Here is a 117,140-nt window from a genome sequence, read left to right as displayed (position 1 = left end):
TTTGAGAATTCTTATATAAGCACTTATTGGTATAAGCCAATTTACTTATTTTTTTTAAAGACTTTATTCCTTTTTAGAGAGGGGGGAGGAAGGGAGAAAGAGAGGAAGAGATATATCAAAGTGTGGTTGCCTCTTGCATGCCTCTACCTGGGGACCTGGCCCACACAACCCAGGCATGTACCCTGACTGGGAATCAAACCGGTGACTGTTTAGTTAGCAGGCCAGCACTCAATTCACTGAGCCACACCAGCTAGGGTGATTAAGCCAATTTAATATTACATAATATTATATGTATGATAATATGTATGATAATAATATGATAATCAGTAATATCATATCTAGAATATACATACATAGGCATATATAAACATACAGATAAATGAGGACAGAAATCTCATACCTTTCATTTTGAAATGCTAGCTTTTTGCCTCACGTACAATGCAGAACTCAGAGAAAAATATTGGATCCAAATTATGTTTCTGGTAGGTGGACTAAGTTAAGATTTAGCTCAGATGACCAAAGCTTTGCATGTTGTAACAATTTCTTAAAGCCCTTGAAAAATTAATTTATAATCAGTTAAAGAATTCATTCCATTGTTTGCAAGAAGCCTTAGATTCTCTCCTTCAAGGATGCCCCTTAAGGGGGACTTGTAGACAAACACAAACAGAATATGGAAAGCGGGCATGCACAATCAAGTTGGCAAGCTCATAGAGTAAAGAGTGGCTCCGGAATGCCTGAATTGAAAGCAGCAGATTTTCCTAGACGAAGAAGGTGCTAGCATGGAGCCTGAGCACAAGGCGGTGGCTGCCATGCGTGCAGAGATGCAGAAGAGAGAGGAGGAGAAGGGGTTGGGGCAGAAACCCTGCTTCTCACTTTCAAGCCAGTAAACAAAGTACACACAAAACAAGACTGACACACAACACTCAAACAAGGCAACAAACTGAGTACTCTTTGAACCAAACCTTAGATATAGGAGCTTCCGATTTGGCCAAATTTCTAATCAGAAAGTTATTAAATCCTTTCAAATATCTTGACAGCTTTCAGCTGAAACAAGCAGTAAGTATTTCTAGCCGTAGTAAACAATTCCATGGACCCGAGAGGGTGCAAAGTTTACTACTACCTCTAGAGTCTTTCTTTCTGACAGTTAAAGGAAAAAACTGAAGGTCTTTTTGTCCCAGTTCCCCAGTGAGATATAATCTCTACTTCCATGATGCAATCAGGTAAAATGCTCAATTAAAGTTGATATAATGTCTTTTTATTTTTTTCATATTGTATTTATTTATTTTTAGAGAGGGGGAAGGGAGGGAGAAAGAAAAGGAGAGAAACATCAATGTGTGAAAGATACATCAACCAATTGCCTCTCGCATGCCCCCTACCGGAGACCAATCCCACAACCCAAGCATGTGCCCTGACTGGGAATTGAACCAGCGACCTTTCAGTTTGCAGCATGGCACTCAGTCCACTGAGCCACACCAGCCAAGGCTATTTATTTATTTTTAGAGAGAGAATAGAGGGGGAAAGACAGGGAGAGGAACTCGATGTGAGAGAAACACTGACCAGTTGCCTCTTGTATGTGCCCCAAATGGGGACTGAACCAGCAACCCCAGCATGAGCCCTGATCAGAATCGAAACAATGACCCTTCACTTTTTGAGATGACACCCAACCAACTGAGCCACCCGATTAGGGCTGACATACTTCTTGTAACTTCTTTTTTTTTTTTAGCATAAACTTGTTTAAACATTCCAACTTCATAATTGTATCAATCCTTACATTTTAAAATTCTTTTACTCTAATGATATAATAGCCCAAGTCAGGGCTTCACCAGTGGGTTTTGGTACCAGTTTATGAATTTCACATGAAGGAGTTTTGGAAAGTTCTTTTTTATCTCCTGACCATTTTACCCACTCTCGACTGAAAAGGCTTTGGGTCCCCAGCAAAAAGTTAAGCCAATGACCTTGATCCTGTTATCACCTGTGCTTGATATAACCAGCCTGACTGCTACCCCAAGTGATTACTGGCCAGGTTTCTCATTGTAATCTCTTCCTTCCAGTCTTTCAAATTTCTTCATACTGGTATAAATAAAGCAGACTTGTGCAGGACCCTTTAATTGGCAGGGGCCGACAGAGGGTCAATTGGCCCACTTAGCCGTTGGTAGTGCCATATTAAACCTTTGTTTTAACTGCATTAATGTCCTTTTTATTTATCTCATTTTTTTCTCTAAGTGAAACATTCCTCATAATTGCCATTGTAACTTCACATTAAAATGTCCTTGAGGGCTCACAGCAGTTAAGTCTCTTCTAGACATGCAGTTGCAAGGTGATCTGGGTAATTAGTGTGGGAGTAGTACTGTGGTAGTGGCAATGGTAGGAATGATGGCAGTAGTGGTGGTAACGGTGCTGACATTGGGGATGGTGGTAGTCATGGTGCTGGTGGGGTGGTGTTACAGACACAACCCCCAGGGAGCAGGCCGAATGATATACTAGTACTGAATGAACCCGCCTTGTGCTCTGGGGTCCCCTGCCCCATACTAGGTTCTCCTTGACCGCCATCAGGGAAAGACATCTCTCAAGGCCAGAGACTGGTGAAAAGGAAATGAATTATTTATTCAAAGAGTTATACAGACTTAGAGTAATAACTTAATGGCTTCATTAAAATACTAAAGTCTTTTAAATACCCACAAATGCTTACAGTCCTTCCTTCTCCCCTCTGCCCAGTCCGGGGTACCATATCTCAGGAAAAGAAGAGTCCATGGCTCAGGTAGGCCATCAGTTCCCAGCACCATCAGCTGTGTCATAATCGTTATTTTCAGTTAATCCAAAACCATGTGGCACCTTCTCATAGCCCACCAGCAAAAGCCCCTTCACCCCTTTTCTTCCAGGCAAAGTCTCTCCTGCTTCCTGAGCCACGTGGCTAAAGGGAGCACTCCAAAGCCGCGGGGTCCTGACTCTCGCCAAAGTTGCGTGGTCCCAACAAAAAACTGCATGGTTGCCGTTCCTGGATTTAAATCCCAGTGCCAATCTTCATCTGTAGCCCCATTTCCAACTTGTCCCACAATCAGTTACATCTGCCATCACTCCTGTATTCTTCCAGCTTTTCTGGGCTGCCATAATGAGTCTGGGCAGGTGTGGCCCCATGGCGTGGAGCCAATCATTTCCAAGCTCTCATGCAGGCTCTGTAACCAGAGGGAGCTGCCTCCAGTTACATCATGGGTTGAAGTCACTCCCATTTCCCTGGCTCAGAGCATGGCCACAGCTATTTACCATATCCATGAAACCAGTTAAAGGTTATAGATATGTTAAATGACCAGGCCAGAGGTTAGCTGCAAAGCCGTTACTGTACAAAACAGCTCCGAATGGCCCTGCTCTGTGTGTCCTATCCCCCAGCTTAGACTTCTGGGGGTGAGGACATCCTATATATATATTTTTTCCCAATACTTCCTGGACACCCTGAGTTCTGGACCCCATTCCAAATCCCTATTGGGACCCCCCCTTGCCTGTGCCCTGTTATAGTAGTGTTGGTGATAGTGATGATAATGGCAGATGGTGGTGATGGTGGTGATTGGGGGGGGGGGGTGTTGTAGAATACAGAGACTGGGCTGTAACACTAAAGGAAATGTAGCCTGCTGCACATTTCTCTGAAGCTGGGCTGTGTAGAAGGAAGCACATATCATTACGGAGACTGAGCCTAGGATTTCCAGGTAGTGATTAGCAGCCTCTTCTCCAAGGCGGTAGCTGCTGAAAGGGCCAGGATTCTCCTCAGCAGGTAGTTCCACATTCCTGTGAGTGCACAGGCAAAGGGGACTTCAAAGTTCAATTCTACCTCACCTGGCCAAAATAGTTTCACTCAAAAAGCTGCTGAAATCTGACACCTGCCTTGGCCAAAAACCATTTATTCAGTTACTCGAGGAACCATTATAAACCCAGCTTTGACCAATGCTACCTCCTAGGGCCCCTTTCCACCCATCTCCTAGTCCCCTTTCCACCCATGAGGTATTTGCAAAACTACTCCAGGAAGATGTGAAAAAGTCACTTGATCACTTAGGTCAAGGGTCAGCAACCTCTTTCTGCAATGGGACAGAAAGCAAAGAGACTCTAGAGGCCTTGCCATCTGGGTGGCGGCTACTCAGCTCTGCTGTCCTGGGACCAAAGCAGCCACAGACAATCCACACACCAGCGGGGCTGTTGTTCCAATAAAACTTTATAAATACTGATACTTGAAGTACGTGTAATTTTTGCAAGCCCTGCAATACTATCCTTCCTCTGATGGCTTTTTTCCAACCATTTAAATATGTAAAAACCATTCTACCTTACAGGTCCTAAAAAAGCAAGTGGCAGGCTGCATTTGGCCAGAAAGCCATAATATACCAACCCCTGGCTTAGGATTGTCAATTTTAAACCAGCCAAGAGTTAGGGAATATCCACCCAAGGTCATAGCTTGAATTTAAAAATTATTGAACTGTGGACTCTTATTTCTGGTGACATTTCTTCCAGTTGGAACCCCTTGTATCTGTTTCAGCATGACAGCTATGTGCTCAACTGTGAGAGGGAGCTCATCTTTCTGTTCTCTGCAGCAGGAACAGTGCTTCCGAAGCTCTCCATTCCAGGGCTGCTCAGTCACTAGGAAGCCAGTTATAGAGGACGGAGGGCAGGGCAGTGGCGGCAGGATGGACACCCCATTGTTGCCTGTGGCCTGGCAGCTGTACATCGCGGACCATCATGTCTTTATTTTCAGGAACTGGCCCTTCCTAGAAGGCTGTGTCTGCACCCCAGAACGGGTTGCAGCTAACTTTAAGGGGTTTCCTCACCTGTTTCATCAGTCTGTAGTCTTCAAGGCTGCACAGAGGGACAACTAGTAGCACTGGGCTCCAGGCTACCCGGGGACTGTAGGTCGAGCCCCTCCCATGCCTGAGGCCTGAGTGGTTGGGAGGGAGGGAGGAGGACTGTTGTCCTGTGTAAAGCTGGTCTCTTGCTTTGAGGTCAGTTGAAGATCATTCACCTCCAATGGACACATGGCAAGGTTGCAGTATTTCTCTAAAACAGACAAGGAAAATGTCCTTAGTGCCAGACATGGCATTTTCCAGGGCCCAGCTCAGTGCTCCATCCTCTCGCAAGCTGGAAGAGTGCAGAGTGGATTCTTCCAGAGTCTTGCCCTAGATGGACAGTTATCTACAGATGGGGTGGGCAGGGGTGTGGAAAACACTTGTGAAAGGAGCTTCTGGTCTTATATTTCCAATACTCTACAAACAGGTACTTCCCATGAATGATGTGGGTTAGGCGGCTAAGAATTCACCTTTCTTTCTAACATGAATCTTCCTAAAGTAGGACATGCAATAAATTAATTAAAAGTTACATTGGGCCCTGGCTGGTGCGGCTTAGTTGGTTGGTGTGTCCACCAGGAAACCGAAAGGTCGTGGGTTCAATTCCAGTCCGGGCGCATGCCTAGGTTGCAGGTTCCACCCCTGGTTGGGGCACAGACAGGCAACTGACTGACGTTTCTCTTTCACATTGGTGTTTCTTGCCCTCTCTCTCCCCCTTTCCTCTCTCTAAAATCAATAAGCATGTCCTTGGTGAAGATGAAAGAAAGAACTGTATTAGGAAAAAATGAAATAAATCAGGGAGGGTAGAGTACAGCTCCCACAGGCCCCGGTGGAGGTTCTAACTGCTTTGCTCCTCTGGCAGCTGGCTGCCCTGGTGGTGTTGCTCTGTGGGCAGAGGCAGGAACCAGGGCCTAAGTTCTGGGGCCATGGCTGGGGAAGGGACCTGTCCCTGAAACAGGAGTGGGAGCCAGCTCATGAAAATGCCAGCCCCTTGGTTTCCCATTCTTCCTCTATGTCTTTTATCATGTTCCTAACAACAGTCATGAAAACACGTAACTTTAAAAATACGGTGAAAACTCACCACCACTGTAGATGAGGGGGAGCATCCCAGTTAGGGCTTTGGCTCACTTCCGTAGTTCCCACCACAGAGTCAAGGCAGGGGAAATCTCAATAAAAGCCCTAAATTGGTGATGGTTAATGGTCAAGATCTGGAGTTGGTTAGGTCTGCTCGTTACCAGCTCAGATCTCAGTCAACTTACTTAAAGCTGCCATCTGCACTCGGCTGCCATGGCTGCTGGGAGTAGTCTCTGTTGGTCTGCCAGCTCTGGGTCAGTCCTTCCAGGTCCTCCTACCTGAGGGACACTGGATTGGACAGGCCTGCATTGGCTGAGCCTGGTGACATGGCAGCCCCCTAGTTGCAAGGGGTGAAGTGTCTACCCACCTTTTAGTGTCTGCCCTACTTCCTATCAAATTGCATACATTGAGAGACACTCCCTAAATATGAGGGACAGAACTAAAAATAGCACTTCAGGAAATTACATTGTCGAATCATAGCAGAAAATACTTAAGAACATAGAAAAATACCATCTATTGGTAAGTTAAATTAAAAAATTGCAAAGCAGCCCTGGCTGGTGTGGCTCAGGGGACTGAGCGCTGGCCTGTAAACCCAGGGGTGGCAGGTTCGATTCTCAGTCAGGGCACACACCTGGGTTACAGGCCAGGTCCCCAGTAGGGGGCGTGTGAGAGGCAACCACACATTGATGTTTCTCTCCTCTTTCTCCCTGCCTTCCCCTCTCTCTGAAAATAAATAAATAAAACCTTTAAAAAATTGCAAAACAATGCATATAGTATGATTACATATATATTATAAATAGTAATGAAGAAGGTAAGACCTAAAAGTTAAATGTAGGTACCTCAGGTAGGATGATAGAATTATAGGGGCTTTTTTCTTCCTCATTCAAGCCTTTCTAATTATCTCACATGTTTACAAATATAAATAGAATACCCACTAAGATGGCTATGATTAAAAAACAGATAATAACAAGTGTCGACAAGGATGTAGAGAACCTGAAACCCTCACACACTGCTAATGAGAATACAAGATGGTGCACCCACTTTGGGAAGCAGCCTACCAGTGTCTCAGAAGCAATTCCGCTCCTAGGTATATCCCCGAAGAGAAGTAAAAACGTATTTCCACATAAAAGTTTGTACATAAGGAATGGATAAACAAAGTACAGTATATACACGCAAAGGAATGTTACCCGGCCTTTAAAAAGAATGACATTCCGACACATGCTATGACATGAATAAGCCTGGAGGACTTCATGTAAAGTAAAATACACCTGTCACAAAAGATAAATGTTGTATGATTCTACTTATATGAGGGACGGAGAATAGGCGAATTCACAGAGACAAAGTACAGTGGTGGTTGCCACGGGCTGGAAGGAGGGACAAATCAGGAGCTGCTGTTTAATGGGTGGACTTTCATGTGGGGAAGATAAAAACGTCCCGAGGTGGGTGGTGGTGATGGCTGCACAGCACCGGGAATGGACTTACTTAGTGCCAGTGAATTGTACGCTCCACTGTAAAATTGTTAAAATGGTAACGTTTATGTTATGCATCTTTTACCACAATGTTTAAAATAATTACCAAAATTTTTTTAAAGAAATGAAAATAAAACAAACGCAGTTCTATGGATTTAATCAAATTATTTCATATATTGAATAAGATATTCTACAAGAACAAAAAGTGCTAAAAATAGCAAATTTCCTATTATGTATATTTTACCACAATGAATAGCCGTTTTGGCCCTGGCCGGCGTGGCTCCATCGGCTGAACGTCCTTCTGCAAAGTGAAAGATCGCCACTTTGACTCCTGGTCAGGGCACATTCCTGGGTTTCCGGTTCCATTCCCTGTCAGTGCTGGTGCATGTGACAGGCTACCGACCGATATTTCCCTCCCTGTCTTTCTCCATCCTTTTCCCTCTCTCAAATAAATAAATAAAGAGATACATGAAATTTCTGAAAGAAATTTGTGCAGGAATGTTCACAGCAGCACTCTTCATGAAAGCCAAAAAGTAGAAACAGCCCAAATGTCTAGCAACTGATGAATAAACAAGACCTAGTATATCCACATAATAAAATGTTATTCAGCAATAAAAAGAAATAAAGTACTGATACATGGTACAACACAGATGAATCTGAAAAACGTTGTGCTAAATGAAAAACAGACACAGAGGCCTTATAGTGCATAATGTAATTTATGTGAATTGACCAGAAGAGGCAAGTAGAAACCGAAAACAGGGTAGAGCTTGCCTGGGGCTGGGGAATGTTTCTCTTGGGGAGCGAGTGTGGCCGTGGCTGCACAGCTTCGTGACTATTCTAAAAGCCACGAACTGTGCAATCAAAATGGGCAAGTCGTACAGTGCATGACTTGTTTCAACATAGCTGTTACCAAAACCAATGAACAGGGGAGAGAATCTCTCAGTAATCTATAAAGACATAAGCAATTTTAAATGATTTTGAAATGCTGGATGGTAGAAACACATATTAAATCAGGGTCCCCAGCCTTTTTTGGTAACAGGGACCAGTTCCACATAACACAGGTGGGGGCAGGGCGGAGGACAGAGCTCAGGTGAGCTCAGCTGCCTCCAAGGCTGTGGATGGATAAGGGGCTGGGTGACAGGAGGCAGATCTCAGTGGAGTGTGGCTCCCAGCAGGTTCCTAACAGATGCGGCTGGGGTGGGGACCCATGGAAAAAATAGTAGAAACAACCAAAACAAATATTAAAATCTTTCAAATCCAGGGCTGACCTCTCCTTGAAAGGTCGTGTTGATAAAACACCCTTTAGTTCCACAGGGCCTGGGAGACTTACCTGGACAAGGTTGCTACGGTCTGAATATTTGTGTCCCGGAAAATCACATTTTGAAATACTAACCTCCAAGGTGATGGTGTTAGACAGTGAGGCTTTGGGAGGTGATTAGGTCAAGAGGGTGGAGCCATCATGAATGGGATTAGTGCCCTCATCAAAAAGAGCGCACAGAGCTTCCTCATAAGCTCCCTTCCTTCACTTAAGGACACAGCCAGAAAACAGCTGTAAGGGAACCAGAAAATAGGCCTCTGTAGACACAGAATCTGCCAGCTCCCTGAACTTGGACACTTCAGGTGCCAGAAAGATGGGAGATAAATTTCCACTGTTTATAAGCTACCCAGTCTATCGTATTTTGTTATAGCCGCCCCAAAGAACTAAGACAAAGTTCAAGTATCTTGCAACCACCCTGAGGCAGTCCCCATAGACTGTAGGCTTCCCTCTAAGAGGTAGCTGGGAAAACTAGCAAAAGTGCAGACTTTTCCTAGGGGAAAGGCTGTACCCTGGAGGCCTACTCTGGTTTGGGGTACACACATGTTTTAAAGATGCATGCAATTTCACATCAAAATCTCATGTGCCTCCCCCACTCAAAAAAAATTATGCATACCAATATGGGCTGGAACAGATGCTTCCCTACACACAGTCCTCACCTTACCTTGCCTTACTACCCGCTGCCTTACTTCTGGGGGCCACTCTCATTTGCTCAATCTGCCCCTAAGGCACACCCTAACGCTCAACAGCTGCCCCTACCCGCCCCAGGGTTAATGTTTCTAAGGAAAATGGGAGAGTCAGTTCCTAATCTCTCCTCTTTGGTCTCATAGAGAAAGAGAGGGGATCATCCTGTGACTTCTTTTTTTATATACTGCTTTATTTTTTGTTGTTCAGTTACAGTTGTTCTGCTTTTTTGGCCATCGCTCACCCCTGTCCAATCCTCCCCCCACTCTCACCATCAAAACCCCCACCCCCACTGGCTTCTTTTCATCTTTAAAAAAATGTCTGCAATTCTTGGCTAAATTTAAAATGGGAATCATAAAATAAAAGTCATGGTGGGAAAGGAGAGGCAGGGGACAAAATTCCCTCACTGGGGGGAAAACAAATCTAGATACAGAAACTACCAGGAGATGGGTTCCTCCAGGACCCTCGGCCTTGAACTTCCTAAGGACTCCAGTGAAGATTTAGAAGGAACTTGAGACCCTCCCTTTGTGGTGGCCGTGGCCGTTACATTTGGTTTCAGCTTTAAGCACCAGCTTTAAAGGGGACTTCCCCCACAAAACAGGAAGAGCCCACAACTGGAGCAGCCCCACAGCAGGGCCCAAACTGAGCTGACTACAAATCAGCTGTCAAGCAGTAAAGATGAGCTGCTGCAGTGTCCACACAACTGCCAGCAGCTGGAACCAACCTGGTGACCAGCAGGTTGGGTCCTAGGGCTTTACACAAACCAAACACTAAGGTTTGTGAAAGAACAAATCCTGTTGCAGGGGGTGGAGAAGAGAGATGGAAGCTAATGCACAGCTTCTGGGAACGCTAAAGGTTTGTGCCAAGTCAATGTGAGGAAGAAGGGCCCCTAAATGGGCCTTCTGCTGTAGGATAAAGGGACCCTTGACACAAAATCAGCCAGGCACCCTCCAGAGATGCAAACTACATCTCTCTCTCAGCTAAGAAAGGTACTTTTATTTTTTTTATTTTTAAAGTATATTTTATTTATTATGCTATTACAGTTGTCCCATTTTTCCCCTCTTCTTTATCTCCCTCCACCTTGCACCCCCTCCCACCAACATCCTCCCCCACCCCTGTCCTTAGTTCATGTGCATGGGTCATATAAGTTCTTTGGCTTCTCCATTTCCTATACTATTCTTAACCTCACCCTGTCTATTTTGTCCCTACCATTTTATGCTTCTTAGTCCTCATACCTTTTCCCCCATTCTTCACCTTCCCCCTCCCCACTGATAACCCTCCATGTGATCTTTACTTCTGTGAATCTGTTCCTGTTCCAGTTGTTTGCTTAGTTTGTTTTTGTTTTTAGGTTCAGTTGTTGATAGTTGTGAATTTGTTGCCATTTTACTGTTTATAGTTTTTTATCTTTTTTTTCTTAGATAAGTCCCTTTAACATTTCATATAAGGTCTGGGTGATGATGAACTCCTTGAACTTGACCTTATCTGGGAAGCACTTTATCTGCCCTTCCATTCTAGTGAAAGATTTGCTGGATAGAGTATTCTTGGATGTAGGTGTTGGCCTTTCATGAATATTGCTTTCCAGCTCCTTCTTGCCTACAAAGTATCTTTTGAGAAATCAGCTGCCAATCTTATGGTAACTCCTTTATAGGTAACTGTCTCCTTTTCTCTTGCTGCTTTAAGATTCTCTCCTTATCTTTCATCTTGGGTAATGTGGTTATGATGTGCCTTGGTGTGTTCCTCCTTGAGTCCAACTTCTTTGGGACCCTCTGAGCTTCCTAGAAGTCTATCTCCTATGCTAGATTGGGGAAGTTCTCCTTCATTATTTGTTCAAATTAGTTTTCCATTTCTTGGTCTTCCTATTCTCCTTCTGGCACCCCTATGATTCAGATGTTGGAATGTTTAAAGTTATACTAGAGATTCCTAAGCCTCTCCTCATTTTACAGCCCTGGCTGGTATAGCTCAGTGGATTGAGTGTGGGCCTGCAAACCAGAGGGTTGCAATTCGATTCCCAGTCAGGGCACATGCCTGCCAGTTCCCGGTGGGGGACGCACGGGAGGCAACCATACATTGATACTTCTCTGCCTCTCTCCTTCCCTTTCCCTCTAAAGATAAATAAATTTTTTAAAAATCTAAAAAAATATGTCTGCACTTTAAAAAAAAGAAATATTTTACATATTTTCAAAAGGTTTTATTTATTTTTAGCAAGAGGGGGAGAGAGAAAGAGAGGGAAACATCAATGTGTGGTTGCCTCTCACACACACACCCCCACTTGCGACCAGGCCCAGAACCCAGGTATGTGCCCTGACTGGGAACTCAAGAGGTGACCCTTGGGTTTGCGGGCCAGTGCTCAATCCACTGAGCCACACCCTCCGGGGCACTCCTTGTATTTTTGAATTCTTATTTTTCCATTCTGTTTCAAATCATTGATTTGAGTCTGGTTTCCTTCCCTTCACTGTTGGTTCCTTATATATTTTTCTTTTTAAAAAAAGATTTTATTTATTTATTTTTAGAGAAAAGGAAGGGAAGGAGAGAGGGAAACATCAATGTATGGTTGCCTCTCATGTGGCCCCCACTGGGGACCTGGCCCACAACCTAGGCATGTGCCCTGACTGGGAATCAAACTGGCGACCCCTTGGTTTGCAGCCCGAGCTCAATCCACTGAGCTACACTGGCCAGGGCCCCTGTATATTTTTCTTTATTTCACTTGCAGAGCCTATACTTCTTTCCCTATTTTGCAGCCATACTCAATCATTCCTGTGAGCATTCTGATTACCAGTGTTTTGAGCTCCGTATCTGATAAGTTGGCTATCTCTTCATAGTTCTGTTTCTGGAGTTTTGATCTGTTCTTTCCTTTGGGCCATATTTCTTTGTCTGGGAGCACCTGTTACATTGTAAGGGGTGGAGCCTTAGGTATTGGCCAAGCCAGGGCAACCCAAGTCACTGCGTTGTGGAGCTATATGTGGGGGAAGGGTCAGAGAGGGAACAATGCCACTTACTCAGCTCTTGCCCCACTTTCAGTCACTTCCCCTGCTACCCACAAGCAAATTGGGACCTTCTGGTGCTGATTCCCAGGTGGGTGGTTTGTGTATGTTCTTGGACCCTGTGGTCTCTCCAACAGACTCTCCTGTAAGGTTGGAAGTTTCTCCCACTGCCACAAACCCCACAGGTTTTCACCTCTAGAGGTTCTGAGGCTCTACTTTTCCCAGGCTGGAGCCCTGGGTCGCATGGTCTGTCTCTCTCCCCGGTTGTTCTTCCCGGTTTATCTGCACGTGAATGCGGGACCACCTGGTCTGCCAGCCGCCACCCTACCCGCCATTCTGCCCAACACCACCTTGCTGCATGTCCTGTCCACCTGGCTGCCCATCTCTGCCCCTCCTACCAGTCTAGATCAATGTTTCTTCTTTAACCCCTTAGTTGTCAGACTTCCATACAGTTTGGTTTTCTGGCAGTTCTGGTTGTTTTTTTGTTTTTACATTGGTTGTTGTCCTTCTTTTGGTTGTGCAAGGAAGCAAAGCGTATCTACCTATGCCTCCATCTTGGCCAGAACAGGGGTACTTTTTAAAAAATAGATAATACATTAAAAACTGAAGTACACAGTGAAGTTTCCCTGTCATCATCCCTGGAACATCCAATCCCTCTCCCTAAAGGAGATATCTGTTACCTTCCAGAGCTAGTTTAAACTAGCTTATGTATATGTGTAGTTTATACAGACAAGCAATATTTTTTCCTTTTTTTCTAAAAAAGACAGCATATTGTAACACAGTTCAGGCCCTTGCTTTTTCACTTCTTAGAATGTCTTGGTCAATGTTCCAGAACAACGCACAGTTAACCCTTTGATTTAATGCAGTGAATCCTCACTTAATGTCATGGCTAGGTTCTGTGACTTTAAGTGAAACAACGTGTAATGAAACCAATTTTACCAGAGGCTAAAGATTTAAACAGGCACCTATAAGCAAGAGTTCCGACGACACCTAGTCACAAGTTATTAGACAATAACATTGAAGGAAACATTATTTGAGGACCCGCTTTAGGTCTGCATTTATTTGTGTGGTTATACCATCTCTGTGATTAACATTGAGCATTAAGTTTATCTCCAGTGTTTGTTATCACCAATGGCACTGTAGTACAAAACCCTGTTCACATGTGATTCCTTACACATGCAAATAAAAGTATCTTCCTAGAAGAGAAAATGCTGGAAAATTTAGCTAGCTATTGGCAAATTTTTCTCCATAAAATTCATGCCAACTTTACCCTCCCGTTTGCAATATTGGGCAGTGCTCCAGGCGTGGATTTAGACGATTTCAACCCCAGTGTGCAGAGAAACCGCCCACAGACGGCACAGGTGAGACGGTGCCGGGGGGAAAGGGCCGCTCCTTCCTTTCAAAGCTCTTCTGTGACACCTTCATTATTCGCAGTTACACATTCAGGATGGTCACTTGTTTAGTCACTCTCCCCGCTCTGGCCAGTGAAGGTTGGGCCTTATTCGCCTTTCTTCCTCCAGGATTTGGCCCAAAGTTGGTGATCAATCAGTCTTTATTCGATGAGTGAACAAATTAATAAATTGGCCCCCTAGGTTCCATCTAGGAGAGAGAATTGGAAACCATAGCGTAAGGACTAAGGCTCTCATAACCTTAAGAGATTTCTTGACTCCGCAACTTTCCAATGTTTGGGTGTTTTGTCCTCTCGCCTGGATTTCCCGAGGCAGATTAGCATTTACATATTCCAAATTAAAAGGGCTCATACCATGCAGGCTTCTAGAGTATTTTTTTAATTTGATTTTAGAGAGAGGGAGAGAGGAAGGGAAGAGAGAAAGAGAGAGAAATATCAGTGTGTTTTTCCACTTATTTATGCATTCATTGGTTGATTCTTACATGTGTCCTGATCAGGGATCATACCCACAAATTTAGTGTATTAGGACGACACACTAACCAACTAAGCTACCTGTCCAGGCCCACTTGTGTACCTTGACTCAGCCAGCAGGTATCTTCACCCTTTGGATCCACACTGACCATAAAGCCAGGAAGTAGCTTCTGTCCTGGAGCCCCAGGTCATGGCTTGGTAGTGCCATATTTTCATGCAACGTGGAAGTATTTCCTGAGAGCTGCAAAGTACCAGGCACTGTGCTGGTGCTGTCCGAGCTCCACCTTGGCAGGATTTCAGAGCATTGCCCCTCCCCACATAGTGAACATTTGTTGCTTCCCCCACCCGCCAAGGACCCATCCCTCCTTATCTGGCACCAGACTCTACTGCTGGCCCTTGACCTCAGATGGGTAAAGGGACCAGCAAACAACCATACTGGCCTCCAGAGAGTGATTCTCTGGACTGTTGCAGGTTCTTCTAGATCTAAATAAGAAGCCTGCCCTTTCTGTCTGGCATTGAGCTGGAAAGTAGGCAGCTGGAGCTACTGTAGCCATGTTTTGCCCCCGCCCCCACCACCACCACCACAGGCTGAACTCGCTGCGATGGAACTTAGAGATAGGAAGTGAGACTAAATCATCTGGGAGTGAAGTCAAGGTCCTGACCTTTCTATCCAGACATGGACCTGCCCCCTGGAGTTGTCACTTATGTGAGTCAATAAATTCCCTTTTTGCTTTCAATTATACGCAGGCAGGTTCAAAGAGCTTCCGGCTGGTAACCGCACTGAGGTGCTAGGTGCTAGGAGGATGCCCTACCCAGAGAGGCCATGAGGCTTTGGGCCGCCCTGCCTCCAATACTTTGCTCCATGCATCTCTTCTGCCTGGCGGTTCCTGAGTTGCATCCTTTATAAAAAAAGCGGTAAATGTAAAGTGTTTCCTTGATTTGTGTGAGCTGTTCTAACAAATCACCGAACCTGAAAAGGAGTTTGTGGAAACCCCAATTTAGAGCCAGTTGGTCAGAAGTACAGGTAAGACCCTGGGACTTGTGATTGGTGTCTGAAGTAGAGGCAGTCTTGTGGAGTGAGCTCTACCTGTGGAATCTCATGCCGACTCCAAGTAGATAGTGCGAGAATTGAATTGAATTTTTTAAATTATTTTATTTTATTTTTGATTTATTGATTTTAGAGAGAGAAAGGAAGGGAGATGGGGGGACATCCAATTGTTGCTCTTGTTTATGCATTCATTGGCTGATTCCTGTATGTGCCCTGACAGGGGATCAAATACCTTGGTGTATTAGAGACGACGCTCTAACCGATTGAGCTGCCCGGCCATGGCCAAGTTGAATTGCTGGACACTCAGTTGGTGTGCAGAGAGTTGGAGAAGTGGTTAGTGTGAGGGGAAAAAAATAAATTAGGAGTCAGTATTGCTAGTGAAAACAATTCTCGCCTTCCCTAGTCCCAAACCAGATAACCTGGAGTCACCCTGGATGCCACCCTCGCTACCTGCCCTTCCCAGCAGCCCTGCCCAGACACTTGGCAAGTTGTCCTGATGTGACGCCCCAAATATCTCTCACCTTCCCTCTTTACTTTTCACTTATTCATTTACTCCTTCAGTCACAGATATTTACGAATTACCTTCTTGATCAGGTTTTGTGCTCAGCTTTGGAAACCCAAAGACGAATGAGACCTTGCCCCTGCGCTAGGAAAGTAACAGTCTAATTCAGAACCAAAATACAATCATAGAGCAATAAGATTCACACAGAGACAGAGAAATGCACAGAACCTCATAGAGCCCAGATCAGGGCTCCCTGACCCAGTGGTGGGGGATGGGGTGAAGATATCAATGAACTTTTCTTCTCGGAGGTAATACCTGAATTGTAATAGTTTAAAGACTGAAGGAGAACTGGCTGCGCTAAGAGGCAAGGGGAGCACATAGCAAGCCCAGTGGGCAGGCCCAGAGGTGAGGGCAAAGAGGCCTGAGGCCAGGGGCTGGCTGAAGGCAGGCTCACATCACTTCTCACCTGGACAAGAGGTCATGAACTGCTCCGCCATCCCTTCCCGTCCCCCACCCCCCACCACCACCAGAAAATCTCTCTAACGTTCAAGTTTGACTTTCTGTCTCTCCTGCTTGCAACTCTCTGCTAGTTTCTCTTCCTGATCTGTGGCCTCTCAGCCTCACCTCTGTGCATAAATTTCTCAGGGTGCCTTTGACTGCATTTCCTGCCTCTGGACCTTCTGCTCTTCTGCCTGCCTGGAACTTCCTGCCCTGCCTTGGTTGATGTGATGAACTCCTAGTCATACTTCGGGTGTCTCATAGGTGACTTACTACACAAAGGAAGCTCAGATGTGACTCATAGGTGACTTATTGCACAAACATCCCTCTCACTCTCACTCTCCTCTGTGGTACACGTATGCCAGGGCAGTGAACTTGACCTGTGCCCCTCCTGCCTTGGCTGTGAGCGTGGAGACCTCCCCTACCCACCAGCACCAGGACTGCAGCAGTGCATCTCCGGCAAATAAGGGAACAAGGGCTTTGAGCTCGGTGAAAGTGCAGGTACTGACTCAGAAAGTAGAAGCCACTGTAACATTCCTGAGTCCCTTCAGACCTAGAGGGAGCTGTATGTGAGGGGCTTCCTGACTAAAAGGCTGATGTCTCTGTCCCCAGCTTTCCCTCAGACCCTGGTTCCCATACAGCTTCCCACTTCCCAATCCAGGCCCTGCCCTGGCTTCTCAATCAGCCTGCATCCTCTTTGTCCACAGATCCAGCTAGACTCCCATCCTACATGGATGCTTAGAGGCACTGTGCAATGGTGATTGTGTGGTTATGATGATTGTGAAGTTCTTATATTTTATGTCGAACACAAGCTTATGCACATAATAATTATGACTAGTAAACTCTTTTGAATTAAAAAAAATCCCTATTGAATTTTATTTAATTACAAAGCCAGGTGTTCTCAGTGCACAACATTGAAACAGTAAGTTTCAATACTTGTCTGCCTCAATCTCCCACTTCCCCAACTCTAATCACCTGGTGTGACTACTGTTAACAGCTGGGCGCGGGTTCTTTACGACTCTATTCATGCCTGTACAAGTGGGTGTGTTACTTTATTTATTTATTTAATGGTTTGATGGACATCTTTGTCAGTGCACATAATTCTATTGGAGTCTTTTTAATAGACAAATGGTAAGAGTTCATTATAACAGAGGTTAGCAAACTATGGCCTGCAGGTCAGGGATGACCCAGCACCTAAACAAAGCTTTCCTGGAGCGCATACGAAGCCCAGTTGCTTACATATTGTCTGTGGCTGCCTGTGCGTCTCAACAGCTGAGTTGAGTAGTTGCATCAGTGAGTCTGTGGCCCCTAAATGTTACTCTCTGGCTCTCTACAGAACAAGTGTGGCAACCACTGCAGTATGGCTGTACCACACTTGATTTAACCAGTCTCCTATTAACTCCATTTAAATTGTTTCCATAAGTAACACTGACTTTTTCATTTACACCAGTCAGTGGTCCTTGTGGGTATCAGCAAGTGAGAACATAACTGAATGTGACTGTGTCCACACAGAACAACTTCCTTTAAAAAGCTTCTTCAGGGTAACAGACTAAGGGGCTCGGTGGGGGACTCTGGGATTATGAGCAATTGCCAACCTCACTGTGGCAAAGGGCTGTATAGAAAGATTTTGTTTTCATGCTAAAGAACCAGACCACCCACCAAAATGCATCAGAGCTCCCTAGCCAGACGGCTCAGTTGGTTGGAGTGTAGTCCCATACACTGAAAGTTTGAGAGTTGAATCCTAGTCAGGGGACATACCTAGGTTGTGAGTTCAATCCCTGGTCGGGGCACACAAAACAGGCCACCAATCAATGTTTCTCTTCCATATCAATGTTTCTCTCTCTCTTTCTCTCAGATCAGTAAGTAAAAACTTTTTAAAAATTGTTCATTCCTCAAAAAAAAAATAGATACTAGCAATCAATGGCCTACTCTCGAGGACATAAAAGAGCCCAAAATAGAAAGAAAAGAAGAAAAGTAACAAGTATCAACTGTATGCCAGGCAAGTGAGGCAGACAATCTATATGTGTGAATGTCAAATAGCAGTTATGGCGCAGGCATCAGCCAATCAGAACAGATACAGACCTTAAATAACTGGCATCACTAAACCTATATAGCCAGTGAATACTATCCTGCCTACACTTAAATTCTAAATTTAATCCCCACAGTAACATGCCACCTGGCAGCCAGTGAAAGCAACACTCAGGAAAAACATCAACCTCCAGCACATTCCTCTTCCTTCAAGGAAACTCCAGGAAATGACCCTGCCACTCGAATCACTGATGGTAACTAACCGAAGTGATTACCAGTACACACGCCCCGTCTCAGGCTGTACCAAGGAATATGGATATATGCATCAAGGGTTAAAGTTACACATTTTTAAAGATATTTCTCCAAAGAAGACTTACGGATGGCCAATATATGTATGAAAAGATGCTCAACATCATTACTAGAGAAGAATAATCCAAAGCTGTAATGAGTTGCAGGTTCACACCCACTAGCATGACTACAAAAAGACCAACAGTAACAGGTGTTGGCCAAGATGTGTAGACATTGGAACCCTCATACATTGATGGTAGGAATGTAAAATAGTACAGCCACTGTGGAAAACAGCTTGGTAGTTCCCCCAAAAGAGAAACACAGAGTTACGTACCACGTAACCCAGCAACTCTACCCCTAGGTATGCAGGTCCCTCCTTCTAACCAAAAGTAGACCATTCCTATGAAAGCTTTGGGAAGCTAAAAAGGCATAAAGCGAAGAGGCAGTTACTATTATTCTCCATTAAAAAATGTTAGTGTTCCCAGACTCAAAAAAATACCCTGCTAAATCATAGCAAATAACACAGAAAACCTAATATGACACTAACAGGTAGTGAAAGCAGTGCCCCCTCTCTGCTCGGGGTGGGCGCCACCTCCGTGAAGCCCATTGCACAACAAACGCTGAGTGAGGCTGCTGCTTGTCACCTTGTCTCATAAAAGCAAAAATGCTCTTCAGATTTTTACAGTTTGCAATAAAACACGTACTAATATAGGTCTTTCATAAAACTGAAGTGGTTAATGCCAACTTCCAAAAAGTGAGGGATATTTTATACTCAAGAAAAAACGAGGACTTCCAGCCAAGATAGAGGCGTAGGTAGACATACTGTGCCGCCTCCCACAACCAAAAGAAGGACGACAACCACACATTTAAAAACAAAAAACGACCAGAACTGACAGAAAATCAAACTGTGTGGAAGTCCGACAACCAAGGAGTTAAAGAAGAAACATTCATCCAGACCAGTAGGAGAGACAGAGATGGCCAGCCCGGCAGAGGGGGCTCACGGCAAGGCTGCGGCTGGCGGACCCACGAGGCAGCAGACTGCGGACAGGGCAGTCCCACATTCACGTGCAGATAAACCGGGAGGAACAACTGGGGAGCAAGACAGACTGCACAACCCAGAGTCCCAGCATGGGGAAATAAAGCCTCAAACCTCTGACTGAAAACACCTTTCTCCCACTGCCAGGCTGAGGTGGCAGCGGGAGAAACTTCCAGCCTCAATGTGTGATCATTGGAGAGACCCGCAGGGTCCTAAAATATACACAAACCCACCCACCTGGGAATCAGCACCAGAAGGGCCCAGTTTGCTTGTGGGTAGCCAGAGAAGTGACTGAGATCTGGCAGAGAGTGGAGCAAGTGCCATTGTTCCCTCTGGAACTCTTCCCCCACAGACAGCATCACAACACAGTGACATGGGTTGTCCTGTCCTGGTGAATACCTAAGGCTCTTCCCTTCACTACTAATAGGCATGTTGAGAGAAAAAAAAATGGCCCAAATGAAAGAACAGATCAAAGCTCCAGATGGCCCTGGCTGGTGTAGCTCAGTGGATTAAGCACAGGTCTGCAAACCAGAGAATCGCAGTTCAATTCCCAGTCAGGGCACATGCCTGGGTTGCAGGCTGGTTCCCTGCAGGCCAGTTCCCAGTAGGGGATGCATGAAAGGCAACCATACATTGATGTTTCTCTCCTTCTCTCCTTCCCCTCTAATAATAAATAAATAAAATCTTAAAAAAAAAGCTCCAGAAAAAAATACAACTAAGTAACAAAGAGATACCAACCTATTAGATGCACAGTTAAAAACACTGGTAATCAGGATGCTCGCAGAATTGGTTAAGTATGGTTGCAAATTAGATGAAAAATGAGGGCTATGCTAAGTGAAATAAAAGAAAATGTATAGGGAACCAACACTGATGGGAAGGAAACTGGGACTCAAAATCAATGGTGTGGACCAGATGGAAGAAAGAAACATTCAACCAGAACAGAATAAAGAAACAAGAATTCAAGAAAATGAGGAGAGGCTTAGGAACCTCCAGGACATCTTTAAATGTTCCAACATCCAAGTCATAGGGGTACCAGAAGGAGAAGAGGAAGAGCAAGAAATTATTTGAACTAATAATAGAGAACTTTCTCAATCTGATAAAGGACATAGACTTCCAGGAAGTTCAGAGAGTCCCAAAGAAATTGGACTTAAGGAGGAAGACACCAAGGTACATCATAATTACATTACCCAAGATTAAAGATAAGGAGAGAATCTTAAAAGCAGCAAGAGGAAGCCCTGGCTGGTATAGCTCAGTGGATTGAGCGCAGGCCTGCGAAACACACGATCGCGGTTTGATTCCCAGTCAGGGCACATGCTTGGGTTGCAGGCCGGTTCCCTGCAGGCCAGTTCCCAGCAGGGGACCCAAGAAAGGCAACCATACATTGATGTTCCTCTCTCTCTCTCCTTCCCCCCTTCCCCTCTAAAGATAAATTAAAAAAAAAAAAGCAGCAAGAGGAAAGGAGAGAGTTACCTATAAAAAGAGTTCCCATAAGATTGCCAGATAATTTCTCAAAGGAAACTTTGTAGGCAAGAAGGGGCTGGAAAGCAGTATTCATGAAAGGCAAACACCTTCATCCAAGATGACTCTATCCAGCAAAACTATCATTTAGAATGGAAGGGCAGATAAAGTGCTTCCCAGATAAGGTCAAGTTCAAGGAGTTCATCATCACCCAGCCCTTATTATATGAAATGTTAAAGAGACTTATCTAAGAAAAAGAAGATAAAAATATGAACAGTAAAATGAAAAAAAAAAAAGAATCTCAAGCTAGGCACTAGATAGCTCTGTGGCACTAGTATTTTCATTGTTTCTAAATGTTTTCGGTGAACAGAGCTTGAAAACACATATTTTTCCCCTGAAAAAAAGTGAAAATGTGTTCACACAAAAACTTGTACACAAATGTTCATAACAGCATTATTCACAATAGCCAAAAAGTGGAAACAACTCAAATAGTCATCAACTGATGAATGGATAAACAAGATATGGTATAGGTACAGTATAATACTATTCAGCCATAAAAAGGAATGAAATACTGATACATAATACAACATGGGTAAGCCTTGAAAATATTATGCTAAGTGAAATAGCAGACACAAAAGGCCTCACACATATTATGTGATTCCATTTATATGCAATGTCCAGCATAGGCAAATTCATAGAGACTCAGCGTAGACTGGTGGTGGCCAGACACTAGGAGGGGGAGGGATGGGGAATGACTCAATGAATACGAGGTGATAAAATGTTCCAGAGTTAGAAAACGGGGATGGGATGGGGGCACAGCTCTGGGAAAATGCTAAAATCCACTGTCTTCTCTTTTTAGAAGGGTGAATGTCACAGCATGTGGCTAAAATTCTTTTAACAGTCATACGTTGTTGCACCAGTGACCCATATACTTGGTGATTTAAAGTTTCATCCCAAAGACCTCCCTCTATAAGGGAGGACATTCACCTAAGCCCTATTCCAGGTAACCCTGCTAGTTCCTTTTCTAAACCAAGTCCTCTGCTGAGCCCTGCTACTAATGGGCCTGCTTCAGACTCTGCTCGTCCCAAGGCCCTGCCAGCCCCACAGCACACTTCAGAGCCAGCCCCGGTCTTTCTCCTTGCACACAGTGCCCTCCCTGCTGAGCTGGGCTGCCAGTCTGGTGGGGATAGAGTTTCCCCTTCTTCCAGGATGGGACATAGACTCATCAGGAGACAAAAGAGAGGGAAAAGAGAGTGGGATGAAGTATGGGGGGAGAGAGAGGAGGAAGGAAAAGAGGTGCCTGCTATCACCTCTCTTTTCTCTTTTCTTCACTCCTTGAATTAATTTATCCCTTCATTCTTTCATTCATACATTATTCTTCTGTACCAGGCACAGGACCAGGTCCTAAGGGAAGTCGCATGCTTCCTGCAAAACTGCTTCCTGCAGTTTTGCTTCCTGCTTCAGTTTTGCTTTTCCCTTTGGTGATGCTCCTCCTCCTCCTTGATTATTGCCAGTTGATATCTGGGTAACTTTTCTCAGTGGCCATGTGGCCTTGATGGCAGATGTCCTCTGTTCCCGGAGCCTGTCGGCAACACCTCAGCAGCTTCTGACAACCTTGTATCTTATTTCAAAGCCCATGGCCACTGAAATCCTGTTCCTTGACTAGGAGACGCCGCCTCTTGCCCACAGTCTATGTACAATGAAAGGACAGTGGGTCCTGGACACTCTCCAAGTAACCAGCTCCTCACACTCCCACTGGTGTTTAGGGGCAGAACAATCAACAAGCCTGTCTTTGTTCGGGTGGAGGGTCACTTGTAGTGAGAAGTAGGAGAAATAACTCCACAGGGCCAAATGAAAGAGACCATTGGGTCACAAGCTGAGAGGGAAGCTATACGAATAGACCAAGAGGGAGTCCTAGCTTGTGAAAGGTCAAGGTGAGTGTTAGGTGCCAAACACATAGAGCACGGTTTGAGGCAATCTGGCAGGGGCAAGGGGATGCACAACCACTTTTAAAATATGGCTTATTAATAGTAACAGCTATGTGTGCCTTCCTCTTCAGGGGCCATACCTTGCCTACTTTAATTATAAGCTGTTAGCAACAATAGTAACAATAAATAACACTTACCTGGGCTGACTGTAGGCCAGACACTATACTAAGTGCCTTACATGAGTGAATAAGCTTTACTGGGTGGTAGGAGCCACTGCTTATACTCCTGGACCAGCTCTCCCTGAGGTCCCCTCATTACAGTTCTGAAGAGGTGGCCTCAGGTTGGGATGGGGGACAGCAGTGGTGCAGATAGAACACAGGGCACTGAGTTCAACAGACTCAGAAGGAAACTCAGAATGGCAGAGGATAGCCTGGTACGATGCCCAGAAGCAAAAGAACAAGGTGAGGCTCAAAATCAGGAACGAGGTTGCACAGTAGGATTGGGAAAGAAATCAGAGTGGGTGGTGGGCTCCCACGGAGACAATCCTCAGCACCCTGCACAGGGGCTGGTGCTACATCTAATCCTAACAAACATGGTCAGTTCAATCCGGGTCTCCATCGAGAGCTCTTGGGGCTGCTCCCAAAGTAAGACTGGGGCACAGATCTGCACGGGGAGTGCACGGTTGGTTCAGTATAGATTTCCAAGCCTGGTTTCCCCGTGGGTTCTGTCAGCACAGCGCCTGGGAGAATAAGGGCAGGCTCCGGTGGATCTGACTGGTGTCCAGAGTCAGAGATCCAATCCACAGGGAGGGCAAGAGCGCAAGACAGAACTGCCAGACCACGAACAAAAGGCCAAGCCAGGGATGCGGATCATGAGCAGGACAAGCACTGACTTCAGAAAAAAGATGTAGGCTCAGTGGATGTCCTGGGCCATAGACTCCAGGGCCCAGCGTTAAAAGCAAAGGCGTGGGAAGCAGAAACCCTGCTCAGGGATTGGCACAGTGCTAACAAAGTGGAGCCTGTTTCCAATGTGTGTTTTGAAATAAAGGCGGGGCTGCATCACAGGATGCTAGGGAAGAGGACAACAAAGTTAATTCTAGACTGTGATAAAGAAAAGCCTAGGTGAGGTAGTTCAGTGGATTGAGCACAGGCCTGTGAACCAAAGGGTCTCTGGTTCAATTCCCCCGTTGGGGCAAAAGCCTAGGTTGCTGGCTGGGTCCCTGGTGGCAGAGATGCAAGGGGCAACCACATGTTGATGTTTCTCTCCTTCTCTCTCTCTCTCTAAAAATAAATAAATAAAGTCTTAAAAAAAGAATAAAAAAGTACTCTTTTCCCAGTTGACTATAGGGAGTCCATCTCAGTGGGTAAATTCCTTCTTGAATGAATTAAATTCCATATTAAATGAATCTTGTTGGGGCCCAGAGTGTCCAAGGAAAAGCTAAGGGCAATCTAGCAGGCTCTTTCCAAAATGTCAATGTTAAGAGGCTGGGCAGAAACTATACATGAGGAGGCAAGGACTAGACATCCCTAGGATGGGATGTGCAGGACTGAGCAAGTGTGTTCAGAAGAAGGACAGTGGACAGCCCTGAACTCACCTGTGCCACTTGGAGCGCAGCCAAATGTGCTTTCATGGCTGAGAGGAGGGCGCTGATGAAAGCACCAAGCTGTCTCAGACAGACACTGGGTCCTTCTCCCCTCCTCACTCAACTGTGCCCCTAGGACTCAGGCTGCCTCAGAAAGGATGGACTCCACAGTTAGTTAGAGAAAATAGCTGTGGGTCCAGCTGGGAGCCAGTGTTTCCTGAGCACCTACTATGGCCAAAAGCGCCTCTAAGCATGACTCTGAGGGGGACCCAAGTTTTACTCCAAAATATTTCTTTGGAGAGTGATTTTAAGCTAGTTATTAAGAAACAAAAGACAGAACTTTCGACCCTCCCCCCTTACCTTTCTACAGGAATTCAGGCTAAAAAAAAAACCCTGCTTAAATGAGGAGAGCATCATTTTAGCATCATAATATAAACTAACTATGGCAGACAGCTGGAAATCTAGTAAAGCCTATCTGTTAGACCTCACTCTGTGGCCCACGGTTTCTGGATGGCTCAGCAAGAATTTGTTTACTCCACATTTGCTCATTCGCATCTATCTGTGAAGTGCCTGCTTTACCTTTGAAACCCCAGGTCCCTGCTCCGCTTGTCCTTTGTTTTAAATGGCATATAAACCTCAACTCTCCAACACAGCTGTAGGTCTCATATTCTTATGGCACTCCTGCATGTACACTCATAATCAATTTTGAACAATTTCTTCCTGTTAATCTGTTTCATATTAATTTGGTTATTAGACCAGCCAGAATGTTAGGTAGGATAGATAGCAAACCAAGGTAGGGAGGAGAGGGGAGACATGTCTCACCCACTGACATAAGCCTGGTCCAGTCATATTGCCAGGTGTTCCAACATCACAGGACACACCGTGCTAACACAGGAGGGCAGTCCTTTAAATTCTGTGTATCTTTTCCACTATCTGGGAAAGAAAGCCTTGACACTGTGCTTTCATCCCAAGGTCTGAAAGGCCACAAAGGGCCCATAGTGCCTGAAGGAAGAAGCCCATAAACATCTCTGGGCATTCACTCCCCCTCCCAAAGCTGGCACCACCTTTACCTGTCAATCAATATGTAACTCCCTCACCCCTCACCCCGCCAACTACATAAGTCCTCAGAACACAGGACTCTGGGTTTTGGTGCTCTTGGCTTTCTGGCTGCCCAGCCTCAGGCCACAGGCATGCTTACCACTCAGGCCTTTGGCCACCCATACTTACCCTGCCCTTACCCTGCCCTCACTATGAACCTATGCCTTTCACCCTCCCCACTCCCTTAAATAGGCCCGCTTTCTTCCAGAAGAGAACTGATCACCAATGAACCCTGCTTGCACACTAACAGACTCACTAATATATAATTCTTTTTTTATTATTATTATTTTTCAACTACAGTATTCTGTCTTTTACTCCCATCCCAGCCCACCCCCCAAAACATTTTCTTTTTTTTTCCCCCTTTTTTTAAAGGGAAGGAGAGAGGGAAAGAAACATCAACGTATGGTTGCCTCTCATGGGTCCCCTGCCGGGAACTGGCCCACAACCCAGGCATGTGCCCTGACTGGGAATTGAACCACAATCCTCTGGTTCACAGGCCCGTGCTCAATCCACTGAGCTACACCAGCGAGGGTCTAATGTGTAATTCTTTACTGCATTGGCAAAACGCAAAAACAAAAACAAAACACCATATTTCTGGGAGTTTCTCCCATAACAAGAAGAACTTAGATAGGAGAAAAACTGATTTTTGTGCCCCCACAATTCTTCACTTACAGTTCAATCCACCCAGACTTTCCATTTTTTCTTAAATAAAGTTCTCCTTTCATAGTTATTTATCAACCATAACTTCTACAAGAGCATTTGTTTTAGGGAAAATGACACGTTAGCTGTTAATTCGGTGATTAGTTACTGTGAGCATGTTCCAAAGAAAAGGCTAGGCTGTCTTTTTTTTTCCCTATTGGGTGGAAGAAAAACATCATAAATGCTTGTTAAAGCATCTATGCCCCAGGAGTAGAGTATATGGTTGTTCTTCATTCAACTTATTTGTGGTCATAAATCACTGAAATTTTGAGGTTATTTGTTATTGCAGCACAATGCATCCTGATTTATATAAGGGTGCAGAGGAAGAGGATCAAGATAGGCTTCACGGAGAAGCTTTGGAAGATAAAGCCATTAGAGCAGCAGAGAACACAGCAAAAAACATCTTAGAGAGGAGATGGGGAGCAGTTACAGAGCTGCACCAGCCACTGACCTGCTCTGCGGCCTGGGCTTGGCCAGTGTGCAGGACTCGGAGAGGACAGTGTGGAGGGAGACGAGGCTACTGAGGAGGGTCAGGGCCGGTTTCCGACGCAGTTTTGAAAATGTACTAGACAGCTGCAGAAAATGAGGAGCCAACAAAGTTTTTTTTTTTGTTTTTAGTAAAACCTTAATGGATTATATATGTCAGAGAAACAACCAGCTGCAGGGGAGAGAGAGAAGAGAATGGGAGGAAGACCAGTTAGGAGGCAATTATAAGCTAAGAGTAAAGTGATGAAGGCCTAAATCAGAGGTTGACAAAGTTTTTCTATAAAGGGGGAGATGGTGAACATTTTAGGCTTCGTTTACTCTCCAGTCTCCATCACAGCTACCTGACCCTGACGCTGCAGTGCAGAAGCAGCTGGATGGTACAAATTACACATGGCTGTGTTCCAACAGAACTTTATTCACAAAAACGGCAGACTTGGCCCGTGGACTGTGGTTCGCCTGACCCTGAACTAAAGTAATAATAAGTATGGTACAATTTATTGAGATGTACTACATACCAGGCACTTGCAGACAGTATTGCTGATTCTCACAACCTTGCAGGGGAGACACTATGGGCTCCATTTTACAATAAGAACATTGAGGCTGAGATGTTGAGTAACTGGCTCGAGGTCACACTGATGGTATATGTCAAAATCAGGATTCAGGCTCAGGTCTGATTCTAGAGCTCATGTGTTTTTGTCACTGCATTGCCACCTCCAGAAGGTGGTCAAGAAGGAAAAGAGAGGGAGATACACACGGGGCTGTCAGCCGCAGTGACTGAGATCATTTTCACTCATCCATCCATTCATTCAACAAATATCTTGTTTATGCTATGTGTGAAGTACCAAGGATTCAAAGATGAATGAGATATGATTTCTGTCCTTGACTAGTTCAGAATCTAGCATTTAAACCTATTGTTGGATGTGGGGGATGAAAAAGAGGAAGTATGATTTATTAGTAAGATCAAGGAAGTAAAACATCGAAGTTGCTCCCATCCTTACTTCCTTTCCTCTGAGCATCCAGAGAGTCCTCTGATCCTTCTGGATCACAGACACCAGATATTTTTACCCTCTAGCACTGAATGCATTGGTGGACTTTCTGTGAAACTATTGAACCTTAAGCTTCAGGGTCCCTTGTTACCTGAAACAGGGCCTTCTGAGGCTCTGTGATTTCTGCTTTCTCAAGCTCTTTGGAAAATAAGACTCCCAGCGACCTAGTCTTCCAAGAATCATCTCAACAACCTCTCAGCGGGCCATTGGGGAAGGAAAGGTCACATGCACCCCTAGTGGGGCTGGAAGTAGGACTCGGGCAGTCCCAATTCTGCAGCAGCAGTGCAGCAGGCCACTGCTGGTGGTTGGCAGCACTTCCCAGCGTGGGAGGTCTGACCTCATCGGCTGACCCAACTTTACAGCCATTTGTTCAGAGCCAGTCCAACCTGGCAGAATTGACTGTGTTAAAAACAACACAACATGCCCTGGCTGGTGTGGCTCAGTGGATTGACCGATGGCCTGCAAACCAAAGGTTTGCTGGTTTGATTCCCAGTCAGGGCACATGCCTGGGTTACAGGCCAGGTCCCCAGTGGGGGCACGAGAGCAGCAACCACACATCAATGTTTCTCTCCCTCTCTTTCTCCTTCCCTTCCCCTCTCTCTAAAAATAAATAAATAAAATCCTTAAAAAAATAGGTGATGGAATGGATGTAGAAGTTTAAAACAAACGAAAGAACAAAATGACAGGGCCCTGTCCAGTATGGCTCAGTTGTTTGCGCATTGTCCCAGAAAGCAAAAGGTCACTGGTTTGATTCCCGGTTAGGGAACATGCCTGGGTTGCAGTTCAGTCCCAATTGGTGTGTGTGTGTGAGGCAATGGATAGATGTTTCTCTCCTTCTCTAAAAAGAAATAAAATTAAAAGACAATAGGCTTTTTTTAAGACTCTAAAATGGAGTCACTTATGCTGAGCTCCGTATCACCAAATTGAAACATAACTAGTTAGGAATCTCCCAGTAATGCAACCTTAAGCCAGTCAGTCAAGAATCACCTAATCTGCCCTACGTAGGTAACCTGCCTGATACACCCCTGCCATCCTCTAAAATAAAGAGACTTTGCAGTAACGAATCTTTTTTGTCTATTATAACTTCCTTGTTCCCCCTGCCCCCTGCTGCCTATGAAAGTATTTCATTTGGTACAGTTCCTCAGAGCTTCTTTCTATCTGCTAGAGTGAATACTGCCTGATGTATGAATTGCTGAATAAAATTGGCAAGACCTTTAAAATGTACTCAGTTGAATTTTGTTTGGCAATTGTTTTACACTCACCCAAGTCGCAAGTGACTCAAGACTATAGTTATTAATGTGAGAACAGGAAGTGTAACTGGCAAAATGACTGGCTCTGGCCATTTGCTGAGTCCTGTGCTCTGCCAGACAAATTCATGAAGCATAACAAATTACAGGCTGGGAACTGGGTGAGCGAGAACAATGCTGTGACTCCTCAGGACAGGTCCTGTGCCTCCTGTCACATCTCTAGCAGCTAGTACAGCCCCTGACTGATGGAAGTGCTCAGTAAAGATCTTTGCTGGAGGAGTAAGCTGTTCTTAGGAGATATACTCATTTCTGCTAAGGTGAATTGGCACTGTTCACTCATTCTCTCTACATGAACAGCATTAGCCAATAGTATCTGAGCATCTTTATCCTTGGATAGTGTGGGATTGCAAACTATAATGTCTCCATGCAAGCCACACACAAGCCTTGTTATGACTCATTCTACCTGTAAGGACCCACCTCCATGTATCATCCCAAGGCTCTCTTCCAGAGTAAGTTTTCATAATTATTTTCTAATTTTTAAAAAGATTTTATTTATTTTCAGACAAAGGGGAAGGGAGGGACAAAGAGAGGGAGAGAAGCATCAACGTGAGAGAAACATCAGTTGGCTGCCTCTCGCACACTCCCAGTCAAGGACCTGGCCCCCAGGCTAGGCATGTGTGCTGACTGGGAATCGAACCCGTGACCCTTCAACTCACTAATCAACCAGGGCTATTTTTTAATTTTTTAAAGATTTTATTTATTTATGTTTACAGAGAGGGTAAGGGAGAGAGAAAGAGGATGTTGATGTGTGAAACGTTGGTGGTTTCTCTTGTTTGCTCTCTGACCAGCGACCAAACCCACGACCCAGGCATGTGCCCTGACTTTCAGTTGAGACGGCGACCTTTCACTTTATAGGATGACACCCAGCCAACTGAGCCCCACCAGCCAAGGGCTCTTCCAGAATACGTTTTAACTCCTTGCTGGGTTTGGGGGAAACTTGGGTGACATACTTAGAATCAACACAGGCTGCAGGGGCTTGCTGGCTCATCCTCCTTGTGTTGATTCTCCTCACTTGACTACCAGAGGGCCTCAGTCTCTGACTTTCCTTAGAGCCACCAATCCTCCATAAATCCCATTCTTCCCAGTCCTGCATGGACTTGAGGTTTCGACATCGGTGCATGATTTTTACGCATAGTTGGAGCAGGAAATGCTTTCACAAAGAATTTGGTTGTTATGGAGATAAAACGTGATGTGACAGGGGAAACCGTGGATCTGGGGATCAGGACCCCTGGGCTCCCATTTTGGACACATCGCTCATTTCACAAACAAGCACCCAAAGCCCACTGCGGTAGCCCAGGGCAGAGCTGCACTAGAAGTATGTAAATGAAGAGACACTACCTCCCAAGGGCAGCCTGGTGGGCAGAGAGTTTAATTGCAATAATGGAGAAGTGTAAAATGAATCGGGAGCACTTAGTGGGGGTTTCCAGCTTCACTGCACCATTAGGATCCCCGTGGGTGTTCTTTCAAACCCAGATCTCCGGGCCCCGCCCCTCGGAAACTTTGAACCAGGAAGTCTGAGTCTTCAAGGGCTCTGAAGCCCCAAGGAGCGGGCCCTCTCCCCAGCCCCCCACCAGGGTGATTCTACTGGCAGTGGCCCGAGCACACTACAAGGAAGGGGTCAGGAAATGGTCCCCAAAGGCAGGGATGCATCGCTGATTTTTAAAGGAGGCAGGAGTAGAAACTTACCAGGCAGCACTGAGGCACAAAAATGGCATAACCTTACCTCCCATTTTGAGAAAATGAAGAACACCAGGCATGACTGCCACAGGTTCCTGCGTTACCCAACCGACTTTCTCTCTACTGAAGACTGTCAGTAGAGAGTGAGGTGCAGCCTCCCGGTGAGAGCTGCCCACAGCCGGGCTCCTCCCCTCCCCCTGCCCCCCCACCCACTAGCACACAGCAGGGACACACGCTTCTTCCCCTCGTCTCTAAACACACTGGACTCTCCCGTTTCAAAAAGTCTGAAACATTCCCTTTACTCTGGGCCCCTCTACGAACCTACCACCTTGTACCTCCCACTTATCGCAAGGCCAAGCTGCTTTAGACATAAAGAAAAAAATAAACAAAAGTACTATGAAGCTGGCACATGTTCGTTATAGAAAAGTTCAAAACTAAAAGGAACAAGGCCCTTCTCATTCACATAAATTCTCCAGACACCCTCAGCACTCACCAGAACAGCAATTAAATTGTCACCAGAATGTCAACACTTCGAGGATGGTTTTCTCATTCTATGTCCTTTCAGTAAATGTGTAAATTGAACAAATAACATACATTGTGCATATTGATCTCCAAGAGTCTGACGTCCATCCAGTTTTTTTATGTATTTGCTTTATTAAAAAAACAAAAATGGCATCATGCTATATACGCATCACTTACAAAGGGATCAGGGTGCTTGAAACCTGCTTTTTATAGTGAAAATAGACCACAAATATGTTTCTAGCTACTATGGGTATGAATAAAACATAATTTATTTAGGTTGTCTTCAATTTCAAATATTAAAAAGGACACTGTGATAAACATCCTTGTATCTAAAATCTTTGCATGTCACATGATTTTTAAAAATTTTCCTTATCCTCACTCAAGTATGTATTTACTGATTTTAGGGAAAGAGGAAGGGAGAAACACTGATTGGTTGCCTCCCTTATGTGCCGTGACCAGGGACTGAACCAGCAGCCCACGCATGCGCCCTGACTGGGAACTGACCCACCCAACCAGGGCTGTTGATCATGGTTTAAATTGAATGAATGAGTTGAAGGTGGATTGCTCTGTGAAAGAATGGCCAAGTCTATGGCTCTTGACACTTTGTTTTGGAATGGTTGTAGTAATTTATGTAAGTAAATATTAAGGAAATAGCCCTGGCTAGTGTGGCTCAGTTGGTTGGAGTGTCATCCTGTAAACTGTAGGGCTACAGGTTCAGTTCCTGGTCAGAGCTCCTAGGAGAGGCAGCCCGTTTCTCTTTCCTCTTCCCTTCCCCGCCCTCTAAAAGCAGTGGGTGCATCCTCAAGTGAGGATTAAAAATATATGGAAAGGAAATAAAAACAAGATAAAAAAAACAGCGAGGGAAGGCCTTAATATTAGGTAGAGTGTTCGGGCAAGGATTCTCTGAGATGACTTTAAATTAAGTTTGTCATATGGCAAATCAGGTACACACATTCCAGAGGCAGAAAAGAAGCCCACCCTGCTCCCAGGGCAACCTGTCCAAGGCTGACCACACTGTGGGTAGAAGACAAGCTGGAGGAGAGGCAGACCCTCCAAGGACTTCAGACTCTGGTGGGAATTTGAGTTAGTCTGTAAGAGATGGGGGTCACTGAGAGTGAGCCACAGAGGGCATTAAGCGGTGGAATACTATGATCCAATTTATGATTCTGAACAGTAACTCTAGAAAGGAAACACATCAAAATATAACAATAATTTTCTCTGGGTGGTAAGGTTTTAAGTGACTTTTAATTTTTTGTTTTGTACTTTCTCAATTTCCCCCAATGAGCATGTATAACATTCACGGGTTTAAACACCTAGTCAGAAAGGAAACAAAGCTAACTGGAAAGCAGGGGGAAGGACAATGGGAGGGAGCATGGCGGGTGACGAGGTGCCAAGATCCCTCTGAGTCTTGAAGAGCCTGGAATGGTTTGGTGGCTGTGGAAACGTGTGGGGGTGAACCTGACCAATGCCTAAAGAGTAAACCCACACTGGTTGCTGATTGGCTGTAGAAGACAAGTGGGAGGGAAGTCTAGGACGAGAGTTGGGTTCCATCTTGGGTGACCAACTGAGCCGACAGTGACTCCTCCCAACCCAGTAAGAGGACACGGGAAGAGCACGAACACGGGAGGGGAGATAAATGTGGTGTCATAGAAGGTGAGGGGCCACAGCATCAAAAGCCATGCAACCAAATGACTCAGGTTATAAAGCTGAGGAAGACTAGCAACAATTCTTTCAAGGGGTTTGACTATAAAGAAACCAGGGCAGTAACCAGATGGAGTGCAGGTTTTAAGAACTTTTTTCAGCCAAGGGAAATGAACCAAGGGAGGCTAAGTGGTCGGAAGTACAGATGCAGAGGGGGTGGCTGAAGGAGCGTGGCCATGAAGTGAGATCATAAGCAGAGGTAAGATTTAACTAGGAAAAGGACATCTCAGTTCTTTGGGGAGTGAGGGCAGAGGGTGCTGATCAAAGATAAGGACTGAAGTTGACCTACTAGATTTTGTAGCAGCCTGTCCTCCACCATGTGTACATACCTTTTTTTTTTTTTTTTTTACAGTGTTCTAAACCCAACAGGGTATAGGTGGGGAGAAATTGAGTCATGCAATTGATTCAGGACCGGGAGTTTTGCAGAGCTGGTGCACCTTGAGAATAAAGGTCCTAAAGTGTTGAGGGTTATGAATGATAATAGTTTGAGATACCACATAACAACAGCACATGTGACTCTGTGCCTGTTTTGGACCTCCTGCCTCACCCCTGCTCAAAATGGACCCCAGATGCTCCTGTCCCACTGCTGGACCCCGCCCTTGTGCTGGCTCCCATAAATGCAGAGTACAAATGCACCCCCTGCAAGAGCAGCTGATCCTGCTGCCCTGAGGGCTGTGCCTATGCACTCTGGGCTGTGTCTACAAAAGAGCACCAGACTTACGTCAGGGAGAGCCTGCTCCCAGATGTAAACAGGCAGATGTGTTCAAATCTGCATTTTTTTCATTCCACCCTGAACCATTCGCCACAGTCCCTTTTCTATGAATTAGGTGAGGGATAATAAAAGTTGTTGACTTAAAAAAGAATAGTACACAGGGTACCCATTGGACCACGAGGAAAACGAGTTAAAAGGGAAAGAAAAAAAAAGCCAAGTGGAAAGATCAAGAGATTGGGCTCCTAAAGAAGTAAAAGAATAAATCAGGCCTGGCTGGTGTAGCTCATTGGATTGAGCGGGCCTGCAAACCAAACAACTGCGGTTTGATTCCCAGTCAGGGCACGTGCCTGGGTTGCAGGCCAGTTGCCAGCAGGGGACACATGAGAGGCAACCATACACAGATATTTCTCTCCCTCTCTCCTTCCCTTCCCCTTTAAAGATAAATAAATAAAATCTTTAAAAAACTGGAAAAACAAATAGTTAACAATAAAACAGGAAGACAATAAAACAGGAAGTCATATGTTAGAGCCCAGGATAGAGAAGTGGGTAGTTTAAGGGCAGGTGCACATGGTTAGATTTGAAATCAAGGTATTGCAAGGCAAAGCTTGAAAATACTCAAGGTCGCAGAGTTTGAAATGAAAACTGTAAAGCAAGTTCAAGGGAAGTAGGGGATGTGATTCTTGCACAAGAACTGTGAGGTCGGTGGAGAGCACAGAGATAACCGGACCTGAGTCGGACCCTTTCCAGGACTCCAGGCAGAAAACCGTAGTTGGCAGCAGGGCCTCTGGAACACATAGGAGCTCTACTCCCGACTCCACCAGTGACTAGGTACGTACGTGGTCAGGTCAGTTAACTTCTCTGTGCCTTACTTGCCCTATGAGTAAAATGAAGATATAATAGTGCCCACTAGTAAAGTGCTTGTACCACAGCACTACTTCAATGTCAGCATCATTATCATTTCTCATTTGAACAGCGGGGAGCCTGTAACTTAAGTCTCTAAGGCAGAGATTCTCAAACCTTTGGCCTCAGAACAGCTTTACAGTCTTAAAATTATTGAAGATGCCAAATAACTTTTTATAATGTATATTATATCCATCGACTTTTTAATGTCTTAAAATAAAACTATTTCTTAGTAACAAGTGTTTTTAACTTTTTGAAAAGAAGAAAAATTTGGAAGTGTGACACTGTTTCACATTTTTGCAAATGCCTTCAATGTTTGGCTTAACTGAAGACAATTGGATTCTCTTATCTGTTTCTACATTCAATCTATTGAGGTGTGCTGTTTCAAGTATACAAGAAAACTCAAACACTTCACTGACCTTTTAAAAAGGGTCTCGAGGGCTCTACAACACATTTTGAGAACGTTTTTAAAAGCTTTCTTCCACCTTCAAATCATTCATTCATTCATTCATTCAACACCACTAGATCCCGTCAACAGAAACAAAACATGCTGCCTGTCCTGAAAGAGTTTAGCTGAGAGGAGATGAAACCTAATTAAAAATTACAGCACAGCGTAAGTAAACACGGAGAAGGAAGATACTGGTGTGCCTGAGAGGCAAGGCAGGTTAAACGAAGTGCAGGGAATTTGAATTCGAACTGTATTTCCTGTGCTCCCTCCAAGCAGATGCGAGAGCATACATATGCAAAGGCCAGGATGCAGGTATCAGTCTAGTACAAGAGAGCAGAGTACACAGACAGAGGAAAGGAAAGTTATTGTGTGGATAAGACTGTTGGGCCTTACATGATAGTTAAATTTCACCCTCTAGACAACAGTAGGCTAGGGTGACAAGAGCTTGCTTTTCTTTTTTTTAAGTCAGGCTCGCCAAGGTATAATTTATATAGAAGTAAAATTGACCTTTTTAGGTATGCAGTTCTATAAGTTATAACAAAGGTATATAGTAAACACTGACACAATCAAGAGGTACAATATTCTCATCACTTCAAAAAGTTCTCACTGAAGTCAATCCCCACCTCCACTCCCTCAGACACAGGCAACAACTGATCTGATTTCTGTCCCAACAGTTTAATTTTTACTTTGAAAAAATTATACACTCACAGAGAGTTATACAGGGCCCATGTATGCTTGCCCCAGCTCCTTCCAATCCTAACATCTTTACAAAACTATAGAAAACTATCAAAGCCAGGAAATTGGCAATACAATCAATTAACTATAGGCCTTACTCAGATTCTACTTGTGTTTATATGCACGGGCCCATTTTAAGGGACATAATTGGGCCATAGTAGCAAGATGGGCTGTGAAGCAAGGACGCAGAAAAAAGAATTCAAGGAGGTACAGGAAGAGGAACAGGCACTATTTGATGGACAGTTTGGTGTATTCAAATTAATCCTTTTTAAAAAAAGATGAAATCTCCCATAGGGCAGGATAGCAAACAGGTTGTTATAAATTGAAGGGCCTGACTTTTGACTGAATTGAGGAAATGTTTCTTCCACTCACGAAATCCCCCAAATAATTGTAATATTCCTGCTTACTCTTATTCAAACAAAAAATATCTTTGGTCACTTTCTCACTTTTGTGGAGAGAAAAGGAAGATGGCGACGGAGTAGGACGGAGCGGATTCTAGCTCCGGAACTCGTGGGTGAAAATACTTTTTCACTTTTGTGTGATTGGCAACAATGAAATAACTACCAAAGACCTGACATTCCCTGAGATTTACAGTTACCTGCTGGCTCTCACGAACAGGATTAGGTAACTCCCCAAACCAAAACAAACCTCTATACTTTCATTCTTTCCTGGAGTCCCGGATTTTTTGTCAACTCTTGTACCTGCTTCAGCATTGTATCAGACTGGAGTATTAATGACGCCAGTAACTTAACATATTTACAGACATCATTTACTCAACACGAGGCCGAGTGTGGGGTGCTGCCTTCACTTTTACAGCCTAAGCAATCGAGGCCTCAGGGTGCGGTCCCCAGGACCACACAAACCAATGCTGCAAAACGCTTAGAAAGGCGCTGGCACGGGGCGCGACGGAGGAGGTGTTCGCTCGCCTTGTCTGAAGCCTATTTCTCTCTTCTCCAACTGCCGCCCTGATGGCCTCTTTCTCCAACAGCTGTGATGTACTAAATTTGGACAGAAGCTCCATGCATGCAACGTAAATATTTCTGGTGACAAAATCCTCACTTAAATCTCGGTTTGTTTAAAACTTACACTGGCTGTTATCTAGTTGATCACTGGTTACTATCAAATACAATCCTTGGATAGATCGGAGTGACTTCGTACGTATTTATGACAAGCTTTTTAATATCTTTGAAAACAGTATCTTAAAACTGGATTTAATGAAATATGGTAACAAACTGTTTTTTAACTGTGTCCTGGGTTAGATAGTTGACATACAACTTAGTACTTAATCCTCCAAATGCCTGTTAACTTGATCATTATTAATAGTGTTATTATCTGCTACCATGCACATTTTAAAGAAGCGGAAGTCGAGGCACAGGAGGTATGTCATCTGGCCCGGGTGGCACAGCTGGTTGGTGGACATCAAGGGCAATCCTAAAGCAAACAGCACCTTACGATCCAATTTCAGTACACTTAGCCTACGGACACAGTTTTGTTTTAAAAAAAGGGTCAATTTCAAATATGAAAGGATAGCCTTTCATATTTGAAACACTACAATAGTCACCAGGAGTAAACAGGCTTAATAAGGTTACACCGGGGGTGTGGGAACCAGAACCCAAGGCCGACGGGTCCTGACCCCGAAGCAGAGCCCGCCCTCCCTGCTCGCCGAGCACGCTGCCCGTCGCCGCGGGGTGGGGGCGGTAGAAATTCTGGGGAATTCCTGCCTGGAAACAAAGTTGACAGTGAAGAGGGAAAAAATGTAACAAGAGAAATAACGGAAAACGAGTTCTCCAACAGAAACACACACACGAACACCCCCAAGAGTTTTGGAAGCAGACCCCTCGCGACGGGCCCGGGCTGGGAAACAAACTCCGAGCGGGTCCCGTTGGCAGCGCCGCCGCCGGCGGCCCCGAAACCCCGCGGCCCAGCGGCCGCCTCCGGCTCCCCGCGCGCCCGCCCGCGATCGCGACCCGCCCGGAGGGGCTGCCGCCGCCGGCGGAGGCCGGCAGCCACTCCGCGGTGCGGGGCCGGCGCGAAGAGAGGCGAGCACGTGTCCCCGGACCGCCCTTCCGCGGGTCCCGGGCCGCCGCTCCCCGCCCGCGGCCATGCTCCGGAGGGCGCGGCCCCGCGCGGGCCCCGGGCGCCGTCCGGAAGCGCCCGCCCCGCCCCGCGACGAGGGCGCCCCCCGCCCGGCCGCGGCGGGCCGCTGGAGGGGCAGCGGGCGGCCGGGCAGGCGGGCGACCGGGCCGCGCGCAAAGGCCGCAGCGGGAGCCGCGGGCGCCAGCGGCCAGACCGAGGCCGGGCTCGAGCGCCCGACAGCGACCCGCCGGAGAGCACCGGCCAGGGCCGCCGCCACCGCGCCGCCTCCGCCGCGCCCTCCGGCCGCGGGGCCTCCGGGCGGCTGGGCCCGGCGCGGGCCGCGAGAGGCGGGGCCGGCGTGCGGGCGGCGGAAGGAGGCGGAGGAGGAGGAAGAGGAGGAGGAGGCGGCGGCCGGGAGCCGGGAGAGGGCGGGGGGGCGGGCCGGGGAAGGGGAGGAGCGGGATTTCAGGAGCGCGGCGCCGCAGCCGGGAGCCGGCGGGCCCGAGAGTGACCGAGTCACGGCGGCGCCGGCGGAGCCGCGGCGTCGGACCCGCCTCCTGGAGGAGCTCAGCCCCGGCCAGGCCCGGCCCCCGTCCCGCCCCGCGCCGCCTCCCCGCCGCCGCCGCCGCGGGAGCGCTCTCCTGCCCACCCCGCCCCCGCGGCCGAGCCCGGGAGTCGAGTGGGATCGGCCGGCCGGCGCGGGCAGCGCCGGGACCCCGCGGGGGACACTGCAGCCGGAGCCCGGGAGGGGCCGCGCCGCCGCCGTCTGAACTAGGATGTCCCGACATGAAGGTGAGAGCAGCCCCCGCCCCCACCGCCCGGGCCTCGGCCTCCCCCTCCCGGGCCCGGAGCCGCGGAGGGCGGCCCGGAGGCGGCGGAGGCGGCGGCCGGCCCGAGCCGCCCCGAAACGCCGGGCCCGGGAGCGAGCGGGGGTCGGCGGAGAGCGGCAGCGCCGCCGCTGCAGCCGCGGCCCGGAGCGGGGCCTGGTGCCGGAGGCGGGGCGGCGGGCGGCCGAGGGTTTGCACTGTCATGGGGGGGGGAGGGGAGGCGGCGGGGCCCGTTACCGGCGGGACCCGGGCCCTGGGGGCCGCCGGTACCGGCCGCCGCGGCCCGCCCGGCCGATCCCGGGGCCGCGGGCCCCGCCGCGGCCTAGCGCGCCCGCCACCCCGGAAGGGCCCGGCGCGGACGCGGAGCGGGGCCGCGGGCGGAGGCAGGAGACCGAGGAGCTGGCCCGGGGTCGGCGGGCGTGTCCGGCGGCCCGGAGAGGCGGGCGAGTGGCCCTGCCCGCGGGGCGACGGGCGGACCCGGCGGCCGGGAGACGGAAGCGCCCTCCGCCCGGCCTCGCCGCTAGGCCGCGGCGCGTCCCGGGGCTCGGGTAGCCAGGTTCCCGGGGCGGGTCCGGCCGGGCCGCGGCGAGCACACTCCCCGCTCGGTCGCCGGGCGGAGCGGGCTCGCTCCCGGCCGGCCGCGGGCCCCTCAGCGGGCGCGCCCCGCCGCCCGCCTGGGTTTTGGGAAACGACCGCGGTGATGTCTCATTACCGGTCGGGGGGCGTCTGGGACTTGCTTTTTGCGATTTAACAACATGATTGGGGTCCTGTAGCGAGTGAGTAGGCAGCTCCAGCCCCGTCCCAGGGCACAAAGAGAGAAATGTCCAGGGCCGATGTATAGGCGTGGAGCTGGTAAAAAAAATAAGTTAACTTCAGTTTACTGCCATATGGTTCAGAAAAGGGGGAGGGGGTGTGTTTTCTTTGTTTCACTTTCACAGGTCTTCAAATAAAAAGTATTAAGAGACTTGGCGAAAACTTTATCATGGTAAGGTTATTGCAAGGTTGTAGAAGTGGCTTGAAAGTATTGTGTACTCTTGATTTTAAAATCTTGTGTAGGTGATGTAGGAGTGGAGAAAGTTTAGTGAGTCAGATTAGTTTGTGCTTCACACAGGTCGGAAGGATATTCTTAAGGAAATACAGGCTTTAGATTTTTGAGGTGGAAAAACTCAGATTAAAATGATATTCCGACCAAGTTTCACAACTTGCATTACTAATTGCAATGTTGAAATTGACTCAGAATATTTTGTGTTCAAGGATTCCGTATTTTGAAAGTCACAAAATGAATTGAAAATATAATGTACTCTTTTCACTTACTGTGTTCAGCTATGGAGACTTTGAAATAATATTGTATTTAGGCTCGTAGACATATTTTGAAACAATACCTAATTTTACATTTTTTCTGCTTGGTGGAAATATATTTCCTACCTCTAATTTAAAATAAATTGTGATTAAAGTTCTAATCAAATTTTATTTTTGGTTATTAAAGTTTATCTAGGCTGTAGTCGTGTATACATTGGCCACCTGCAAGACAGAATTAACATTAGCAGTGGCTGCAAGCTGCCTTACTCATAAGAACTGGGAGAGTTAAAATTACAGTATCATAGCAGTGGAAGAAAAGGTGTTTGCGACTCTTTTCTCTTTGCTTCAAGAAAACATCCGGATAGTTCCAGACTGTGTTCTAAATGAATGGTATCCTAGAAGATTCCTTTATCCCTGTAGTCTTTTAGAACAGTGATTTTCAACTGGTGTGCAGCAAGAATTTTTAAAACATGAAGTACCTATTTCATCAGGGGCACTGACCTCTCTTCCCTTAGATTGTCAAATTAAAAAAAAATATCAATAGCTAACACAAGGTTAGCCATCTGGTGTGAATGAATCAAAATGATACCTCTTTCTTTTGTCAAATTGGCAAAAAATAATATTTTTGGTGTGCTGCAGAGTTTTAGTAATTAGTTTATGGGTGCTATGAGATGAAAAAGGTTGAAAATCGTTGTTTCAGGATAATTAAAATCCCGCAGTGCCACTATTCTTGGATATAACAAATTCTGTAATCTAAGCCCATTTTCCTCTACTTGATCTCCTAGAATGGCACGTGGCTTTGAAACTTAACATTACTTTTTAGTTACTTTAATATTACAGAATTTTAGGGTATCAATAGCACAGCTTTTGTGGTAACCTACATAATGCCAGATGTTTCTGAAAAAGGAGTATTCCTATAATACATCAGTTGAAGACTCATAGTACAGTATTTGACAAGTGATTATCTTTTAAGGGTCTAGTTTAGGGCCTAAGGCAGGAATGGCAGTCTCATTAAGAATCACATTTGATTTATTAGATGTTTTGTTGAACATTAGTTAAGGCCATGGTTATTTTTATTAGCAGGAATTAAACCTACCAACAAACACATAATTTGACACCCTCACTATTCTAGTTCTTTCTTCATCTTTCTCTTCTTTGGGCCAACTAATCCCATTTCTTTTAGCATTTCTTTAGTGGGTTTCACCTGTCCAACACCAAAATTCTCTGTAGTTCTTGTTCGCTTTCAGTAGTGTGACCCAGAACTTGATGTAATAGTCTAATGAGAGATCTGAACTGTTCAAGTACAATGTGGTACTTGCATTGTGCTTCCTTTTCAGTACCTTCTGTGTGCATGTAATTTGTTACTTTGTCTTTGTGCCCACCCTGATGAGTTGCGCTGTATTATGTATATATAATGATGTAACTTTGGACAACACAGCTCCAAGCTGGACATTTACCAAGCTCTGTAAGTACTGTGTACTCTTGATTTTATAGGTAATGTATGAGTAGAAGAAGTTTAGTGAGTGCTTCGGATTAGTTAGTGTTTCACACTGGTTGGAAAGATATTCTTAGGGAAATACAAGCCTTAGAATTTTAAAGTTACGAAGCTCAGAGTCTCTGCCTTGTGAAGCAGTGGACTATCCCTCAGAAAGGACATGCAGCCAAGATCATGGAGAATGTTTAAACTCATGGTCAACATGCTTCTTCTGTAAAGGGGCAAGGTAGTAAATATTGCAGCTTAGTGAGTTATGAGGTCATCTCTGCCATTATAGTATAAAAGCAGTTATAGATAACATGTAAATGAATGAGTGTGGCCATGTTCCAATTAAAACTTTATTTATAGACACTAACATTCGAATTTCATGTAATTTTCATGAAATGTGACTCTAAGGTTTACCATTTAGAAATGTAAAAACCATTCTTACCCTGCAGAGTCTACAAACACAGAATGTGGCTGAATGTGGCCCTCTTTGGCCCAAGGCTATAATTTACTTGCTTTCTCTTGTTCTGGACTAGAGCTTTAGAGAGTTGATGGAAGTGGAATTGTTGGGAGTCCAGAAAGGTCCGACTTTGTGTGGTATTAACGAGTCCATAGACTAAACTAGTTCTATACCTCAGTTTCCAGCAGCACCATGTAGATGGGGACAGAAGTAATTGGTTCTAAGGGTGGGAACCAGGCTCCCCACACTTCCAGAATCTGAGTGGGAATGGCCGTGCTCCATCCACATTGTCTCCTGCTTGCCCGGCATGACTTTCCCAGCCTAGTGCTCTGTCACTTCATGTTCACCATACTAATACCACGGTACACAGTGAAACCAGTTATTTTCTAGTTTAATTTTGAGAGTATTTTTTAATGTTTTACTAAACGTTAAATGCTAAACATTATTTCTTTTTAAAAAAGATTTTATTTATTTATTTTTAGAGAGAGTGGAGGGAGAGAAACAGAGTGATTGCCTCTTGCATGTCCCCAGTTGGGGACCTGGCCCTTAACCTAGGCATGTTTTCTAGGCTAATGCTCAGTCCACTGAGCCACACCAGCCAGGGCTACATACTTTTTTTTAAATACTTAAAAAATGTTATTCAGAGCTCAAAAACCATTTAATAGCTTTTCAGATTTTAACAAAACACATCAAATTACCCAGTGCTTATTAGCTAAAATAAAGTTATGAATGTGCTTGCATGAGTTGGAACCTAATTGATTACCCAGAGTTAGGAATACATTAATTGCCTTAAATCATTCAGCCTTTTTTCAGTTGCTGTTATGAGTTAGGCCCATGTTAAGTACTAAGGAATATGAAGATAAATAAATGAGACATAACTCCTTGCCTTAACTATGGCTTCTACAGCATAATGTTAAATATGCCATCAGGGAGCCCTGGCTGGTGTAGCTCAGTGGATTGAGCGCGGGCCTGTGAACCAGACGAGTGCAGTTCAATTCCCAGTCAGGGCACATGCCTGGGTTGCAGGCCAGTTCCCAGCAGGGGACACACGAGAGGCAACCATACATTGATGTTTCTCTCCCTCTCTCCTTCCCTTCCCCTCTAAACATAAATAAATAAAATCTTTTTAAAAAAATGCCATCAGGGAGGGGTAAACAGATCACAATAATTGCCAGTTTTTTCCCTAGTAATTCTGCCCAGTTTAAGAGGGAATCTATTGTGATTTCCAACACTTTTTCCTTGAGGGTCTTCTTAACTTTTTATGGGCCACTCTTAATTTCGAATATAATTATTTGAGATTTCAAATAGAACCCTTTTCTTTACCTAATTTATATTTTCCCTAGCTGTTTGAAGATTTTCATACATAAAAATGATAGTGAATAAATGAACAGGTAATCACATTGTTTTGTTATTCTCAGAAGCATCTCAACTGTTTGTTTTCAACATGTAATGTACGTGAGTAGGCAGGCCATTAATCTAGTTTTTGAAAGTTGTACCATTTTTTGAAATTATACACCACTCTTCTGTTAGTAGATTAAATTTTCTTCTTTCTAAAAATTCTGCCTGACACTAAAAATACAAACCATCCCAGAGTGAATTGCAGTGATTTTGCTTTCAGGATTTGGGGGTTGCAAAAACAAGATTGGTAATTAGCGTGTGATTTTAATGTGGTGACTTTTGCCTTCCTGTCGCAAAATAAGTTAACTCCCGCTGAAAAAGATCTTTACAGTGTCAGGCAGTTTATTGTCTTTAACTGTGATCTATTAAAAAATTATGACATTCTTACTTAGACTTTTTCATTTTCAATAAGTGAATTTATCTTGACTTTCAATAAAAGATAAGAGTGTAAACATGTTAATTTTGGGGTCTTTGACTTCATGATTTCTTATAAAGTTATTCTGAAGCTCCTTTTTCTGATATTGATATTCATGTTTAAGTTAATATAATAAAATAAGCTTTAATCTTATTTATTTGTATATTAAATATATTATTTGTTTATTTTTAGAGAGAGGGAAAGAAGCATAGATGTGTGAGCAAAACATCGATGGGCTGCTTCTCACAATCCCCCAACCAGGGACCTGGCCTGGAATCTAACCGGCAAACTTTTGATTCATAGGCTGATGCAGAACCCACTGAGAGCCACACCAGCCAGGGCAAAGTTTACTTTTTTTTAAATTGGGGATTTAATTTTGAAGGAATTCCTTTTAGTTTTAGACTCTTGAGATGTATCAGCAGCAAACTTGTCTAAATATTGAAAGCTTTTTCACAGTAGAAACTTACAAAACTTGTGATGTGAAATGACCAAATGAATCCCTTCCTGTTAGGTTTACATACAGTATTTGAAAAAAGAAATCTATATTTATGAATCATAATTTTCAAAATGTCAGCTTTATAACATACTAATACATTTGCTGAGGTTTGGTGTTTTTTTTTTAAGTAGAGGTTTTAAAAGTTGTTTTTTTAGTGAAGGTTAAGGCATCATTGGATTATCCTACAAATAGTGTTTTTTATTGCATGATAAATGCTGCTTTTGAATTATTGGCATGAATATGGACTCAAAGGAAACAATTCCTATAATTCATATTCATAAAAGTGGAATGCTGTTCATAATTATAATCTTTGTTTATAAAAGATGAATTTTGGTATTGTGCTAGGGGCCACAGTGTTTTTTATTTCCTTAAAATGATGAGGTATATTTTTTTTTTCCCACTCATTGAAGTCAGTAATTAAAGTTGAAGAAAGAACCCCTTAAGAGGTATACCGAGTAGAGCATTTAAAAAATATGATAATTTAAAAAATATTGCCCATGTTCTGATTCATGTGGAAAATAAAGAGATAAGGCAGACAGTTTTCTAAGGGAACATACCACCTATTACCTAGATTCTATGGTAAGGAGAGACGTGGTGAAGAAAAAGGTGTTCCTGGGATGGTGAGGACAAGAGGCAGAGGAAAGTTAGGCAACGTGGACGTGAAACTGGAAGTGATCTGTAGCCGCAGGAAGTCAGAAACAAGCCAACTCTCGTGCCTCGTGAAACATCCTAGCAGCCAGGTACCAGAAGATGAAAACTCAGCATCCTGTAAAACTAATGAGATGAAAGTGCTTGTTAAAAGTAACTTCTGTGGTGCCACCCCTACTGCCTGTCTCAGGCTCTTCCAATGTATTTGTTAATTGTGTTTTTTGTTTTCTTTTTGAATAGTTACAAAGCAGAGTGTGGGTCCAACCAGTTCATGTACTTGGTCAGTTTCTCTCTTCCATGGCCACTGTCCCAGGTAGCAGTCTGGCAGACTTTTAGCCAATGGCCGCAAAGGATGTCAGGGAGAAAGTATGGATGGTTCCGGCAAGTCCAGCACTGCTGGTAGAAAAAGCCAGTGGAAGTCACAAGAGTGGGTCAGTCTAGTCACCTTCAGCTAGGAAGGGCAGGCAGTAGTGGATGAAGCCTCCTGATATTATGACTAATTCTGTTTGCACATTATCTTCTGCTGAATTGTGTGAGGGGTTCTCCTCTCTTGATAATACTCAGTGCCAGTTTCATGAACTTCAGCTTTTTCCAGAGTAAGAGAATTTTCCTTAGAAGAGTCACTGTAGAGTACTAACTTGACACACTGACTATTATAGCAGTCACAAGCACTTTTGACTATAATTCTTTTTTTAATTTTGACTCTCTCCTATTGCCCTTCTAAGACTGTCACCCTCCCCTCCCACAGAGCAAAACAAAGGGATCATCGGGTGGCATTCCTGCCTTATTCTCCAGGCACTTTTTAGTGCTGCAATTGTTTACTTGTCTGTCTGCCTCCCCCACAAGCTGCCTGAGGGGTAGGTATAGTATTACACTTACCTTTATACCCTACTACCTAGCATAGTTCTGACCTTTGGGAGGTCCCCTGAATTTGTGGGTGGTTGTTAGAGACAAGACTGGAAAATGCTCCTTATGTTCTATCTGGAGAAGCCAGTTAAGAGGGAGGGAGATTGAGGGGAAAGAAGTATAAAAGTAAGATGAGATGAATAAACTACACAGCAGAAATAACTTGGAGCTGGCTCCTGGGGGAATGACCTGGGACTAGACTCGGGGTACTGTTTTCTATCTACTCCTGGCTCTGGTTTCAGATTAACTGGCTGTGGGTCCTGCATATTAATTGCTTTATGTGTGTGAGTTTCCTGGTTCAGTCAGTCATTCATTCAGCGAATATTTATGGACTACCTGCTTGAGTAGCACTCACAGTCACCTCCAGAGCTTGCCACAAGTTGTTGACGCTGCTGCAGGATGATAACATTCACAGGGTTTGAAACACGTGTTTGGGAATTAAATGCTTTCCTGTCGCAGGGGCTGTGGCTCCTTTCCTTTGTGCTGGAATTAGTCCTTAAAGTTTATATTCTGTGACAGGGTAATTAAATCATGTGAGTATTACAATCTTTTGGCAATATTTACAACCTCCTCCTTTTTTAAAAGCTTGTTTTCATTTTAAGTTTCACAATTACTTATAATTCTGCCCAGCAGTACATTTCTTTTCTTAACAATATTGTGCTCAGACTGTGAGAGTCTCAGCACACATCTATCTGGGTGTGTGAGAATATGTTCAGATAGGTTTTCCTCATAGGTTTATGGAGAGAAAAGAGCTCAAGGGATTAAATGTTTAATTTTTCTGTTCAGTATTATTTTTTTCAGTTTTAATGATTATATAGCAACTGTTGGAGTACTAGACCCTGTGTCTGTCGTTCTTTTTCAGCCAGTGTCAGTCTTCTCCTTTGGTGTCCTCTGTGGTTGTAGAGGTTAGGCAGTACAAACCAGTGGGCAGCTTTCTAACTTCGTAGTTAAGGACATTGAGGTAAAACAGGCAGGGATTACAGGAATTGTTCCAGACATGTCCCTTCTTTTCTGTAAGAACAAAATAACATGCTGGGAGCTGGGGGGGTGGGGTTCAGGGAACCAGGTAGTTATAATTAGAGATCTTATGCTCAGTGTCATGAACACTGCTAGGGATTCCGATACCTTTAATAGCAGTTTGAAATGAATGTTAAGTGTGCACTGTGTTTGTATAGCTGTAGATATGTACATGCAAAGTGGTTGCAGAGGCGGCGCTAATCTTCCCTTCCTGGCAAGTGTGGTGATTGTTACAACATCAAGGGGCAGTGGATGAGTACTTTACTTGTGGTGTTCCTACATTAGACCAAGATCAAGGATCTTCACTCCGTGTCAGAAATACTATATATCTTCAGGTTCATTCATTGCTCCATAACATTTTCTGCAAGCTTTTTAGAAATCACCCAAAGGAGAAGGCGATATAGCAAATATATTTGCAGATGGGGTAGGCTATTACTTTCCAATAGAAATCTAGTGCTAGCCATGTGTAATTTTAATTCTCTGGTAGCCACAGAAACAACTAAGGTATAATTAATTTTAATAATTTAACCCAGTATATCCAAAACAACATTTTTACATGTAATCAGCATAAAATTTGTTGAGATATTTTTACATTCCTTTTCATTACAAAGTTGTAAAAATTTGAAATATATTTTACACTTAGCACATTTTAATTCAGATGCTAAATTTGTAGCAAAAATACTTTTCCATTTCAGTTATAGCTGACATTCAATATTATAGTAGTTTCCAATTATAGCATAGTGGTTAAACTTTTGTAACTTATGAAGTGATTCCCCAGATAAATCTAGTGCCCCCTGGCACCATAAATAGTTTACAGTATTATTTACTGTATTCCTTATGCTGTATTTTACATCCCCACAACTATTTTATAACTGCCAACTTGTACTTCTTAATCTCTTCATCATTTTCACCCAGCCCCCAAACCACTACCACCTACCCCCCAACCCTGGAAACCATCAGTTTGTTCTCTGTATCTGAGAGCCTGTTTCTGTTTTGATTGTTCATTTGTTTAGTGTTTTTACACTCCATATATAAGTGAAATCATACACTATTTTGTCTTTCTCTGTCTGACGTATTTCACATACAGAGCATAATACCCTGTAGGTCCATCCATCCATGTTGTTGCAAATGGTAAGGTCATTTTTTATGGCTGAGTAATATTCCATTGTATATATGCATCAGCTCTTGTTATTTAATCATCTCACCAAAAATACTTGATCTTGGCCGAAATCATCTTTAGACTTGTGCACTTGGCGTCTGCCAGTTCATCGTTGACTATATGCTGTCTGTTGTGTAGATACATTTTGATGCAGTATTGCCATCTACTTAATGGTCTGTTAACTTTGTGGATTTCTGCTTCTTGAATTTCTCTTTTAAGAACTTAAATTTTACCTTTTTCACCTCAAAATCATTTCTAACCTACTTTAGTTATACATAACCATCATAACAGATACCCACTTTAGAAACAGCTACAAATGTACATAAATTCTAATCACTTTGTGAGTTGTTCAGATTGGAGGAGTAAGTAATGGCTTCAGGTAATTTTCTTTTTAAAGATTTTATTTACTTTTTAGAGAGAGGGAAGGGAGGAAGAGACATGGATGTGTGATGTGCGAGAGAAACATGAACCAGTTGCCTCTCACATGCCCACAAGCAGGGACCTGGCCTGCAACCCAGGCTTCACCAGGTACCTCCACTAGGAACGGAACCAGCTACCTTTCAGTCCGTGGGCCAGCACTCAATCCACTGAGCCACACCAGCCAGGGCCAGAGTAGTTTGAATGTGAGTTGGGGGGTTGTTTTAAAGTCCCGTACATTTACAAATGTAGAACTTTAAAAAATTGTTGTAAGTTTTATTGTAGTGAATTTAGAGGATAGGTGTAGCTTCTATCTGGTAGTGGTAGACTCATCATCATTTTGGTAATTCGTTGTAGGTATATTTCTTTTTTTTTCTCTTTCTCTCTTCTTTTTTTTCCTTTTTCAGCTAAGGTAGCATAAGAAATGTATACATGTTGCAATTCAGCCACAACTGAGAACAGGGCTAATCCAGAGTCACAGGTCCAGGGCAGAGGACCAAAAGAGACTGTTTTGATATGAGCAAGGTAGTTGGTGGTGGTGATAAGATAGCTGTGGACGTTCTAGAAACATTGCGAAGTTCTAGACAGCAAGCATGCTGTCCAACAGTTGATCCAGCATCCTTGGCCTCTGGCTTGTTTTTGCTCCTGTGGCATCTCCCAGTGTACAAGCTAGCAGTTTACTTGGACCTCTGCCTCACCTTTCTTCTTTTGTTTGTGCATTCATTTCTTCCTCCATTTGGCTTTCAAGACACAGAGGTTTCTTTAAAAAAATGGTGCTAAGGCCAAGAAAGTTGTAGATGTATTTGATTGTAATGAGATTGGATCTCTAGTATCCATCTAGAAAACACTCTTGACATCTAACAATAGAAAGCCAGGTGGTTATGGTTCTTAAAGTAATTTTAAGGAAATTGATTATGGATCTAATACTCAGCCTGCTATCAAAGTTAGCCACCCACTGGTGATTTCTGTCTTTGACCTGTTTGGTTTATTGTGTTAGTCAGTTAAGACTAGATTTGCAAGTGAAAATGGAGTGTTTGAAAGACAAGCTGTTAAAAATTAAAGACCTTGTGGTTTTTTGCCCTCATTTTTACTGAAGCAGTGGTTCTGCTGCAGGCTGTTTTATGGTTCTGTTCTTTTTCAGTCCCCCTGCAGCCTGATCACTGGAACCTCAGGAATTTGTGGCTCTTTTATTTTTTTTAATAGTATAAAGATATTAGTACTATAGTGTTCGGGTGCTCTCATCCTGTGGTTCTCAAAGTGTAGTTTAGTATCAGCAGTATCAGCATCACTTGGGCACTTGCTGGAAACACAGATTCTTGGACCATACCCGAGACCTGCTGAACTGGAACTTGTGGGAGTGGAGCCCAGCAATCGTGTGTTTTAACAAGCTCCTACTAGGTCCCAGTTGTGACCAGAGGCATTTATGTGTGAGATGGTCACTGCTGTTGACAGTGGTTTTTGGACCATCTTTCACAGTGTGATACTAACCGGATGGAAACGGAGCTGCTGAGCTTGGCCTCATTCTTCTTGAATACCATGTTATTTGCATCTGTGGGGGTGGAAGAAGAATGTACCTCCCCCCTCCAGACTAATACTATTTATTTACATGATACACATTTATCAAAAGTGTACTTGAGGCTAGAGAAGATTCCTGTCCCTTGACACTCTTATTAGAAGGAATATAGCAGGAGTATATGGCCTGTGGGCCAAACCCAGCCAGCTACTTGGTTTTGTTTTTTATCTCATTTATTTATATATTTATTTATTTTTAGAGAGGAGGAGGGAGAAAGGTAGGAAGAATAACATTAATATGTGGTTGCCTCTCATGTACCCCTTACTGGGGACCTGGCCTGCAGCCCGGGCATGTGCCCTGACTGGGAATCAAACTGGCAATCCCTTGGTTTTTGGTCCATCACTCAGTCCACGGAGCCACACCAGCCAGGGCAGCTACCTGTCAGCTGATTTCTCAAAGGAGACCTTACAGGCAAGAAGGGGCTGGAAAGAAGTATTCCAAGTCATGAAAGGCAAGGACCTTCATCCAAGATTGCTCTGTCCAGCAAAGCTTTCATTTAGAATGGAAGGGCAGATAAAGTGCTTCTCAGATAAGGTCAACTTCAAGGAGTTCATCATCACCAAGCTCTTATTATATGAAATGTTAAAGGGACTTATCTAAGAAAAAGAAGGTAAAAACTATGAACAGTGAAAGGACAGCAAACTCACAGTTATTAACAACCACACCTAAAACAAAAACAAACTAAGCAAACAACTAGAACAGGAACAGAGCCACAGAAATGGAGATCACATGGAGGGTTAGCAACGGGATTGGGAGGAGGAGAGAGAGGGAAAAAATACAAAGAATAAGTAGCATAGATGGTAGGTGGAAAATAGGGGGAGGATGAGAATAGTATGTGCAATGTAGAAGCTAAAGAACTTGTAAGTATGACACATGGACATGAACTAAAGGAGGGGAATGTGGGTGGGAGGGGTGTGCAGGATGGAGGGGAGTGAAGGGGGGAAATGGGACAACTGTAATAGCATAATCAAATATATTATAAATTAGCAAAAAAAGTTTTATTGCAATACAGTCACATCTGCTCATTTACATATTGTCTAAGCTGCCTTTGTGCTACATTGGCAGAGCTGAGTACTTGTGACAGAAAGCTGAAAATATTTAATACCTGGATTTTTACAGAAAAAGGTTATGGATCCTTGGGATAGATCATACAAGAATAAATATGCAAGAGCATATTAGGAGATGACAAGTGTTATGAAAAACCATACAGCAGGTTAAGGGTCTAGAGAGTTGGTGGCCTACTGTAGATGTGGTGGCCAGGGAGGCCCCTTCTAAAGATGGGACATTGGAAGGGAAGGGTATTTAAAGGAGGAAGGATCTGGCTGAGTGTACACCATGTGCTGAGGCCTTGAAACTTGGAATGATCTGGGAATAGCAACAAGGCCACTGTGGCTGGAGGGAAGCGACTGAGGGTGAAAGGGGTAGGAAATGAGGTTGGCATGGTGGGGGGTGGATCCTGCATCCCTTTGTATTGTAGGCTGCCGTGAGGACTGTGTTTAAGTGCGCTTTGAGGAAATTTTAAAAGCCCTTCTGAAGAGGTTTTTTGCTAAAACAAAGGGCAGAAGCTGGAAACTAAATACCTAGTGTTACAGCATATTCCATCTACCATCTCTAAGAAACACTTCTTTACACAGTTTCCCCTACACTCATTACTCTTCTAAGCTTTGTCTCCCTCAGCGCCTGTGTACTATCTATATTTTATTTAGCTGAATTTTCTCAGAGTGCGTGCTGTTTGGTGGAGAGTAAATAACTTCCTGTTTTAAATGTAAAACCCTGGAGCCTAGAAATTGGGTCATCCACATTAGCAGCTTTCAAGCTTTAAAAAAATACGATACATAGTAAAAAAATGTATTTGATATTATGATCTAATATTCACATACATATGCAATGAAATGAGTTTTATAAAACACTACTCAGCTTTACTGCGAGAGGTGTGTTCTATTTTGTTAGAAACAAAAACAGTGGTTGTGACATTCCGGATTGATTTCTCATTCTGTTCATGGGTTGTGCCTGGCTGTTTGAAAGACACTGGCCTCGGCCGTATAATCCATAACTTTGAGTCCTTATGTACAAGGTACTGGGATAGGTACTGTGAGAAAAGTAGAAAGCTCTAATAATTTTTCCTCCTAGAAGGGCATAGGGAAGGTGTAACCATAAAATGAACTGGCTATAGTATGACTGGGGCAATAAGTGTCAAATCAGTAATTACAGCTTCCGTAGTGTTGGCAAGTAGAATACAGTGTTTTTGGGGGTGTCAGAGAAGGCACTTCAAAAAAAGTGTCATTTAAACTCGACTTGAAGAAATTCTGTGTTTTTATAACAAGAGGGGCATGTACCAAGGAGCCAATGGCAGGAGGTAAAGGGCAGAGCTAAGAAAGCATGAGGTGTGTTGGAGTGAGGTGGGTAGGAAAACAGTGAGGGGACCGGAGTGTCTGGAGCAGAAGACTCCTGTGTATTAGTGGTGGGATTGAGGTATTAGAAGGATTGGTGGACTAACCTGTGATTCTAAGGGGAAAGCAGATCAGGGACCCTTTGTTTTGACTTGTAGTTCAGTGCTAGAAGTCAGTTTTTCCTTCTGTAAAAGAAGGATCCTAATGCCTGTTTCACCTGTGTGACAGTGCAGTGTCAGAGCTTGTAAGAATGTTTTCTAAGTTACACACTGCGTAAATGTAAGGTGATAGTATTTTTAACATGGGAGATACAATTAGGAAGGAGGATTGGAGCAAAGTAAATAGGAATTTTGGTTGCCACACTAAAGTCAATTTTTGCTCTTTCTATACAGACTTTGGGGTAGAAGAGAGAGGTTAGTGCACCACAAGTTTTAAACAGAAAAGGCCATGATGAAAAATGGCACGTATTAGGAAAATTAGTGTTGGGAGAGAGATTAGTGCCTGTGGCAGGAAGACCAGTTAGAAGCTTTTTTGGTGAAATAGACTTGAAGTTAAGAGGATCCAAATCAGTAAACGGCCGTAGGAACAAAAGAAAAAGATGAATTAAGGTCTCATTGTGAGAGAGCAGGGACTAACGTATAATTTCAGGACAGACTAGGCAGAGTGCTAGAACAACAGGCTCTTCTAGTAAATAGAGAAGATAGGAGGGGAGAGATGGGGGAAAGTAATGTTCAGCTTTTAAGATTTTGAATGTAAGGTGAAGAGCATTGGGCAGAAACAGGAATTGTGAAATGCTGCTCGGGCTGGGGGGTGGATCTTGGCTAGTGATAGGAATTTTATAGTCCCCTGCACTGAATGAAGCCTGTGATTGCTAGATTTCTAAGGAAGAAAGAATCAGGAGAAGGGAGAATCATCAGGTTGCTAAGAGGAAAACCATGATTATGATGTGACTTGTAAGTCACAGAGACCCTAACAGCACCTGCCATGCAGGTATTGACTTACTGCTTTAGACCTAGGCTTCTTTGAATAGGGATGGAAGTTAGATGAAGATGTGGGCAAATGAGAAACTAGTATTAACTAATATTTGTTGACTGCTTACTCTCTGCCAGGCATGGTGTTCAGTATTTCCTATGTACCAACTCATTTGATTTGATCTCACAACAGCCTTTTCTGATACGTATTATTATCCTACTTTTGTAGATGAGGACGTTGGTGCACTGGAAGTTTAGTACGTTGCCCGGCATCACACAGTCTGTGATGCAGCTGGAATTTAAACCCAGGTCTGGGCTCTCAACATGAAGCTATTCTCTGTCCCAGGCACTTCGTAGACTGGTTCCTACAGCAGGGACCACAGATAAAAGGCTTAGTAAAATTTCAGAACAACCTAGCAGGATTTGTTAATCCATTTTATAAATTCAGGAATTGAATCTCAGAGGTTAGGTCATTTGTCCTTGGTCACAAAGATAGTAAGTGGTAAAGCCAGAATTTGATCAGATTCTGTTTGAAACCAAAGCCCATATTCATTTATATCTCATACAGAGGTCAGCACACTTTCTGTGCAGGGCTATACAGCAGCCCTCGCTTCATACGCCACATGGTCTCGATGGCAGCTACTCCACTCTGCTGTTGTGGCACGAAAGCAGCCGTGAAACTAAACACGCACAGGGGAGTGTGGCTGTGGTCCAGTGGATCTTTGTTTATGGACACTGAAATTTGAATTACATATAATTTTCAGGCATCACTGAATATTACTCTTTAAAATTTTCTAAACATTAAAAATGTGAAAAGTATTCTTAGCAGGCTATACCAAAACCGGTGATTGGCCATGGTTTGCTGATCTCTGCTTTAATCCCTTCACTTAATAAATATTTATTGAATACCTTCTCTTTGCGGAGACTTTGAGTCAGAAACCAGGGAAAAAATCCTCTTAAGATGAGATAGGCAATTGAAGTAAGAACTATAATAAATATACGTTTACAGGGTCCAGGGAAAGAATAGACATGGGAGGCTTCTCAGTTTCAGGGATGAATCTGTGAAGGCCTCCCTCCCAGCAGAAGCCGTGCACTGGGGCTGGAACTTGATAGAGTAGGCGGGGTAGGGGAGGGCATCCCATGGGGAGACATGAGCAAAAAGAGTGTCCTTTGAGGGGAGACCATGAGAAATTTGGCATTACTGGAGCAAAAAGAGGAGTTAATGCCAGGAGAAAAAGCTTGTCAAGATGGTACCATGATGGGGATGAGTTTTTGAGAAATTTTAAGCTGGGAATTGGATTTTTGTGCTCTAGAAACATACACTATGAAGGATGGATTTACAGGGATCGGGGGCACCACGAGGTAAGTGACCACAAGATAAGAAAACTGCTTTAGTTGGTGCAAATAGGAGACCTATTTAGTGATGGATTAGACAGGGATTAAGGAAGAAGGGAATGTCTAGGAAATTTGGGGTTTTGGCTTGATTGGTTAGTCATTGCCATTTCATCAAGATGTTTTGTAGAGCAGAGAACCATGCTCTGAGGGGGAGGGTGGGAAACAGGGAAAAGAAAAGTGACTTCCCATTTTTAGCCTGTTGGGTTCGAGGTACCTGTGGGACATCCAGGTAGAGCTGTTGAACATGTTGGTCTAGAATTCAGGAGGAAGAGGACTGGGCTAAGACAAATCTATGGTAGTAGAGTTGATTGCTCGGTGATGGTGAGAACATTGAGAAGAGGAGATTGATTATTAAGCGCTTGGGAACACTTGACGTTTAAAGGAGCAGGAAGCTGACTGAATGGAAATAGCCTAGAGAGTAGAAGGAGGACCAGGAGAGAATATTGGCATTGAAACTTAGGAAGGTGATTTGCTGAAAAGAGGATATGGTCAGTGTTGCTGCAGAAAGGTCAAGAAGACATGGAATGAAGTGTTCATTGACTGGGCTGTTGGAATAAGGAAGATTGTGAGACTTCAAAGGAGTGGCCTAGAGCCCAGACTGCAGTGTATTAAATCCTGAGTGAACCGAGGGGTTGGAAACACTACCTAAAGATTTAGCTGAGAAGGGAAGGAGATGTCCACAGCTAAGGTCTCTCTAGCACTTAGCAGCAGGGTTCGGCAGATACTAGAGACTGGGAAAACTTACTCTTTCAACAAATACTGTGCCAGGCACTGTTGTTGAAACTGGGGATGGACTAATGAAAAAGAGTAAGAGGAAGTCCTTATTGTGGAGCTTAGATTTTATTGGTGGCGGTTCGGGGCGACACAGAAAAGAAACACACTGTAATTTTTGTTAGTGATAATACTCTGAAGAAAATAAAACATGGAATAAGGACCGAATGACGGAAGATGAATGAGTGGTCTCTGTGGTTATTTTTAAGAGAGTGGTCAGGAAGACCTTGCAAAGGAGGTGACTCCTCAAGAGAGACTTCAAGTATAAAGGCCTGGGGTGAGACTAAAGTAGGTTGTTTGAGGAACAGGGTGGTTGGAGCTGATGAGGCAAAGAGGAGAAAATAGAGAAGACGAAGTAGGGAAACACGGAGTCCAGATGAAATGGGGCAATACAGGCCATCATGAGGCCTTGTAAGTTAATTCTCTGAGTGTACAGCTAACAGCACTTGATGGTATAGTGTAGGTGAAAGCAAGTAGGTGAGAAGAGGACCATTTACTGAGATGGGGGAAGGCAGGAGGAGAGCATTTGGAGAGTGGAGGTCAAGCTCTGTTTCAGACATAAGAGGTCGGAGATGTCTGTTAGATGTTTGCGTGGAGAGGTATAAGCCATTTGGATAAATAAACTGGAGTTCAGGCCAGAAGGGCTCACTGTGGGAATTGGGCCATTTTGGCAGCTGGATAATGAATTAGTTTTTTTCTTAGTTCTTTTCTCTTCAATAAAATCCAGAGGAAGATAAAATAATAGACTTAGGTCCAGAAGGAAATCAACCTTCTTCCTTTTTTTCCAAATAAAATTGCAGTCTAGAAGGGCTGCTGAGTCATATTATTTGAGATCAGTGTCAGGACTAGAATTCAGATCCCATGACTTACTCCAGCCTGTTTTCTCCCGTACGTGCCCCTGGGATGAAACGACCCCAAACAAGTTTTTTCTGAGGTGCTGAATAGTTGATTTTGGGAATGGGAGTTTGGAGCCAGACTACCTGACTTCAAACCCCAGTTTGCTCACTCACTAACTGTAACCTCTCATAAATTGTTTATCTCTTTTGCATCATTTCATGAAATGGACAAATGCTTAGTAACCTCAGGGTTGTTGTATGTGATAGTTATTATAGAAAATCGTTAGAATAATGCCTGTCGTATAGTTGGAGCCATCTCAATTTTTCTCAACTTGGATATAGATAACAGCTGTTTACCATGCTTCTAAATTCTTTGCATATAATTTGAGTGCTAACAATCCTTACATAAGTATGGTCCTTGCCCTCAAGGAATTTGCATTCTGATAGGGAAGGAAGTTAAAAATATAGGAGATACTAAAAGGCTTACATACTTTAAATGATAGGTCACTGAAAGCTACGAATAGTCTCTTCTCTGATATTTCATGAATTGAACGTTCAGATGACAGCAAGGGCACTGAGAAGGGGTTTGTGGAGAAGGGACTTGCTGGATAGAGTAGGAGTAGATGGGCGTTCCAGACCAGTGGGGTGGGTAGAAGTCGGTAGGTAGTAAGGTAGCCAAGCCAGGAAAACACAAGGTAGCATTTGAGAACAGTGAAAAGAACAGTTTTGCTAACGACAGAATGCCCATAAAAGGTAATAGTGATTAAGATCCATGGGGGATATAGCAACACCAAGCATACCAAACTTACTCTCTGACAGGGCTCCTAAACTGGTGTATCAAAGTGTTATTATAAGTAGTATCTTTCCTTCATTAGGGTGTATCAGATAAAGACTGTTGATATCCTCATGGAAAGGATAAATGTATTGGATGAAGATAACAAGAAAAACTCATCACTGATTGGGTAGGTTAGAGAGAGTGTTGATCCACAGGTTAGTTGTAACCTGAAGTAAAAAGAGGCCTAAGGAGATGATTCTATAACTCTTCATTTCTAAGATTTTTTTAAAAGATTAAAAAAATTATTTTAGACAGGAAATGGGGAGAAAGAAAGGACAGAAACATAGATTGATTTGCCTCTCGCTCACCCCGAAGTGGGGACCTGGACCACAATGCAGGCACGTGCTCTGACCAGGAATGGAATGGGCCACTTTTTGGTTTGTAGGCTAAATGAAGTTCAGCCCATTGAACTGCACCAGCCAGGACTGCTCTAAAATTGAGATTAACACCGTTACTAGTATTCTCCCCATTCTTTTACCCATTTTCAGCAAATCATTTTGCCATTTCTATATCAATTGTATGACCCTTTCCATTTTGGGGTTTGAATGTTTTAAAGCAAATCCCAGACTTGCATATCATTTTACCCACAAATATTTTAGTATTTATCTCTAGCTGATGAAGATGCATGTGTGTATCTGTCTAGGAAACCACAGTATCATTACCACATTTTACAAACTTAACATTCATTTTTATTATTACACTAATAATACCTAGTTCGTGTTCAGTTTCCTAATTGTTTCAAAAATATCTTATTAAAGTTAGGTTATTAAAATCAGTATCCAATAAGGTCCACATATTACATTTGGTTGGTATGTCCTTTAAAATCTCTTAATTTATAATAGCCCTCCCCCTTTTAAAATTAAGTTTACTTGTTGAACATTTCTTTGATAGTATTTCCCACATTCTGGCTTGAAGTTTTATATCATTTTATTATTTGTATATATATTTTATTCATTATGCTATTACACTTATCCCATTTTTTTTCTTCCCCTATATTCCCCGCTGCCTTGCACTGCCCCCTCCCACCAGCATTACCTGCCCTCCTTAGTTCACGTCCATGGGTCATACATATAAGTTCTTTGGCTTCTACATCTCCTCTACTGTTCTTAACATTCCCTATTTTGTACCTATCATTTATGCTTCTTATTCCCCATACCTTCCCCCTCCCATTCTCACCCCACCCCCTGGTCACTGATAACCCTTCATGTGATCTCTATTTCTGTGATTCTGTTCCTGTTCTAGTTGTTTGCTTAGTGTGTTTTTGTTTTTGTTTTTTTAGGTTCAGTTGTGGACAGTTGTTTGTTGTCATTTTACTGTTCATAGATTTTGATCTTCTTTAATTTCTTAGATAAGTCCTTTTAACATTTCATACAAAAAGGGCTTGGTGATGATGAACTCCTTTAAATTGACCTTATCTGGGAGGCACTTATATCTGCCCTTCCATTCTAAATGAAAGCTTTGCTAGATAGATCAATCTTGGATGTAGGTCTTTGGGTTTCATGACTTGGAATTCTTCTTTCCAGCCCCTTCTTGCCTGTAAGGTCTCTTTTGAGAAATCAGCTGAGAGTCTTATGGGAACTCCTTTGTAGGTGACTGTCTCCTTTTCTCTTGCTGCTTTTAAGATTCTCTCCTTATATTTCATCTTGAGTAATATAGTTATGATGTACCTTGGTGTGTGCTTCCTTGGGTCCAACTTCTTTGGGACTCTGAGCTTCCTGGACTTCCTAGAAGTCTATTTCCTTCACCAAATAGGGGAGGTTCTCCTTCATTATTTGTTCAAGTAAGTTTTTAGTTCTTGCTATTTTTCTCCTCCTGGCACCCTTATGAGTCAGATGTTGGAACATTTAAAGTTGACCTAGAGGGTCCTAAGCCTCTCTTTTTTTTTTTTTTTTTTAAGATTTTATTTATTTATTTTTAGAGGGGAAGGTAAGGAAAGAGGGAGAGAAATATTAATGTATGGTTGCTTCTAGTGTGGCCCCTGCTGGGAACTGGCCTACAACCTAGGCATGTGCCCTGACTGGGAATCAAACTGCAATCCTCTGGTTTGCAGGCCTGCGCTCAATCCCCTCATTTTTTTGAATTCTTGATTCTTCGTTCTGTTCTGATTGCATGTTTATTTCTTCCTTCTACTGCAGATTGTTGATTTGTGTCCTGGTTTCCTTCCCCTCATTGTTAGTTCCCTGTATATTTTTCTTTTTTAAAAAATATTTTTTATTTTTTTATTATTAAACTGGAGTAGAATGCTGGGTACCGCAGTCAGCCTTGTAATATTCTTCAGTAAGGGCTGCTCTCTCAACCCTTTTTTCTAGGAGGATTGTATCAGCGGAGTCTTGCTTTATCAGACTCCGCCTTCTTAGTCCTCCAGCCTGTATATTTTTCTTAAATTCACTTTGCATAGCCTTCACTTTTTCCTCTATCTTGAGACCATATTCAACCATATTTTTGAGCATCTTGATTACCCAATTTTTTGAATTCTGCGTCTGGTAGGTTGGCTATCTCCTCCTCACTTAGTTTGGTTTTTGGAGCTTTGATCTGTTTTCATTTGGGTCTTTTTTGGGGGGGTCTCTGTGCACATATTATTTTGTAAAGGGCAGGGCCTTAGATATTAGCCAGGGTGGGACAAGTTGTGGTGCTCTATGTGGGAGAGGGGTCCATGAGGGAACACTGCCACTTCCTTGGCTGTCAGCTGGTGTTCAGTCGCTTCCTCTGCTACCCACAAGCAAATTGGGCCCTTCTGGTGCTGATTCCCGGGTGGTGGGTTAGTGTACATTCTAGGACCCTGTCAGTCTCTCCAACGAATGCTCCTGTGAGGCTGGGAATTACTCCTGTCAGCCACAACCCCCACAGACTTTTATAGCCAGAGGTTTTGAGGCTTGCTTTTCCTGCAGTGGAACCCTGGGTTGCATGGTCTGTCTTACTTCCCAGTTCTTCCTCCCAGTTTATTGGCCCACAAATGTGGGACCACCTGGTCTGCCTGCCTCTGCCTCGCTCACCTGTCCTGCCAGCGCCTTGCCATGCATCCCCTCTGCCCCTGCTGCCAGTCTGGACGAATGTTTAACTCCTTGGTTGTCAGACTTCCATACAGTTCAATATTCTGGCAGCTCTGGTTATTTTTTGTTCTTAAATTTGTTGTTATCCTTTTTTTGGTTGTGCGAGGAGGTACAGTGTATTTACCTATACCTCCATCTTGGTTGGAAATTCTGATGTTATTTCCATATATCCTTTCATTCCCCATATTTCTTTAAGTGGTATTAAGATGTTTGTTTTGGTAAAATTTGATAATACCTCTTTACTATATCATATTGAGAGGCCCATAATGCGTGGTTTCTCAGGGAATTCAAATGTCAGCTTGTCCTTCCCTTGGTGGTCACTGATTGTAGCTGCCTAGATCTGTTTTTTCATAGTGGTTGCAAGATGTTGATTTTCCAACTGTTATCATTTTTCTTATGCTCATTCATTGGAATTTTATTTTGTAAAGAACTCTTATCCATATACTTTAACAAAATCACTATAATATTCTAACATAAAGGAAAAGGAAACAAAAATGAAATAATGTATAATAAAATAATATGCCTTTAGGTGTAAATGATCAGGCATAATTATTACACTAGAAGAAATAATGAAGAAGTTAAATACTTGTACCTGTGTACAGAATCACTGTGAATTTGAGTGCCAGCTTGAAGTGCAGATCCACAACAGACATGTTTTGTTGATGATTCAGATACCTTAAGCATTATTGCCTTCAGTGCTATTTCTTGTTGAATAACTCATGGTGTCAAGTTTTAAACAGTTTACCCAGACAGTTGTATTACTATTTGGGCAAATTGTTTAAATTTTGATTTCAGTGTATGTTAACATGGAAAATACCTATATGTAAAACTGAGTTCCTTTTAAGTTCAAATAATTACAAACAGGTTCTTCTGTTGGGACATTGAGAAGTCATGAGAAAGGTCAGACACTTCTCCATTGTGTAATATTGTTAGTCTCACTGCCAATTTCTAGAATCCCTGGCTTTGATCTCCAGATGCCTTGGTGACACCCACTGTGAAAACCAAATTTTCAGAATTCCCTCTCAGAAGTTATATCACCCTTTACTAGTCAAATGAATATATTAAGAGAGGAAATCAAATAATCAGTATCAATATTTAAAAATGGGGGCTAAAAACATCTCTTTTTGAAGATTGCTCTATCCAGCAAAGCTTTCATTTAGAATGGAAGGACAGATAAAGTGCTTCTCAGATAAGGTCAAGTTCAAGGAGTTCATCATCATCAATCCCTTATTATATGAAATGTTAAAGGGACTTATCTAAGGAAAAGAAGATAAAAACATGTTTAGTGAAATGACAGCAAACTCACAGTTATTAACAACCACACATAAAACAAAAGCAAGCTAAGCAGACAGCTAAAACAGCAGCGGAACCATAGAAATGAAAATCACAAGGAGGGTTAGCAACAGGGGAGTGGGAGGAAGATGGGGGAGACGGTACAGAGAATAAGTAGCATAGATGGTGGAGAGAAAATAGGGGGAGGGCAAGAGTAGTGTGGGAAATGTAGAAGCTAAAGAACTTATGACACATGGACATGAACTAAACGGAGGGAATGTGGGTTCGAGAGGGTGTGCAGGGTGGAGGAGAACGACAGAGGGAAATGGGACAACTGTAATAACATAATAAAATATATTATAAAAAATATTTTTGCTAATACTATTTTACATCTAGAAAACCTAAGAGACTCTAAAGTTAAATTCATGAGATAATTTAGTAAATGTCTGTATACCTAGGAGGGAGATTTAGGTCATAAGTGCATAGCTTCATTTTCATTAAAATTTTTTTTCTTGCTCTCACTTTTTTCCCTCATAGAATTGCGTGTTTCTCCCTGTTTTCCTTCTTAACATTTTAAAAATATATTTTATTGATTATGCCATTACAGTTGTCCTATTCCCCCCTTTCATTCCCCTCCACGCTGCACATCCCTCCCCCACTATTCCCCCCTCCCGCTTTAGCTTATGCCCATGCGTCACAAGTTCTTTAGATTCTATATTTCCCATACTATTCTTGCTCTCCCCCCTGTCTATTTTCTACCTACTGTCTATGCTACTTATTCTCTGTACCTTCTCCCCCTTCTCCTCCTCCCACTCCCCTGTTGCTAACCCTCCATGTGATCTTCATTTCTATGGTTCTGCTCCTGATCTAGCTGTGCTCTTAGATTGCTTTTGTTTTAAGTGTGGTTTTTAACTGAGTTTGCTGTCCTTTCACTGTTCATCTTTTTTATCTTCTTTTTCTTACATAAGTCCTTTTAACATTTCATATAATAAGGGCTTGGTGATGATGAACTCCTTGAACTTGACCTTATCTGAGAAGCACTTTATCTGCCCTTCCATTCTAAATGAAAGCTTTGCTGGATAGAGCAATCTTGGATGTAGGTCCTTGCCTTTCATGACTTGGAATACTTCTTTCCAGCCCCTTCTTGCCTGTAAGATCTCTTTTGAGAAGTCAGCTGTCAGTCTGATGGGAAGTCCTTTGTAGGTGACTGCCCCCTTATCTCTTGCTCCTTCTAGGATTCTCTCCTTCACTTTCATCTTAGCTAATGTAATGATGATGTGCCTTGGTGTGTTCCTTCTTGGGTCCAACTTCTTTGGGGACTCCCTGATCTTCCTGGATTTCCTGGAAGTCTGTTTCCTTTGGCAGATTGGGGAAGTTCTCCTTTATTATTTGTTCATGTAAGTTTTTCCACTTGTTGCTCTTCTTCTTCCCCTTCTGGTACCCCTATAATTTGGATGTTGGAACATTTAAAGATGTCCTGGAGGTTCCTAAGCCTCTCCTTATTTTTTTTTTTGAATTCTTGTTTCTTCATTCTTTTCTGTTTGGTCATTTTTTTCTTCCTTCTGGTCCACTTCTTTGATTTGAGTCCCAGTTTCCTTTCCACCACTATTGGTTTACTGTGCATTGCCCTTCATTTCAATTAGTTTAGCTTTCATTTTTTCATCTATTTTGTGACTAAAATTAGCCAGTTCTGTGAGCATCCTGATTACCAGTGTTTTGAACTAGGCATCTGCTAGGTTGGCCATCTCTTTGTTGCTTAGAAGTATTGGCTCTGGGGCTTTGATTTGTTCTTCTGATTGAGCCATTTTTGGTCAGGTCTTGCCTGTTACCTATGAGGGGTGGAGCCTTAGATGTTCACCAGGGCTGGGCAACCCAGTGGCTGGTTTGTGGTGGTGTATGGGGGGGCGGGATCAGAGAGGGAGCAATGGCGTTTGTTCCACTCCGATTTCAGTCCCCTCTGCTGCTTCCCACAAGCAAACCTGGCCCCCCTGCTGCCAGCTCCCGGGTGTGTGGGCCTGTGCACCCTCCAGGACCCTGTGGGTCTCTCCAACGAACTCTCTGTGAGCCTCTCCCGGCACCTCGACCCCCGAAAGTTTTTCCAGTTGGTGCTTTTAGGCTTTAATTCCCGTCAGTGGGGCCCTAGCCTGTACGGTCTGTTTCACTGCTCATTTCTTTGCCTCGTTTATCTGCGCACAAATGTGTGAAGGCAGTCAGCCAGCCGCCTTGCTCCCTCACTGGGTCCACCTGTTGCCACTCCATACCTGCAAGCCTGGGTTGGTCTGGCCGACTTTTCCTGCACAACCTTGCTCCGCCAGCCTCAGACTTCCGTACAGTTCAGTTTTCTGTGGTTTGATTGTGTTTTTGTTACTAAAACTTTGTTGTCTTTAAACTTGGTTGTGCAAGGAGGCACAGTGTTTCTAACTATGCCGGAAGTCTTAACATTTTTTTATATTGTAGGCCTTTTTTTCCCCAGTGACATATGGTTTGTAATGTTATCTTGGCTTCTCTGAAAGATTTTGTTTTGTTTTTAAAGATTTAAAAAAATTTTTTTAAAAAGATTTTATTTATTTTTAAAGAGGGACGAAGATAGGGAAACATCAATGTGAGGTTGCCTCTCGAGCGTCTCCTACTGGACATCTGCCCCACAACCCAGGCATGTGCCCTGAGGGGGAATCAACCCGTGACTATTTTGGTTCATAGGTCGGCACTCAATCCCCTGAGCCACACCAGCAGGGGCAGATTTTATTTACTTTCAGGGGGAGGGAGAGCGAGGAAAGAAAAGGTGAGAAACATTGATTCGAGAGAGAAACATTGATAGGTTGCCTCTCATGCATGCCCCGTCTGACCTGGGACAGAACTGCCACCCCAATCCAGGCATATGCATGCCCTTAACCAGCGACCTTTTGGTCTGTGGTTTGCAGGACCATACCCAACCCATTAAGCCATACCCGTTAGGGCCACAGCATACATTTTAAACTTACATGGGATGGACTCTGGCCCTGCAGCTCAGTTTGTTGGAGCATCACCTTTATACTCCAAGGGTTGCCAGTTTGATCCTGACAGGGCACATACAGGAATCAGCCAGTGAATGCGTAAATAAGTGGAACAGCAAATCGATGTTTTTCTCTCTCTTTGTCCCTCTGTTCCTCCCTGACCTCTAAAATCAATCAGTAAAACAGATATATGGTGACCTTGATATGAGTTTTGGGGGGATCAATTTAGAAAGAACCTTCTTTCATAAGCCCTTACTAAATAATGTTTAGAAATAAATACATTCAGAGGAGTTTCTTCTTTTCACAAGTTATATAGCTATAAAAGCAGTCTTATACAGGTATGCTGTACTGAAAATCAGCTTCATCAGTATTTTGTGAAAGGCTCAGCAGCCTTTTTTTATAAAGTTTTAAATGAAGCAAAACAATTGTTTCTTAACTTATGGGATAAAGACATATCTGGAAAGTAAGTTTTCATTCACTAAAGCTCCAAACTATATTTTATGTTTATGGAAAAAATGGAGTTTGGTAGTATGTCTAAACAATTAAAAAAATTTTTTTGCATTTCCTGTTCGAAAGTCTGGTGGAAGATTTGGAATATCTTGTTGTGATACTGGACAGTTCTTTCTTGCATTTCCAGATGCCTAACAAGTTTGGCACCTCTCCCCATCAGTGAGAGTAGAGCCCCCAGTCATCGTGAGACTCCCCACCAAAAAGTACCCCCAACAGAGTCCCCCCCCAAAAAAAAAAGTCTCCCAGGGAGTGGTACCTCTTGAGAGTGGTACTTCACTGGGGAATCATCATAACTAAACTAATTTAATTGGATCATGACCTATAGTTTGAAAAGACTTTGAGGGGTTTCCCTCAAAACCTATAGAAGAATCAGTTGCAACATTATCGCAAATATAAGATTGTTGCTTCCGTAGTGTTAATTAATCTGCTTGGATTAGCTTTGTTCTTTATATTCAGGTTCCAAGATTAGTGGCCTTAACCAAATTCATTTGTCCTCCAATTTAGATGGCACTAGTGTCCCATGAAACATGTAGAACTCCTTTCACAGGCTCGTTTCATCAGTCTGTCAAATCTCTGAACACAGCCCATGCATTGGTACAGCATCCACTATACTATTTGAGTTATTTGTTGAACCATCTGCCTCCTTGTTTCTTTTAGATTCACAGAAAAGTTGCAAAGATTGTGTGGAGACCTCCCATATTACCCCTCACCCAGTTTCCCTTAATGTCAACGTACCATCTTAGCACATGTCAAAACTAAGAAACCAGCACTGGTATATCATTACTCACTAAAACTGTGGACTTGTTTGTATTTTACCAGCTCTTATATTAATACCCCTTTTCTGTTGCAGGATCTACTTAAGGATACCACATTGCATTTAGTGCCTCTTGGTTTTGGCCTCAGTAGCTGCCCAGAAAGCAGACAAGTGCAGTATTTTGGGCCCGCTCTGTTTGAAGCTGTGACAACCCCTCTGCATTGCCCGCTCTTCATCTCTTCTGCTAAATAGCCCATTTGCCTTAGTTTCTAGATCCTTTTCCATTCTGTCAGTATATATTTTTTTCCCTAATTTTAAAATAAGACACCTAAAAGTGAATGCAGTTCTTCACATATGGTCTGACAGGTGTGAAATGTTAAATATTACAGTTGCGTATTTTGTGTGTCTGTTAATGTACATTGAGTTTATTTATTTTCTGGCTTAAGCAGTTGCGTCCCGTCTTGGATGAATAATGAGGCTGAAGTTCTACTTTGTTCATTCTCCCAGAATTTTTTGTCACGTGAATTGTTGTTTAACTCAAATACAAGACTTTATGTGAATCCCTTTAAAAATCCATCATCTTTGTTTTGACACTCATTTGCCTCTCCTTGAATTCTTATTCTATTTTCCAATGGTTTAACTTTCTTTCACACAAAGCTTATAAATTGTTTTCTGTCATTTTCTGAGTCACTAATAAACATTGTATAGAGCAGGGTCAAGTACAGGACCTTAGGGTGGGGAAAAGAAGCGAGCAAGAAAAAAGATGTAGCAAGTATGTGACTACTTGAGGAAGCTAACCAGGGTTAGCATAGGGCGAAGGTCTGGATTCAATCTCATCTATGTACTAGCTGCCTCTAGTGCCTAAACTAAAACTCTCACAGAATAAGAGCAGTTGAATTTTGGAGGAGGACTGGTAGGTGAGGAAGGTCAATTTTACCCAAGAATGAAGCCGGTTGTGAGTCATGGTATCGTTATCTTACCTTTCATTTTACTGGTCAGGCCTGAACCAGTAAAGATTTTCATGAGACTTTAAGTTAGGAATGACTTTGAAAATCTTGGAGGACTTTAGCCGTACTTCTATGACCAAGGATGCATTTGAATGACATACTTCCTCTTCAGTAAATGCCTATTCATATGTCATTTCTCACTTTTTTCTGTTGATCTTTTTCTTAATTTTTAAAAAGATTTTATTTATTTATTTTTTTTAGAGAGAGGAGAAAGAGAGGGAGAGAGAAACATCAGTGTGTGGTTGCCTTTCACATGCCCCCAGATGGGGACCTGGCCCACAACCCAGGCATGTGCCCTGACTGGGAATCAAACTGGCAACCCTTTGGCTCGCAGGCTAGCACTTAATCCACTGAGCCACACCAGCCAGGGCTTTCTTAATTTTTAAGAGCCCATTGTTTGTTGTATTTGTTGGCAGATATTTCTCTCATCTGTTGTCATTTGACTTTGTGTTTATGGAATCTTTCACCAGAATTAAAGTTTATATATATGTTTGTTGGTTTTAGAGAGAGAGGAAGGGATAGAGAGAGGTAGACACACACATCAACATGAGGAGAGATATCAATTGGTTGCTTTCCATATGTTCCCTGACCGGGGATTGAACCCTCAACCTAGGTATGTGCCCTGACCAGGAATTGGATGTGCACCCCTTTGGTGCACGGAATGATACTCCAACCAAATGAGCCACACCATCCAGGGCTTAAGTTTTACGTTTATACTTGTCTATTAGCACAGTGTATTCCTCTCCTCTCCTTCTATTTATGGTTTCAGGTTCTCTGTATTGCTTAGAAAGTCCTTACTCACCTTAAGAGGTAATAAAAATATCTTTTTATAGTTTCTTTTAAGAAGTTTATAGCTTTAAGAAAGTCTAAACAGTATTTGCTGTTTTTCAGATATATGGCAAGTTGGGCAGCCCTTTTCTTTAAGAATAGAATGTTTATGTGTGAGAAATATGGTATGCCTTCAGAAGAATATACAAAATGTGTGTATATTCATTGAAAAGGTAATAAAACAAATCCTTGTATCCATCACCCATGTTAAGAAATAGGCCCTCTCACAGGCATGTCCATACCACTATAGGGACCTGCGTCCCGACCCTCCTTTTGCCTCCCTCTGTGGTTGAACGCCCCGCGCTCCTGTTCCCGTCCAAGCGGCTCCCAGCCTCCCGAGGGACAGGGCGGTCTGCGCCCCTGGGTGGAGGCTCCCCGGAGAGGAGCCGCTGGACGAAGTCCGGCTCAGCCTCCCCGAGAGCTGCCCAGAAACCCTTTGGAAAAGCGGTCGGGTGAGGTCACGAGTGAAACTCGAACTCAGGGCCACCACCGAGGGGGGTTTGACTGGGTTGCCGCGGGGACCTGGCTGGATTCCGAACCACCCCAGGAGCAGGTCGGAGAGCGCGCTCCGCTGAACCTCTGCAGCGGGGAGAGCGGGCCCTGGGTCCGCACACGCTGCCGACCAGCCCGGGGCAGAGGAGCAGCTGAGCCCGGCCAGGCCCTGGGCAGCATTCTGTCCTTGAGTCAAAAAGAAAAAGTATATTATAATATGATTTTGTGTGTGTGTATGAATGTTTGATTTTTGTTAATTTTTGGTAGTTGTGTTCCATAAAGTTACCACAAACACTAAATTAGCAAATACAGAAACATTGCTCATAGGGGAAATTTAGGGTTAGGTTCCTGCATACATCTGGTCACATTTTCATCAACAGCTCAGTACCTAACCTTGGTTCATGTGTTTCTGTTGAAAGACACCTTTTTAAAGATATGTTGTTGATTTATGAACATAGAACTCACAGCCAAAGAGCACTGTATCTCATGCCTGAACAAAGCTTACCTAACACACTTCATCTGTAAGACACAGCACAGCCTCGGGCTTAGGAACACCAGGCGGCACTTCAGCACCACATTTAGGGGCCGTTTTAAACAGTGAAGTCACCTACAAGCAGTATAGAAACCAACAAACAAAAAAACACCATGGCGCTAACTAGTCCATGGAAAGGACACTCGTCTGCAGTATGAGAGTGGAAACAAGAAGACAGTGGTGACTTACTTGACCTCACGGGGAGTGTGCTCATCAGGCACCTCAAATGTGTACAGATGGACTGAAAGCACTGCAGGTGGTGTGTGTGTTTGTGTTTATACAGAAAGAAAATGGAAAATCGGTCTAGGAAGTTGCAAGTCCAGATAATAAAACTGGGGTAGTTTCTGGAAGGGCACAGGGGAAACCTTTTGGATTCTAATACTATTCCATTACATACTTGTTGTGGGTGTTAGTTACACAGGATGTGTTCACTTTATGAAAACCAAGCTGTGTGTTTATGATTTGTGTACTTTTCTGAATGGTGTTATACTAAAGTACATAGTGTAAAACAAACAGTACTGTGGCCTCAGCATCTGGGTGACTACCATTCAGCATATGTGGCTCTTGAATGTCACTGCTCCAGGGTATCGAACTCAATACGCCATGGCGGTCATCCTGGGGGTTCCCACTTCATCGTCTCCCCAGGGATTTTCGTTGCTTCTCTCCTGTATTGAGTGTCCTGTTTCCTAGATTTTGTCTTCAGTTTTTCCTCCTGTCACTCCTCTGGTACTACATATATACTTAGGTAGTTTTTGGAGAAAAGGTACATAGGAAATAACTTTTTAAAAGAATTTAACACAGCTGAAATGTTGTTATATTACCCTCATACTTGAATGGTAACTTTCCAAAGTGTAGAATTTTAATTTGGAAATTCTTTCCTTCAGAATTTTGATGATATTAGCACTGATTAATGGCCAGCGTTCAGTTGAAAACATCACTCTCTTGATCTTTGTGTGTGACCTCTACTCCTCCCTTCCCCTGCCTTCCTGGAAGCTAGTGGAGTCCCCTTTATGCCCACTCTTCTGCAGTGGGATTGGTGTGTCGCCTTTGTGTGGGGTACTCTTTGTGCCCCTTCAGCCTGGCAACTCAACCTCTTCTGGGAACTTGAATTGTTCGGTGGATTATGTCCCATCCCACCTCCACCCCTCCATTTTCTCACTTTCAGTGTATTAAAACTTCTAGATTGGTGTTCCAGGATTTTTGTTTTGTTTTTTATCTTCCGTTCTCATTCTCCTCCTCCTCCTCTTCATTCTCCTCCTGGAGACAGTTTAGTTACTTAACTCCAACTCCTCTTTTTTGTGTGAAGTATGCGTTTTATTATCACCAGTGCCTTGAGTTCACTAAATCAGGGACCATATGTTTTACCTTCTAATAAGTAAACTTCCCCTTTGCACTCAAAGTAAAATATAATGTCAGAAAAGCAACTTAGAAACTTAACTTTCTTATAGAGCTTTTACATCTTTCATCCTTAAAGAATTCTCCACCCTGACCCTCATTCCAATGATACCCGATGCTGCCAATCCTGAACATTTTGTTGAATCTGCATTGTAAACTAGGTTGGTTCTTAGCTTTCCCCTTTACCTGTACTCCACTTTCTCCAATCTCCAACTTATTTACCAGTCATTCATTTGCTTTCCAGCTTCCAAAATTTTGTTGCTATTGTTTATTCTTATCCTTCCTATCCTTATGAAATTTTCTTTTTTTCAATTCCAGTATGTCAATAAAAGTTTGCTGCTACCAGACTAATGTCAACAAAAGTCCTTAATATGGGGTGAAGAAAGAGGAAAAACTTGATTCAGAACATTTTGCAGACCAGAGAAACGTGGCTTGTGGTGGAAACCAAAAGTGTACTCCACTGAGGTTCAGTTTTATAGAAAGAGCCCAAGGTGGTTCCTGACTGGTCCATTTTATGCACGTGAGGATTCTAAATTTGCCTGCTCTGATTGGTCAGTGTGATGTGAATGAGGACATAGCTGTGCAGTTCCAATTGGACCAGTTGGACTGGAAGGTCTCAGCCAGAAACTCCTTTATGCAGGGTTGACTCAGAGGGAAGGAGCACAGGGCAGGAGGTTGAAAAGGCTTAGTCTGTAGCATTTCCCTGAAAAGCAGTGTGCATGACAGACCTATGTCAGCGATGGCTGTTGCCCTCTGGTTATGAATTTGTGCCCCGTTAACCATGAAGAGTCCTTCTTGGCAGATACATTCCTTCTGGAGTTTCACAAATACTAAGTTTTAAGAGTTTCAGAAAAGAAACTCTTAAAATTCAAAATTAGCTGTTTTAGACTCTAACAAAATTATGGCTCAGTCTCAAATGCCATTATTTAGTGCATTTCTGTCCAGTACAGCAGCCACTAGCTAATGTGAGCACTTGAAATGTAGTTAATGTGGAACTGAGTTACAGTGAAACAGTCACACATGGCTGGTGGCCACCACACTGGATGGTATAGTTACAGTGCTAGTGAAGTAGGAGTTGGAGTGTCAATTCTAGTTAATATATGTACCATGAGGAAAAATTTTCTGTTTCCTTCTCCTTGGTTTATTTATTCATTTACATCAGTATGGACACATGGATTCCTATATTATTCCTATAATAGAGTAGGGTTCTACTCTATTACTCTTAATTATTTATTTTGATGCTCAGATTGTCCCAGATTTGCCAGTGGACACGCCTCCAAGGTTTATTTTGCGTTCTTTTTGACACATACCCATTATTTTTTCGGGATCATTCATTTTAGAACTGGATATTACAGGCTCATGTACTTGCCCTGTCCCAACCCCTAGAATCATCCATTTCTCCAAGAAGCTCATGTTCCTCTTAGTAGAGGATACTGTTGGGAACCAAGATCTGGGTGTTTGGTGGCCTCATTGCTATTGGAGCATCACTGCTTCTAGGCCCTCTCAGCTGGCAAGGCATTTCAATTGAGTAGTGACTATTGCATTGTACACTCAGACGTATGTCTTTCATCATGGCAAAGGGGAAAATGTTGAGGTTACTAGGGTTTGAAAGTTCAGAGTCGTGCGCCACCCTGAGCCTGGGTCTGTCTCCATATAGTTGGTACTTGGCCGTTTGAGTGGGATGCAGGAGAGGCTGGCGCTGGAGCCCCTTGCTGGTAGCAGGATGCTCTCTTTCTCACTTTAGGTCATCCCATTAACAGAATGGAAACCAAAAGCCATCTGCCAGTGGAATGTGAATAATTGAGTTTACAGACCCTATACCGAGGTTGTCCTGTGCTTCGTAGGATGTATAGTAATAATCCTGTCCTCCGCCCACTTGATGTCAGTATCTCTCCGACCCCAGTGATTCCATAGTGCCATAGATAGATAGATAGATAGATAGATAGATAGATAGATAGAAGGGCATGTCAGCATCAAAGGATATTTTCCAAAGGTTAATCTAACCAACTATTTACAATACCTTTCAACTCTCTTGTGTCATTAGTACCCCAAGCCTAACATTTAAGGTTAGGCTAACTATGCTTCCTAAAGCAGACATAAACTACTGTTGCTCTTCCAGGGCTAGAGCATTCACTATACATTGTGCTCATTATTCATAGTCTTCTCCAGAGCTTTATGTCTACCATAGGTCCCTTTAGTTTAAAATAATTGACGGAACTGGAGCAGACATTAAAATAATGTAACAGTCGAAGATCAGATTTTTGAGTACCTGTTAAATTTTATTCAATAGTCTAGAAAAGAGGAAGAAGCAACTTAATTATTGTCTTAAACTGTATAGCGGGTTTCTGAGAGTGGAGTTAGAGTAACCGTCTTATGTCTGGGGAACATGGAACAAAGGGACCTGAAGCTGTATTTCACTGGTTTGAAGAAAGGGTACCTCAGGGAGAGCTTGGTATGGAGAGTTGTGTCAGGGTGAGGTAATTGTGTCAGTCTGTTGTACCCTCCCAACCAGAGCAGGTCACCTGGTATTGTTTTTATATGTTGGACGTGTTTCCATGGTTCTCTGTCTCTCGCTCTTCTCACTGTTTTTTACATACCCTTTTTCCGTATTAAACTTTAATCACTAAATGAGTACTGCAGTTGCTCCAAATTTTTTGTTGATTTCATAGTTTCACTAGGTCAACTATTTTATACCTAAACATAAAACTACCCGTCCTGTCTCCAAAAGTCATCTTCCATGCTACAAGTTATTTTACAGGTTGAGATGGGATGGGGAGTTTGTCCATGTCGGGTTTTTTTTTTCCTCAATGAAACATTTTAAACATATGGAAAGAAATAAGGCCTTGTAAATAATAGGCAAATTCTACTTTATACCCTTTTCTGGATACCATTCTGTTCCCTTCCCTTTCTTTCTACCACCCAGAGGTCATTTCTTCCACTTGGCGTATATCAACTGGAAGAAATCCATGTTTTAATGTGCTTTCCACATATGTGTGTGTCTGAGAACAATTGTAATGTGCTGTATATTAAATTTACATATTTTCATATAATATGTATTCTTTTAAAACTTGTTTTTGTGGGGACTTACACGTTGATGTGTGTTAGTCTAGTAGTCCACTGAAGCACAGTGTCCCAATGTCTCGTTATGTGATCATGTGTCATAGGTTGTCGAATCCTGTGTCTGAAGATGTATGCATGCCAGATATCCTCATGTGTTTGAAAAGACCGAAAGTTTAAAAATAAGTTATATATTTGAGTCATATATTGATTGTTGGTGTGCTGTGAGGCTAGATGTTGTTGACTTATTGAGATTTTAAATACAGGAGTATTTAAACATTTGCCAATGCAGGGCATGGATTTTCAAGAAGTTGAGAAAGTGCTATTCTAGAGTAAGAACTTAGAAAATAGTGACTTCAGGTAGAGCTGTGTTTGATTCTCAACCTCTGCAAATAAAGATCTATAAGCACCTGCCTCAAAATTCAAACCTCAGGGTTTCATTTTACAGAAGTTATGTGAACAGTAAAATTAGGGTCTCTTAGAAATTAAAGAGTCAAAGGAAAAAGAATAAAAGTGATATTAAATATATATGCCATGGTATAAAAATTTTTTTAAAGACATCCACTTCTGGAAAAAACAGATTTACTGTTGTCAGAATACATGTGTCAGTAGGCAGTTCGAATGGCTGTGTACCTTAGTTGATGCATCTGAAAAAGAGCAACAGTTCAGTGACCAAGTCCTCAGCCAGGTGCCCGGTGTGTCAAGGTCAGTTAAACACTGATTGTTGAGCGAAGGTTGCTGGGCAGAGAGATCTGAGGCAGGTTCCCGTGTATCATGGATGTTCCTTTTTAAGTGTTTTAATTTTTCAGACCTACCCCTACAGGTTTGAAATCTAATGTATTTTTTAATAATAATCTCTTTTGCAAAAATGCGCATGTACTCACTAGATAGTTTCATAAAAATTGCCAGCTTTACTAAGGGCAGTTGACTTTGGGAGAGCTGGAGCTTTCTGCCTTGCTCCATAGATCTGCCCAAAGGGTATTCAGAACTGAGCAGTGGTTTCTGTGCAGTGTGCATTGTTTATAAATACCTTTTTTTCCCTTTTACTTATTTTTAGAGAGAGGGGAAGGGAGGGAGAAAGAGGGAGAGAAACATCACTGCCTGGTTGTTTCTCCTGTGGCCCACACTGGAGACCTGGCCTACAACCCAGGCATGCGCCCTGACTGGGTGGGAATCGCCCTGATCCTTTGGTTCGCAGGCCTGCACTCAATCCACTGAGCTACAGCACCGGGGAAGTGTGCACTGTTTAAAACATCTGATCTGAATTGTGCAGATGCATGCAAATATTGGGGTTTTATTTTTGTCTTTTTACATATCAAATTGTTAAAACTGGGCCAGACAGAAACCTGTCTCCCGTCAACAGCCCCGTCATTTGGTACAGCTGGTAACCAAACTCTCCTAAGCTGAGGATGCCAGATTGCAGCTGATTCCTAGAGGTATTTGGGGGGAGTGGGATTTAATTTTCTCTTATCCTATAGGAAACAAATACCTGTTATCCCCCCCCCACGCACCACACCTGCTTTCATTATTCAGTCATTTTTACATCAGGAAGTCTTTTATAGACTCACCTTAATTCCTTTCACCTACTCATTTCATTCACTTAATTCATTCAACAGATATTCATTGAATTTCTACTTTGTCCCAGGCACTCTTTACACACCTCCTCCTCCTTTATTTTATGTTAGTAAGAAATCAGCTCTAATCATGGTTTAGTATAATAATAGATTGGGGAATATATAGAAGCTTCTCTATTTCCAGGTAAGAGGTTCTGAAAGGCTATTCCTGAGCTCACTAATGAACAATTCCATCTTACCTGTGGAACAATGCCACAAATCTTACCTGTGATTGAGGTAAAATTTTTGTTTCCAGGTAGGAGATGCATTTCTACAAAATAAGAGTGTAGACCAGTTCTTTGCAACCAGGTAAACCCATCAATTGTTCTAATATGGACCAACTTCCTTTACACTGAAAACGTTTAGAGGTTAATTAAACTTTCTTCTTTGATAAAATGCATAAGGAACTCCTGAAATACAATGTCCAACCTTGCCTTTCTGTCCACTTTGCTGAGCACATTTGAACTGGCTTTGAATCATCTATAGTCACAAGTTTTACTATACTTGACAACTATTTCAGGACTTTGTTGCAAAGATTGATAAATGCATGTAAATTGTTGGGCACACAATAAATAACAATGACAGTTGCTACTAATACATCTAGAGTGTTATCTGTGTAACAAAGATTTTCACTGGTGGCTGTTTGCCTGGATAACAGTTCTATTCACTCCTGTGTCCTGTCACATGGTAGACAGAGATACTTAGAAATGAAAAGCTGGGTAGATGCTCCTTACCTGTCACATTACAGAACATGTAGAATTCCATAAAGTAAGAGTAAAAGAATTTGAGCTCCAATACAGAAAAAGTTGTTTTAAATTGCCAGATAAATGTATTAAGAGTTTCAGGCAAGTCTGTCTACTACTAAGAGTAAAGAACATACAAACTACACCTGTGTTTCCATGTTTCCTCCCAACTTTTGTATATACTTTTTCTCCTTTCTCTTTCCCTGCCCCTGACTTTCTTTGACTAAAGGTCTTTTCTTGAATAGTATGTTTGTATGGGTCTCTACCCAATTTAATTCTCTCATTTCTTGAGTCTCTCACTTAACCTTATGGCTTAGATTTTTTTAAATAAACATGTATAGTTACTTGTATATTTAATATATGAGGTCTATCTGGAAAAATTCCAGCCATTGGTAATACAACAAGAACAGTTTGCACAACATCTGTATAACCTGGCAGCCAAAGAGATTGGACTGGAATGGGGATGCATGAACAATGACAGCTTCACAGTGCTAGTCCGTGGACGTGGTATTCGCCTTTGAGTGAGCATGTGTGCTGTGTGACTGTCACATTCAAAATGACTGAGTGAGTAGAGCAACAAATCTGCATCAGATTTTGTGTTAAGCTTGGACATTCCTCCCTGGAAACTGAATGATTCAGGGGAGGCCAAAGCTATGGGCAACCAGTGATTGACAGCTTCATCATGGCAACGTGCCTGCTCATACATGACATCTCGTGCCGGGGGTTTTTGATGAAATATCAAATCACGCAGGTGACTCAGCCCCCCTATAGCCCAGGTTTGGTTCCCTGTGACTTCTGGCTTTTCCCAAAACTAAAATCACCTTTGAAAGGGAAGAGATTTCAGATTGTCAATGAGATTCAGGAAAATATGACCGGGCAGCCAATGGCGATTGAGAGAACTGTGTGAGGTCCCAAGGTTCCTATTTTGAAAGGGACTGAGGTGTCATTGTCCTAAGTACAATGTTTCTTGTATCTTCAATAAATGTCTCTCTTTTTCATATTCTATAGCTGTCTCCTGGACATACGTGTGTGTGTGTGTGTGTGTGTGTGTGTGTGTACGTACACACTCTTAATTCTCTAACAAAAGAAAAGGCTTCTTGACTTACTTTAGCTTTGCAAGGCATGATTGTATTTTCTACAACTCTTGATCTAGGCTCCTATTTTGTGAAATATTATAAATTTGTCTTAGAATCCTTCCTCCAACAATATTACTTCTTGATATACCTTTTGACCACCATTTGTTTCTGGCTACTTTTGCTTTTCACCAAGGTATAATATGCAGTAGTTCATTTCTTTAATTGTTTCTCTGTTCATCTAAGACCCTTTTCAAAGAATTTCATGATTTTTCTACCACCTAAATGAAGGGGCTTCTTTTTGGTAATTGTCCTTTATCATTGTAAATTAGTGGCATAATTCTCTATGCAGTTTTCAATATTAAAATTATTGTATAGTATGTAGTATATACACATACTTTTTAAAAGTCACACTTACTAGAGATGCATAGCCTCTGAAGAGAGAATAATTAGATATTTCACAAAACAGGGTCTTCTTCCCAAATTACATGGCATCTAGATGTCAAAATAAATGGGCAGTGTCAAAACCACGTAATCCCAGACCTCCAAATTCCACGTGGGGTTGACTTCCTGTTGTGTTCTGTTTTACTGTTTCTTGACAGATAATCTGCCCTTTATTGGTCTTCCCTTGCCATCACTCTATTCACTACCTAAAAATTCAGTCAAATCAAAAGAAAAAGCCATAGTATCCTTCGGGTTTTTCTTTTCTTTTTTTAAAAACTATAAAGAAAATTAAGAAAGAAAAAGGATTTTGTGTATTTTTTTCAGTGGCTTTTTAAACTTGTTCCCACTAGAGGGCATTCTTCCCTTTAATTTTAGTTTGTAGTGTTTGTTTATTTTTCAGAACTGTAAAATACAGTGGTAAATGTTGAGAATATGAATGTTCAGACACACCCCTTACAGGTAGGCATCAGATATACACATCCTTTCCACCTAAGTTTTACCTGTGCCAGTATCAAAACTGAGGTTAAACTATATTTCCTTGTGTTTTGTTTATGTTGTTAGGTGAACTTGATAAGATAGGGAATCACAAATATTCTACCATAACTTTCTGATGAAGCTAATGCTAGTTACCATTTCACAAACTAGTGATTCGTTTGAGTTTTGTTGACATAGTATGGCTAAAGCTCGATTTTAATTTTTCATATGCCACTTCTATGTTCTGTTTCAGATTTTCCTGAGAGCCTCTTGGCACCAGATATAACCATTGTTGTCAAACGAGGGATGGTGCAGCCAAAAGCTAACTTATTTTCTCTAATAGAAACTGTAGATTACCCAGGAAGGAAATTTTGTTAGTCTGTCTTTTAAAATGAATTCTGACCAATATACTTAGAAGGGACTCTGTTTTTTGAATGGGAAATCTGGGTCTTTTTCAAAACTAAGTGAGACTTAATAATTCTAAGTGGGGGCAAGGGAAGCGGGTTGCTGTGGAGAAGCTGGCGACGCCTGTGCTGCATCCGTGCTTTCATTTAGACTTTTAGCTACTTGCATATCAGAGGGATTGTGGAATCTTCTGTAAAATTAGATACTGATTTACACTTATGATGGCAGACTACAGGTATTAAAGGGCAGAGCTATTACAGTGAGAATGGGCAGCAGGCTATATGGAAAACTGTTATAAAATATTTTTATTTCCCTGATTTTTAAAAAAGATTTTATGTATTTATTTTTAGAGAGAGGGGAAGGGAGAGAGAAAGAGAGGGAGAAAAACATCAGTGTGTGGTTGCCCTTTACACACCTCCTACTGGGGACCTGCCCTGCAACCCAGGCATGTGCCCCAACTGGGAATCAAACCAGCGAACCTTTGGTTTGCAGGCCGGCGCACAATCTACTGAGCCAACCAGCCAGGGCTTATTTCTTATTTACAATACATTAATCACAAAAACAAATCCTCTGTAGCATCCTGGCCACCATAGATTATTATAAAGTGGTCCTTATGTTGTAAGAAATCCTGCCGAAAACTTTCTTATGTAACACGTTTAATGGTATGACTGAAATACATATTTGTGTTTGAAATAAAAACACAAATTGAGGCATAAAGTGTGCTAAATGTCTTCCAGTGTTTAAGAAGTTAGAAAACATACATTTTAGAAACAATTCCATCAAAAATAGTTGATTAAAAAACAACAACAACTATTTCCAGTTGAGTTGTAGGTGAAGCCTGGCACTACCTACCAGGTTCCCCCCCCCCGCCCCATTCAGCCCTTAGGAGAGCATGAGATAAGCACCATCAGCATCTTCCTGCTGAAAAGCAGCGTTTGGCAGTATCACCATCCACAGTCACCTTAAGCTTTGTTCATTTATACTTGTCAGTAGGCATTTCTACCACCAAAAAAAAAGTCCTGCCGAGTAAAATCAGATAGGACGCACCAAAGAGTTAGTATTCAGAGCTGGGTTTGCCTTTCTGGCACCTTTATAAGAACATTCACACAACATTTACTTGGCAAAGTTATTGTACCTGTTACATTAAATTTGTATTTGTGAACCTAAGTAGATATTCATCCCTTTTTAATATTTTCAGTGTTATGCTTGGAAGCTATTTTGAATCAGCAAATTTTGAAGTGTCCTATCTTTTTACTCAAATATTTTTTCAGTGAAGCTTTCTTTTTCCACAGTATATTCTTTTCTGCTTTATTTTTCTCCATAGTACTTCTAAATTTTTTTATAACTTAGTTTTTGTGCCTATTTTCACCCATAAACTATTAGCTTCATGGGAACACAGCTTTGTGTGTTTTGCTCATTGCTGCATCCCCACCACCTAGAACACTAAATAGTACATATTTTGTAACACACTTAATATGATGTGGTTGAATTGGACTGTTTGTTACGTATATGTTTTAAGAAATTGTTTCCTACTCTGAGCTCATAAAAATATTCCTCTATATTGTCTTCCAGAGACTTTTTTCCTTTCGCATTTGTCTTCAACTATCTGGAATTGGTTTTGTGTGTGGGATTCTGTAGAAGAGATTCAATTTTGTTTTCCCCACATATTAATAACCACCCGTCCTGACACCATTTATTGCCTCTTTCCCTCTTTCCCACTGGTCTCTAGTGACCTTGCTGTCATATAACAGAGTTCAGCCTGTGTGCTTCTGTCTCTGGGCCGTCTGTTCTGTTCCATAGGTCAGTTTGTCTCCTTGCCAATACTATTCTATCTTAATTTTTGTAGATTTATAATAGCTCTCGACACATTAAGCAAATTCCTACATCTTGTTTGTCTTCAGGAATATCCTGGCTATTCTTGGCCCTTTGCAACTTGCACAGAAATTGGAGTCAGCTTACCATGTGTCACAAACAGTTATTTTATCATTTTGATTAGAATTGTGTTGAATCCTCAGATCAGTTTGGGGAGAATGACATTTTATTAGTTGAAGTTTGTGAACTAATTTGCTTTCCTAAAAATTTTTTAACTCCTCCCCACCCAGTCAAAACTTTTTGTTAGATTGATTCATAGGCACTTTTTAACAATACTGTTACAAATGGTTGCCTCTCATTTGCTCCTTCACTGGGGACTAAGCCCACCACCTAGGCATGTGCCCTGAACCGGTGACCTTTCAGTAACCGGACAATGCCCAACCAACTGAGCCACACCAGTCAGGGCTGCCGTACAATTTGGTGACATTAAGTCCATTCACATTGTTGTGCAGGCATCACCACTGTCCATCTCCAGAATTTTTCCACCATCCCAGACTGAAACCCTGTGCCCATTCAACAGTACCCCCTTCGCACTCCCTTCCAACCAGCCCTGGTAATCACTGTTCTTCTTCTTCTTCTATGGTTTAACCCATCTGAATGCCTCCTATAAGTGGAATAATAAATGGTATTTTTTTAAGATTTTATTTATTTATCTTTAGAGGGGAAGGGAAGGAGAGAGGGAGAGAAACATCAATGTATGGTTGCCTCTCGTGTGGCCCCTGCTGGGAACTGGCCTGCAACCCAGGAATGTGCCCTGACTGGGAATCGAACCAAGATTGTCTGGTTCGCAAGCCAGCGCTCAGTCCACTGAGCTACACCAGCCAGGGCCTGGTATATTTTTTAATGATACTTTGTTTTAGTGTGAAGAAACACAATATTTTATTAAATTGGTTTTTATATTTAGCAATCTTGCTTAAAATACTTAGCCTAATAATTTAGCTTTATTTGGGTTTTCAATGTAAACAAGCATATCATATGTGAATAAAAAAGGCTTTTTGTATAAAAAATCTGCCCATCAAGTTTTAAATTTTAATGTTATTTTTAAATATTTATATGTTTTGGGGGTCATTTTCCAGTGTGTTGGTTGCCTCTTTTCACACTTATTTCTTTTAACCTATTAAGTATTATTTGATACACAACTCTGATCTAGTGACTGAGCCACTCTTTGCAGACTGATTCTGCTGTCTGTTTCTGCTACTGCTTTCTACTAGTGTTTTGTTCTTTGTGTGTAAACTAAATTCTTGACTCAAGAACCATTTGAGAATCATTTGGTAGTCTGAACTTGGGCAGTCCACTTATAAGATGGCTCGCCTGATTTGTGATTATGACTTTTCAGAGATGTATGTTCTTTTGTGCTGTGGGCAAGGAGGAATTTTACTAAGGCAAGTTCTGTAACCCTATAGAGAGAATTTCTAGCTCACTCATACACTGAGTGTATATATTAAGTCATCACTTCATGTCATCGATAGGCTCTTGGAAGCTGCAGCAAAGTCAGTTTTATCTTAGGCTAATTGATAAAAACAAGAATTAAGCTGTGGCTTATTTCTTTTATCACACAAACATCACCAAACCTGAGTAAAGACCCAAAATACATCTAATACGAAACACTGAAATAAACAGGAGCTGTACAGACATTTGAGAAAGATGGATAAAAACAAGTATGATCATCTTTCCCAACCTACTGATCTCAGTTCAGGTTGGTGGTGGTTGGAGTCTCTCCCAGCACCTCAGGATACAAGGTGGGAGCGGAGCCCAGACAGAACCCCTTTCCATTGCAGAGCCACTCACACCCACACTCATCTCAGACTGGGTCAGCGTGGACACACCAGCTCCCCTCATGTGCAGGTCTTCAGGATGTGGGATGAAACCGGAGTCCTCAGAGAAAACCCACGTGGACGTAACCAGAAGGTGGCAGCCACTCCACACAGGCAGTGGCCCCCGCCCAGAATCGATTTTGTTTTCTTTCGGGAGTGTTAGAATGACATGGCATTATTCAAGGACCTGACAAATTAGGGTCTCAGCTCTATGAGGAATTGCCTGCTAGACACTCTACCGTGAGTAGATCTTGGGCTTTGCTTCCTGTTTTTCATCTTACAATGCTGTGGAAATCTAAGCTCAGATTTTTACTTGCTTTGGCAAATAAATGCCCACCTGTCCACTTGAGTGATTCCAGTTACCGTTTCCTCTTTCACTTGGTTTTTACCCTCTTGCTAACTCATCAAAGCATTTTTTTCAGTTGAGGTAACATTGGTTTATAACCTCTAAGTTTTAGACGTGCAAAATTATAATTTGATATTTGTGTACACTGTAGCACTCTCATCACCAAAAGTCTACCTTCCATCTGTCACCATATATTTGACCCCATTTACCCATTTCACCCCCTTCCCACCTCCTTTCCCTCTGATAACCACCCATCTGTTGTTGTGTCTGTGAGTTCAGTTTTTAACATTTTATCAAACATTTTAAGTATTTTCATTAACTGTAAATCAGGGTAACAAAATGACCATATTGTTGGATATTCCTATATCATTTTACTATGTTGTTTCTAGTCATTTTGGAAAGCTAATATGGGATTAAATGAGCAGCTTAAAATTTCGTAAACATGAAATGGAGAATAGCCTTTTACAGCTACTAATTAATAATATTTCTTTTTTTTTTTACAGGTGTCAGCTGTGATGCATGTTTAAAAGGAAATTTCCGAGGTCGCAGATATAAGTGTTTAATTTGCTACGATTACGATCTTTGTGCGTCTTGTTATGAAAGTGGTGCAACAACAACAAGGCATACAACTGACCACCCAATGCAGTGTATATTAACAAGGGTAGATTTTGGTACGTATTTCATAAAGTTTTAGTGGGTTATTATCATTGAAAGTCTTGTGCGTATGTGTGTGAAGAAGTAAAGGCAGAATGTTCTGATACTATATCCCCTCTAGTGTGCATGAGGCTCCAAATTTATTAAAAATAACATGAATTCTACTTTGATAAATTCTGAGTAGTTCTTTCTCCTACTCATAGTTTACTCATTTATGAAAGCCATTCATATATAAATCTATATATGAAATCTATGTAACTGATAAGATATGAAAGGGAAGAGTGCCTCAGTAAAAGGAGTGAAATTAAACTGACGGTTCTTGCTAATAGTACACGAGCGTTCTTGCTCTAGTTATCAGGAAGCAGATTATTTCTACAGTTGATGAGAAGAAAATATTGTCAGCCATAAGAAAATGTTTCATTGATATAATCTCTTACACAGTCAGCACTTGTTATTATCTGTCTTAATGTTTATTATAGTCGCCCTAGTGGGTGTGAAGTGGTGGTATTTCATGTGGTTTTAATTTGCATTTCTCTGATGGCCAATGTTCACTATCTTGTGCTGAAAAGATGTATAAGCCACTTGTACATCTATCTACTTTGGAGAAATGTTTATTCAGATCCTTTGCAAAGTTTTAAATTGGGGAATATATCTCTTTATTACTGAGCTTTAATAGCTCATTGTATATTCTGTATACAAATCCCTTATCAGGTGGATGACTTGCAGAAGTTTTCTCCCATTCCATGGGTTGCCTTTACACTTTCTTGATGGTGTGTTTTGAAGCACACAAATTTTAATTTTGATGATGTCCAGTTTATGTGTTTTTTCCCTTATGGTGTGCTTTTGGTATCACATCTAGGAAACCTATGGCCTAATTCAAGATGGCAAAGATTTAAAACTATGTTTTCTTCTAAGTTTTATGTTTTTAGCTTTTACATTTAGATTTCTCATCACTTTGATTTAATTTTTGTATATGGAATGAGGTAGAGGTTCAACTCTAATCTTCTGCATGTAGATTTTCAATTGTTCCAGTGTCACTTTTTGAAAAGACAGTTCTTTACCCAATGAATTGTTTTGGCATTCTTGTTGAAAACCAGTTAGCCAGAGGAAGGAGAAAAATAGGGTAATGTTGGTCAGAGAGTACAGAGTTTTGTTATGTAAGATGAGTAAGTTCTAATGCACAGCATGGTGACCGTAGTTAACAATATTATGTTCTGTGTCAACACACACACACACACACAATAGTAACTGTATAGAGGTGGTGGGTATGTTAATTAGTTTGAATGTGATAGTCTTTCCACAGTGTATACATATATTAAAACACCAAGTTGTACACTATTAGTATATACAATTTTCATATGTCAAAGTTATCTCAATAATGCTGCTAAAAAAAGTCAGTCATATATGCGAGTGTCTATTTCTGGACTCTCAAGCTACTTCATTGATTTATATGTCTGTCTTCATGCCAGTACCACCCTGTCTTGGTAACTATGGCTTTGTAGTAAGCTTCGAAATGGAGAAGTGTGAATCTTCCAGCCTTGTTCTTTTACAAGATTATTTTGGGTATTCTAGATCCCTGAGTTTCTGTGTGAATTTTTGGATCAGTTTGTCAAATTTCTGCAAATAAGCCATTGGGATTTTGATAGGGATTGTTTTGAATCTGAACAGATCACTTTGGAGAGTAGCAATATTAAAAATCTGTCAGTCCATGAACATGGGATATCTTTCTGTTCATTTAGGTCAATTTTTTTCAACAATGTTTTCTAGTTATTAGAGAATACGTTTTATACTTCTTTCACTAAATATATTTCTAAGTATTTTACTCTTTTTGCTATATTGTAAGTGAATTTTTAAAATTTTATTTTTGTAGTATTTGCTGAAAGTATGTAGAAAAACAACTGGTTTTTGTATATCGGATTTGTATCCTGTGGCCTTACTGATCTCTTTTAGTCCTTCTAATAGTTTTTTAGTGGATTCCGTAGGATTTTCTGTATATATGTCATGTCATCTGCTAATAGAGGTAGTTTTACTTTGTTCTTTCCATCTCGATTGCTCGCATTTTATTTTCTTGCCTAATTACTTTGGTTAGATCCTACAGTAAAACACTGAAATTTGTTCTACTGTGTTTCATTTCTATGATTTCTGTTTCATATAAACATATGAAATATAGAGTGGATATTCTTGTCTTGTTTCTGGTCTTAGAGGGAAAGGATCCAGTCTTTCACCAGTATGATGTTATCTGTGACTTTTTTGTAGATGCCCTTTAACAGGTGAAGAAGTTCTGTTATTCTTTATATTATCCCCACATACCCAAATGCACCTGGCAAGTCTTACGAACAATATATATGTAGCAGATACATATTTTTAAGATAGTCTAAATCTCCCTAAAAATGAATGTGAACAAATTATGTAGTGAACACTTCCTTCCCTTTTCTTGTCTTACAAAAATGATCATACCCTCTTAAATTTAAGCATTTTTTCATGTTAAGTAATGAGGTAGTTCTTTGTATTGAAGCAACATAACCTACTAAATATAATACTTTTTATTACATTTTTTGTGTACTACTAATGGAGGAAAACAGAGTTATTCCTTGAGATGTACTAGTGAGGCAAACTGATTATTCCCAGACTCTCCCTAATTGGTTGGCTCTTCGCTAACCAAGTTGAGCAGTGTGTGCTGCTGCGGTAATGCTGTGTTCAGTCAAGTTAGCACTACAAGAACTGAATGCCGGGGATCCTTCTTGCTGTAAGAATGCTATATGTTCTACAAACAAAACTGCACCTGGGAGTTGACATATCAGTGGTGGTTGTTAGTTCTTGTGTTTTTGTATATGATGTACCCTGCTGAATTCTTTGTGTTGACATTGGTATTGCCACAGTGTACATAGAGGAAAAGTAAACTACAATGAAATTAGAACTGGATGTGAAATGAGAGATGTTTTGACATTAAATGAAGGGATTAAAAGGCTTTTTGCTTCGTTTTTCTCTGAAGGCTGTAATAGCCATATGGAGCAGGAAGTTGGAGGGCTGTCACGGAACCCTCGTGAGAATAAGGGTGCGGCAGATGTGGACAGGGAGGTCTCAGCTCTTGCTGTCAGCGCGGTTGTTGGCGGAGGTTTCAGGCGTGCTTTAAAAAAAGCTTTTGAGCCATATGATTACATCTTTACATATTTAAAAAACTAATAACAGTTATTTCTCAGTTCAATTCTACTTTATTTTTTCAGATTTGTACTATGGTGGGGAAGCGTTCTCTGTAGAGCAGCCACAGTCTTTTACTTGTCCCTATTGTGGAAAAATGGGCTATACGGAGACATCTCTTCAAGAACATGTTACGTCTGAACACGCAGAAACGTCAACAGAAGTGGTAAGTAAAGCAGCCTTGTGTCTAAAATGATGTGATAAAGGACATCACTTCTAACAGTAAATAATACGACCTCACTATCATGTGTCTTCTAAGTTTGCATATTAATTACTAGAGTTAACAGCAGTTTTACACGTCTTGGGAGGCAGCATGTGGGCAAGATAATGAATGCCCCTCATTTGTCTACACTATTCATTTTTGCACTATTACTGCTAAAAAGCAGAGTGTAGAATCTTGACCAAATTCAGAGTTTTCAGTAAACGCATTGTGAAAAGATTCAAAGCACCTCAGCCTGCAGCTGAGCTCTTTTTATAGTATTCCTGCTACCCGCTTAATTTTAGTTTTCTATAAAGAAACCTTCAAAGGAAATTTAAAAATCTTTGGTCACACTCTGGCTGGTGTGCCTCAGTGGGTTGAGTGCCAGCCTGCGAGCCAAAATTTGCTGGTTGGATTCCCAGTCAGGGCATATTCCTGGGCTGTGGGTCAGTTTCTCAGTTGGGGGCATGCAAGAAGCAGTTGATCGATGTTTCTCTCCCTCTTTTTCTCCTTCTCCCTCTCTAAAAAAAACAAGCAAAAAAAATTTTTGGTCACATATTAAGTAGTAATTCATTGTCACATCTCATTGATTTACTTGGTTTTTATCAGATCAGATCTCTTGCTTCATAGTTCAAAGCTCTGAGGTCCCTAGAAGTTCCCTGTACTCTGATCTTTTCCAATGGCTAAAAGCCAAAGACACAGAATAATACACAAAGTCTTGCCCTGGCTGGTGTGGCTTCATGGATCGAGTGCCGGCCTGTGAACCAATTGGTTACCAGTTTGATTCCCAGTCAGGGCACATGCTTGGGTTGCAGGCCAGGTTCCCAAGAGGTGGTATGAAAGAGTCAGCCACGCACTGATGTTTCTCTCCCTGTCTTTCTCCCTTCCCCTCTGTCTAAAAATAAATAAAATCTTTAAACAAATAAATAAAATCTTTTTTTAAGTCTTGCATTGAAAGCTTTTTGGATATTTTGCTTGACATTTGATTTAGCATATATCCAACTTCAAGAAATGATAAAGTGCATTCAGCAGTCCCCTCCCCCCCTTTACCATTGTTAATAATAAAGTAGGAGGTGAGAGCCCTGGCTGGTGTGACTCGGTTAGAGCATCATCTTGTAAACTGAAAGGTCATGGGTGCAATTTCTGGTCAGGCCACATACCTAGGTTGGGGGTTCGGTCCCCAGTTGGGGCACATGTGTGAGGCAGCTAGTCAGTGTTTCTCTCTCACTCCCTTTTCCTCTCCCTAAAATTAGTAAGCATCTCCTCTGGTGAGGATTAAAAGAATAATAAAGAGGTGAAAAATGGAACTGTTGGTATGGAATTTGGAGAATTTGGCATGTGCAGTTGCACACTGCATCAACTAATAAGCCCCTAAATGAACTCAAAACAAATGAACCGAAGGAAACTGAAGAGAAATCAAGTAGCACGTCCAAAGACATACAGCTCGCAGGGGCAGAGCCAAGTGTTGGGACTCAGCCAGAGTCCCTCTGAGTTGCAGGGCTCCACTTAACCACAGTCCTGCTTTGTCTCCACTACAGCTCTGCTGTTACAGCTGTGAATGGTATGGGTTCACTTTCATTCCCAATTACATTGCTGTTTTTGATGCTTAAAGTTGTTAAAGATTTATCAAATAGGTGGTAAATTTACATTATATAGTCCAAAGTTTATTTTCTGAGCCAAATTTTATTGTCTGATGCCTTAGAAATGCTCTCATCATGCGTGTTGGGGAGCCTCAAAACACTGTTTTTACATTCCGCTGGTTTCTTATTTCATTCTTTTTGTTCTGTAAAGGTGACTCCACTTCCTTTTGGTACAGCTCCAGGTACAAGTATGAACAATGCTGACTCAATTGCATCTTCGTTCTAGTTGTGGAAAACTTGGGATAAGTTGTCTTTGATTCAATTCTGTCAAACTTAGGTACTTTATTTACCCAAATACAATAAAGGAAAGGTTTCCCTTATTGTAATCTAGGCATTCTTAAAATCGTTATTACCCAGCAGGCTCTGCTGTACTTTCGTCACCCTACCAGGGCTCAGTTTTTCACATCCAGAATTAGAAAATCCAGGGGAAATTTAAGTCCCATCCTTGAATAAAAAGCTCAATATTAGTTTTTTAGAATAAGAAGTGATCCCCACCAGCCTGGCCTTACTTCTTTTCCTGAAAGTAAATAACAATTTTATACTCCTTTATACCTGGTACATAGTTTGAAAATTAATTACTGACCATCTACAAGTGGTTTTGTGGTCTGGCTCGTACAGTTATGCTCAATTATGGGCCTTCATTAAGTTTCCATGCTTTTGGAATGTAGCTCAAGGCAGTGGCTATACTGTTTTTCATATCGGCATTTGTGGAATATTTTAAGGAATTTCCCCCCTCCTTATCAGCTCTTAGTCTGCATGAGCACTTCATCTGCCTTTGTTCCTCAACCCCCCGTAACATACCCAGACATTTCAAAGTGAAAAATGGTACACAGACAAGAGTCTTTGATATGAAGGTACAGGGTTTTTCTTTGCATCATGTAAGTCACGTCCTAGATCCAGGGCTGGTCCTTCAGAGTAGAAGCCAGTGAGTGCGTCGTACTGAAGGATTGGTGCCTGCGCCATACCAGTTGTTAAATATTTTGAGTGCCTTTATGTATGTGAAGCCTGTTGTCAGCTCTAATATGGTAGTTACATGCAAATGCCCTGGTGATACGACTGTGTGTCCCCTCTTGCCCCACCCCCAGTATTTGGCAAAGTCGGGGTTAATCAAACATTTTTCAGTTTTGGAGTTTGCATGACTCATGTCATTTTGGTGGAGGATTATATTCACATAATAACTGACTGGATCTCCTTTTCTGTTCCTGTTAACATTTTTCTTTCTAAATGCTCAGTTTGCTATTTGGCTTTGCCCTGCGTATGTCCTCAAGACCATCACCTTATACCCGCCAATAGGATTTAAGGGTCTCACTCCTCTAACCCGATATATCACCACAGATACTAACTATCACCACCAATAAGGATTTACTGGTACCTGACATGGCCAATAAGAAAGCCTACTGAAGGTTAATTTTGAAAACAGCCTTGTAGTCCTTGACTATATTTTTGTTTCCCTTTTCAGCTAGGAATTGTAAGGCCCCAACCTGAAGATTTGCCTCCTTTCTTAAGATTAATGTAAGATTACTTCAGAGGTTTTTAATTTTGAGCGTATGGAAGACCCTTCAAAACCAGACTATGAAAAATAACATCTGATATAGAATGCATAGTGAAGGCAATTACTAGTTAAAATTTAAAAAGCAGATTTGGTGTAGTTTCGGGAGTCTTTATGTAAATACCAAATATAAACAATGCGATTTTGAAATTAGGTATACGTTTTTAAAAACCCTGCTAGTTATCATGAGATTTAGTAGATTGGGACAACCAACTGGATTCTGACTGTGGAAAGAATTAAGAGGACCCCGACTGGGATGGCTCAGTGGGTTGGGCATCATCTCGCAAACCCAAAGGTTGTCAGGTTCGGTTCTGGGTCAGGGCACAATGCCGGGGCCCTGGGTGGGGACATGAGAGGCAGCTGATGGACGTTTCTCTTCCTCTCTCTCCCTCCCTTTCCCTCTCTTAAAAATAAATGGAAATAAGTAAAATAAAAATTCTAAGAATTAAGAGGGCTTTAAGTAGCACTGTATGTAATTATTAGAACCCATCAACCTGGGATTGCAGAGAAGAGGAATCATTCATTTAGGATATGCTTGGATTGTGAAAGAAACGTGGTAGAAAAACTCTTCTTTGAACATAAAAAGGTAGTAAGACTGACTCCTGAAAATTTTCTTAAGTCTTACATTTGAGCTGACTCATACTGCAGCTAATTAGAAAGCCTTCAGGGATTTTTGTTTCTGTTTTTAAATGGAACGTGCCACCCCGGCTGGTGTGGCTGTGTGGATTGAGCACTGGCCTGCAGATCAAGGGGTCACTGGTTCAATTCCTAGTCAGGGCACCTGCCTGGGTTGTGGGCCAGGTCCCTGATAGGGGGCACACGAGACACAACCACACGTTGATGTTTCTTCCCCTCTCTTTCTCCTACCCTTCTCCTCTGTCTAAAAATAAATAAATAAAATCTTTAAATGGAATATGCCTTTACCTTTAATTAATGATATGTAATTAACCTTTTAGTTCTTTGTTTAGTAAATCTTCTCCAATTTATGTGACGAACATTACGCTTGAAAGGTAGAGCACTTTTGGTTTACCAACATCTTTTCTCACTTCTAGAAATCTATAGTATATTATTTTGTACATAATTACAACAGTCCTTCAATAGTTCACTGCTGGAAACTTCTGCTTTCAACTTTTTACTTGATTTGTTTGCTCTTTGCTTTCGTTCCTCTTGAAAAAAGGGGTTGGCAAGGGGAGTGTCCTTTTTTTATAGAGGCTTCATATGTGTTAGTGATACATTCCCTTTTTAATGAAGATGTGTTTGTAACAAATTAAATTTAATTTTGAAATAGCATGGTAGTATTTCTTCCAATTACACAAATTTGATAAGAAATAAAAATCAAGAAGAGCCCTAGCTGGTGTGGCTCTGTGGATTGAGTAGCTGGCCTGTGAACCAAGGGGTTGCTGGTCGAATTCCCAGTCAGGGTACATGCCTGGGTTGTGGGCTGGGTCCCCAGTAGAGGGTGCACAAGAGGCAGCCATGTGTGGATGTTTCTCTCTTTCTTCCTCCCTTCCCCTGCCTAAAAAATAAATAAATAAATTTGGGGGGAATCAAGGAGAAAAATTATTTTAGAAGTAAGTCTTCCACAATCTGACAGGCAATTTTATTTTGTGGGTTTTTAAAAAAGAATTTTTTAATTTATTTTTAGAGAGAAGGAAGGGAGAAAGAGAGGGAAACATCAATGTGTGGTTGCCTCTCAGAAGCCACCCACCAGGGACCCAGCCCACAACCCAGGCATGTGCTCTGACTGGGAATCGAACCCATGACCCTTTGGTTTGCAGGCCCGCACTCAATCTTCTGAGCTACCCAGCCAGGGCTTATTTTGAATAATAAATCTTACAGAGAAAATGATTGTGTAAAAGGATATATAAATCTTTTTTAAGGATTTATAATAATCAGTTTTAGTAGCTAATGTGTAATATTTAAACAGTTGTCAAGGTGTCAGTTAAAATAAGGAGCCATAGAGGACAGAATAGAAATGATCAACTCATTATGACATTTTGTGTGTAAATAATTAGATTCATTTGATCTAACTTCCCAATACATAGATTTCTTTATTAGGAGCAATAATAGTGGGTTGAGCCACAATTTTTCCAAATCTTTTAACTCTAATCTTGCATACTTCCTTAAATATTATAATTACCTGTTTACCCATATAATCAGGTAGTTAAGAAAGGTTAGCATTTAGCCCTGGCTGGCGTAGCTCAGTGGATTGAGTGCGGGCCTGCAAACTAAAGGATCGCGGTTCGATTCCCAGTCAGGGCACATGCCTGGGTTGCAGGCCAGTTCCCTGCAGGGGACGCACGAGAGGCAACCATACACTGATACGTCCCTCCCTCTCTCCTTCCCTTCCCCTCTAAAGATACATAAATAAAATCTTTAAAAAATGCTTAAATCATAGAAAGTTAATATTAAAAAACAAGGTTAGCATTTAAAAGCCAAATGTACATTAAAAAAATTGTTGCTGCATGTATTCTTCTTTATCAAAGAATGCAGTTGGATTCCATATGCCTTTCTGTGAACTCACAGCAGTACTTTATTTAATAATAGTGGGGAAACGAGACTTGAAAATGCTGTTGCTACAGGCAGAATCATACGCCACTTCTCAACTCCATGTAGCTAGAGGTTGTAGGTTGTGGGGAGTTGGTACTTTAACCATTTGTGCTTTTCATTACTTTTGACTCAGTACACAGAGTAGGTCACTTTTTTCTCTTTAGTATTTGGCTGTCTTTGCATATCCTTTAGTTATCTTGAGCACATTTACTTAGTTAAAATCAGAAAATAGAATTTTGATTTTAAGGGTGACGCAACCATTAGTACCCCAGCAGATTTTTGAGTTCATGTGAGGGAAGAAAATGGTAGGAGGTGCTTTGGATATTTCAGATTTGTTTGAAATAATCCTAGTGTGTGTGTGTGATGATATTTTTAAAGGTACTTCTATAAGAAAACAATTTCCTAAAATGATATGAAAACCAAAAGGGGAATCACTTAGATTATTGTGAAAATAAGGTAATAGTAGCTTTTCTAGGAAGGTGTCTGTGCCTACTGTTGAGAGTATGTTGTTATCTCTGGGCTGGGTTTTCATTATTCTGCATTTCCCTCCCTGTTGAATTAAACTCACGTAGGGCAAGGTCAACAGGCAGTTTTCAGAATGGGAAGAACACTTAATGTGAAACAAAGTCTAGGTAAGAGCAGCAGCAAGTAGCTATTAGAGACATTCATTTTAAATGCCTTTTTTCTTTGCTCACTAGTCCGGTGTCTTCTTTGCCCTGCGAATACTGGTCTGTCTAGTTCAGTGTGCAATCAGCTGATTTCAGGCCAGCGCATAGAACTGTTTTGCAGGGTCTGCAGGAAGATCTGTAGGGAGGGTAGTGTAGATAAAGAAGGACGCTCCTGACCGTAGGCAAACTGTACGGTAGCTCAGGAGTCTGTTACGCACTTTTCAGCCCTCTCTTCTCCCACCACACCCTCTTTTCCCACTGTGCCTCTAATGTCAAAACAAAAACAAAACAAATAAAACTGGTTAAGAAAGTTATTTTAAGATGATAATCTACATATTCAGGCTGAGGTCTTTTTTTTTTTTTTTTAAGAAGAAGCCCTAGCAAAATCAGCCCCACTTGACAAACTTGTTAATGCCCGTGAGAATAACAACATACAGAGTTTCTGTCATCACTAGACTCTAATTTTTAAAAACCTTATAAATAGTATAAACCCACTCACTTAGGTAGAGTTTATCTCTGGTTCTTCACTAAAATTGTTGCTGGCTTTGGGGCCCTGCCTCCACTCCTGTCCCCTTGGTGTCCGTAAGAACCTGAGTTCCTATTGACACCATTACGCATTAAAGAGGTGCCCATTTCCTTTTCTTAAAGTCCACAGACAAAATATCTAGCTTACCCTTGGGATGATAGAAAAAGTAAGGCTTACATTGGATTTTTTTCTTCAACGTGGATATAGGTGCTCATATATGGAGTGGATTGTGGACAAGATAAAGCTCTGACTCTTATTTAAAGTTATTTTGTATTGTGGCTAAATTACGTTATTTCAAGTTTCATGAATCCCAGGATATCAACATACATATATAATTTAAATTTCTAAGAACCATATTTAAAAACAAAGCTTAACTATTTAGGACTTTTTGAAAATTATATTTTATTGATTATGCTATTAGTTATCCTGATATTTCTTCCTTTGCCCTCCTTCACCAGGTACCCCCTTCCCTCCAGCCATCCCCCGCTTAGTTCATGTCTGTGGGTCGTGTGTGTAAGTTCTTTGGCTTCTCCATTTCCCATACTGTTCTTAGCCTCTGCCTGTCTATTTTGTACCTACTGTTTATGCTTCTTATTCCCTGTACATTTCCCCCCCATTCTCTCCCTTCCCCTTCCATCCTGATAACACTCCATGTGATCTCCATTTCTATGATTCTGTTCCTGTTTAGTTGTTTGCTTACTTCGTTTTTGTTTTTTAGATTCAATTGTTGATCGTTGTGAGCTTGTTGCCATTTTAATGTTCATAGTTCTGATCTTCTTTTTCTTAGCTAAGTCCCTGTAACATTCGTATAATAAGGGCTTGGTGATGATGAACTCCTTTAGCTTTACTTGGTCTAGGGGAGCACCATATCTGCCTGCCCTTCCATTCAAAATGATAGCTTTGGTGGGTGGAGTAATCTAGGTTGTAGGTCCTTACTTTTCCTCACTTTGAATACTTCTTAGCAGTCCTATTTAGGACTTTTAAATCAAGTATTAAAATGTAAGGAGAATCAAAACTTGTATATAACAAAAACTACCAAATGTTCTCAATTCTGCTGTCTAGCACCCTGGCTCACGTGGTCTGAAAGGGTGATGTGTCAAAATGGATCAGCCTCATTACAAAGAGCCAGTCTAGCACTTCGGCACCTACTGAATGATGTTGATGAAAAACCAATCTCTGTATAATGCTGCAGTCTAGCTTCAGTTAAAGACAGGTTATATGTAGAGCAGATAGGTACTTTTTAAAAAATGCATTATGCTATAGCAGTGAACAAAATGAGCAAACTTATTAAGCATACTGCCCCTCCCCCCCCCCAAAAAAAAGAACCATGGAAAGAACTTATCATATGGAATTTAACTCTTCCTCTGTTGTTTTTAAAGCTCTACACACCACCCAGAGAGTCACTGCTGTCTGGTGTGGCTATATGAGTTCAAGAAAGAGGCTGGAAGAAACTTGAAATTGCTTTAGACTGGTTAATAAATTGCGTGAAGATGAATGTGTGGTGCTCTTGTTTAAAACATGCTGACTTTCAGGTTTGTGCTTGTTTGTGTGTGGACATAGCCTGTCACAGGGGAAAAGTTGTGCAAGTTAGGCAGTGACTCGGTGTTTATGTGTGAACTTCAGAAGGCTTGCTGTAGACATGGGTCACCACCTGTGTTAAGAATATGCACCGACTGTTGCTTGCTGTGAATCATAAACTGGGACCACATGGGGAAATGAAAACTCTGTTGTGTCTAAGCGTGGGATGTCAGTACGTTGGAAAAGGCTTCCAAAAGGATTGCAGGTAAAAAGCAGGACTGTTGTTGACCTTTAGTGGCAAGGTGAAGCAGAAGGGGAAGACTCAAGCAATAGCAAAGATAGCATTCAAGGACATTTGTGAATAAGGATGAAGGGGAGTAGTAAATAGCAGTAACGGTTGGTGTTTCATACAACAGGGTAAATATTATTTTTCAGTACAATTGTGCATTTGAGCTGTACTTGCCTGATTTATTCAGTTACAAGATAACTGGACCCTTGTCAAAAAATACAGAATTTAAATTCCTAGAATCAGTTTCCAGGTGGAGGCATGCAGAACTATAATTTTAAAATCTTTAGTCAAATTAAGAAAACACTGACTTAGACCAACTCAGTAACCCTTAATGTTGACAAGTTGTCCTAATTTTAAGTTAATGTGTTACATGGGATTTTCTTGTTCAAGTAAATGATATTACTGTATCGTGTGGCAGTAGAAGTATAATAAATACTAATGTTGGTTGACAAACTCATAATTTTAGGGTCAATAGCTTATCCTTTGTGTGGGATTTTCTTGTCCTGTAAAAAGAATTGGACACCACCATGTGGACAGAAAGGCACACTCAAAACTTGTGCCCCTGTATCTGTGCCCCTGAACGTGTCCCCGTCCCACCCTGCCTCCTCCCTGTTTCACCCCCCACTTTGTTCTCACTTCTCTTTCTCCTTGCTTCTCCGCTACTTCTCAAACAGTACAACTTTAGGTCACCAAATTCTTATCTTAAAACATGACTTACTTTTGCTACTACCTAGTGTAAAGCCTAAAAGGTGATCTAGGCATCTGGTCCCATCCACAGTGGAGCTTAGTTTTCCTTTCGAAAGTCCTCATCTTAGTCAACTTCATTTGGCCCCAGTGTGCTGACGTCTTGCACTTGGTTGTAATGTGGTCTCTTAATTTTTCCATGTGCACTGTGAACCCAGATGATCCTCCTGCTCCAGTAACTCCTTATGTTGGTAGTTAATTCTTTATCCCTGGTGATTATAGGAGTTTATTTGTTTTGTGTTACTTCTCTCTGAATGAAGCACTTCTGAACACTTTACTCTTGCCATCTTAGCACAGTTACTGTAATGAAATCTAAAGACATTGAGTTACAGAACTGAAACGAATATACAATGTTAAAGATCTTGATTGTCTTTCTATTTTACATTCTCATCTCAAAGGTGCTTTTCTAGTTTGTAGGAGATTTTCAATCTTAGAACATTGTTGCCCTGGCTACTGTGGCTCAGTGAACTGCACGTCAGCCTGTGAACCAAAAGGTCACTGGTTCAATTCCCAGTCAGGGCACATGCCTGGGTTGCAGGCCAGATTCCCCAGTTGCAAGAGGTAACCAATCAGTTGCCTCAAACATGGATGTTTCGCTCCCTCTCTTTTTTCCTCCCTTACCCTCTCAAAAAAAGAAGAAAAGAACATTCTTAGTATTGCACATTTGGTGTCTGTACTTTCCCACTCTGTCCTCCTTCCAAGAATGCATATTCTGGAGGAGAATTTTCTCATCTAATGTTTACATATATCTTCAACGTACTGAACCTTCTGCAGCTGTCTTTTCATAATTCAAATTGTACATAGATTTTACCCAAAGACCAATCTTAAAAAATGAAGGTGCTTTTTTCTTTTTGGTGTTTTTTTTTTCTCTTTGGATAAAAATCTTATACACACAGTCTTATGATACTATAATAATACTCTATACATAGTCCAGCACCTACTAACTGTTGCAAAATGCTGAGTCTCAAAATATCTATGTTGGTTTGCTTGTTTTATTTTTAAACAACTGGAGGTTGTTTATCCAAACCTTGTTGGTCTCTATGCTTTAACAAGCCTGGTCGTGGTTCCCAGACAAGAAGCAAATCACACTGTCCTGCATTTCTCAGAGGGGTTACAATCTAGTTAAGGAAGACAAATACATGGAAAGTAGAACAAGTGTATCAAACACTGTTGCTCAGTGTCACCACGCAGGAATGGCACAGACAGTAAAACCTAAACTCCTAGTAAAGGGACAGTTGATTCTTTTTGCTTTGTAAACTTGCGAACAGAAACAATCAATATTCTCTCTGACCAAAAAAAGTGCCGGACCACCTTTCTAGCACCTTCAAAGAAAAGCACAAGTATGTCTGTCTACTTCTCTTTGCCTCACAGGCACATCCTATTGTGACCTCCCTACATTTTCCCCCACAGTCACGTTTAAACATTATTTCTCAAACCTTTCTCAAAAGGTTTTCTTTCATTTATTTGTTTGTTTGCTTATTTTTAGAGCAAGGGGAAGGAAAGGAGAAAGGGAGAGAAACATTGATTGGTTGCCTCTTGCATGCTCCGCAACTGGGGACGTGGCCCAAGGTCCAGGCATGTGCCTTGATAGAATCAAACCAGAGGCCTGTCAGTTTGCAGGATGATGCCCAGCCCACTGAGCCACACCAATAGAGGCTTAGGTTTCCTTGAGGCTTTTTCTCAGTCCTGTGGCAGATAATCAGGACAGCTGGCTGCTTAGGCATTAGAAGAAGTGGGATCACAACAGAGTCAAATTCTCAGGGGACTTCTGCTTTCCAGAAATCGGAGTTGTTTATTTTCCGCTCTCTATCCCCTCGATGCCTTCCCAAGTCTCCCCTTTCCCTGCCTCCTCATCGCCAGTGCTCCTCTCCCGCGCTGCCGTACGGGCAATAAGGTCACCATCGATTGCCCACAGTTTTCTCCAAGTTCAAGAATTTAAGCACAGGACACATGTGTTGGCAAGGTGAATCACATGTCCTATCCTTAACTCTTTTTTCCCTAGAGAAGCACAAGCCTGAAACTTTAACTGTACGTTTCCCGAGGGCTCCCTTTGATCATGCTCCTGTGCTTCAGTCTTGTGTTCTTAGCTGTGGGTTGTGTGTTTTTTTTTAAGATTTTTTATTTATTTATCTTTAGAGGGGAAGGGAAAGAGAGAGGGAGAGAAATATCAATGTATGGTTGCCTCTCGTGTGTCTGCTGTTGGGAACTGGCCTGCAGCCCAGGCATGTGCCCTGACTGAGAATCGAACTGCGATACTCTGGTTTACAGGCCCGCGCTCAATTCACTGAGCTACAACCAGCCAGGGCTTAGGTGTGTTCTTTAAGACTGAAGTTCTTCATAGTTCAAGGCTTAGCTACCATTCTTAGATTATCATCTGTCCATTTGGACCTCTGGAAGAGTGGGGGCCTTTCCACTGACAGTTTCTCGTCATTTTCGTCCTCACCCTCTCCTGCCTCCTCTCACCACTTCTGTTGAAACTGCTCATTTCCAGCCTGTCAGGCCTCCTTTGCCTCCCTGTACACCATTTTATTCCTACTTCCTCTTATCCCTTGCTCCAAGGTCCATGGGGATATTGGTCTTCTAATCCCTGACCTTGCCCTGATCTCAAGCTTTTGTCCCACCCATCGTCATTTCTCCTTGAAAGTCCAGTTCATGAAGTTACAGACATATTTGCATATGATCAGCAGTCATTGTCCGTCTTACCATATCACATTTAAAATATATAAGTAAGAGCTTTGCTGTCTTATTCTTCTATTGGCCCTCAAGTTTAGCTTACTTTGGAAAAACTTACGTCTCAGTCTTTATCATTCAAGAGTGGACTTAGGCATAATGTGCACTGAATAGCATATTTTAATTTTTTTTATGGAAACTATTCTACTAGACTATGTGAATGAATTGGAACACTGCAAAGAGGCTTTGTCGGAGCTCACGTTTGAACTCTCTGTCCGGACTGTGTGTCTGGCTCCAAGATGCGTTTTCATTGTGAGTGACAGCACTGGTGGGCTGTAGTTCTTTCTTTAAATTCTATTTTATTGATTATGCTCTTACAGTTGTCCCAATTTTCCCCATTTGCCTCCTCCACCCAGAAACTCCCTACTCTCTCACAGACAGTTCTCTCACTCTTGTCCATGTCCATGGGCCATGCATGTAAATTCTTTGGGCACTATATTTCCTGTGCTGTCCTTTGTATCCCCATGACTATTCTGTAACAACCAATTTGAACATCTTAATCCCTTTGCCTTTTTTTGCCCATCCCCCATCCCCCAAATCACATAAACCCCCCCCTTCAGATCTGGCAACCATCAATATGTTCTCTGTATCTATGATTTTGTTTCTGTTCTACATGTTCATTTATTTTGTTTTTTAGATTCAGTTATTGATATGTATTACCATTTTATTTTTCATATTTTTTTATCTTCTCAGAGAAGACCCTTTAACATTTCATATAACACTGGTTTGGTGGTGATGAACTCCTTTAGCTTTTACTTGTCTGGGAGGCTCTTATCTGTCCTTTGATTCTAAATGATAACTTTGCTGAGTAATCTTGGTTGTAGGTCCTTGATTTTTTTTTTTTCTTTAAGGAAAGGGGAGAGGGAGAGAAACATCAATGTATGGTTGCCTTTTATGCATTCCCTGCTGGGAACTGGCCTGCAGGGAACCGGCCTGCAACCCAGGCATGTGCCCTGACTGGGCATCGAACCGCGATCGTGTGGTTCGCAGGCCCATGCTCAATCCACTGAGCCACACCAGCCAGGGCTGTAGGTCCTTGATTTTTATTGCTTTGAATATTTCTTGTTAATCCCTTCTAGCCTTTTGAGAAATCAGTTGATAGTCTTATGATATCTCCCTTGTAAGTAACTAACTGTTTTTCTCTTGCTGCTTTTACGATTCTGTGTCTTTAACCTTTGGCATTTTAATTATAATGTGTCTGGTGTAGGCCTTTTTGGGTTCATCTTTTTGGGGACTCTCTGTGCTTCCTGGACTTGTATGTCTATTTCCTTCACCAAATTAGGAAAGTTTTCTGTAATTATTTTTTCAAATAGGTTTTCAATTTCTTGGTCTCTCTCTCTTCTAATAGCCCCATGATGCAAATGCTTGAAGTTGTCCCAGAGGCTCCTTACACTGTTCTCATTTTTCTTTAATATTCTTTTTTCTTCTTGCCGTTCTGATTGGGTGTTTTTTGTCCTTATATTCTAAACCACTATGTTGAATCTTGGCTCCATCCACCCTACTGTTGATTCCCTGTAAATTGTTATGCATTTCAGTTAGTGTATCCTTCATTTCTGACTGGTTCTTAAAAAAGGAACAGTGGCCTTGCCCGCAGTTCTGTTGGGGAGAGTATTGTCCCCCTGATGCCAGACACTCCAGTTCTTCCCCATATGCCTCTGGTGCCTTTGAAGCTGCTGCCCCAGTGCTGGAGCTCGGGGGAAATGGGTCTGAGTAAGTTCGTGCATTGGCCCTTTAAGAGGAGCTGCCAGTAAATCCAGCAGTTTCTGTGTTCCACAGCTTCAATCCCCATTGGTTTATGCAGCCAGTTGTGGGGACTTACCTTCCTGGCACTGGAACCCTGGGCTGGGGGGCCTGGTCTGTGGGACTGGAGCCCCTCGCTCCTGAGATGTCCCTTCCAGTGTTGACCCACAGCATGTGGTGGTGGGACCAGCCCACTCCTCAACTTTCCCTCCTGCCAGTCTCAATGCAATTTCTGCTTCAGTTTCGTATTTGTAAGACTTCCATTCATCTCGATTTCTGGCGGTCCTGAATAATGGTTGTTGTGTAGTTCAGTTGTAATTTTGTTGTGGCTGTGTGAGGAGGCGAGCGTGTTTGCCTCTGTCACCCTTAGCTTCCTTCCCCAGTGGCTGTGGTTCTTGTCTAGGCCTCCCCTGCCTTCACTGGGATCTGCTGCGTTTCTGCCTGGGAAATACTTGGTGGTAGCAGAGTTTACAGTGAAATATTCATCCAGAAAGATGCCTGATCAGTGTCCATTTATTAAATCTGCTTTCTTTTTCATTTCAGATTTGTCCTATATGTGCAGCATTACCTGGAGGTGATCCTAATCATGTCACGGATGACTTTGCAGCTCATCTTACACTTGAACACAGAGCCCCTAGAGATTTAATATCCTTTCCAGATGCAACAAAGGAAAAAGTTGTTTGTAACAATTGCCATTTTGATTCTTTTTAAGAACAGTACCCCCAAAGAGAAAAACTAACTTCTAATTTTATTTTATTTAGTTTATTTGCTGTTTTCCTAAAAGCGACTCAGTGTTGAGATACAATTTCTTACTTCTCTTTTCATATCCTATGGCTTATGAGTTGTGCTTATTAAGTAAAAGTTGACTTGCTCATCATTGTTAGTTTCATAAGATATTTTGATCAGATTATAAGTCTTCGGGAGAATGTTTTCATACAAAAGAGAAAACTGCTGATCCAAATTAAAGTCTAATTAATGGACTGTAAGGAGGGTTTATTTGCTTCCCCTCTCTGTTCTCTGTTGCCTTCTCCTATTACAGGTGAGCGGGTGGGCAGTGGTGCATTCGGGGCGCTCTTCCCTTTTGGAGTCTCCTCCAGGGAAAGCCATTTCCTGCCCAGTCTCTCTGAGTAGGATTGCATATGATCAGGTCCAGCTCTAATTTCCTTTTCCACTTTCATTTCTGCTTCCCTTTCCCAAGCCTGTATCTCGTGATAGTTCTTGGCGTGCTCCCAGTAATCTCCCAAAAGTTTGTTAGCCCACCACAGCAATTAAATTTGTAGGCGCCGTGCTTCTGCTTTCAGGTTAGGAATTGTTTTTCTAAAACTACCACTGATTAACGTAGGACTTTGTTCTTGTGTAAAGGTTTCAGTGTTATTGAATTTTGAAGCAATTCAAGTGCAAATCACGACTTTTTTCTTTGCCAGACTTTATTTTTAATTCTTTTGAATACCTCTTGGCAATCGTAGTTCATATGCGAGAGACACTGGAGTGGTTTTCCCGTCCTACGGCAGCCATCCCTTGATCGCAGCTCCTAATTTTCTAATTGGAAACACGGCCCTTTACAGTTGCAGGAAGAGAAGTGGACACCAGTGGACAGTAAAGATACAAACCCAGCCAAAGGTACTAGAGTGCCAGCCCGACCTGAGCCAGTACTCAGTAAGTAGAGGAAGCCATCTGTCTCTCTCCTAAGTCCAGGGACCCCAAAAGCAAAAGGAAGAAAGCAGTAGTTATTTTTTAAGAGCATAAGGAAATCCAAATGGGCCAAAAATACTTAAACCTTTGAGTCACTTTCCACTTCATATGAAAGAATCCTATAACAATACTCAGAAGGGCTGTGTTTGATCCATGCTTCACTCCATCTGCATGAAGAGGCTATGCAAATAATCTGAAACCAAGCCGTTATCTTGACTCCTCAACAAATTCATGAACCTCTAGTGAAATTGGTATCCATTCGGTAGACTGTCCCATGTCATCTATTCAATATCATTCCTGTGAGATTTTTATAAGAATCTCTAGTTACCAAGAGAAGATTAAGTTATGTAAAGTATCAAAATAGGAATAGGCACTTGTTACATTTTAGGCCCCAAACGAGTATTACCATGAAGTTCAAAATGTTGTCATAGCAGGTGTCCTGGAAGCATATGAATTTTTCAGGTACTTCAGCTGCTCTGTGGCAACTTTGACACGAGGGAGAGGCCTGTCTCTGAGCCTCCTGGGCACCAGAACCTTTTTTTTTTTTTTGTAGCAGCTGCGTTGAAAAAGAACTTAAACACGGTTTAAAACTAGTAACCCAGAGGGCTCTTATTCTTGAATTTAAATTATTCATAATATTCCTTTCTCTTTACAGACTTTAACTGAGATTTGGTCAGCTTATATATTAGCACACTCTCCGCAGGTATCAAAACTGATGCTTATTCTTTTTGGTTGCTTCGGTGTAAACGTGAGAAATTCAATACTGAGAGCATCATGGTAAGGGAATGTCTCACCTTGGGTATCTGACTGGGCCATGCCTTTCTCCTTGTCTAGCAGTGTTATTTTTGGTTATTTTAGCTGGAACCATGAGGAAATGTCTTTGAAAACACAATATACACACACTCTCACATTGCTTTAGCGTTAATAGCCCTTATACGTATAGTGGTGACATTTGTATTCTAAGTTAAATGTGCTATTTTAAAATGCTTATAATTTAGGAAATCTAGCAAGGGCTTAAGTGATTTTTTTTCTGTCTATAAAATACTTGGGGTCTTTCCTTAACTTTGGAGTTATGATGAATCGAGTGGCGTTCGACATGTACGTAGAATGTTTCACCCTGGCCGGGGATTAGGAGGTCCTCGTGCTCGTAGATCAAACATGCACTTTACTAGCAGTTCTACTGGTGGACTTTCTTCTTCTCAGAGTTCATATTCTCCAAGCAATAGGGAAGCCATGGATCCCATAGCTGGTAAGTCAGTTTCATGTTAATAAAGGAAATGGCTGGGGACAAGGCACCCTTTCATTTTTTTGGTGGAATTTGTGGTCCTAATCTCTCGTCACAATCCTACATTCTTTCCCAAAATTTTCATAGTTTTATAAGTGTGAAGTATTTTTAAACTAGACAGTCTGATGTAGTTCATGTTATTCTGGTGTTTCTTTAAGCACTTACAGGCGTAAGGTAGGTGAGACATGGCTCTGTGCTCTCTTAGTGGCCTGCAGTGAAACCCAGGAAATCATAAGAGATTGGAAGACCACCAAAATTTCATGGTTCAGCCTCCACAAACACACAGATAAGAAAACTAATTGACGAGACTAACAAATTAAGCTCTTCTCATACAAGAAAGTAAAGTAGGAATTTCTCTGTTCTTGGCCTGATTTGAGAGCTATATTATTGTGGAACATACTGAAAAGTGCATGTTTTTTCAGTAAGACTTGGGAAAGTCTTACTGGAAAAACATTTGAACGTGGGGTTTCTAGGAAGTCAGAGGGTTTAATGGACGGCCACCCGGGAAGGTGGCCACAGACACAGGGTTGAGGGTCAAAATAAAATATCAAAAATCACTAGGTAACGGAAAGTCGACTATGGCTGGTGAGCACACAGTAGAGTATACAGATACCAAATTATAATGTTATTAACTGGTGTTACCTAAGTAAACTTAATTTTTTTTAAAAAATTGCTGTAGCCTGAGACGGAGGCCTCCCGAGCACAGACAGGCCGTAACTCTGTGGGAGGCCTAGGACATACTCCCCGTGCATAATTCCTTCCTCCAGGAGGTATTCTAAAAAGCATTGCTCTGAGCTGAAACTACGTGTTGCCATGGGTACCTGCATGTCGGCCATCATTTTTAATGTTCTGGGGGGGAGTGATCTGCACCGTTTTGTATTCCACAGCATTTAAGTAGACTCTAATGGTCTTCATTTCCATTGGCAGAGCTTTTATCTCAGTTATCAGGAGTGAGACGTTCTGCAGGAGGACAGCTTAATTCTTCTGGCCCTTCCGCTTCTCAGTTACAACAACTGCAGATGCAGCTGCAGCTGGAACGGCAGCACGCCCAGGCAGCCCGGCAGCAACTGGAGACCGCACGCAACGCGAGCCGGCGCACTAACACGGGCAGCGTCACCACTACAGTCACGCAGTCCACAGCAACAACCAACACAGCAAGCACGGAGAGTAACCAGCAAACTGTCCAGAATTCCCAATTTCTTTTAACAAGGTGGGCCATTTATTAACATTACTTTCAGAAGCAATGTTGGTTAGCACTACACAGTTTGAAATACTCTTTTGTGCTTATGTATGTTAAACACTCTGCCTTTGACCAAACCTTTAAATCCCACGAGTCTCTAATCAAACTGCATATTCAATATTTCCCTGAGAACATGGAAAATAACTCTTATTTTAGATAAAGTACAAATGCTGGTGGTCTTGCTCTAACAGCATATCATCTAATAAGAATTTCTTTTCCCAGATTGCCCATAAAACTTAAATACCATATCATTATATATATATATGTATATGTGTATGCATATGTATATGTATATGGAATGTATTAAGTATATTTATTATCATAATATTTTCTCTGCCAGTTTTAGTCTTCTGCGAAATATTAAAAGGTACAAGAGAGGATTTCATAACGTGTTAGTTTTCTCCTGAGAATTTTACAAAGAAGCAGTATTTAAATTCTCATGGTTGGTGTACACAAAAATAACTACTAAGAGAAGGGTTTACCACAGTGTAAGAAATATTCAGTACACTCAGTAAGTGGCTCTACTGGATGGAGTAAAGCTCTTACTTGCTTCTGAAAACTACCATGAGCAACTGATTGTGTTCCTGTGCCAAAAACCTCACAAGCATTTTATGTGACTTTTAAGAATATAAAGGAGTTTAGAAAGAGCAATAATGAGTAGACTTTGGCTCAACATAGAATAAATCTGGTCTAATTTGGGCTTTTAATGGAATAGAGAGGAATATAAAGTAAAAACTGTGAAATGAAGAAGAAAATATAGTGTAATACGTCAGTTGTCTCAAATGCAATGCACTTGACACATATTAGAAAAAATACTATTTCTATGTATATTTCTTTTATTTCCTACTTTTAAATGTCTCTGGCACATTTATGGAGCTGTAAATAACATACTGTGCATGCAGACTGCATAGAGCCCCAGCTTTGCCACTTACGTGGTTGGGAGCTTGGGCAAGTCACTTACCTTCTCCAAACCTCAGTTTTATCATCAGTATCCTGTGAGTTTTGCCTCTGGGGAGAGAGAATTGAGGATGAAGTGAAATCCTCGTGTATGATCTGGCTCCGTATCGCCATAGAGTAAAGGCCCAATTAATGGGACCCGTTATTATTTGTTATGGATCTAATCAGGGAGTTTCAAATAGGGAATTTATCTTTGAATTATCTCTGCAAAAGTCAGTTACGATGCCCTGGCTGGTGTAGCTCAGTGGATTAAGCACAGGCCTGTGAACCAAAAGATCGCGGTTTGGTTCCCAGTCAGGGCACATGCCTGGGTTGCAGGCCAGTTCCCAGCAGGGGGCAGCTCCTGGCAGGGGACGCATGAGAAGCAACCATACATTGATATTTCCCTCTCTCCTTCCCTTCCCTTCTAAAAGATAGATAAATAAATAAATAAATAAATAAATAAATAAATAAATAAATAATTTTTTTTAATGTTCTACATACATATATTTTTTTAAAAAGTCAGTTACAGTGCCTGGGTATTACCAGAACATGTGTCAGATAGATTTGCCTGCTGCCATGTAACCTGACCTGTGGGGCCTGGCCAGCAGCAAGCATGTCACTTGCCAGATCTAGGTACCTCCCTCAAAGAGGAGTCCTACCCACGTGCATGTCCACTGAGAGCTCACTGACCCGTGGGTGGAACGCATGTCTTAACAGTGCTTATTAGAAAAGACATCTTCCACCCTGACCAGTGCAGCTCAGTTGATTGGGTGTTGTTCTGCAAACCAAAAGGTTGCGGGTTTGATTCTCTTCTGGGCTCGTGCCTGGGTTTGCAGGTTCAGTCCTGGCTGGGGCACGTATAGAAAGCAACCGATCGATGTTTCTCTCTTGCATCAATGTTTCTCTCCTTCTCTTTCTCTCTCCCTTCCCCTTTTTCTAAAATCAAAAGTAAAATTTTTAAAAAAATGTTGTTTAAGACATCCATCCCTAGCCCCATTATTTGTTGCGTCGTTTTGTTAGCCCCACACTGGTGGGCTCTATAGGCGAATTTTCTTTGTGCCATTTTCTACACTAGACATCCAGCTCGCAGGGTGTGGTGTGGGTGATTCTGACTGTGCCTTCTTGAAGGCCCCCTTCTGTCATCTGACACTTCACATTGCACACTGCCTTGCAGTTTGCAGGCCGTTTTCCACATCTTCCATGGTATCATTTGTTCCTGACTCATATGATTTACCTAAGGCAGTATTTCCCAAAAACTATCCCCTGTGTTTTATGTATTCTAAGGAATATATGTAGTTACTTACGTACATTTCTGTTTCCCCTGATGAATAATAAATTAGTTTGGGTAAAACTAAGTAACAAAAATAGTTTATTTACCATTGAATTTCTTAGAACTTCTGATAGCATATTAACATGCACTGTGAATGCTCACAGCAGGGAATGGCTGCAGTGTCCCCAAGGGGAACTCCCAGTCTCTGGTCACACAGCTGTTGTGTGATCTGTGTGCGGCTCGAGCCTGATCTTTGGTTTCTTTAGCCAGGGGCAGTTTCTGTTTGTGCAGCCCTGGAACCCATGGTGAGGACACAGTCTTTCGGGGATCATTGACCTTTTAGAAAGTGATTAAGTGCCTGTGTCAGGTTTCAGTCTCAGTAATGAAGTTAGCTAGTTTTGTTTACCCCGATCTGAAGATCCTTAGCCTTGCGGTTACCTCTAGATCCCAAATGAAGTTAACCTGGCCCTAGTCCACTACCAGATTCTATCTGCTTCTCAGACATGAGACATTTTGTCAGTCACTTCCAAAAATGGAAGGAGTGATATTGGAATTATATGCTCTCCAAAGGGTTGGAGCCTCAGCCTGTATGTTTCTAGTTTTCCTGCTTGCTATATAGAAAGTCCTCTCCATATCCTTTATTTTTCTATAGTAGCTTTGACTTTAGGGGTTTTTTCCCTTTTCTTTACTAGAGACCTTTTCTAAAGCTAAGGATGTGGAATATATTCCAGTTCTTAACAATTTTATAGTTTTTGATTGAAAATAAGTAGCCTATTAGTTTCCTATTCTATTAGATATTTTCTTAGGATATTCTTAATTTGGGTTGGGTTTTTTAAAATATTTTATTTATTTTTAGAGAGAGGGGAAGGGAGGGAGACAGAGAGGGAGAGAAACATCAATGTGTGGTTGCCTCTCATACACCCCCTACTGGGGACCTGGCCTGCAACCCAGGCATGCACCCCAACTGGGAACCAAACCGGCAGCCCTCTGCTTCACAGGCCTGTGCTCAATCCACTGAGCCACACCAGCCAGGGCAGGGTTTGTTTGTTTGTTTGTTTGTTTGTTTTTAAGGTTTTATTTATTTTTATAGAGAAGGGAAAGGAGGGAGAAGGAGAGGGAGAGAAACATCAGTGTGCAAGAGATACTTTGATCAATTGCTTCTTGCACGTCCCCAAGTGGGGACCTGGCCTGCAACCCAGGCATGTGCCCTGTCGAACCAGGGACCGTTAGGTTCATCACAGGCCGGCACTCAGTCCCCTGAGCCACACCAGCCAGTGTTCCTAGTTTGGTTTTAACCATTAATGTCATTAGTCATTTTCTTCCATTGTAGATTTAATAGCTTTTTATGTAATTACTTTCCACATCCTTTTGCTATCTTGAAGTTCTGAAATTTGGATCTTTTAATTTGTCTTCTGAGCTATAGATTTAGTCACTTTAGTGGTTTTGAACTTGGCAGCTATGAGATTTTGAGCAACTCCGCTTCAGTTTCCTCTTCCTGTAAAATGGTGATAATAACAGGACTTAACTCACAGGAGTTAAAAGAGATAATACAGAAAGCATTTAGAACAGAGTCTGGCCCATTGTAAGTGCCCTCCCTTGTTAAGTTTGGGAAGCCTCTGTGCCTTTCTCGCAGGAAAGACCGTGGAGAGCAGGTGCCAGCTGTAGAGAAGCATGGAGCAGCTCTATCTGTGGGCTCCAAGTGCATCTGGCTTCTCTGGGAGAAGCTCCTGTCCTGCACACCTGCTGGACCTCCCTCACTGTCTCCATCTTCTCCATGTTTTGTTCATTTTCCTGACTCCATTGCTCCGCTAGTCTTCCTGTCTGTCTTTGCCACTAAAAATGTAGAGGAAATAAAATCTGTACTGAAACTAAGCAGAGTTTTGCTTAAGTCATTTAAGAGGTTAGTAATAAGAATTCGGCTCTTAACATCTATCCTGTCTCCAAGCAGATGAGCATTCTGGGCTGTTAAACCTCAGGTCAGCCCTGCTTACCAAGTCCTCAGTAGGAGAAGTGTCCAGGGGACTGGGTACAGGGGTGGTTCTTGCCCTCACGGGCTTGTTCATTTCAGGAAGAACTATGTGGAAGTAATAGAGAAAAGTCAAACTTTAGGAATTCTTTTCAGTCAAATATTCTAGTCACTACAGATTTTGTCTTTATGACCAGGGTTGCCATGTTCCCCATTTTTACTACCCACTGATGAAATCCCAGTTAAGGAAGTCACTTCTTCCCCAGGCATCTAATCTGTTAGAAATTTTGTTTTCCTCAGAAGAATTCTCACCATGTGTTCTCTGAAAGGAACATGAGAAGTCTAAAGGTATTTGTCTCCTTGAAGCTAATTAAAGCCCAATTGCACCTCAGGGTAACAGTGTCACTACAAGTGTGGGATGAATCTCAAAGAAAACTCAGGTGGTAAATTAGAGCAGGGTGTTCTGGGGTGTCTCAGGTTCTGAGCGTCACACCTGCAGGGCATCGCAGAAATTTTACGTGCCATTGTCCATTGACTTTTGTCCAATAAGGTCTTTTCTCTTTAACTTACACAGGTTGAACGACCCTAAAATGTCCGAAACGGAGCGCCAGTCCATGGAAAGCGAGCGTGCAGACCGCAGCCTGTTTGTGCAGGAGCTCCTTCTGTCCACTCTGGTGCGCGAGGAGAGCTCCTCCTCGGACGAGGATGAACGGGGGGAGATGGCCGATTTTGGTGCTATGGGCTGTGTAGATATTATGCCTTTAGATGTTGCTTTAGAAAACCTAAATTTAAGAGAGAGTAATAAAGGAAATGAGCCTCCACCACCTCCTCTTTGATGACATCCCAATTCGCAGACAATGTCCTCTGTGCTGTATTTGCCAATGAAAGTGGACAACAACTATCTTGGGTTTGTTTGGTGATTGTAATTTCAGGTCTGTCAATCTTGTTACATTGTGTACATTCAAAAGGAAGAGAGAAAATATATATGATAATCATTTCCACATAACTAATTTTTACTTCTAGCAGGTAAATGTAGGTAGCAGTGCAGGGGTAACCTCTGCTTCCTGTACCTTGACATGCAAAAGGCTCTCCTAATACTCCACGTTCCAACTGAAGAGGAAAATTGAAATCTCTAATGAAGCTGCTGTGTGTATTTATGAATATTAATGAATAAAAACTGCTTGGATGGTTTACCTTAACTACTGCATGAGGTTTTTTGCAGCGTGCATGAGTTTTAGTGACCTTGTTATTTAAAAAATTGAATACAAGGAGTAAAACTTAAACAAAAATAAAAGCCCAAAGCTTTCCCAAACATTATTCAATGGTTACGCGGCAAAAGAGTTACCTGATGAAGTAGCTTTTGAATAATGTCTGCCTGAATCACCTTTCTTTGTGTGCCTCCTACGCATAAAGCCGGCTCTGCAGTGGAATCTGAGGGTTGTAGCAGGTGTCGCGCTCCGCCCTGTGTGACTGTCCTGTCGCCCTGTTAATTATCTTACCCACGTGGAGCTCAGCCTGTCTCGTTAATTCATCTATAGAAGACACGCCAGTAAAGCTACTGTCGGAATCTGCTGCAGGGCGCTTGTGCGCCCTGGAAACAAATCCTGTTCGTAGTTGTTTTGAGTTTTTACTTTTTGTGGTTGTTTAAAATTTTTTCAATTGTTAAATGTCTTATTTGGGTGTAGATGAATTTCATTTATTCACTGTTCAACAAAATTAACCTGAATTATGTTGTCTTTGTTCTTGAAAATCTGACATTCTCAATCATATTTTGTGTTATTTATGTATGTGCTTCATGGTTTGCCGAGACCGATCAGTATCAGGGGAGCTTTGAGGGTTTGCCTTCCCAGATCTCGTCGCTACATTACAACCAAATTCTTAATGCTAACTTCAGCACCTTTTATTTATTGGGTCTTCTCTGGCATACAAAGTAAAGCCTTTTAATTGAATCATGCCACCTATATGCCTATATTATTAATCCTATGTGTAAAAAAGAAATGTACAGCTTTTTGGGTTTGTTTTGGGATTTAGATGGGCCGGGATATTTTTTTATTTTCTGTTGCAGTTTTTGTGCGTAGACTTTCACAATAGCTCCAAGGCAGGGACAGTGTATTTGGGGTTCGGGGGGCAGTTTTTGGAATGTAAATTTAGGACTTTTAAAAAAAGGTGCGCACAGCTTCTGATAAATTTATAACTAGACTTAATCTAATCATGTCTCGTTCCAGTTCTCAGTTCTCTGAGCCCTTTTCTCAGTCTCCTCTCCCTCAGCCCTTTTCTTTCTTGTGTGCGTTTCTCCGTTTCTGCAACGTGACAAGCATACAGACGTGAGCACCCTCCGGTGTTCTTCCGAGAACTGTGAAGTCCATGTTCATCCAAATGTAACCAAAAAGGAACTCACCCACGTGTCTAAAAAACTGTTGCTTCTCTTCTGCAACTTCAGACTCCAACAGTTTCCAACCAGAATAGCTTTGTTTTCTTTAATTTCTGTGACAGAAAATGTTTCAAGGAGAATTTTACAGCAGGTTTCTAGTGCTACTAGAGGTCAAGTCCAGGAGTGATTTCTTTTTCTCAATTGGTTGTTGAAACGTTTCAAAAACCAGTTTTCAAGCTGTGGTCTTTTCAAACACATCTTCTGCACATAAGTCACACATTTCAATAAAGCATTTTCAAGACTGTTGACCACTTGAATTTCTTTGCTGTTGATGAATTAGCCTAACCATTACTCAGAGATTTTATATCTCTAATACGTTTTTGTTTTCGTTTTTTCATGTTAAACTTAGAGATCCTGATTTTGTGTGAATGCACTACTTTGGATGTGAGAAATAGAAATTGCCAATTATATGCTTTCCCTTTTCTGCACAAATAATGGGAATATGTAAGGTCCTTTTTTTTTTAATGTGGTTTGAGGAAACTGTAAGTTCGTTTAGGGCCGTTTAGGGGGATGAATTTAACACTTCAGAAGACTTCAAGTTTCGTAAGCTTCCATCTCATGTCGAATACTGTTGTTATTTTCTACCAGCTCTTTTACAGATACCTCACCTCGTCCTGTATGTGATCAGTAATGATGTATTATCTTAGGACAGAAAGACACAGACTATCAATATAAAAAGTATATTTTAAGTCCTTCAAATTCTCGTGTCCTTTTTGTTTAGTTTCTGAATTAACCTATTTTTGGAATTACGTAAAATCATTGCAGAGACTTTGATGTAGAGGAGACAAAATCAATATACCATTTATTATTTTGGCTACACCTTCAAATTTCTGTGTACCAGAGTCTGGGCTTTGAGAGGTTTTGTTTTGTTTGAGTGTCTAGGGTATAATAAGTTTGTAAGTGTTCTACGGTGCTTGTCTTTACTTTCTGTTTGTTAATAATTTCAATCTTTCTGTTCAAAGTGTTCTGGAAGAGTTTAATGTCATGACTCAGAGAATCCACAGGGAAAAAATTATAGTAAAGAGGGAGACCTGCAGAGAATGTGTATTTCTGTGTATGTGATTTATGGAGCAGACCGTGCTGTGTGTTCAAGAATTCCAGAGTGGTTCCCACCAGACTTGCTGTGTGTAGGGTCCGTGAGCATCACACTCCCAGATGTTTAGTCACGGAGAACAATGGAATTTGCGATTCAACCAAAATAGTGGAAGCTACCCGACAGCTTCCTCATGTTGTCATTCATTTAGTTTCCTAAAGTATTTGAACTCTGAACAGATAGATGTTTCTATACTTTTATGGAAATAGTCATAAGATAAATTTTCTGTTATTGGCTACAGTGAAATATTTGGATTTCGTTTGTATCGTTTTTCACCCACAGAATTGGAGTCTAGTTTATTCTTGTTGATAATTAGACTCAGGTAGTTTAAGAGAAAGCCTATTTCCCTCCGGCCCCCAAGGAATTGTGTTTTATGATAGCAGATTACATTAGTAGAATAACAGAAGCAACACAAAAATCTACCCCATTCCCCTCACTGTCCCCTCAGACCCACAGGTTTCCTCTCCGCATTTGCATTTTCCAGTAGTGCACAGCGGTTACTGTCCTGAGCCATAGACCACGAGTAAACACAGCAGGAAAAGGCCCTGGCTGGTGTGGCTCAGTGGATTGAGCGCCAGCCTGTGAACCAAAGGATCTCAATTTGATTCCCAGTCAGGGTACATGCCTGGGTTGCAGGCCAGTTCCCAGCAGGGGCCACACGAGAGGCAACCATACATCGATAATTCTCTCCCTCTCTCCTTTCCTTCCCCTCTAAAGATAAATAAATAAAATCTTTTTTTTAAATGATCGATCCTTTAAAAAAAAAAAAAAACAGGAAAATGGCCTGGCAGCTCTCATGGCCCCTCAAAGCAAGTATTGCACTTCCCTGTGTACTTGACTCCATGGCTGTTAGGGTCCAGGCACACAGCAGTTCATACCTCTGAAAAGGTCAGTGGGGAAGGGAGGTGATAAAGAGGAAAGATAGCCCTGGCTGGTGTAGCTCAGTGGATTGAGCACAGGCCTGTTAAGTAAAGGGTCGCTGGTTCAATTCCCAGTCAGGGCACATGCCTGGGTTGCAGGCCAGGTCCCCATAGGGGACACATGAGAGGCAACCGCACGTTGATGTTTCTCTCCCACTCTTTCTCCTTCCCTTCCCCTCTCTCTAAAAATAAATAATATATATATATATATATATTTTTTTTTTTTTTAAAGGAAAGATAGTGGAAGGAGGTGGTTGGGGAAGAGGGGTCTTCTGAACAGGATCCCGGCCACTGAAAAGCGCTCAGTAAAAAGTCTGTCACGGGTCTAATCGGGGAGTTCAGCCCTGCCTGTGAATTGGGAGTGTGTAGAAACTACCCACATGGATCAGTGGGTGCCGCTAAAAGCTCTAATGAACACAGTTTTGTAAGGGAAAGCCCCAAAGCTGAAGCTATTCTGTTTGTAAATTACTAGCATGTACAGTTTTGGAGGCACATGAAAATTTATTTCATTATGAAAACAAGGTTTAAAATCTTCCTAGAATTCTATGCTGAAGTTGACATTAACGCGGGCACAAAGGGCATGTTTTTCTGTGCTCTTTCTCCCGCTCCCCTAGTCACCATAAGCCCAGAACAATTCTCTCCCAGGATGAAACTGTAGCCGTCTCTCTTGTCTCTCGGTTGGAGAGAAGTCGGAGCTGGAATGTGAGATGGAGCAAGAATCTGCAGGTTTTCTGGTCATTTGTGACAATGTTGTGACGTTCTGTGGCTTTAAACATAGCCTTATCTGAACAATTTCTTAACTATTACAAAGCCAAATTTGACTAACTTTTTCAGAATGGAGTAAAAATGTATCCCTTGTGCCTATCAATTTCAACCATGCTTAAGCAATGCTTTGCCTTTGTTTCTGGTTAGTACTTGTTAACTTTCAGTTCTGCTGTTGTTTCCTGCCCATCTCTGTCAAAACGTTCTACAAATAAACATACAAGCTTAGGGAATTCCTTACTTAAGGAACCCTGCTGCAAGCAGTCGCCTGTAGATGTTGCCACTTGCTTAGCAGATTCCAGTTTGAAAGATTATTCTTTTCTCAGAGAAGCTGGCCCAGAACCTGAAATCCACGTGGCTCTGTACTCAGTTGCTGTCAGGTTCCTCAGATTACAAAGGTGTTTCCCTCCAGTCCTCTGGTTTTATAAAGTCAGTTGAATTTTTAGCAGATGGTTTTCCAAAGTGGTTAAAAAGATGGTTTTGCATCCCCAATAACTTCCCTTGGTGCCCAAATTGTGCAGACACTGATGAATGCACAGATGATTTGGGAACCTGTGTGGGCCATGTGTGCAAATCCTGAGCTGCTCTCCGGAGACCTGCACCCACAGTTTTTTCTCCCCTATTCTGAGAAGTCTGCACTAACCCTTCACTGACCAGCAGGAGACTACACATTGTTTCCTTTGCAGACTGGATGTGACCTGTGGTTCGTTGGCTCCTACACAAACCACTCTCACCCCTGATCTGCTGTTCTTTTTGAGCTTAGTAGGTTCAGAGCTTTGGGCTAAGCTTAAGCATCATTTATAGCTTGCAGCTTTTACAAACATTTTCCCATCTCCCACCCATGTCCCAAGAGAATTCTTCAGAAACTATGTCTTAAAAGCCTTTCTCCCTCATCCATTTGGGAGTGTTTTCAAAGGTCACCAAGCCTGTTGCATTTGGTAGAGAAATCTGGTGACGTCTGATCCAGTGAGTGAGCTACTCCTTGAAATATCACTACCAGATTTGTGTGTGTTTAGGATTTGACTTTACACGTAGAACATCAGCCCACACAGTTAATAACAAAGCTGGCATGACAACAGTCCATACATCCCATTCTGTAAGCTCAAGTCCCTGCTCTCTCCTTTTAGATGTCCTGACTACACCCTATATAAAAGGTCGACCTGAGGTCAAAGTACAATATTCCTAAATTAAAATTTTGTAAAACTGTTAGATTGGCAAGTGGACCAGGCCAACTAGGAAGCAGGCACCAGCCACTACCTGGAGGATGACGATTTCACAGACTCTTCCACCCTAAGCACATAAACTATCCTGGCCAGGCTTGAATACTTTTAGTTTTGTCTGGGAGCTGCTCATGACAATGAACAAGGCATTAGTTTCACCAACAACCCATTTTTTGATATGCAGCATGCCAATTAAAGTCCGCAGTTGCCAGAGAGCTCGTCAGAGCTGCGCCTGGAGCGGAGCCCAGTCGGAGAGCAGCCACCTCGTTAGCAGACCACTGCTAGAATGAGGGCTTACCTGGGGAAAGATTGCGCCGGCGATGCCATGGTATTTTTTAATCAATTACCGACATTGCAACAAGCTCCCCAACTAATTCAGTGAACCGTTGTATGGATTATCTTTTATAACGTCATCCTTGGCCAACCAGCTTCTGTTTTTTATTTGACTGTATTTTTGGTTACATACAGAAACAGGCTTTGTGTTACATCACTTTGCATTGCACCAGTGTGGATATCCTGGAGTTCAATGGCTGTGTTGTATCCTAAGATATAAGTGATGCTCAGAAGACTTGGACCTCTGTGGTACCTGTGTCTTAGCTAATCTACAGGGGATTTCTATAGTTTTAAATGCCCCCACAAATACCTTGTTTTCTTCTGTCTGCGTGCATGTTTCATTAACGCTTTCCAGCAACACCTAAAGCTTTAGCTTTATTTGCCTATGGAATTTTCAGGACCCACCCAGGTTACCCTAAGACCCAGGCTGATGGCATTTGGGATGTGGAGTCTGAAAAGTGAAGGTGTGGCTTCTTCCCTCGGTCCAGAAAAGGACTTTAGAATACTTCTACTTAAGCTTCACAGGACAAGTGAGACTAGAAAGAAGGACCGGGAAGAATCTTCCAGAACTGCATCGGGATGAGCGTGCTCCACCCAGGAAGGACCAGTGTCGGAACCAGACTTGCTCCTTAGCGATTTCATTTCCTCGTCAGAGTCTCTGTTGGCTTCTTGGTTGTCGTTGGGTTTTTTCTCTTTCAGCAGTCAGCTGTCTTCAGTGAATGACAGAGTTCAAAGAGATTGGTGAAAAGCACAATTTTTGGCATCCTGAACAGCAGCCTTTCACTTTAGCCTGAGGCTGTAGGGGTTGAGGCGATGAAGCGGAGGCTCTGAAGGAAGGTGCAGTGTATCTTTTAAGAACACCTTTAGCATATTTCAAGGAGTCTTAATTATTTGTAGTGCTTTTCCCCAAGTGGTCACCATTGTATGGTTACAGAGCACAAACAGGTCCATCTGATGAAACCAAAACCCACCGCGCAGACCCTCAGGAGCCCGTCCGGGGGTGCTGGAGGCCGATGTTCTTTTCACAGCGCTCAATTTCTAATTGCCTTCAGTGCAGCCAAGGGCGGACCAAGGTTTCTTAAAGGGTGCAACAAATACTGCCTTTCACCTCTTACGGTGTTATAAAGTAGACATTGTTATGTGGCATTCCAAGTACAATTCAGGGCAGTATTTAGCAAAGTGTTTGGAAAATGCTCAGCTTTTAGATGCTTGTAAATTCTGTAACCAGCCATAATTGATGGGCATCAGGAGAAAGAATGGAAAGAGAGGTTGTTGGAAAGATTGCAGTGAATGATAAAAATGGATATGGATTTTCATATTAGAAATTAGGGTTCAGCTCATCATCTTGAGGTCCCCTCTCCCACTTCAAAAGTGCCCAAATCATCCTGGTTGGGTAGCTCAGTTGGTTAGAGCATCATCCCGATACACCAAGGTTGTGGGTTTGATCCCTGGTCAGGGCACATACAAGAAACAACCAATAAATAAGTGCAAGAACAAGTGAGTCTGTCTCCCCCGCTCCCTGTCTCCCTCTCTGTCTCTCAGCGCTCAAGTCATGCCTGGACTAGGGGGCAGGTACTGGGCAATAACTGGTCAGTCAGATCTGGACAGGAGTGTGACGTTTGCGGAATCCCCCGGATTACTGACATTGCTGGCCCCGAGGGAGAGATAAAGGAGGTGATGCTATTCCTTGATCAAAGGATAGAATTTAAAATTCATGATGAGAATAAAGAGATGCACGTTTTTTGTATAAAGGGTGGTAGATGAGGCTCAAAGTCAAGTGGAGTTAAAGGTGAAGTTTAGGAAAAACCTGGGGAGTAGACACCTGGAGTTAAAGCTTAGAGTTGGAAACGCCCAGTTGTCCTCTGAATGCAGTTCCCACAGAAATGCTGGCGACAAGTGCACACCCAGCCAGAACGGGGCGGGGTGGGGGTGGGGGGGAGCTGAAGTGCAGCAGTTACCACTCACTAGCTATGTGATCTTGGTCAAGTTAATTAACCTTAATTCGTGTTTCACTATTAAATTA

The 117,140-nt window shown here is 42.3% G+C and overlaps 1 protein-coding gene, 1 long non-coding RNA gene and 1 other non-coding gene across 5 annotated transcripts; 1 reads left to right on the top strand and 2 right to left on the bottom strand.

Moving 5' to 3' along the window:
* Positions 1–13,412: 13,412 nt before the first annotated feature.
* Positions 13,413–31,056, bottom strand: LOC119059903 (uncharacterized). The gene is made up of 3 exons (XR_005084486.2): positions 30,947–31,056; positions 15,500–15,569; positions 13,413–13,939 (listed from the first exon to the last, which is right to left on the bottom strand). It is a non-coding gene; the product is annotated as an uncharacterized LOC119059903 (long non-coding RNA).
* Positions 31,057–38,594: 7,538 nt separating this feature from the next.
* KCMF1 (potassium channel modulatory factor 1) lies at positions 38,595–111,035 on the top strand. Of its 3 annotated transcripts, none has more exons than XM_053664547.1 (8): positions 39,687–39,806; positions 45,766–45,874; positions 82,465–82,632; positions 85,840–85,979; positions 100,510–100,611; positions 102,733–102,907; positions 103,871–104,153; positions 108,933–111,035. In XM_053664547.1, the coding sequence occupies exons 1-8, from the start codon at positions 39,804–39,806 to the stop codon at positions 109,192–109,194; spliced, it is 1,242 nt and encodes a 413-aa protein (XP_053520522.1). In that variant the 5' UTR covers positions 39,687–39,803; the 3' UTR covers positions 109,195–111,035. The 3 variants fall into 3 exon arrangements, with proteins under 3 accessions (XP_037015575.1, XP_053520522.1, XP_053520521.1); XM_053664546.1 differs by lacking the exon at positions 39,687–39,806 and adding an exon at positions 44,864–45,109; XM_037159680.2 differs by lacking the exons at positions 39,687–39,806; positions 45,766–45,874 and adding an exon at positions 38,595–38,786.
* LOC119059907 (small Cajal body-specific RNA 4) lies at positions 59,526–59,653 on the bottom strand. The gene has a single exon (XR_005084490.2). It is a non-coding gene; the product is annotated as a small Cajal body-specific RNA 4 (non-coding RNA).
* Positions 111,036–117,140: the final 6,105 nt, after the last annotated feature.

This window comes from Artibeus jamaicensis, unplaced genomic scaffold, assembly GCF_021234435.1.
Source record: "Artibeus jamaicensis isolate MK-2021 breed Jamaican fruit bat unplaced genomic scaffold, CSHL_Jam_final contig_384, whole genome shotgun sequence".
NCBI classification, from domain to species: domain Eukaryota; kingdom Metazoa; phylum Chordata; class Mammalia; order Chiroptera; family Phyllostomidae; genus Artibeus; species Artibeus jamaicensis.
The sequence above is the reverse complement of the archived record's forward strand: the minus strand, read 5'-3'. Positions and strand labels throughout refer to the sequence as shown.

What these genes read in the sequence shown, in the direction of transcription:
- KCMF1 (XM_053664546.1), top strand. Translation starts at nt 44,987, where the DNA reads ATGGTGAGGACAAGAGGCAGAGGAAAGTTAGGCAACGTGGACGTGAAA. An exon ending in CAGAAACGTCAACAGAAGTG is followed by an intron (nt 85,980 to 100,509) that starts GTAAGTAAAGCA and finishes TTTTCATTTCAG; the next exon opens with ATTTGTCCTATATGTGCAGC. An exon ending in TCCCAATTTCTTTTAACAAG is followed by an intron (nt 104,154 to 108,932) that starts GTGGGCCATTTA and finishes TAACTTACACAG; the next exon opens with GTTGAACGACCCTAAAATGT.